General features: G+C 41.1%; 1 protein-coding gene across 2 annotated transcripts; it reads left to right on the plus strand.

Annotated features, from left to right (window-relative positions):
* Nucleotides 1-34,632: 34,632 nt before the first annotated feature.
* Nucleotides 34,633-116,193, plus strand: LOC126298375 (lipoma-preferred partner homolog). Of its 2 annotated transcripts, none has more exons than XM_049989682.1 (10): nt 34,633-38,253; nt 39,189-39,314; nt 40,411-40,546; nt 48,847-48,987; nt 73,798-73,976; nt 88,664-88,889; nt 90,422-90,591; nt 97,806-97,984; nt 100,935-101,055; nt 112,510-116,193. In XM_049989682.1, exons 2-10 carry the CDS (start codon nt 39,198-39,200, stop codon nt 112,639-112,641), a joined length of 1,401 nt encoding a protein of 466 aa, XP_049845639.1. In that variant the 5' UTR covers nt 34,633-38,253; nt 39,189-39,197; the 3' UTR covers nt 112,642-116,193. The 2 variants fall into 2 exon arrangements, with proteins under 2 accessions (XP_049845639.1, XP_049845638.1); XM_049989681.1 differs by having other exon boundaries at nt 34,634-38,244.
* Nucleotides 116,194-144,179: the final 27,986 nt, after the last annotated feature.

Here is a 144,179-nt window from a genome sequence, read left to right on the forward strand (position 1 = left end):
CAGTGTCCCTAATTTGCTGGGAAGTGTCGGTGCGGTCCCCTACGGCACTGCGTAGGATCCTACGGTGTTGGCGTGCATCCGTGCGTCGCTGCGGTCCGGTCCCAGGTCGACGGGCACGTGCACCTTCCGCCGACCACTGGCGACCACATCGATGTACTGTGGAGATCTCACGCCCCACGTGTTGAGCAATTCAGCGGTACGTCCACCCGGCCTCCCGTATGCCCACTATACGCCCTCGCTCAAAGTCCGTCAACTGCACATGCGGTTCACGTCCACGCTGTCGCGGCATGCTACCAGTGTTAAAGACTGCGATGGAGCTCCGTATGCCACGGCAAACTGGCTGACACTGACGGCAGCCGTGCACAAAAGCTGCGCAGCTAGCGCCATTCGACGGCTAACACCGCGGTTCCTGGTGTGTCCGCTGTGCCGTGCGTGTGATCATTGCTTGTATAGCCCTCTCGCAGTGTCCGGAGCAAGTATGGTGGGTCTGACACACCGGTGTCAATGTGTTCTTTTTTCCATTTCCAGGAGTGTATTTATACTCTTCATTGAATTTAACCCAGTTTTCAGTATGAAAATCTCTCATTTTTACCCTTCGAGTCTACCGATTTTATTTATAAATTTCACTAGTTTTGAGAAACATAAGAGTAACGATATTACAACCGAAGTGCTTCGGACGCCTTTGGGTCTCATCGGCGCACCGGGGAGAGGAAGTACTTCGACTGCGCTTTTCAATCTGTTTTGGGTGTCCTGCAGAGCTGAAGGTGTATCTCTGTTTCGGACGGACGTGTCGTACTCTATATCGGAAGTTGTCAGAAACGTTACCGTACTATTAAGAAAGCTATGTCGAGTGTTGTAGAAGACAGTGTAAAAAGTGATATTTTAAAACATAAACAGGATACGTTAATGAGAGGTGTCGCCTACCATCATTGCCAGTGCTACAGATCTTGCCCTCTGTAGATACAGAAACTAACCTTGGAAGGTGGCATCCCACAAATAGAAGGCCAAACTCAGGTTCAAGGTCGAAATGACAGCATAGCAGCCTCCGCCGAAGAAGATTCCACGACCGACCAGCTGTCTTCTCCGCCGGGTACTTGCGTTTAGACGATGACAGGTTGGTGGAAAGAACGGTTGGGGACTCGTATTCAATCTCTACAGATCTCTCCACCTTCCAGATCTGACTTCCAACACGACAACGTATAATTTTCTACAAGGCATCCCTGGCAGGGAACATGTATTTAAAGAAGAGGCACATATTCATTAACGAGAACTGTGAACCGGATGAGATGTGAAACTCATCGTGAGTACAGTGAACTGTAATGATTATCATAAATCGACCGAATCAATAGTGTATGAACAGTGAAAAAGATAAAAAGTGACACTGTGTGAACTGTAAAATTATATCCCGTTTGAACTTTAAGTTTCTTTGAAATGCTAGGCAACAAAATCGATAAATGCCGCTAATTAATCCGCGTCGCGTAGTTGAAAGTGAAAACCCAAAAACGCAATGGAAGTGTAAAGTTATAAGTGGTTTCGCGGTCAAAACGAATCACGTTATATTTCACCGGTACAAGAAACAACGCTTCAGGGAGCACTTAGCAGACCAGCGTACAGTAGGCGAGGCGAATGACTTCGGAAGCAGCACCTACATCAGCTACAGTCCAGTATCAGAGAGCGGCGAAAGGCAGAGATAGGCGTCTGTGGTCGACAACGACAGCCGAAGACAATGCGGCGAGCAGTAGCACTGCACCGGAGAAGAAGGTAGCGTGTACGCTAATCACTTTACAGCTAGCTAGAGGAAGCTAGTATTAACAACCATAGGGATTTAAAAGAAAATTATTAAATTGTTTCGTGATAGTTTCTTTAATAACAAAATGTTGGGGGAAAGCGAAACGTGGTAAATCTCAAAAGTAGAGAGGCAGTGCAGCCTCAGGGTAATGAAACTGAAGAGGCAACCCAATCTACATCTACATCCATACTCGGCAAGCCACCGGACGGTATGTGGCGGAGGGTACCTTGAGTACTATTCCAGTCTCGCATTGTTCGTGGAAAGAAAGATTGTCGGTATGCCTTTGTGTGGGCTATAATTTCTCTGATTTTATCCTCGTGGCCTCTTCGCGAGATTTACGTAGGAGCGAGCAATATACTGCTTGACTCTTCGGTGAATTTATGTTCTCGAAACTTCAACAAAAGCCCGTACCGAGCTACTGAGCGTCTCTCTTGCAGAGTCTTCCACTGGAGTTTATCTATCATCTCCGAAACGCTTTTGCGATTACTAAATGATCCTGTAATGAAGCGCGCTGCTCTCCACTGGATCCTCTCTCTCTCTTCTATCAACCCTATCTGATACGGATCCCACACCAGTGAGCGAACAAGTGTACTGTAACCTGCTTCCTTTGTTTTCGGACTGCATTTCCTTAGGATTCTTCCATTGGATCTCAGTCTGGTATCTTCTTTACCGACGATTAGACTTATATCGTCATTCCATTTTAAATTACTCCTAATGTCTACTCCCACATAATTTATGAAATTAACTGCTTCTAGTTGCTGAGCTGCTATACTGTTGCTAAATGATTAAGGATCTTTCTTTCTATGTATTCACAGCCCATTATACTTGTCTACATTGAGATTCAATTGCCATTCCCTGCACCATGCTTCAATTCGTTGCAGATCCCCCTGCATTTCAGTACAATTTTCTATTGTTACAACGTCTCGATATACTACGGCATCATCCCCAAAAAGTCTCAATGAACTCCCGATGTTATCCACAAAGTCATTTATATATATTGTGAATAGCAACGGTCCTACGACACTCCCCTGCGGCGCACCTGAAATCACTCTTACTTTGGAAGACTTTTCTCCATTGAGAATGACATGCTGCGTTCTGTTATCTAGGAACTCTTCAATTCAATCACACAGTTGGTCTGATAGTCCATATGATCTTACTTTGTTCATTAAACGACTGTGGGGAACTGTATCGAACGCCTTGCGGACGTCAAGAAACACGGCATCTACCTGGGAACCCGTGTCTATGGCCCTCTGAGTCTCGAGGACGAATAGCGCGAACTGGGTTTCACACGATCGTCTTTTTCGAAACCCATGCTGATTCCTACAGAGTAGATTTCTAGTCTCCAGAAAAGTTGTTATTGTCGAACATAATACGTGTTCCAAAATTCTACAACTGATCGACGTTAGAGCTATAGGTCTATAGTTCTGCACATCTGTTCGATGTCCATTCTTGAAAACGGGGATGACCTGTGCCCTTTTCCAATCTTTTGGAACGCTACGCTCTTCTAGAGACCTACGGTAAACCGCTGCAAGAAGGGGCCCAAGTTCCTTCGTGTACTCTAATTGAACTGGTATCCCATCAGGTCCAGCGGCCTTTCCTCTTTTGAGCGACTTTACTTGTTTTTCTATCCCTCTGTCATCTATTTCGATATCTAACATGTTGTCATCTGTGCGACAATCTAGAGAAGGAACTACAGTGCAGTCTTCCTCTGTGAAATAGCTTTGGAAAAAGACATTTAGTATTTCGGCTTTAGTCTGTCATCCTCTGTTTTAGTATCATTTTGGTCACAGAGTGTCTGGACATTTTATTTTAATAAACCTACCGCTTTGACATAAAGACCAAAATGTCTTAGGATTTTCTGCCAAGTCAGTACACAGAACTTTACTTTCGAATTAGTTGAACGCCTCTCGCATTGCCCTCCTCACAGTACATTTCGCTTCGTGTAATTTTTATTATTATTTTTTTGTCTGCAAGGCTTTAGCTTTGTTTATGTTTGCTGTGAAGTTTTCTTTGCTTCCGTAGCAGTTTTCTAACTCGGTTGTTGTACCACAGTGGCTCTTTTCCATCTCTTACGATTTTGTTTGGCACATACTCATCTAATGCATATTGTACGATGGTTTTGAACTTTGTCCACTGATCCTCAACATTATCTGTACTTGAGATAAAACATGTAGGATGAAATTAGTAATATAATTAAATAGGAAAGTGTACAAAATCAAATGGATGACAGCTATTTTCTAGAATCATCTGAGGTAAAAACTGAAGTTTTCCAAGAAAACATAATTTTAAATAGTAGAAATACTGAATTTGGAGAGGTGGACTCTGATGTAGCTGGCATCAGTGTTAATGATAAGTTAAATAAGGTGAATCATGATGTCAGAGGTGATGACCTTGACACTGCCATTGCTAACGAATCAGCAAATAGAACAAGTGGATTAAGCTATGGAACAGCATCAGCTGATACATTCCCTACACAAGATAATAATAGAACTATGGTTGAAATATTAATGGAGTTAGTATCTGGGCAAAAATAAAAAATAAAAGTAAGGCTAGAAGAAAAGACAGAAAAGGGGCAAAATGGTTTAAAGAAAGGGCAAAATTGCTTCCTGACAAGACAGAACCAACAAACGAGGAGATGGCAAAAATTACTTGTTAGCTAAAACATTTAGAGACCAGGGTTAATTCTCATGAAACTTGAACAGGGGCTTGTGAGAAAAGAATTGAACATGACAGTAAAGAATGGGGTCAAAAATAAGATAAGTGTAAGCAAGAGGTTAATCATAAGATTGTTGATGAAGTAGCAAAAATAAATGATCTCATGCAAGCTCAAGACACTTTTATGTGGTCAGCTAGGGATGAAGTCATTAAATTAAGTAACGGTCAGTGTAAAATAAACAAAAGTTGCAAAGATACCCATGAGAGGCAAAACAAACAGGTCATAGACTTAAAGGACGAAAATGCAGTCCTTAACCATAAAGTATCACCAATAGAATCTGTTTGAAATGGTAATACAAATACGATTCATGGTCGTTTGAGAGACATAGAACAGAAGTTAGAAAACATATCACAACTCAGAGAGATGAGTAAAAACATAGGTAATGTGGAAGCTACCTTAAAACAAAACCTCGAAAAGTGGATTGAATGGGGAAAACGTTAGGTATATTGTTCACATCAGTGAAGTATTTAGCAACGCCAATGCTTATAAATTTCATAACTTTTCTAGCAAAAGTAGCATACATCCTGTTGCTTTCATTCGTCAGTTTGAGGGCATCATATATGACAGCATGACAAAACAGCAAAAAATCAAATTTGCGGCCAATAGGTTAGAAGGAGAAGCAATATCGTGGGGAACAGAGGTGAGTAACACAAGTAAAACACAAAGAATTTGTCCAAATATTCTTGAATCAAGACTGCTCGTGCAGCATACAAATCAAAGCGAGAGGTGAAGTATTCGTGGAATTTGAAGGCGAAAAAGTCATACTGCAAATGGATAGGAGTAAGGCGCTAGAAGGCCCTGTACAGATGTTCAGTGGCGTCAAGATGTTGATAAACACCGCCTTGACAGCCAGCTTACGTCAGAGGCCACTAGCAAAAATTGGTCAAATGCATAATGCATTCTTCTATGGGGGGTAAAGCTATCAGTTCAGTTCAAAAACTCATCTTATGGGGGTAGATTACGTGGTTAAATTTGAGAAAGTTGTGTTTGAAGTTCCACATTCTACCGCGAAAATACCGCCACAACAATTATTAGATGATTAGTCAATCAATGACACGAAAAAAAATGTACGAATAGTAACCTCAGGGGGCAATAGCACTCTCTGCATTCCTAGGTAGCTGACGCCTAACAGGTAGCAGGGTTAACTAATAGTTTACTTCCTTTCTTTTCACGTTGTTAGTTCTTCCCTCTTCTTAAGTCTGGAACCGCGCGACCGCTACGGCTGCAGGTTCGAATCCTGCCTCGGGCATGGGTGTGTGATGTCCTTAGGTTAGTTAGATTTAAGTAGTTCTAAGTTCTAGGGGACTGATGACCTCAGAAGTTAAGTCCTATAATGCTCAGAGCCATTTGAACCTTTTTTGACTTGCTACTGGGTATTAGAGGTACCGGTGTGTACAGCAATCTGGACCACCACCTCTAAAGGTCTCGCTATATGGTGGTACAACATGCAATGTGTGGTTCTCATGAGCAATAAAAAGGGCGGAAATGATGTTTTTTGTTGATCTCTATTCGAATTTTGTGTACAGGTTTCGAAACTCTCGGAACCGAGGTGATGCAAAACTTTTTTTGATTGTGGAAATGATAATGAAAGAGTTTTGGATTGACCACAGACGTCGAGCACTCGTATATGATGATAGGGAATAGGAAGCTAATAGGCGACGTGAGAGTCGCCCACACATTTAGGGATTAGTTGGCAAGGTATTTCCGCCGAAGCATCATTATTAATTGTATCATGACGCAGAAATGTTACCCACGCAGCTAATGAACACAAAACATTAATCTCACAGAGAACATACAGAATAATAAGTACTAAGGTACAAATGCATAAGGCACATGATAAATGTTTGTTATATTCTTAGTGTTTCCATGTTTGAGCAGCGAAGTCCAAAATAAGCTACAAGCGAATTAAAGTAACAGGATCTGTTACGCTATCTTTCTCTGTTATCACAATCTAGGGTATCTTCAGTTCTCTCAAAAGACCTGTGAACCTTGTTTCAATGCCTAGTTAAGTTATCGAACGACATGAAAATAAAACCTTAAATATAAAATGGGAGCTATTCTCATATATTTTTATTTTCAATACATAGACGTAAGACAGTGGTGCGTCGAGCGCCGTTGTTCACTTGTATGAAAGCGAGCGCTGACTGGGATGAGTCACGCTTGATGCGTAACGGCAAAATACTATCAGGTGGTGCAAGAGTGGACCGACCAATGAGTCAAGATTATGAACATTAGCCGAGTGAGGAGAGAATTCAAATGAAAGCCCTGTAGTCACCACAGTAGTATAAAGACGGCAATATTATTGTATTATGTTTAATGCAACATTGAGTATATAGTAAAACTATGTAACATCTATGTATGAATTTTATGTAAGGACGCTTATACGCTAATATAATTTAGAGTATTTATGAATTATGTGATAGAAAACAATATATACAGACGGCTTGGTGCTGGCGTAAGTAAAAAATAAAATGTGAGTTTTCTTAGGTAAAAGTGGACGGCACTGCGCTGATGTTAGACGAAAAGCTTAAGTTGTGTAAAGGTGGACTGCATAGCGCCGACAACACATAATGTTTAGTTCCTATCATATACAAACATCAAAAAGTGTAGCGAGTGTTTATGAGATTTAATGGACCAGGAGTCGATCTTTACTGCTGAAGAACAAGACGACGGAAAATTTAAAGGACAGCTGAAAGCAATAAATGATATTTTGTAGTAAGAAGAAGTACATGTTGTAATATGTGCTTAGTTAAGGTTTCTTGGTAGAATTAAGAGGAGAAAGTATATGTTTAGCAATAGTAAGTCAATGGTATTGCTTAACTGGGATGATGTTTTAGGAACAACAATTTTCTAGGTTTCTTTTTTTTAAGAGAATTTCCATGAGTGAGAGCGTAAGGGGGCTACTGAGAGATTGGAAACAATTTTTTTTTAATTTGGGGCTAAATTTTCTCATTTCCAAACTTGTTAGTTGTCTTCGAGAACAAGTCAATTTTGTAAATCAAAGAAGGAAGGGGATGTGTGATATTCCTGGCTGTGGCCGCCAGTATTTTATCTTGCTAGAAACTCGCCTTGATGCAGCTTGATACACGTGAAGTGGCATATGGTACAAAACTGGAGTGAGGTGCAAGCAGCAAATGGTACAGTAACTACCATGCCCATGGAAGAGTCCACCAATTGTACTGAATTTGCTTCTGATTGGTCGGCACATTCTGGTGTTAGGCACCAAAACGCCTAACTTCTCTTATTAATTATTTATATACTTTTCATTGTATTTAACACAGTTTTCCGTATGACAATCTCTCAAGATTACTCTACGAGTCTACCATTTTGTTTATTAAATTTCACAAGGTTTGAGAAAAATAAGAGTAATGATGTTACAACTGAAGTACTTCGGACACCTTCAGGTCGCGCACCGGAGAGATGAAGTACTTCGGTTGCGCTAGTCACCCTGTTTTGGGTGTTCTTCAGAGCCGGACGTGTATCTCTGTTTCGGACGGACATGTCTTACTCTATATCGGAAGTTGTGAGAAAAGTTTCCGTACTATTAAGAAAGCTATGCCGAGTGTTGTAGAAGACAGTGTAAAAAGTGATATTTTAAAATGTAGCCGGCCGCTGTGAGCGAGCTGTTCTAGGCGCTTCAGTCCGGAACAGCGCAGCTGCTGCGGTCCCAGGTTCGAATCCTGCCTCGGGCATGGATGTGTGTGATGTCCTTAGGTTAGTTAGGTTTAAGTAGTTCTAAGTTCTAGGGGACTGATAACCTCAGATGTTAAGTCCCATAGTGCTCAGAGCCATTTGAACCATTTTTAAAATGTAAACAAACAGGATATATTTATGAGAGGTGTCACCTACCATCATTGTCAGTACTACAGGTCTTGCCCTCTGTAGATACAGAGACTAACCTGTGGAAGTGGCATCCCACAAAAAAAGCACAAACTCAGGTTCAAGTTCGAGATGACAACATAGCAGCCTCCGCAGAACAACAACCCACGACCGCCGAGCTGTGTTCTGTGCTGGGGACCTCTCCTAGAGATCTCTCCAGCTTCCAGATCTGACTGCCAACACGACAACGTATAATTTTATACAAGTCAGTATTATGTCCAGCCCCGTACAAAATATACACTATTTGATCGGACATTTAAAGATTTATCGATGACCACGCAGAAAATTAAACTAACCCGAAAATTGCTATAAAAATAATTGTCAGAGGAAGGTCAACTTACTTCTAACCAAAAGATAATTTTTTACTGTGTTCTCGTCAGAAAGTACTATGCTATCTTGTAGATATTTTATTTTCAAAGAAAATAAGCTCAAGTTCGTTAATTTTCGTACAGGACTGAAAAGTTGGTGGTATTTTGTCTTGCATACATCGTTTCACAGTTCTGTTTATTTCACCCAATCAAACTTAATTCGAATCTGTTCTGGCAACATTCCGCTCCAAAATTATTCACGTGAGTTTCTTCAGCGGCAGTTTCTTAATTTTCAGTTTTGGATGGTTGGTTGAGTCAGGGAAGGTGACCAAACAGCGAGATCATCGGTGCCAACGGATTGGGGAAGGATGGGCAAGGAAGTCGGCCGTGCCCTTCAAAGGAAACACCCGAGCATTTGCCTGAAGCAATTTAGGGAAATCATGGACAGGGCCGCTGAGAGCCAGAACTGGGGCCGGGGAAGGATGTATGATTGGGCCCCATCTCTAAATGTAGTAGTTCAATTTTATCGTTATTTTAAAGAAGGTTTGACATAAACATTACATAATTTGGAGAACACTCGAAATAGACAATAAATACTTTCCGGGATGAAATATGTAATAGACATAACTTCTTATTAAACACTAAACATATGTTCAAGAACGTGAGGTATATAATGGCACTTTACGTTCCACGAGATACTGCCACTGAAATTCGAGCAAACTTTTATAAATTAAATCAGAACGCGTAGTAGTATACACACACATATCATCGGGCCACTATTAACAGTACTAAGTTTGGTTGCATGGTGAATGCAGTGTTATTCTGTATTACAGAGCCTGTAAAATTCGAAGAAATTATACAGACTGGGACATATCATTGTTTCATCTACATGTCTACATCTACATGACTACTCTGCAATTCACATTTAAGTGCTTGGCAGAGGGTTCATCAAACCACAATCATACTATCTCTCTACTATTCCACTCCCGAACAGCGAGCGGGAAAAACGAACACCTAAACTTTTCTGTTCGAGCTCTGATTTCTCTTATTTTATTTTGATGATCATTCCTACCTATGTAGGTTGGGCTCAACAAAATATTTTCGCATTCGGAAGAGAAAGTTGGTGACTGAAATTTCGTAAAAAGGTCTCGCCGCGACGAAAAACGTCTATGCTGTAATGACTTCCATCCCAACTCGTGTATCATATCTGCCACACTCTCTCCCCTATAACGCGATAATACAAAACGAGCTGCCCTTTTTTGCACCCTTTCGATGTCCTCAGTCAATCCCACCTGGTAAGGATCCCACACCGCGCAGCAATATTCTAACAGAGGACGAACGAGTGTAGTGTAAGCTGTCTCTTTAGTGGACTTGTTGCATCTTCTAAGTGTCCTGCCAATGAAACGCAACCTTTGGCTCGCCTTCCCGACAATATTATCTATGTGGTCCTTCCAACTGAAGTTGTTCGTAATTTTAACACCCAGGTACTTAGTTGAATTGACAGCGTTGACAATTGTACTATTTATCGAGTAATCGAATTCCAACGGATTTCTTTTGGAACTCATGTGGATCATCTCACACTTTTCGTTATTTAGCGTCAACTGCCACCTGCCACACCATAGAGCAATCTTTTCTAAATCGCTTTGCAACTGATACTGGTCTTCGGATGATCTTACTAGACGGTAAATTACAGCATCATCTGCGAACAACCTAAGAGAACTGCTCAGATTGTCACCCAGGTCATTTATATAGATCAGGAACAGTAGAGGTCCCAGGACTCTTCCCTGGGGAACACCTGATATCACTTCAGTTTTACTCGATGATTTGCCGTCTATTACTACGAACTGCGACCTTCCTGACAGGAAATCACGAATCCAGTCGCACAACTGAGACGATACCCCATAGCTCCGCAGCTTGATTAGAAGTCGCTTGTGAGGAACGGTGTCAAAAGCTTTCCGGAAATCTAGAAATACGGAATCAACTTGAGATCCCCTGTCGATAGCGGCCATTACTTCGTGCGAATAAAGAGCTAGCTGCGTTGCACAAGAGCGATGTTTTCTGAAGCCATGCTGGTTACGTGTCAATAGATCGTTCCCTTCGAGGTGATTCATAATGTTTGAATACAGTATATGCTCCAAAACCCTACTGCAAACCGACGTCAATGATATAGGTCTGTAGTTAAATGGATTACTCCTACTACCCTTCTTGAACACTGGTGCGACCTGCGCAATTTTCCAATCTGTAGGTACAGATCTATCGGTGAGCGAGCGGTTGTATATGAGTGCTAAGTAGGGAGCTATAGTATCAGCGTAATCTGAAAGGAACCTAATCGGTATACAATCTGGACCTGAAGACTTGCCCGTATCAAGCGATTTGAGTTGCTTCGCAACCCCCAACGTATCTACTTCTAAGAAACTCATGCTAGCAGATGTTCGTGTTTCCAATTCTGGAATATTCCATTCGTCTTCCCTGGTGAAGGAATTTCGGAAAACTGCGTTCAATAACTCCGCTTTAGCGGCACAGTCGTCGATAACAGTACCATCGGCACTGCTCAGCGAAGGTATTGACTGCGTCTTGCCGCTTGTGTACTTTACATATGACCAGAATTTCTTCGGATTTTCTACCAAATTTCGAGACAATGTTTCGTTGTGGAACCTATTAAAGGCATCTCGCATCGAAGTACGTGCCAAATTTCGCGCGTCTGTAAATTTTAGCCCATCTTCAGGATTTCGCGTTCTTCTGAACTTCGCATGCTTTTTCCGTTGCCTCTGCAACAGCTTATTGAGATAGCAGATGCCGGGGAATTGTTCCAACGCAGATCTGAAAATTATGTCCACGTGTATCAAAAAAATTGTTCCTAATTTTCTGATGCAGTAGACAGTATGAACATAAGCATCATTTAACAATAATACAGTGTCTCCAAATGCTTTATTTTCTGTACACGCTACGGTCGCAGGTTCGAATCCTGCCTCGGGCATGGATGTGTGTGTTGTCCTTAGGTTAGTTAGGTTTAAGTAGTTCTAAGTTCTGGGAGACTGATGACCTCGGATGTTAAGTCCCATAGTGCTCAGAGCCATTTTTTTCTGTGCAAAAATCAGTGTTCATCACTCACATTTTTGATGATTTTGTTTCAGCTGTTATATTTACCGTGGAAACACTAAATTAATGAAATTAGATTGGTGTTATAAGCCACAGGACAACAGACGCAACCCAGACAGAACTGACAAATTTTGGGAAGATTTAAAAGATATTCTCTGTACAGTTCCAGAGACACACACCGTCATACTGTTTGGTGACTTCAGTGCCCAACTGGGAAGAGAGAAAAAGTACAGAAATATAGTGGGTAACTATCATGCACATACAAGAACCAACCGTAATGGGGAGCGATTGGTGAATCTGTGTAGGACGTTGGTTTGGTCATGAAGTCTACAGCCTTCAAACACCTGCCAACGAAGCAGAACACTTGGATTTCATCTAACATCAACTTGGGCGAATTCCAGATAGATGATGTGGCCATTTGAAGAAACTCTTAAAAGGAAGTACAAAACGTGAAAGTATTAACAAGTGCCAATCTGAATGCAGACCACTACCTCTCAAAGATCAAAATGAGATTCCAACCTAGAAGCACTAGTGTACACAGAACCTCCAAGATGGTAAGATTTGACGTAGAGCGACTTACGAAAAGACAAGAAGGAAGCTAGAGACGGAAGAGTACAGATTTCAGCAGCTGGGACCAACTGAAGGAGACTCTTGTGAAGGTGGCCAATGAAATCGACCCCCTCGCGAGAAGAAGACTGTGCCAATGCAATAGCTCAAAGACAGACACTCTGGGGGAAGTGGAACCGTAAGAAAACCAAGAAAAATTGGTATAACTTTTTGGAACAAAGAAACCTTACAGCTAAAAGAATTCGAGGAACCAATCGGACCTTCATACAAAACCAACTAACACAAACAGAAGAGAGCTTTGCTAAGAATAACTCCAGAGATTTCTACAGAACCTTCAAGCAGACACTCAAAAAATACAATCCTCCAAGCCTCCACTTCAGAGACTCGCAGGGCAAACTAATTTTTAACGACAACCTCTTAGCTCAGTACTTCGAAAACCTACTCAACTGTGATCCACCCAGTGAAGACTTCGATTACGAACAAACCACACCAAACCCGAACTCAGTCCCTCCTCCATTGGAAGAAGTTGGACAAATCACTCAACTTCTAAAGAATACTAAGGCAGCTGGAGAGGGCTCTATCGTTGCTGAAGTCTGGAAATGTGCTGGAAGCAATACTGTGGCAAGCTCACCGAGATCATCCAGGACATATGGGAAACAGAGAAATTACCACCCAACTGGAACACAGTTCTCATCCATATGCTTCACAAAAAGGGAGATTTTACTGATCTGAACAACTACCATCGAATTTCTCTTCTGCGGTAACATACAAATTTCTCTCCAAGGGGTTACTAACAATGACAGAAGATCAACTAGACACTCAAATGGGAGAATATCATGGAGGCTTCCGGAAGACCCGATCCTGTACTGAACAGATCCTCAACCTTAAAACTACTGGCAATCTCCAAGATACGAAACCGCAAGGTGGTCGTAACCTTTGTTGATTTCAGGAAGGCCTATGACTCTGTTGATAGAGAAACGCTTAACAAAATACTCCAAGAACTAGGAATAGACAACAAAACCTGCAGACTCATTCTAGAAACCTTGTCCAACACCTATTCCCAGATCAAATTTAGAGATGAGATCTCAGAAAGTTTCGAGATAAAAACTGGAGTGAGACAAGGGGACGAACTCTACCTACTTCTCTTCAATTGTGTCCTTTATAAGGTTGTGAGAGGATGGCGCAAGGAATTGACTAATTTGGGTGTTCATATTGGCATCTACCTGGGCTGTAAGAACGAAGGACTGATAGTAGATTGCCTGGCATTTGTAGATGACATGGCACTGATTGCTGGTTCTCTTGAAAATGCAACAATGCAGGTAAACTGCCTCAGAAAACAGGCAGTCAAAGTGGGTCTTCAAGCGTCGCTGGAGAAACCAGAGTTCTTCACCAACGTCAAAGAAGCTAACAGAGATGTTACTAGACTAGGGAAACATCAAAACGACTGAGAAATTTAAGTATCTCGGCAAATGGATTTAACCCAACTTATCAGAAAAAACGTCATTATGCATGAGGGTCAACAAGTTGTAACTAGCCTATCGACTGACTATGAACACCTACAACGAAAAGTAGGCACGTAACCTGAAACTTAAGCACTACACATCAGTCATACAACCAGAAGCCCAGTATGCCATGGAAAGTCTTTCCATGAACCGGAGAGGTCTGATGGAGAAATTGGAAGCCAGAGAGAGGAAAATCCTCAGGAAGATCCTACGCCCAGTAGAAGAAGATGGGGAATTCAGAAGGTGACATAACTCGGAGCCCTACGAACATATCGAGAGGCTCTCTGACTGTGCAAGAAAAAGAAGGGTTTCTTTCTATAGCCATGTTGCAAGATTGCCTCCAAACAGATTGACGAACTGTCTGTTCACCTTCTGGCAAAACAAGAAGGATCGCACCACTTGACTGACATAATATCTTCTGTGAAACGTCTTTAGTTACTTTCGAGTATTAAAACTAAAACATTGTTTCTCTACGAAAGTGCGGAAAGAGAGGCTTCCTAGTTACATGAACGATACTGAAAGTTAAATTTCCTGTCTCCCGTATATAACTTTTGTTCCGAGCACATTTTCTGTGTTCAAAAAAAGGTTCAAATGGCTCTAAGCACTATGGAACTTAACATCTGAGGTCATCAGTCCCCTAGACTTAGAACTACTTAAACCTAACCAACCTAAGGACATCACACACGTCCATGCCCGAGGCTGGATTCGAACCTGCGACCATAGCAGCAGCGCGGTTCCGGACTGAAGCGCATAGAACCGCTCGGTCACAGCGGCCGGCTTCTGCGTTCACATTTCCGATTTCCACACAGATTATCAACCAGAATTAGAGTAGATTGCCCTAGCTACCATTTTAAATAATATTTATAAATGTGTCTGCATCTTTCATTATATTTAACTAATAATTTCGCAGAAAGAAAAAATTTGATAGCACACTTGCATGATGTGCCATTGTTACGATCATGTTCTAAATTTCGCACTCATTTTGCAATGAAGTCCTTCCAGCACTTTTACTGCAATATACAGTTTCCTGTATTCCAGTACAAGATCAGACCAGTGCGTTACTGGACATCGCTTTATTAAAAAAAATGTTTAATTTCATGTCCTCTGCTTTTTCAGAAAACTAGAAATAGTTATCATAATACACCTTGTATAATGTTCTATCACAGTCAAAATTATTTGGAATACAGTAAAACAAAAAAACAGTCGTAAACCATGTCTCCTAGTTTCCACTGTGGCTTTGACAGAACATACTAATCAGGTAACTCATGAATGAATGTGCAAAGGTTAAACTGGAGTATATCCAGAAAGAATACCAGTCCCATGACACTTTCATGGAGTAGGGGACTGAAAGAATACTAACAAATATTGGTTTATAAATTAGTGACGAAGACAATTGCCAGGAGCCCAAGACCACCACAGTTAGGGAACTGGGTGATAGCTTGACCGAGACCAACGAAAGCTCATACGATTGAAGAAATTACGAATTTGGTTTCATATGCTACTCAATAATGAATTATTGTATGAAGTATGTAGCTCCATTTAATTTTACTTTTTGGATTGGTTCCATTTACTTTGAAAAAATTATTATACTGTTTTGTACATCGACGAATTTCTGGTGCCAGGTACGCTCTGTCCCCTTGTTCCTTAGTATGCCTACACATTTCAGTAAACGGGTATCAGTGCACTCGCAAGTGTACCGCAACAAGGGGTGAAAAGGGTAGCATATTGTACCCTACTTGCCTATAAAACTGTAAATGGGGTCTCGCGAGCTTTTCGTACTGCAAAAGTTTGAATCATAACAGCAAAGTTGGTCATGTCAAATTATATTCAGTTGACAATCTATGAGACGTTGTAAACACATAATTGATACAAGATAGTTTTTAACATGAGCCAGTGTGACGAATGACGTTTAGTCACAGAAGATAGTAAAAGATGCGCATAGCTACAACTTTATCCAAACTGACGTCATGATTAAACACTTTTAATGATCTCCCATAATCCAAAAAAACCTGTACTACAGAACTGTTCCAGCTGACAAATTTAACATACAGAGAGTTTCAAATGCAATGACAATCTTATCCAAGTGAGCTGCAACTGTTCTTGCAGCGTCAACATGAAGAATGCAAGGGGTATTAAACATGGAATATGAAGAACTTCCAACACCTTCTTTCAGACTTTCCCATCGTTGAGAACTGCAACCTAACAGGTTGTAAGGAAATTTGCTGATTTAATCAAAAGAAAGAGTTTCACACATTAAGGAAGTCGATAAATCACTGGTCCACCTCTGGGCCTTATGCACGCAGTTATTCGTCTTAACATTGATTTATAGAGTTGTTGGACCTCCTCCTCAGGGACATCGTGCCGAATTCCGTCCAATTGACGTGGTGGATCGTGTAAATCCCGAGCTGCTTGGAGGATCCTGTCCATTATGCTCTCCATGTTCTCAATTATGGAGAGTTCCGGCGACCTTGCTGGCCAAGGTAGGATTTCCTAAGCATGAAGACAAGCTGTAGAAACTCTCGTCGTTTGTGGGAGGCCTTTATCTTGCTGAAATTGTCATCAAGAGCAACAAAACGCGGCGTAGAATATCATCGACGTAACCGCAGTGCTGTACAGATGCCGCAGATGACAACCGATGGGGTCCTGCTATGAAAAGAAATGGCAGCCCAGACCACCACTCCTGGCTGTCGAGCGACAGTCAGTTTGGTATCCCACCGCTGTTTGGGGCGTCTCCAGTCACGTCTTCACTGGTCATCAGGGCTGAGTTTGAAGCGGCTCTCATCACTGAAGAAAATTCTACTACAGTCAATGAGATTCCAGGCCGAAGATGTTTCTGGAGACACCTTGGACGGCGGTGAGATACCAACCTGACTATCGCCCATCATACAGCCCGAAAACCACGAGTTATGGTCTGGAATGTGATTCCTTTTCATAGCACGGTCCCTTCTGTTGTCATCCATGGCACCCTTACAGCACAGCAGTACGTCGACGATATTCTACGCCCCGTTTTGTTGCTCTTGATGGTAAGCCATCCTGGGTTTACATTTCAGTAAAATGCCTATCCATACACGACGAGAGTTTCAACTGCTTGTATTCATGCTGGCCAAACCCTACTTCGGCTAGGAAGGTCGCCAGATTTGTCCCCAGTTGAGAACTTTGGAACAATAGGGGCAGGACACTCCAACCAGCTCGGTATTTAGACAATCCAACCCGTCAATTTTACAGAATTTGGCACAATAACCCTCAGGACGACATCCAAATGCTATCGGTCAGTGCCAAGCCGAGTAACTGCGTGAATAAGAGCCAGAGGTGGACCAATGCTTCATTCATTTGCTCAATGTGTGAAGCTCTTTCTCCTAAATAAATGATTATAATTTCAGAAAAAATTGGTAATTTGTTTGTCTGTACATGTACATCACATCAACCGATTCCATCCCATTCGGGTAATTACTTCATGGTGCGTGGTTTTTTTCCCCTTCTTAGAGTGTATATTATTTTGTGTTTACTCTTGAACCCAAAATATTTACTGTATATTTAGTGTGACATCAACCTGTGATGGAATTAGAAGTGCCTCATCTCTGAGCGCTATTGGCACTCATACCAAATTACAACGATGTTCCACTGTTGTTGCTGTGTACATTTGTTGGGGAAATGTTTTGGTAGAATTTCCAACATCCAATAAGGACAGTGCAGTTTTGACTCCATGAGGAAGTGCTTTTAGTGTTTGCTGTCTAAACAAAATTTTCTGCACTCAAGATTAAACACACAATATAACTGTGTGATACTGGCCTGTAAGAGACAAAAAAGTGAATAACTGAGGTGAAAAGCGAGAGCAATATTGGGTATTTTGCTGTTCGGTAATGTTTTTTAATTTATTGTATGATACAAAATTTATTTTACAATAGCAATCTGATATTTGCAGCTGAGTGCCCACAGTTATCCGAAACCTTGAGATACTTGGGCCCCATGGATATTGCTCCTAACCCTCTCGTCAGGCCTGATTTCGGAATACATTAAGGAATATTCTGAGATCCAAAGTGCCAAGAATGTGCCGAGAACACAAAATTTCAGGTATTACGACTCACCATGGACAATACAGTGGCCAACAGCCTCCACTCAATGAGTGAGAGCGGAGGCATTTGTGTAGAGTTGTCAGTCCTAACAACAGGCAACAGTGAGGGGAAAAAAAAAAAAAAAAAAAAAAAAAAAAAAAAAAATGAATGTGGGACTTACGACAAATGTATCTGTTAGGACAGTGTAGCGAATTTGGAGCTAATGGGCTACAGCAGCAAACGAACAATGCAAGTGCCTTTTCTAACGGCACAATACGGCCTGCAGAGCCTCTCAGGGATTATGACGATATCAGGACCCTAGATGACTGTAAAACCATGGCCTGCGCAGACGAGTCGCCGTTTCAGTTGGTAAGAGCTGATGGTAGGGTTCCAGTGTGGCACAGACCACACGAAACCATGGAACTAAGTTGTCAACAAGGCACTGTGTAAGCAGGTGGTGGTTCCATAACGGTGTGGGCTGTGTTTAAATGAAATGGACTGGGTCCTTTGGTCCACCTGAATCGATTATTGACTGGAAATGGTTATGGTTGACTACTTGGGAGGCCATTTGCAGAAATTTATGAACTTTATGTTCGCAACCAGTGATGGAATTTTTATGGATGACAATGCACAATGTCACCAGGCCACATTTGTTCGCAACTGGTCTGAAGAACATTCTAGTCCATTCAAGCGAATGATTACGCCACCCATATAAACCGAAATGAATCACACTGAACATTTATGGGAGCTAATCGAGAAGTCAGTCCATGCACAAAATCGTAATACATTATGGAATTCAATATTCTGAGATCCACAGTGTCACGAGTGTGCCGAGAATACCAAATTTCAGGCTTTACTCCTCACCACTGATAATGGAGTGGCCGACAACCTCCACTTAACGACTGAATTACGCAATTACAGACAGCTATTGAAGCATCATGGCTCAATATTTCTGCAGACAACTTAAGATGACTAGCTGAGCCCATAGCACATCGAGCTGCTGCACTATGCTGTGCAAAAGGAGGTCCAACATGATATTGTGAGGTTACCCATGACTTTTTTCACTTCAGTCTACTGCATAGGTTGAAGCATACAAGGCAGGTAACTGAAGAGGAGCGAGACTAATTAATAACGAGCAACTCAAGTAACATGATACAAGATCTGTTGTTGCCCGAGTCAACAAAAGTCTACATTGGTTGCCAAGCTATGGCAGTCTTGTGTCAAAATTGGGAACCAGAATGAATAACACTCCTATCTTAGCACAAAAAAGGCAAATATGTCCTGGGCAGAATTGGGGATGTAAGAGAATGGAACTTGCTTTTCAACTTATGTGGCAGCTTTGAAGACATTTAAATCATAACACTGCGACACATTCACACTTTTTACGAGTTAATCCTACTCCCCTACCCCAGCGCGCCTTCTCGGTTGCAAGGTGTTGTACACCTGCACCTTGCAGTTTATAGCTAAAGTCCCTGATCCTGTGTTTAAAATCCAGAAGATTCACCAGCCATAGTGAATGATAGATAATATCATATGGCTGGGGGATACAGTTTTGGGGATGACCTTGTTCCTAGAGGGACGCTAAAACAATTTTTATATTTCTGGGTGGGGAGGCTTGATTTCATCCCCATAGTGCAAATATTCCATTGAATATCATATAAAGTACATGTGATTCATTATTCTACTCTCCCTTTGTTCTAACCAATATCAAATACCTAACTTAATTTATGAATGTTTTCAACTGACCCAACACACTTAACGTGTTACCTAAAGCACTACAGACAATTTTCTTTTATAGTTTATTATTACTAGCAAGGCATTACAGACAATAATACAACAGTGTAGGGAAAAGACAGATTGGTACTCACCTTGAATGTGACACATTAAGTTGAAAACAGCCGCAATTAAAAGATACTTACACATTAGGTTTCAGCCACTGTCTTCATCAGAAAAAGGAACACACACATACCAGCAAACTCACATCTCGCACATGACTGTCATCTCAGACAGTTCAGACCAGCTGGTGTGTGTGTGTGTGTGTGTGTGTGTGTGTGTGTGTGTGTGTGTGTGTGTGTGTGTGTGTGTGTGTTTTGTTTTTGGCTATGGCCAAAAGCTAATGTGTAAGTGTCTTAATTGTGCCTGCCTGCAACTTGTCATCTTTATGGTAAGTAGCAACCTATCTTTTCCTTACAGTGCTTATATCCCAACCTAGAATTTCCATTATTTGATTTTGGACCATATTACAATGTACTGATGAAGAGCTAACATTAAAAAGGTGAATACACAGAAACTTGGCACCACAGGTTAGTAATAAGCAGAACATTTTATGAGAACCTGTATCATGTTCAAATTCTGTGCGCTAATAAGTTATTTCATATAATGATATTGGACTAGTAGCAACAATTTGGAAAATCATTTATGTGTATATGAGGACAGATGTTACAGATATTAGGCCTGCCAAAATATGGGGAGCATATATCCTAAATTACAATGTCAGATTTATATTTACATTTTCAGTAAATATTCTGTGAAACACATTGGCATATACTTATGTACACCATTTTAACTTCATGTCTCTTCTTCCTCTGCAAGGACACTTCAACAAGTTTCTGAAATGTATCTGAACAAAGCAAGAAAAAATAAAGAGACAAATTCTCAACCAAAGACAGAAAGTAAAATCAGTACACCTGCTTTCTATATACACATGTTAGTATTAGTAGTAGCAGTATAGAAGTAGGAGTAGGAATAGGTATAGTAGTAGTAGTAGTAGTAGTAGTAGTAGCAATCAGTAACACTTCGTTTGTAAAGTAATTGAATTAAGTGTGTTTTATATATCAAGGAAAAGTTTCATTTATAATATGCATAAACAACCTTTATGCATGCAAACATTTAAATTCAAGCTGTTAGTGTTTTCTGCTAGCTTTGTATGAATGCAAGTACTCAGTGCTGTTGTATGAGTAACCCAGTATCAAACAGTTTTAATCAATTTTTGAAAACTGACTTTACTTTTATACTCTTCTGATGTCCGGGACCTGATTGGCGAAACTGCTGCCTGCTCCTACTGGGCCACTATCTATTAATTTTCTGTGTTTGCTTTGTGTACAGTAATTCCACTATCTAGCATTATAATTATGCATTTCTCTCTCCACCTTTAAGAACATGTGGAATTACTAAAACGTGATCATACACACTAAGACAACAGTGTCTCTATCGGCTGTACTGAGCTGAGGTAAGTACTGGCCAGCCCCTCTATCTCTTTGTTAGTAATTGTTTCACATCTTTATATGAGATTTTCCATTAATTATTTAGATCACCTATATGGTCCACATTCTTCATTGTTTTGTCCCTTTTGTTAGCTATCACTTACATCTGTCATCTAAACACTTTCTCTTCTTCAGTGTTTTATTTTCGTCACCAACTGTGCTAGTTTCATTTGCCTCCTATTGTCTTGTTCGGTTTATAGTCCACTTCTCTTTTTCTATTTATTGATTTATTTACTTAACATTCCATTATTTAACATTCCATAGTTTTAACGTTCGTTATTCGCTGTTTTCCAGCCAACAATCACTGCCAACAATCTCTTCCACACCTATCAGTATCATCCAATTCCGTCGATTTCGTGTTGCTGGTGATATTTTCGTGCCATTGCCTATCTTTCTCTGCCACAGGAAACATTTTTTGGAACATTTCTGCGCCACCCGCGAACCTTTTTGCGTCACGCGCGATCTTTTTTGCGTCACGCGCGATCTTTTTTGCGTCACGCGCGATCTTTTTTGCGTCACGCGCGATCTTTTTTTCGCTACTCGCTATCTCTGTTTTTGAGCAGCGTGTGTTCTTTTTCCCCTGATCTGGACATACCTGCTTGGTCTGGTCAACTTTTTCCGTATTTTTCTTATTCGGTGGTCTTTCTTTGGTATTTAACGTTACCAACACAATTTCTTTCTTTCTCGCCCTTCCTTCCGTGTTTTATTCCTTCTTATGATTACTATTCTAACTTTAGTTATTTAATTTCCCTACCCACCAGTTACCCACTATGTACCCTAATCCTATACCACATTATTTACATTCATTCCGGAAACATGCATTTACCGTAGCCAAACTGCAATCCCACATACTTTTCCTCCGTTCCTGCTTAACCTTTGGAATTACCCCTAAAGGACTTACCTTAAAAGTTCCCATCTCTGGGTGCAATTCCTCCTTCCACCAATCTCTCCTGGACTTCCAGAACCTTCAATCCTTAGCCCTTACCCAACTTGTCCTGAACCTCTACACTACTTCATGTAACCACCACTCCCAACAGCTCCTATCTCTCTTCAAAGTCCTCCACCTCTCAAACCCTTGCTTGGAGAACACACTCAGGAACATCATCCTAGAAGCCAGCCGCAAACTTGAGTCCCATGCCACACACCACCTGAAAAAACTATCCACAGTGCTAGTGCAACACCTAAGAAGTGGGGTCCCTCTCCCTATCCCTCACAAACACCAACCACAACAGAACCGTCAACAAACCCCCCTCATAGCCAACAAACCTAGCCTAGCCACCCTACTCAATCTCCCCATCCCAGCACATACCCCACACAGACCAAATCTCAACTATAACCACAGTCAAATGCCACATATCACCAACTCCAATTCAGTTCTAAACCTCTCATCCAGATCCCTCTCTCCTCAAGAGACATCTGTTCTATCAAAAGGCTTAACCTTTAGCCCCACACCTAAATTCAACCACACTGCCCTGGTTAAAGATCTCCTCTCTTTCACCCGGAACCTCAACTGGAAATATCACTTCACCACCCAAACACAGCCCCCAAATACTAGACCCAGTGTTGAACCTTGTTTAGAACAGTTCCGACCGCCTTCTCAAAGGGATCCTCCTCCCCTCCCCCAAAACCATCCCTTGCAGACGTTTCAGGAATTCCTCACATCCAGTGTTGCCTCCCAGTCCTCCTTGAAGAACATTCCGACAACCCCCAACATCACCCCAGCTGAATCCCGTGCCATTAAACAGCTGAAAACAGACCGCTCTATTGTAATCCTTCCGGCGGATAAAGGCTCCACAACTGTGGTACTTGACCGTGTGGAGTATGTGGCAGAAGGACTGCGTCAACTCTCCGACACCTCAACCTACAAAGCTGTTACCCTGGATCCCATTCCCTCCATTCAGACTGAGCTGCAGAAAATCCTAAAAATCCAAGGTCCCTCACAAGGCCTCACAATGGCTTCCATAGACTTACTCACTCCACCTGAGCCACGTACCCCTACCTTCTACCTATTACCCAAAATCCACAAAGAGAACCATCCTGGCCGTCCCATTGTAGCAGGCTTCAAAGCCCCAACAGAACGTATCTCAGCTCTGGTAGACCAACACCTCCAACCTATCACCTGCAGGCTCCCATCCTACATCAAGGACACAAACCACTTCCTAGAACGCCTCAAATCCATTCCCACTCCCCTCCCACCTGAAACCTTTCTTGTCACCATAGATGCTACATCCCTTTACACAAACATCCCACACACCCATGGTCTCTCTGCCCTTGAGCACTACCTCTCCCAACGCCCACCCGAAGATCTTCCAAAAACCTCGTTCCTTATCACACTTACCAACTTCATCCTCACCCATAATTACTTCACTTTTGAAGGCCAGACCTACAAACAAATCAGGGGAACTGCCATGGGAACCAGGATGGCTCCATCCTATGCCAACCTCTTCATGGGCCGCATGGAGGAGGCTTTCCTGAAGACCCAACAGCTGCTTCCCCTGGCCTGGTATAGGTTTATAGATGACATCTTTGTGGTCTGGACTCATGGTGAAGAAACACTCCTTAATTTTCTCCATAACCTCAACTCCTTTTCGAATCTGAATTTCACCTGGTCCTTCTCCAAAACCAAAGCCACCTTCCTGGATGTTGACCTTCATCTTGTTGAAGCTCACATCCACACCTCTGTCCATATCAAACCCACCAACAAACAACAGTACCTTCACTTTGATAGCTGCCATCCATTCCACATCAAACGCTCCCTTCCCTACAGCCTAGGTATTCGTGGCAAACGTATCTGCTCCAGTGACGAATCCCTCAACAATTACACCAATAACCTGACCAGTGCTTTCCTCTCCCGCAACTATCCTGCAGACCTTGTCCACAAACAGATCTCCCGAGCAATACATTCCTCCCCGTCCAACAACAATATTCCTAGCCTCAGACCACACAGAAGCATCCCCCTTGTCACCCAATATTATCCTGGCCTCGAATACATCAATAAATTACTCCGCCAGGGATATGACTTTCTCAAGTCAACCCCTGAAATGAGATCATCCCTTGACAAAATTCTCCCCACACCACCCAGAGTTGCCTTTCGTCGTCCCCCTAACCTCCGTAACATCCTTGTTAAACCCTGCAATATTCCCAGACTACCTTCTCTACCCAGCGGTTCCTACCCCTGTAACCGACCCCGCTGCAAAACCTGCCCCATGCATCCCCCCACAACCACCTACTCCAGCCCCGCTACTAGGAAAACATACACAATTCAAGGAAGGGCCACGTGTGAGACTACACATGTCATTTATCAGCTGACATGCCTGCACTGCACAGCCTTTTACATCGGTATGACAACAACTAAACTGGCTGAGCGCATGAACGGACACAGACGAACTGTCCGCCTAGGAGATGTCCAATACCCAGTAGCGGAGCATGCCCTCCAGCATAATTCTAGGGACCTAGGAACCTGCTACACTGTACGTGCCATTTGGCTTCTCCCACCCAACACCAGTCCCTCTGAACTGCGGAGATGGGAACTTGCACTCCAGCACATCCTTTCATCCCGCCATCCCCCTGGACTAAACCTACGTTAAACAACCTCACTCCCATTTACTTTTCAGTCTTCTCCTCTTTCCCTTTCCTCTTTAGCCATTCATGCATCTTTCCATCCTACATCTTTATACTATACACCTCTTTACTTCTGTATGCATCCTCTTTGGCTTGAAGCTGGCACAGTACCTGCAGTAGAATATCTTTGGCTTCCCTCTGACAACCATGCCTCCATCCTTGCTACCTTCCCTGTTTTCCTTTCCCTGTTGCTTCATAACCTGGGTTGTGAGTAACTAAATCCACTTTCCCTTCTTCCCTTTCTTTCCCCTCTCTCCTCCCTGATGAAGGAACATTTATTCCGAAAGCTAGGAGCTTAAATTTTCGGTTGTTTTTTGTGTCTCTATCGGCTGTACTGAGCTGAGGTAAGTACTGGCCAGCCCCTCTATCTCTTTGTTAGAAATGAATAAAAGATGCTATATAGGAGACTAAAACACAAGTAACATGACAAAGGGGCTAAAGGGAAGGCACAGGAAAATGTCACTGACTAGCCACTTACGTAAAATATGGATAAGCCTGTCACCCTATTGACATATTAAAACCATCTCCCTAAAATCTTGGAAAAATGTTGGACAGTTCACATTTGTTTGAACATTACCTAAAATAGATAGCAGACCTGTCAATAAATCAGCCATGGTCCTCTGGTTGGAAAATAAAATGCAGGCCAATAAATAATGGCGAACAGTGATTTGTACATCACAAGCACAACACACATTGGAGGGTCCTCTTGCCAGAGCAAGGAGCCATGTGTCATGGAGCTGTTGCCTATGCAAAGACAAGTGAGGGGAACCTTGTCCCATCTACATAGCTGAAAGGAAGTACACAATGGGTGCATTATGGGCTTAACTAGAAGAAGCTTACTGTCTGTCATTTCCAGCCACTCATCCTCCCACCAATGCAAGATTCTGGAGCTCAACAGTGAGGTTATAGCATGCAGAGTGATAGCATACTGAAATACCTGAGGATCATGACACACCTCCTTGGCTACTACATCCGCTCTTTCAGTCCCTGCAGTTCCCATGTGCCCTGGTGCCCTGCAGGAAATCCCTCCTTTCTCAGATCAGTTTGGATTCAAGAGAAATGTGGGAACCACAGGTCAATACAGACTCTACAACTTACCTCAGAAGATAGATTGAAAAAAGATAAACCTACATTTGTAGCATAAATAAAGAGCTTTCATAGTGTGGAATGGAACAGACTCTCTGAAATTCTGAATATGTTAGGGATAAAATGGGAGTCAAAAGAAATATATAAATTCTGAATGGGAAGGCTTCACTACAGTACGTAGGTTCAAGTGGACACATGTTGTTGTTGTTGTTGATGTTGTTGTTGTTGTTGTTGTTGTTGAGGGACTTGCACAGAGAGCTGTATCAGAACAGTCTTTGGACTGGAGGTCACAATAACAAAAACATGTTTATGAAGTGCTGGGTCAGTTAATATATTGAGGTCTTCAAATTTATCTCTGTGTGATCGTCTACAGAATATTTTCACACTACATCCAATATATTCCTTCTGAATTTTCACTATTTTCTGTATATGGAAACTGGCACCACTACTCAGATAAGTACAAATTATGTTAAGTTTATTTCAGTAAGTAGTCTTCATGAACAGCAAGAAACAGTTTAGAATTTTTTGTAAGAAGCAACACTACAGATAACATTCCAGGGAGGTAAATGTTTGACAATAGGTCTAATGTAAAGTTTTCTGAAGGGAAAATAAGTACTTCTATACAGAGCCGTTAAGGAATTCCAAAATATAGTAACGGTAAGTAATCTAACACTGGGCAGAGGAGAGGAAATGCACATTTTTCACTACTGAATAACTGAAACTTTGTTTTATTACAAATAATAATAATACTAATAATAATCTGCAATCAGTAATAGACCTTTATTGCATTTTCAGAATCCACAAACCTTAACTAAGTTTGGAAAGTAATGTGACTGAGATGATGTACTTCTTGCTGGACAAAAGTTTGGATCCTCTCCAGAAAGTTACGAACTGCTCTCTTCAACATTTCATTCATTTGGTACAGCTTCAATTTCCTGACAAATGAATATCTTGAGGTCATCAATTGTGTGGGTCTTGATTTCAGGTAGCCCCACAAAAAGAAGTCAAAGATTAACAGGTTGAGTGAGCATGGGGGACAAAGAACATCACTGTATCATAAAATGACATGCCCTGGAAACATTTGTCAAACCACTTCCACATATGCTCTTGCCATGTGAGCTGTGGCATGATCCTGTTAGAACCTGACAGAGCTCATGTTCACTCAACACATTTCAAGTTCTAGTTGAAAAAAGTTGTTCAACATTTTGATGCAGTATGCATGTTACAGTAACTACAGTTACACCCTCTTCAAGAAAGTTAAGTCCAACAATCACAATAGTTATCTCAGAGATACGGCAGCATGCTGTCACTTTTGAGCTGTGCAAAGGTTTTTGATGTGGATCATGTACATTAACAAAACCATCCACTTGAAAATGGGCTACATCACTCATGAATACTGGGACATCAGCATCTTATGCAAGAAGAGAGTCCATTATGCCACAAAATCCTCTGTGCTGCACAAAATCCATTCCACTTAGCTGCTCAACAATCATTGTGTTGCAACTCTCCAGGCTCTCCCGGCGAGATCTTGACATGTGGAATAATCGGGTATAATGCCAGATGTTTGTGTCGGCTCTGGCACAATATTTCAGCCACGTAACTTGTTGCCTTCTTCAGGTGCTGCCTAAGACTGCTGTTTGCCGTCTGCACCCACCTGGCGCTGCTTGTAAGGTGTTGTCTTTTCCCCGGTGCTCCCTAGGACGTCTGCGCCCAACTTGGTCGCCATCTCTGTCAGTCCTCTGCGGCCCGTCCTGTGTTGGGCGCTCCGTTCGTGGACCACGCCCGCTTGGCGCTGCCCTAACGCGGGTCCGGCCACAGACAGCTGCCACGAACACAGATGGTGCACGAGCCGGGTGCGGACGTCTGTGGGAGCACCAGGGAAGGGCCAAAACCTCAGAAGCAGCACCAGGTGGGTGCGGACCACGAACGGAGCACCCGACACAGGACGGACCTCAGAGAGCTGCCATAGATGGCGACCAAGTCGGGTGCGGATGTCTGAAGGAGCACCAGGGAAGAGACAACACCTTACAAGAAGCGCCAGGCGGGTGCTGACAGCAAACAGAGCGCCCAGTGCCCTCTGGGCATAAATACGGGACAAGATACTCCAATACGGCAGTCTCAGTTACCACTTGAAGAAGGCAACGAGTTACGTAGCCAAAATATTGTGCCAGAGCAACACAAGCATCCGGCAGTACACCCGATTATTCCACATGTCAATCATTATGTTATAAGGGTGAAACTAGAGATCATCATATAGTATGCAATAAAGTGAATGATTGGACATACCCAGCAATACAGCCTGTTGCCTGGCAGATCATCTCACACTAGCAAGAACTACATTTCTCACTCTGTCTATGTTTTCTAGTGTTCAAGCTGATAGGAGAGGACTAGGTGGTTTCTTTTTCATCACTGATCCAGTACTTATAAATGCTACAACCCATCAGAGTATAGTGTTTCGATCTGCGACTGCATCTTGACGTCCGACATTAAACTTTCGATGGAAAAGATACTGAACCGTGACCACAGAACCACTGTTTCTCAATAACTTCTCTATCACAAACACATGATATTCTACGTACCAACGCCCCTGTGCGACTGAAACTGCATTGTCAGAGCTGTCTGCCAATGGTTGCTCAAGGTCAATACCCTCATTTATCACCGAGTACTAGCAGTTTACAAAACATGTCTTTCCTCTGCTTCATCCCATCTACATACAACCAAATATATGTATCCTAGAAAAATTTTATATGCAGTGCACAACACACTAATGTGCAATGAAAGATCACAGAGACATTAACAGATCAATAATTTACTAATATATCTCAGGATAGACAAAATGGGCAAGTGATAAACATAGGATTCTCAGGTCATTATGGTCAGATAGCTGAAATAAGACATAAGAAAGTGAGCTCGGAAAAAAAAGTTTGTGGGGAGAAAAGTACACAGAGATAGTAAAAATTTGAAAATTTAAAAAAGTTACTTCAATCAGATGACTGGATGAAGAAAGGAGATAGAAAGCCTGCTACTGATTAACAGATTGCTATATAAACACTACAGTGCCCATTGCACACAGAAATACAGGCACAAGAAATATTATCATACCAAAGGAAGAATGTAAAATATCATACTAAAACTGCCATATAAATGAAATATTGGACAATTTTACATTTTCAGAGATAAGAAGAAAGTACATATTAATTCATCTTCTACAGAAATGGATTTGCAGTTTCAAATATTACTGAGAAGACCCCTTGGCCAAATACAAATTGGTATGGTTCTAACAAAAAGAGATTTTTGCAATCTAATACTGAAGAAGGCAAGGCAGGACCGGAGGACCACAACTGAGATCAGTAATACTGTAATCAACAATATACTGAGGTAGTGGATTAACTCAAAAGTCAGCAGTTTTAAAAACTAAAAAGTATGAAGTGACAGTGACTTTTCTGATTGCCAATAAATTAATCAGAAGTGACAAAAACAATACATTATCTAATGAAAAAAGGACACATTACATTAATACTTGTTACGTAGATAATGAACACGATGTTTTGTAATGATCTGGAACCTGTCACTTTAACGTGAGTTTTCTTCACACAATATAATTAATTAATTTTTGTGGTTTTTTTTAACTGTTTCTACTTTATATAGAAAAATTCACACAGAAATGAGTAGTTCTTGAATGCCTTTAAAAAAGCATGGCTGAACCCAGTTATAGGGACTATGACAGTAATAATCCAGTCTTACCCAAAATCATGGGAACAGTTATAAAAGACAGAATTCAGAAAATAACAAAGAAAAAGCACATGCTGAATTACAAGCAGTATTGATATGGAAAACATAGATCTGTTAGCACAGAAAAAATGAACTCTGTAGCTCATGTAACCGAGGCACCTAATGATAGGAGACAAATTTGTGGTTTGTTCCTGGACCTTTCAAAGGCATTTGACTGTTTCTGACACAATACTGACAACACAGAAACTAACATACTGCGACACAGAAAGTGCTAAAATTATCTCGCACATTTCTAGGAATACTAAAAACTAAATAGATAATATAAAAAAATTGTATTACTTTCTTAAAGCAAATTAATCCCATTTTGTCTTATTTAGGTAACAAAATTATGTAGAACTAATGAGTGCATCTAGCATCCACACATAGATGAAAACATTTGCAGAAGTGTCCATCACTTGGCAGGTAATTTAAGATGGAATGGCAATGAATTATGTAGAAATGCTATCTTCTGATTAACTTAATTGATACACCACGGGTGATGACTGTAGCTACACCATTAGCCTCCAGTATGGGTACAAAGAGAAAAGGGAAGAATCAATAAGGACATCTCAAAGCTCATAATTAACAGGCCTGTTAAGTTCTGGTCAAGTTGCCAACTTCCAACATGCCTTTACTAATAGAGACTGGGGATCAACGGAGGCGTCTGATCCTACCCGTCGGCTTTGACCAGTCATGTAAAGGTGTTGTGTTGTGTGACGTCATGACGGCACGGAGTTCAGTTTATGAGTGTGATGTGTTTGTAGATGTCGTCTTGTTGCGGTTTGTGGTGTATTGCATTCATTTGGGTGTAGATGATTGAAGTGGGCATTTATTGGTCGTGGCTATTATAGAAGAACGGAAATTAGTTTCCGTGAGTTAAGAATTAAGTTTTCATTGTGTTTATGTTATTGCAGTGTCGTTTGATGTTATTGGTTTGCTGTTTGTCACATGCTAAGTAATTTAATTCAATTTGTGGCTTCTTTTGTTACATATGGATATGACTTCCAAGTTTAATAGTGCGCGTCTGCACAATAAAATGGAGGACATGTTGTCAGACATTAAGTTTCTGCAACTTTTTTGGACTTGTGATGGAGATAGTGAAATGTGGTATACGCGAGTAGAATATACGAGCTGGGGGTTAGTGTGTAGCGCCGGAACTTTTTTATGGCAAGTAGCCGTTTTTTTGGGTCTATTGTTTGTGTGTTATGATGTTCGGTGGGGTTTTTATGCGTTGTTGGGTCGGTCTTATTTACTGCATGTGTTGGTGGTTGATGTTTTGGTATCAGCACTTGTGGTTAATTTATGTATCTTAGGGGGAACTACTCGATTTCAATTTATTTGGTATCGTCAGTTGTATCTGAGCTGCACAGGTCATGCAAAGTGACCGATTGCAATTTGTTGTCGTAGCTATGTGTGTTTTGGTATTGTGAGCTGTTGTTGACCTATATAGGTCAAGGGAAGTGTCCGGTTCCAATTTTTGTTGTTTTAGGTGTTGGTTTTGTGGTATCGATAGCTGCGGTGTGATTATAATTTTTCGAGTAGTTGGTTTTTGTTTTGTGGTATTGACAATTGCAGCTGAGCTAGGTAGGTGAAGGGAAGTGACTGGTTCCTGTTGATATTGTAAGTGTAGTGGAGCTGGGGAATTTGGTGGCGTTTTTATGTCGTCGTTATGTGTGGTTTGGGATTGTGGTGTGTTTTAGTTATGTTAGTTATAGATGGATTATTTCTAATGAATTTCATTAGTGAATATATGTACTATGATGGTGCAGTTAAAATACCTAACTCCTTGAAAAGGTGCCTACATGATGTCCTTGGGTAAACACCACTAATTATTCTCACTGCTCTCTTTTGTGTAATTAATACTTTATGTCTAAATGGTGAGTTACCCCATAAAACTCTTTCATAAGACACTCTTGAGTGGAAATATGCAAAGTATATTAGGAGGCTGATCTGTTTATTACCAAGACTAGTGATTATACAAAGAGTGAACGAAGCTGAACTTAGTTGTTTTAGAAGCTCAGTAATATGCTTCTTCCAGTTCAAGTTGTCATCAATGTGAACACCCAAAATTTGGAGAACTCTACCCTGTTAACTGAGCCCTGTTCATTTGCTGCATCAGTTGTCGGTATGACTCTATTTGGTGTACAGAACTGGATATAGTGAGTTTTTTTCAAAATTAAGGGAGAGTCCATTTTCTGAGAACCACTTAATAACTATTTGAAAGACATCCTTAACAATATCTTCAGTTACTTTTTCTGGAATGGGATTTATGATAACACTCCTGTCATCTGCAAAAAGTACTAGCACCGCTTCCTGAACGTTAAGTGGGAGGTCATTCACATGAATAGACCTAAAATTGAACCCTGTGGGATGGGGTGGGGGGCTCCCTTTGTTATAACTCCCCATTCCCTAGAATTTACCAACAACTTTTTGCTTTCTGTTCATTAAGTATGATTCAAACCAGCTTTGTGTATAGCCTTCGATTCCATAAAACCTGAGTTTTTCTAAAAGTGTGACATGATCTATACGTTCAAACACCTTGGAGAGAACACAAAAAAAATACCAACTGGCGATAATTTGTTATTTAGGGCTTATACTATTTGATGGGTAAATGTGTAGATAGCATTCTCAGTCGAGTAACCCTTCCGGAATCTGAACTGTGACATGTTGAGTAAATTATTTTCACATAAATGTGAGACTACTCTTGAATACATAACTTTTTCGAATATTTTAGAAAATGAAGTCAGCAATGAGATTGGTCTATAATTATTTGAGTCACTCTTGTCCCCTTTCTTATGAAGAGGTTTAACAATTGTGTATTTCAATCTGTCTGGAAAAATTCCCTGTGCCAGCGAAGCATTACATATATCACTATGGACTCCACTTATTAAATTAGAACAATACTTCAAAATTGTGTTAGAGACTCCATCAAACCACAAGAGCTCTTGTTTTTCAGTGTATTTATAATTCATTTAATTTCAGTGGAGGATGTTGGTGCTATTCCTAAAGGCCTAAAGTCCTGGGGAATGGCATTTTTAACATAATTTTTTGCTTCTTCAATTGAACCCTTTAACCCTATTTTGCTGCTACATTCAGAAAGTGATTGTTAAAAATACTTGCAACCTGTGAATTATTACCCACAACATCATCATTTAGCTTTACTGCTATGGTATGCTGTGCACAGTCAGGCTGCCCCGTCTCCCATTTGACAATATTCCATATAGTTTTAATCTTCTTATCGACACTATTAATTTCTGTTAGAGCACATAAGCTTCTCGACAGCTTAATGACTTTCCTTAAAATATTACAGTATCTTTTGTAGTAAGCAAGCAACGTCGGATACTGACTTATTCTGGCCTGTCCATGTATTTCCCTCTTCCTCTTACACGATATCTTAATTCCCTTAATAATCCATGGCTTACTTGACTTGGTAATGGCTTTTTTTGGATAATGTTTCAGGAAAGCAACTTTCAAATATTGAGACAAATTAATGGTGGAATAAATTGAATTTGGCATCAGCATCATTTTCTATGTATACTTCATCCCATTCTACCTCTTCTAGGCTGCACTTAAAGCTCTGTATCCTGTTCACTTTAATAAGTCTCCCTGCCTTGTATGAAGCTGCCTGAGTCCTGTAAGGTGCCATGTGTGTTATTTCCATTAACTGTGCATCATGATCAGATAGCCCATTAACTGAGTACACATTAATTGTTTCTGCCTGAGCACTGGACACTTTTGTCGCTGTCATAATGATATACATTGTACTTCAGTTGACATACTACTGGCCACAGTAATATTTGAAAGTATTTTCTAATAATTTGGACAATATTTAATAATAATGTTCAAATAAGAGAATGTAAAGTGATAGACAATCATTTTGAAAATCAAGTATCATATAATAATAATAATAATAATAATAATAATAATAATTCTAAATATCTGACTAATGTGGAAAATAAAGAACAAATTACAATGTGTAATGTATATAACAAAGCGATGATTGATTCTGCGTAAGACACTTACATCACATGCAGGAGTGATTATAAAGGACATACTGGAAGCAAAAAGCATAATTTCAGTAATAATGAGAACTGCACCAACAAATGCAAAGTTGCACGGAAGCTAATGAATGGTACTGGCAAGGACTCAAGTGATGGAAAAATACATACCTCTCCACAAAAATTCAATTATTATTATTATGTAAGTGGATAAAGTAGACAGAGCTATCATCAAGCTGTATATCAGCTGTTCACAACTACCGCGAGAAAACTATTATAGGTCATTACACAATATGAGTATATTCACCCTCTCTGAGATTTAACCAAGTTTCATCTTAAATGTAGTAAAGAATTAAGGACGTAATATACTGAATTAATTACAACTCACCACATTGTACAAATCAGTGTATATCTCAGGGGCATTTCCTGGTACTGGTATTGAAAATTCTGTGAAAGAATATAAATAATTTAAAGAGTAAATGTAACAACTCACCAAATAGCTGAGGCATTTATTTGTGGATAGGCACATAAATACGACTGAGAAAGTCACTAGCTATTGGAAACTCTGGAGAAGGATTATTCCACAAGCAAGCAACTTTCACAACCTTGTTTATGTGTTCATCAATAACTAGTGCCTCAACTATACAGTTGGTATTTACCCCTTAAATTGTAGATATTTTCCTGGGAAATTTAAAAGGACTGGGATGATTTCGATATGAAGAAAGGAGTTAGAGATTCGCCTTCAAGATTCAGACCAGTTTCTCTGGCTCAAGCTTTTTCTAAATTATTCAAAGTTATCATTTACTCCGTAATTAATTTACCAGGGATATAAATATAGACTGTAATGGACAAGAAGTAAAGCAAGTCGACTCAGCTAAATTCCCGGGTGTGTAGAGAGAGTGAAAACTATTTATTTATTATTCATTCATCCATAAACAAATTTCTTTGTACGGATGTTGTCGTTATGCATGCATATGTACATTATTTTGTCACATAAGATAATGAAATACAAGCTATATATAATAAATTCATAATATATGTGTATTACACACACAATTTATCATTGAATTACGTAATGCAGAAGAACCTGCTTCAATCAAAAGAAATAGATCACAAGACTCCTCTAATACTTGTATGGGTAAATTACAATCTAGAATGTCCACTTTATAATTGATTAACCTCACTATTTATTTATGACAATTTTATGCTGCATGAATTCTCTAATTGAGTAAAAACTATTTTTTAATAAATATTCTTTAAGGAATGCTTTAAATTTATAGAGTTCCTTTATGTTTTTGATTTCTTTTGGCAATTTATTGTATATCTTGACACCTTGGTAAAACATAGTGGTTTGGGTTTTAGTTTTATTCATTCTGTCTAGGTAAAAGCAATTACTTTTTCTGGTTTGGTGACCATCTATGCAGCTGTTAGCTAGATATTGCTCAATATTTTTGGAATAAAAACTGTAGTTTTCAAGATATATTCACTTGGGATTGTCAGAATACCCCATTTTTTAAATAGCTCACTGAAATGTGCTCTTTGTGACTATTGCTCATTATTCTGATAGCTTGTTTTTGCAATCTGAACCCATATTTCACATTTTGAGCACCCCATAATGTTATGCAATATCTTATTATTGAACGTATGTGTGCAAAGTATGTCATTCTCTGGCATTAACTATTGCATATAGTGACTAATATTTGTAAGGCATAGCATGTTGTGCTATTTTTTTCCCCCACCATATCCTAGATCTAGAAAAAAGGCTACATCCTGCAACATTTGCCTTACATATAATTGCATCAACCACACATAAGGATGGCATAAGACCTGCTTATTTAGGATATTTCCATGCACTTTTGTCTTACAGAGTCATCTTTTGGGGCAACTAGCCCTTGGCAAAAAAGTTTTTATTGCACAGAAGAGAGCTATATGATCATCAAAATAAAATAAGAGAAATCAGAGCTCGAACAGAAAGGTTTAGGTGTTCGTTTTTCCCGCTCGCTGTTCGGGAGTGGAATAGTAGAGAGATAGTATGATTGTGGTTCGATGAACCCTCTGCCAAGCACTTAAATGTGAATTGCAGAGTAGTCATGCATGTAGATGAGTCATGAATGATGTGGAACCAAGGCACTCATGCAGGAATCTGTTTAGGAAACTAAAGATATTTACAGTGATATCTCAGTACATATACTCTTGTATGTTTCATTAATAAAAACCACTCTCTCTTCAAAACCACTAGTTAATATCATGGTCACAGTAAAAGGTCAAAAGAGGACTCTGGTAGCAACCAGTAAAACTATACCCTTGTACAGAAAGGGGTAAATTATACAGGCATCAAAATTTACCATGCTCTACCCAGTGACATCAAAGGTCTTGCTCCTGAAACACCAAAGTTCTAGAGCAAACTGAAAGAATATATAATACAAAAGTCATTCTATTCAAGTAATGAATTTTTAGTGCATAGGAGCAAGTTTCTATTATACAACTGGTTTAGGTATTCAATGTAAGCATAAATGTAAAATATTTTTTGCTGTCATGTTATATTGTTGCTTAAATACTTTGATATTGTTAATTTAAATGTGTACACATAAGTATTAATTCTGATGTATGTAATAGGCCTATATTTTTATGTCTTCTAGTGTTCCATGTTGTTACTGTGAGTCTTGTCGTGAATTAACCATATATTGTGCTGCTGTATTGTTAACATTGAAAAAATACTGACTTCTTCCATATCATTGCAAGTTAATTGCTATCAGGATCAATGGCATTCTCAATACAATAAATAAATGTCCCACACACACAAGAATCATCTCATTTTTTGGGTCTATAGAACGAAATCTGAATATAAATCTAAATAAATAAATGCCCTTCAAATGTTCACAGGCACGGGCTTTACTCAGATTACATTTTCTGATCTAAGCTAGACCTTTCATTGTGTAGAATATGTATCATAAAAGTTGGCATTATCAGAGACAACAGCCTACAACGTGTATAATATCTAACCTACAGAAATATGAAATACCTGTTTGTATATGTAATGAGAACTCTGTGTTTGGACCTTTTTTGTTTCTGATAATGATTAATGACCTACTTTAGTTTCATAAATTTGACTACTGTATTATATGCAGAAGAAACAACTTTCCTTCAGAGTAAAAACGATCCCAAAGGTCTTTGAAATTGTGTTGAAGATACAACTACCATCACATCTTGTTGCTCTAAAGCAAATGGATTTTTGGTTAGTGAAAACAAAACATAACAGATGATTTTTAGTTTAAAAAGCAAACTTCCTTGCTATGACACTAGTGATTTCAAATTCTTGGGTGTATGATTAATTATTGTACACAATATGTATGTATAATACATTAATGATAAGATGCCTAGAACCCAGTATTTATCTGTTAAGGTGTCAAATGACTCGTGCATCGGAAGTCTATCTCACAATGCCACATTTTGCAAAGCATTATGTCATGTATTAAAAGTATTGTCTTGCAGTGACGTTGACGGCATCCTGTTATTGGAGAAAAAGACCATTAGAATAATTACTAATTATAGGGCACACTATAAATCTCTGACCACCGAGTAAACAAATAATGGTATTAATGTCTTTAAGCACTATGGGACTTATCATCTCAGGTCATTAGTCCCCTAGACTTAGATCTATTTAAACCTAACTAACTTAAGAACATCACACATATCCATGCCCGAGGCAGGATTCGAACCTGCGAACGTAGCAGCCCGGCGCGGTTTCGGACTGAAGCGTCTAGGACCGCTCGGCCACAGCGGCCGACCCGAGCAAACAATCATGTCAGCAATTAACTTATATATGTTCTACGTTTTACTTTCTACGAAGAAGTTACCAGAATTAAAACGCGAGAAAATTCTATGGTCACTGCACAATAAACTTACCACAACAAACTAACAGCTATGAGCTTATAAGGCATAAAATATTCAATAAACTGCTGCCTAGTTGCGTAAGATGTTTCAGAACTTCAATTTAAAGACAGAATATGAGTCGCTAGTTGTCCACCCATTCGTTGAGATGAACAAATACAATACTAGCAATTCCATTTTGTAATTTGTAAACCAACGAACAGTATTTTTGTATGTATTAGTTCAACTAATGTACTATCCGTCTGACGTTAGCTACTGCTACTCTCGCCTAACCACAACTAAATTATTATTATTATCTTTATCGTGTTACCCCTATAAAACTATTGTAAATATTGCGATAGCAAAACTGTTTGGTCCAAATTGTCAGTCACATTGCTTATATTGATTTGCACGTCGATGCGAAAAACACAACCAACCCTCCATGCAATTTCGAAACAAATGAGACACCCGTTTGTTTTGTTGCGTTTACAGCTGACACACACCACTGCACTCCTTACTCTTCGTCACTCGTCTTGCTCATTCAAATACGTGATGTCATCAACATATTGACCAATCACAGTGAGACTTCTATTATCTCAACCGTGTCACAGGCTGCAACTCTGACTCACGACAGTGACAGCAGTGTTTGGTAGGAAGTGGAGTGGCAGTGCGCTGCAGTGAAAGAAAGGTTTTGGATGAAAAAGACCTGCTGGATATTCAGGGGTAATTTAGGTAGCATTGTAGTCGTTTTAAGTGTAATAATACTGTATTACGGATCGTTTTCTTATGTGTGAATTATAATACAATTTCTGTGGTAGTTGTTACTGTTGATTCCGTACAGCTTCTGAACCAGTGGCCTAATTGTAAACAGATTGCAGTCATCGATTGCGGATTGTTGAACTGAATTCAGATTTATGCTGCGGCACAAATTGTTCAAATTTTGTTTCGATGAAATGCTTGCAGAATCATGGGAAATTATTTATAGTGATTTAATTTAACGCGTTTACGAAGGAACTTGAATGGCAGTATTGTAATATCTCTATCTTGCAAGTGTGAGATAAAAACTGTTCAACAATTGTTGCCCCAGTATTCATCATTGATTTGTTGAGATTTAAATGCATTGAATTCCGTAAGATACCAGATCTTGGTCCTCAAGAATACTATATTTTTAGAATTGGCGAAATCCAAATTTCCCTTATTTTTGATAGTATATTAAGGTGTCAGCAATATTGAAACTTAACGTCGTTTGTAATCATCGTCTTCACGGTTGGAAATAAGTTCCGGCCAACAATCCTCATCCCTGTTGCTTTGTGGGTATATACAACTTTACACAGTAAAAAGGTTTTGGAAGTAGAACCAAGATTTTCCCGTTTGATGTGCCATCTAGCTACTTTTCAGTTCTGTTTCCTCTACTGCCACTCAGGCTCTGTTCTTTCTTCACTGTGTGCCTGTTGTTATTTGTAAATTATCGTGTGTGCCAGGTTTATGTGTGATTTAATAGTTAGGTTTTGAATGTTGCTTCCATTTGTTCAAAGGACTGTAGTGAAGTTTTCCGAGTTCAGTACTTTGTGTAGCTTTTCTCTTGCAGAAATCAAGAATAATTATTTTTACAGTCAAACGAATTGTAATTGTCTTTATTATAATTTTATGTATATGTGTTTCCACAGGTGTACAAAATGACTAGTAACTTGGACCAACAGATTGCTAACTTAAAAATCACTGAAAGTGATCTGAATACAAATAGAAAAGTTGGGCCGGCAGTGCCACCGAAACCAAAGAAGCCACAGCCACAGGTAAATGTTACATTTTTCAATCTGAAATGAGCCAGGCTTATGAATAATCAGACTAAATCAATAAAGCCTTTCAGGCTGTACTATCACGAGTAAAATAATAATCTTTATGTCCATTGTAGGTACAACAGCTGCATGTAATATTTCATTTGGTCTATTGTCTAAGATTTAATAATATTAGTAATTTCTTTAATAGATCTTAAACTAAAGTGAGGCTAGTGTGTGATATTGCTGTCTTTCATCTCCCCCCCTGATATGTTACTTATTGTACAGACTGATCCATAGCATAGTCCATGGTCTAAGTCGGGTTGAAAGGTGATAATCTCGTTGCAAGTTTGCAAATCCAATGAGTGTGATTCTGAGATAGACTGTGGCTACTCATTGATCTATAGCTTGTTCTGATGTCTATGTTAGTGCAACGTTTAACATATCTTGTTGTAAAAACTGAACCAGCAGGGTACATTTATTAGTTGCTCCACTGAAAAATCACTGACATGTATTTTGCTACATATATTGATCATCAGCTATGAAAAATGCAAGGAGTAGCTGCCATTAACTCTTACGTAAATTGGATAACAATGATTTCTGTTTCTATTGCAGTAGTCAGTGTTAAAGTTTATTCTCAGACGTAATAATCTGTGTATCACTAACACACATTGCATACTGTGCAATATGTGTTATGCTAAATCTCTCTCTCTCTCTCTCTCTCTCTCTCTCTCTCTCTCTCTCTCTCTCTCTCTCTCATGTGAAGTAGGGAGGGTTTATGGAGTCAGAACAAATTAGCAAGGGAGTGGCCAAGACATACCTATCAACCCTTAGCACAGAAGCTGCAGTTATGCTATTGTAAGATAATATAAGCTTAGTGTGCCTTATCAAAGCAAGCTGCAAGTCTGTAAAACAGAGAAACACTTTCCAGTTGAACAATGCAGAAAATATGGTTGGTTTTGTCCATATCCCTGACATTAGAATACATTCCAAGGACCCAGGAAATTAATTTTCTCGTAAAACAAAACTCCTTATTATCAGAAGCTTGGGCTTTTGTTAGAACTTTGTAGTGTTACTTGTTATTTGCTAATCAAGTTCCTGTTTATTGTTTTAGGTTCCAAAAAGTTACTCTTTAAAGAAACCAAGTGAACCGTCCTACAGTACTCTCCTGCAAAATGCAGGTGGTGGTCCAACAAGTTCATCAGATGACAAAAATAGACTGTATTCAAATCTGGGACCAAATAAGAGTGGTAAGTGTATTTCAAAATTACCTGTTCATTTATAAATGGTTCATGCATCACCACATAAGGAGGGGTGGAGAACACCAGTTTATTTTCTTAAGCGACATGCCACTATATCTATCTCCATTATTTTGTTTTAATTCCAATGTTCCATTATTTTTCTCGCCATTCTCATGGTGTTTTATATTTCGAATTTTCTTTTTTTACCAAACTGTAGAAAATGGAACTAGAATGTTGGCCGTAGTGGTTCTATGTGGAATGTAGGGGTCAATTCAAGTTTTAGGCTACCCATTTTGATATACTGGGTTCAACAAAATTAATAGAGTGGAACGCTTGAATGGTTTGTTTAAAAGGGTTAGTTATCAGTTTTAAGCATTGTCAGAAAATGTAACATTGCCCCATGTTCTCTATTTCTAATTGTTTTGTTGTTGATAGATAGTTATAACCATGCGGGGGGAGGGGGGGGGGGGAGATTTAGAAAGCTGATTCCTGCCATAAGTAATGAATAAGCATTAAATGCATCATTTTCAAGGTTTAGGGGCGAAGGGTGAATTTTTCAGAGCCAAGATTCTGACGGGATATTTAAAACAAAGAGAGGAAAGTAAAAATATCAAAAAATGTTTTCTCCCCCCTGTGGTCCAATGTTGTCAGATTTTTAATACATGCGAATGCATTAATAACAAAATATATTAACCCGTAAACCCCATTTTGCTGTCAAGATCTTGTACGCTACTTCTGTAGTTGAAATATGATTCTATTGTATCATTGTCATCATAGTCGCTAAGTAGTGCTGTCCTGTGGATTGTGCCACTGGCAAAAGCTGACGGGTTGTATTGTATTTTTCGCTGTTTCTGATTATTTTTACTACAGTGTGTAAATTTTGTTACTTCCTTTTGCCTGTATATCCTTACATAATGACAAAGATTGTTAAAGTTACATGGACCAAATAGTGACAGAGATTATTGTAAGTGTTGCTGCAGATCACCCTAAGGTATGAATTGATCTCGTGTTTCTGAGGACATAAATTAAACAAATGGCAACAAAAGATATGAAATTCATTTATAGAAATCAATAAATAATCTGAATATTGATATGAATTACACTTCAGAACAAACTAAATGTAGTAAATCAGTGTAAAGTTATTTGCTAAAAGCTTATAAAAGGCAATATGTAGGAAGTGGGAGCTTTTAAAATATTGAAAGGGGTTGCTATGTGCTGTGCACAGTATTCTGCTCGTATTTATTTGCTGCTTTTCTAAGGCTCATGCAAGAGTGATGGCACAGTCTACAAACATTATTAATAATAATAATAATAATAATAATAATTTTTCAACATTTTATTATTTTGCTTTTTTTTTTTGTTTAAAACTTCAAGACAACATTTTATCTAAGAGACAAAGTTAAGTACATTTTGCATAGAATATTTTTACTCATTTTTACTTCACTCAATGAACAACAAAAAAGTAGAAAGATTTATATGTTCAGCAAACCAGATACAGAAAGACTAGTATCATATCTCATTATGGAATTTAAAACTTTCAGCTCAGGCCAGGAGCTTAAATAGGAACTATAACTCAAATTTAAAAGAATAGCTGACTATGTGTTTTATAGATACGTATGCAGTAGGACAGTTCATAATGCGAGAGAGTGATAATTCATGGGATACCTCCTACTATCTTGTTGGACCTTCTTTGCACAGCGTAGTGCAGCAACTCGATGTGACATAGACCTAACAAGTCACAGGATGTCCTCTGCAGAAATATTGAGACCCGCTGCTTCTGTAGCTACCTATAACTGCCAAAGTGTTGCCGGTGTAGGATTTTGTGCATGAACTAACCTTTCAGTTATGCCCTATAAATGTTTGATGGGATTCATATTGGGCATTTTGGTGGCCAAATCATTCACTCGAACTCTTCAGAATGTTCTTCAGACCAGTTGTGAACAATTGTGGCCCGGTGATCTGGTACTTTGTCATAGAACACACATCATTGTATGGGAACATGAAGTCCATGAATGGCTGCAAATGATCCCCAAGTAGCTGAACATACCCATTTCCAGTCAGTGATCAGTTCAGTTGGACCAGAGGACCCATTCAGTTTCATGTAAACGTAGCCCACACACAATTTTTGGAACCACCACGAGCTTACACAGTGCCTTGTTGACATGTTGGATCCATGGCTTCATGGGATCTGCACCACACTCGCACCATGCCATCACCTCTTACCAACTGAAATCAGCACTCGACTGGCCCGGCCACAGTTTACCAATCGTCTAGGGTCCAACAGATATGATAGAGAGTCCAAGACAGGTGCTGCAGGTGATGATTTGCTGTTAGCAAAGACACTCATGTTGGTTGTCTGCTGCCATAGCCCATTAATGCCAGATTTTGCCACACAGTCATAACAGATACATTTTTCATACATCCCTCATTGATTTCTGCAGTTACTTTATGCAGTGTTGCTTGTCTGTTAGCACTAACAACTCCATGCAAACGCCACTCTCTTGGTCATTAAGTGAAGGTCATTGGCCACTGTGTTGTCCATGGTGTGATGTAATTCTTGAAATTTGGTATTCTTGGCGCACTTTTGACACTGTAGATGTAGGAATATTGAATTCCCTAACCATTTCCAAAACGGAATGTTCCATGCATCTAGCTCCAACTACCCTTCTGTGTTCAACTACTTTATGGTTAAATGACGATGGCATCCTTTAGGGTAAAATATTCTGGAAGTAAAATAGCCCCCATTTGGATCTCTGGGCAGGGAGTACTCAAAAGGACTTCATTATCAGGAGAAACAAAACTGGCGTGCTACGTATCAGAACATGGAATGTCAGATCCCTTAATCGGGCAGGTAGGTTAGAAAATTGAAAAAGGGAAATAGATAGGTTAAAGTTAGGTATAGTGGGAATTAGTGAACTTCTGTGGCAGAAGGAACTGGACTTCTGGCCAGATGAATACAGGAGGGTTATAAATACAAAATTAAGTAGGGGCAATGCAGGAATAGGTTTAATAATGAATCAAAACATAGGAATGTGGATACGCTACTATGAATAGCATAGTCAATGCATTATTGTATCCAAAATCAACACCAAGCCCACACCCACCACAGTAGTACAAGTTTATATGCCAACTAGCTCCACAGGTGAGGAAGAGATTGAGGAAATGTGTGATGAGATAAAACAAATTATTCAGGTAGGCAAAGGAGACAAAAATTTAATAGTCGTGGTGGACTGTAATGTGATAGTAGGAAAAGAAAGCAAAGGAAAAGTAGTAGGTGAACATGGACTGAGGGAAAGGAATGAAGAAGGAAGCCACCTTGAAGAATTTTGCACAGAGCATAATTTAATCATAGCAAACACTTAGTTTAAGATTTACGAAAGAAGGCTGTATATGTGGAAGATATCTGGGGACATGGAAGGATTCACATTGATTATATAATGTTAAGACAGAGATTTTGGAACCAGGTTTTAAATTGTGAGACATTTCCAGGGGCAGATGTGGACTCTGACCACAATCTATTGGTTAGGACCTGTAGATTAAAACTGAAGAAACTGCAAAAAGGTGGGAATAAGGAGATGGGACCTGGATAAACTGAAAGAACCAGAGGTTGTACAGAGTTTCAGGGAGAGCATAAGGGAACAATTGACAAGAACAGGTTAAAGGAATACAGTAGAAGGAGAATGGGTATATCAGAGAGATGAAATAGTGAAGACAACAGAGGATCAAGTAGGTAAAGAGACGAGGACTAGTAGAAATACTTGGGTAATGCAGGAGATGTTGAATTTAATGGATGAAAGGAGAAAATATAAAAATACAATAAATGAAGTAGGCAAAAAGGAATACAAATGTCTAACAAATGAGATCAACAGGAAGTGCAAAATAACTAAGCAGGCTGGCTAGAGGGCAAATGTAAGGATGTAGAAGCATGTGCCACTAGGGATAAGATAGGTGCTGCCTACAGGAAAGTAAAGAGACTTTTAGAGAAAAGAGAAAAACTTGTATGAATATCAAGAGCTCAGATGAGAAACCAGTCTTAAAAGCAAAGGAGGATAACCAGAAGGCAGAAGGTGGAAGGAGTATATAGAGGGTCTGTACAAGGGAGATATGCTCGAGGGCAATATTATGGAAATGGAAGAGGAAGTAGATGAAGATGAGAAGGGAGGTATGATAATGTGTGAAGAATTTGATGAAACACTGGACGACTTAGGTCGAAACAAGGATGCAGTAGTAGACAACTGATTAGAACTACTCATAGCTTTATGAGAGCCATCCATGACGAAACTTGTCCATCTGATGAGCAAGATATGAGACAAACGAAATATTTCTGGAATTCAAGAAGACTATAATAATTCCAATTCAAAAGAAAGCAGGTGCTGACAGATGTGGAAATTACCAAACTATCAGTCCAATAAGTTACTGTTGTAAAATACTAGTGCAGCTCCTTTGTGGAAGAACGACAAAGCTGGTAGAAGCCGACTACAGGGAAGATCAGTTTTGATTTTGGAGAAATGTTGGAACACACTAGGCAATACTGGCCCCATCTCCTTAAATCCCTGCTTTTTACAGTTCCTTCAGTTTTAATCTGAAGTTCATAACCAATAAGTTCTGGTCATCTTATAGAGGATAAATTAAGGAAAGGCAAACCTATATTTGTAGTATTTTTAGACTTAGAGAAAGTGTTTGACAATCTTGATTAGAATACTCTCTTTCAAATTCTAAAGGTGACAGGGGTAAAATACAGAGAGCGAAAGGCTATTTACAATGTGTACAGAAACCAGATGACAGTCATAAGAGTCGAGGGACATGAAAGGGAAGCAGTGGTTGAGAAGGGAGTGAGACAAGGTTGTAGTCCATCCCTGGTGTTATTCAATTTGTATAGTGAGCAAGCAGTAAAGGAAACAAAAGAAAAATTCGGAGTAGGAATTAAAATCAATGGAGAAGAAATAAAAAGGTTTGCTGATGACATTGCAGTTCTGTCAGAGACAGCAAAGGACTTGGAATAGCAATAGAACGGAATGGACATTGTCTTGAAAGGAGGGTACAAGATGAACACCAACAAAAGCAAAACAAAGATAATGCAATGTAGTCAAATTAAATCAGGTGATGCTTAGGCAATTAGATTAGGAAGCGAGACAGTTAAAGTAGTGGATGGGTTTTGCTATTTGAGAAGAAAAATAACTTATGATGGTCGCAGTAGGGCGGATATAAAATGTGGACTGGTAATGGCATGAAGAGCATTCTTGAAGAGGGGAAATTTGTTAACACTGAGTACAGATTTAAATGTGAGGAAGTTCTATCTGAAAGTATTTGTATGGAGTGTAGCCACATATGGAAGTGAAACATGGGTGAAACAGTTTAGAAAAGAAAAGAATAGAAGCTGTTGAAATGTGGTGCTACAGAAGAATGCTGAAATGGTGAAAATTGCATATTTAGATCATGCAAGTAATGAGGAGGTACTGAATAAAATTGGGTGAAGAGAGATTTGTTGTACAACCTGACTAGAAGAAGGGACCAGTTGGTGGAACACGTTCTGAGGCATCAAGGGATCACCAATTTAGTTCTGGAGGGAAGTGTGGTGGGTAAAAATTGTAGAGGAAGACCAAGAGATAAATACAGTAAGCAGATTGAGAAAGGTGTAGGTTTCAGTAGTTACCCGGAGGTGAAGAAGCTTGCACAGGATAGAGTATCCTGGAGATCCGCATCAAACCAGTCTTTGGATTGAAGACCACAACACCACCACCACTGAAAAGATGAGTCGGATAGATACTAGCGTCAGTGGCACTGAGAAGCAGCTGAAATCGTTAAACTAGAGGAAGACCCAAGGTCTGGTGGAATCCCCTGCAGATTCTATAGCCAGTTTTCAGTTGAGTAGCCCATATGTTAACTGTAATCTATTGTAGGTCCCTCACACAAAAAACTGTGCCCAGTTGTTGGAAGAAAGCCCAAGTCACACTACCGTCCAGTGTCCTTGACACCTATTTGTTGTAGCATCTTTGAACATATCACTGAACAACAAATTTGAAGTGAAAGTGTGTAAATCATATGATTTTGAGTCAGTTATGTTTATTTAGGTATAAAATGATACAAAATCATCTTCATAAATACTTAGTTCTAGTTTTTTAAAAAGCTAATCTACATTTTTGTGTAAATAACTCACCAACTAAATATGCATTCATGTTCCAAGAATAGTAGAGAGACAGCTTGAAGGTGGTTCATTGAACCCTCTGCCATGCACTTTATTGTGAATAGCAGAGAAATCACGTAGTTTTCCTGTTCATGTTGCACATTTATGACCTTGCGGACAGTATTGTTAGTAGCCTCAGACTGTCTATCACTAACTGGGAACAATATAACACCATGATAGGATACCACTTGGAGGACATTCTGTAAATGCGAAAGAAGAGATTGACTCGACAATCGAGTATCTGACAGAGGTCTCCCAGACCTGTGCCTGAGGGATAGGCACCAGGCTGATCATTGAACGTGGTGCTAGGGAGATGCCCCGATATCTGGGACTTGATAGTCACTAAGCGGTTTACCGAGCGAGGTGGCGTAGTGGTTAGCACACTGGACTCATATTTGGGAGGACGACTGTTCAATCCCATGTCTTGCCTTTGTGATTTAGGTTTTTTGTGATTTTCCTAAATCACTTCAGGCAAATGCCGGGATAGTTCCTTTGACAGGGCATAGCTGACTTCCTTCCCCATCCTTCCCTAATCCAATGAGACCGATGACCTTGCTATTTGGTCGCTTTCCGCCAGATTAATCCAATCCAATCCAGTCACTAAGCAGTTTGTAAGGAGGGATTGGCAGCAATATGGCAATCCTATTAATCATCATCTGCTTAGGCATGACATAGTGAAAGCAGTTGAATCAAGGCAGTCAGGTAGATGCAGTATTTAATTTCCGAAAATCATTTGACTCAGTGCCACACATATCAAAAGTATGATCATATGGCATATCAAGCAAAATTTGTGACTGGATTGAGGATTTCTTGGGAGGGAGGATACAGCAAATTATCTCGGATGGAGAGTATTAGACAGATGCAGAAGTAGCTTTGGGTGGACTCCATGGTAGTGTGTTGTTTGTGTGAAGTGCCTTGCTATCCATGTTACACATTAATGACCTCGCAAACAATATTAATAGTAACCTTAGACATTTCACAGATGATGTAGGTATCTGTAATGGAGTACAGTCTGAAAGAAGGTGCTAAAGTATTGTCAGATCTTGATAAGATTTCAAACTGATGCAGAGATTGACAACTTTCTTTAAATGTTTAGAAATGTGAAATTATGCACTTCACAAAATGAAGGGAAAAAAGCCTATTATCCTATGACCGTAATAACAGTGAGTCACAATTGGAATCATCTTGCTCATACAAATATTTCTGTGTAACTCGTTGTTGGGGCATGAAATGGACTGTTCACATAGGTCCAGTTGTGGATAAAGAAGGTAGCAGAGTATGGTTTGTTGGTGGAGTGCTAAAGAAATGCAGTTAGTCTATGAAGGAGGTTGCTTACAAATCATTCGTGCAAGCTCTCCTAGAGAATTGCTCAAGTATGTTGGGACCCCTACTATATAGTACTGCGTGTATTGCATGTATACGGAGGAGGACAGCACAAATGGTCACAGGTTTGTTCAATCCACAGGGGAGTGTCGCAGTTATGTTGAAAGAACTGAAATGGCAGACTCTTGAAGATAGATGTAAACTATCCCAAGAAATCCTGTTTGCAAGGTTTCAAGGACCAGCTGTAAATGATGAATGTAGGAATCTACTACCACCCTCTATGTATTGCTCCAATAGAGATTATGAGGACAAGATTAGATTAATTATAGCTCACACACACAGAGGAATTTAAACAGTCATTAGCCCCATGCTCCACACATGAATGGAACAGAAAAAAACCTAATAACTGGTAATGTGGGATGTATGGTGTGCCATGCACCTTACAGTAGTTCAGACTATGAGTGTATATGTAGGTGGGGACTATGGATGTATATGTAAGTGAATGTAATAAGACTTCCACAGTTTAGGCAAATAACTATCTACTATTGCAATACAGCTCAGCCATAAGGCCTGTGGAATTAGTACACAGAAAGTTATTAGGCTTGATCTACCTTTCAACTTCCATTGTTGCATACACCTACAGAAATAATGAGCTTAGAGTATATGCACAATTACGTGCACACTTCTTTAATTGAATTTGTGATATTAATTTATTCATTTTCTAGTCAATGTTATTATTTTCAGGAATGTTCTATACTAATCATTGTTTGAAATATAATTTTCATATTGATATCTTTTTCAGCACAATCTCCAACATACTCCAATATACTACCGCAACATGCAGAAAAAGAAGCACAAGTTATATACAGTAATATAGACCACAGTCGGAAAGATCAGAATACATATTCAAACATTCCTGCATTTACTCAACCCATCAGCAATGGTAAGAGTCAGTCTCTCTCTCTCTCTCTCTCTCTCTCTCTGTCTGTCTGTTTGGTAGTGGGGAGGGGGCATGAGTTACCTTGGATTTAGGCCAGGAAGGTTACAGGAGCGAAGTATGTGCTGTAAGGATAGCTCCCATCTGCGCAGCTCAGGAAAGCTGGTGGTGGTGGTCAGGAGACAGATAGCACGGGTTGTGAAGCAGTCCTTGAAATCTCGCACATTGTGCTCTGCTATTGTGCTACTGGGTGATCCACTTGGATTTGCAACAGTATGACAGTGGCCATTCATTCTTATTGATGGTTGGTTGTACTAATGTAAAATGCTGTGCAGTGATTGCAGTAGTGCTGGTGTATAACATGACTGCTTTGACAGGCAGCCTGGCCTCTGACGAGGTATGATAAGCCTGTGACAGGACTGGAGTAGGTGGTGCCTATTCCAGTCCCATCACAGGCTTACCTCTACCTCATCAGAAGCAGGGCTACTTGTCAAAGCAGCCATGTTATAAAGCATGTCTGCTGCAGCCACTGCACAGTGCTTCACATTTTTATGGTAACCAAGCATCTGTTAACTAGAACAAATGGACACTACCAAACTGTTGCCAAAAACAAAGTGGACCACCCAGTGGCACAACATGCAGCAGAGCACAGCATGTGAAATTTCAATGGGAGCTGTCTTTACAGCACATTCTTCACTCTCGTAACCTTCCTGGCCTAAATCGAAGGTAACTCATACCCCTCCCATTCCACCCCCAACTAATTGTGTGTGTGTGTGTGTGTGTGTGTGTGTGTGTGTGTGTGTGTGTGTGTGTGTGTCACTTTCCATGCAAATTTACAAGTATGTCACTTTTTGTGTGTGGCAGTCGAAAACTAAATGACTAATGGCCATATGTTCCCACAAAGCTATATATCTATACATGTTGACCTTTACATATTACAGATTGTCTCCTATTATGATTTATCAAGAGTTGAATTTTATGAATTTGGCCTGACTCTTTATCTTTGTAATTAAATGCCCTACATAGAAGAATTACATTTTACATTCATTTCCCCTGACTAGAACATTGAATACACAAATTGGGAAATAATGAATATCCTTCATTACTGAGAAGAATGATACTGAGCAGGTGTCTGTGCATATATTCCTGTTTTGGTCTCTGTTTTGTAGCCTGCACATTGACTGCTTACACTGCATAGGGTAACAAGAATATTTCTCAATCCTGTCCCACTTAGTCCACTTCATTCGGTCTCTCTCTCTCTCTCTCTCTCTCTCTCTCTCTCTCTCTCTCTCTCTCTCTCTCTCTCTCTCTCTCTCCATCCTTCAAAAGCTCTTACAGAAACATTCCTTGTTTAATTTGGAGTCTTGATGCATTCATCGCCCCATTTTTACATAAACTCAGTGTCTATACAAAATGTTCATCCGTTGAATCAGTTCTATAGAAAGGATGTTCAGAAACTTCAAAGACCACAACAACTAAATATTGAATAAAATATTTTAACTGATGTACTGTTTTAAGCATCTTTCTGTCTTGCAACTCTTTTTCCATGTAATTGTTTTTCTTGCGTCAACTAATTAATTTTTCATCATTGTTTATTATACGGTGGAAAAGCAAACTGTAGTAGACGAACTCTGTTCTTAATTCATTAAATGGCCTTCACACAAAGTTTCTTATGTTCCTAAGTAGTACCTTCAGAGTATTTCTACCAAATATATAAATCTACACTCCTGGAAATTGAAAAAAGAACACATTGACACCGGTGTGTCAGACCCACCATACTTGCTCCGGACACTGCGAGAGGGCTGTACAAGCAATGATCACACGCACGGCGCAGCGGACACACCAGGAACCGCGGTGTTGGCCGTCGAATGGCGCTAGCTGCGCAGCATTTGTGCACCGCCGCCGTCAGTATCAGCCAGTTTGCCGTGGCATACGGAGCTCCATCGCAGTCTTTAACACTGGTAGCATGCCGCGACAGTGTGGACGTGAACCGTATGTGCAGTTGACGGTCTTTGAGCGAGGGCGTATAGTGGGCATGCGGGAGGCCGGGTGGACGTACCGCTGAATTGCTCAACACGTGGGGCGTGAGGTCTCCACAGTACATCAATGTTGTCGCCAGTGGTCGGCGGAAGGTGCATGTGCCCGTCGACCTGGGGCCGGACCGCAGTGACGCATGGATGCACGCCAAGACCGTAGGATCCTATGCAGTGCCGTAGGGGATCCCACCGCCACTTCCCAGCAAATTAGGGACACTGTTGCTCATGGGGTATCGGCGAGGACCATTCGCAACCGTCTCCATGAAGCTGGGCTACGGTCCCGCACACCATTAGGCCGTCTTCCGCTCACGCCCCAACATTGTGCAGCCCGCCTCCAGTGGTGTCGCGACAGGTGTGAATGGAGGGACGAATGGAGACGTGTCGTCTTCAGCGATGGGAGTCGCTTCTGCCTTGGTGCCAATGATGGTCGTATGCGTGTTTGGCGCCGTGCAGGTGAGCGCCACAATCAGGACTGCATACGACCGAGGCACACAGGGCTAACACCCGGCATCATGGTGTGGGGAGCGATCTCCTACACTGGCCGTACACCTCTGGTGATCGTCGAGGGGACACTGAATAGTGCACGGTACATCCAAACTGTCATCGAACCCATTGTTCTACCATTCCTAGACCGGCAAGGGAACTTGCTGTTCCAACAGGACAATGCACGTCCACATGTATCCCGTGCCACCCAACATGCTCTAGAAGGTGTAAGTCAAGTACCCTGGCCAGCAAGATCTCCGGATCTGTCCCCCAGTGAGCATGTTTGGGACTGGATAAAGCGTCGTCTCACGCGGTCTGCACGTCCAGCACGAACGCTGGTCCAACTGAGGCGCCAGGTGGAAATGGCATGGCAAGCCGTTCCACAGGACTACATCCAGCATCTCTGCGATCGTCTCCAAGGGAGAATAGCATTCTGCATTGCTGCGAAAGGTGGATATACACTGTACTAGTGCCGACATTGTGCATGCTCTGTTGCCTGTGTCTATGTGCCTGTGGTTCTGTCAGTGTGATCATGTGATGTATCTGACCCCAGGAATGTGTCAATAAAGTTTCCCCTTCCTGGGACAATGAATTCACGGTGTTCTTATTTCAGTTTCCAGGAGTATAGTTCTTAGGTGTTCCATCTCCTGTTGCAGACTTTTTGTATGCAAAATTATATGCACTCTGTGTTCTAGTGTTTTTAGTACCCCACTTCTTAGCAAAGGACGATGGCAGGTATCTGCATGCAAATACAGGTCATTGTCTGCTTTCTTCCAATACACACCGTGGCCCAGAGTGCCATCAGCTCTCTTGTTGACCATGATGTCGGGAATGGTAATCTTCCTTCTCTTTTGGTATACATAGTGAATTTAATGTTGGGATGTAAGAGTTCAGATGTGCAATGAGGTCAAGAAGTGTGCCCCTTTCATGGAGCCAGGTGATGAATGTGCCCATCCATATAATGGAGGGGGAGAAAAAAAAGTTTCCACTTGGATGATGTCAGGGCTCCTTCCTCAAAGTTCTCCATAGACAAATTTGTGACCACAGGTGAGAGCGGGCTGCCATTGTGACTCCTTTCATTTGTTCATAGTATTCTCCATTAAACAGAAAATACATGGAGTTCAGGACATGCCTGAAAAGCTCGGTGGCCTTCTCATTAAATTTCTGATCAAAAAGCTCTAGTGACTCACAGAGGCACTCAGGTGAATAACGAAACACTGATGTTTTCGAGGCATTTTGCAAAATCTATAGAATTGCAGATATGATGAGTCCTTTCACCCACATAGGGCCAGCCTTGCTTTAGTATGTGAAAGAGTGCACTTTATCCATTGGAGCCTTGAGTAAAATTCCCACAAACTAAATAAATAGACTACATTTATATCTACATCTACATTTATCTTCCGCGAGCCACCCAACGGTGTGTGTCAGAGGACACTTTACATGCCACTGTCATTACCTCCCTTTCCGTTCCAGTCGCGTATGGTTCGCAGAAAAAATGACTGCCGGAAAGGCTCCGTGCTCGCTTGAATCTCTCTAATTTTACATTTGTGATCTCCTCAGGAGGTATAAGTAGGGGGAAGCAATATATTAGATACCTCATCCAGAAACGCACCCTCTCGAAACCTGGACAGCAAGCTGCAGCGTGATGCAGAGCGCCTCTCTTGCAGAGTCTGCCACTAGAGTTTACTAAACATCTCCATACCGCTATCACTCTTACCAAATAACCCTGTGACGAAACACGCCACTCTTCTTTGGATCTTCTCTATCTCTTCTTCCCTCAGGGGGCTCAGCGTCTATTTGCTGGGTACGGGCTTGGCGAACCCGGGGTCCTCGAGCTGTGGACTGGTGTGCGCCGCTAGTCGGCTGATACCGTAGGCTCTGGGCATGCTTCAGCGACCACCATTTGGCGCAACGGTGGAACGTTGTGTGTCTTAGGGACCGGGGATCTTGACTTGGTTCCGTGGATCGCGAGGACGGTACATACCTCTATAAAAAACCCTTCAATCTTAAGGTGTGCTGCGTGCCGATAAGATGCATGGCTGTTGAGGTGGAACAGTCGCTAGCGGGCAACCTCTGGGGAACCTGCCACACCTCAGTTGTACAAGGCTTATCCAGGCATGCGGGGCTCTGTCTGGATGGACGTAAGTTTCCCTAGCTGCTCGTGGGACGACCATGACTACCACGAATTCTTCCTCTTTTCCTCCTCCTAATTTTTCGCTGGCCAGTGGGATGGGTGGACCGCTGGTAGGCACTACCGCCCAATCCTGCAAGAGGGCTAGGTCAGCAAACGTACAGCAGTTCAGAGTAACAGAGCACATACTGAAAACCAGAATGTGTTTTTAATTATAAAACGGAAAGAGGGTTCCTTTGAAAAGGTTTCGCCATTCTATATCCAAAAGGGTCTAGAAGGAATAGCTGGAACTTTAAAATCAGTGAAGCGTTTACGGAATGGGACACTGCTTGTTGAAACATCAACTGCTCAGCAAGCAGTTAACCTTCAAATAGCTAAAAGCTTGGGGGAATACACTATTGATACAGAGCTTCACTGCACCCTGAACTCCAGTAAGGGTGTTGTTACCTGTAGGGATCTCGTGGACATTCCTGTAGACGAATTAAAGAGTGAGTGGGCTCAGGAGGGAATTGTTGACATTCAGAACATCATGAAAAGTGTGGATGGGAACCTGGTGAAATCAGACTCCTTCATTCATACTTTCAATACCCCCACACTCCCAGAACACGTCAAGGCAGGATTTCTTCGACTGAACGTCCGGTCTTATGTCCCAAACCCAATGCGCTGTTTCAAGTGCCAGCGTTTTGGGCATACAACGCTAGGGTGTAAGGGGGAAGCAATGTGTGGCAACTGTGGTAAGGCTGCGCATGACGGAATTGACTGTTCGTCGGCTGTCAGATATGTGAACTGTTCTGATAGCCACCCTGTTTGGAGTAGGGACTGTAGAATCTTCCTAGAGGAATGTAAGATACAAGAAATAAAAACAACTAAGCGTATCCCCTACGGTGAAGCCAAAAAGATCTTTAAGGCCATGCAGCCCCCCACATTCGTTACCCCCTTTGCTTCCATTGTTCAGAAGCCGCCTCTGAAGGTCGATGCATCTACACAGACGGAGGTTGTTAGTGCTGGCACGAACACGTGCACATGTCAGTGCACTTGCAAGGCAGCAACTGTATCTGCACCTGTAGCCCCTCCTAGAACAGCAGAGAAAGGTACAGTAGCTGACATTGAAGTACCCCAGGCATCTCCGACTGCTGAGGCTGTTCCAAAGCCTAGCATGGTCATAAACGCCCCAGCTGCGGTTCCAGCAAAGCCCTCTAAACAAAGGAAAGCCCATGTGAAGCAGCACCAGCAGATTAAATCGGCTGGTGAACCCTCGGATCATGTTAATATGGTCCCGCTAGACGCTTCATCAGACTCTTCCCCAGAGCTGATGGAGTCTGAGAATATGGGGCTATCATCTCGCCCCCAAGACTGAGCCTCCACCCGCTGCAGTCTCCCCACCTCGGCGGAAAGAGAGGCAGAAAATACATCCACCATGATGGCTCCCATACTACAATGGAACCTGCAAGGGTTCAGGACACATGTGGAGGAACTACGTCTATTGATTCAGGATAGACCTATGTGTGTATGTCTGCAAGAGACACATTTCAGTGAAACATACACCCCAGAGCTACATGGTTATGTCCTCCACAAAAAGAACGACCTGAGTGGACAGAGAGCTCGAGGAGGAGTAGGTATCTTCGTCAACACCGACTACCACTCCTCGCCTCTCTCCCTCACGACGGATTTACAGGCAGTTTCAATATTAGTACATGTGCGCCATATGCTAACAGTATGTTTGCTTTACCTGCCCCCACATGATGTGCTTGACGAAGAAGCTCTCAGTGATCTTCTTACACAGCTCCCCCACCCCTTCATCCTCTGTGGTGATTTTAATGCACACAATATGCTTTGGGGCTCTGTGAGTACTTGCCCCAGGGGTAGAGCAATTGAGAGGCTTCTTCTGTCTACCAGTGCCCTTTTGCTAAATACAGGTCAAAGCACGCATTTTTGCATTGCAACTGGGTCGTTCTCTGCCATTGATCTATCGCTTTGCTCTCCAGCCATCGCCCACACTGCTGCATGGGAAGTGGTTGATGACTTACATGGCAGCGATCACTTCCCCATCCGGATTCACCTGCCACATGCAGTGGAACCAGAAAGGAAACCGCCTAGATGGGTGCTCAGTAGAGCCAACTGAGCACTGTATAGTCAACTTGCCCAGTTTGAACTTCGGGTCAGTGTCCAGGAATGGGTGAATCATATTACTGAAGTGATCCACCGCGACAGTGAAGCGTCCATCCCACAGTCCACGGGACAACCGAAGCGGCAGCCTGTCTCTTGGTGGAGCGAGGAATGCCGCTGTGCAATCAGGACTAGGCGGGCAGCTCTGCGTAGGTTCAAATGCCGGCCAACTGTAGAGAACCTTGCAGCTTTTCGGGTGGCGAGGGCAAAGTGTCGTTGGATTATACGAGAGAGCAAGAAGAGGTCGTGGCAGGCGTTCCTGGACTCCATCAACCGTTCCACTTGTTCCACAAAAGTATGGGAAGCCATCTGGAGGATTTCCGGTAAACATAGCCGTTTACCGATAGCTGCTGTCCTGAACCAGGGATGCCTCCAAACGACACCCAGAGCCATTGCTGAGACGCTGGCAGAGCATTTTGCACAAAGTACTGCCACTGCAAATCAGGATCCAGCGTTTCGTTGCTACCGTGCGGCTGTCGAAAGAGCGAACTTGGACTTTCGGTCGAACAGTTCTGAGGCGTACAACTCCCCTTTCTCCATGTGGGAACTTGAATCGGCTCTTAGTGAGACATCTGACACTGCACCGGGCTACGACCGCGTCCGGTACTCCATGCTTCAACATCTGCCAGCGGCTTCAAAGGAAATCCTCCTCGAATGTTTTAATCTCATATGGCAGACAGGAGTGTTCCCCACCTCGTGGCAGGAGGCAATACTCATCCCTCTCCTCAAACCAGGAAAGGACCACACATGTCCCAGTAGTTATTGTAGTATCTCCTTGACAAGCTGTGTCGGAAAGACCCTGGAACGGATGGTTAACCGGCGTCTGGTCTGGCTGTTAGAGACCAGACAGCTCCTTAGTTGCTTTCAGTGTGGATTCCGAAAATTTCGGTCCACGGTCGACAACCTGACCCTTCTAGAGATGGCTATTCAGCAGGCTTTTCTCCGTCAGCATCACTGTATTGGTATCTTATTTGATATCAGTAAGGCATATGATACTACTTGGAGATACTGTATTCTTGCACAACTGCATCAATGGGGCTTTCGTGGCCGCCTCCCGATGTTTATTCGGTCTTTCCAGTCTCAGCGGTTTTTTCGGACCCGCCTTGGTAACACACTGTCTGATCGCTTTGAGCAAGAGAACGGTGTTCCCCAGGGCAGCGTTTTAAGCGTTACCCTCTTTGCCATAGCCATCAACAGTATAACGTCTACAGTGAGGAGTCCAGTACAGTGCTTCTTATTTGTGGACGACTTTGCTGTTTTCTGTTCCTCCTCCAGTGTTGCAACCGTGAGCCGTCAGTTGCAGCTAACAGTGTGGCGGTTAGAGGAGTGGGCTGCAAAGACGGGTTTTCGGTTCTCTGCCGATAAGTGTGTTTGTGTTCATTTTAATCGTTCTCGTCGTCTTTTTACTTTGCCTGCCTTGCATATGGGGGATACTGTCCTACATTTTAGAGACACAGTGCGGTTTCTGGGCCTAATTTTGGACTCCACGTTGTCATGGCTGCCACACCTACGTGACTTGAAAGCCAGAACCCTGAAGGCACTCAACATCCTCAAGTGCCTCAGCCACAGGTCTTGGGGAGCGGACAGGGCGCGTCTCCTTCAGTTTTATCGAGCTTTCGTGCGTTCACGGTTGGACTATTGGCGCACAGTATATGGGTCAGTAGGCCTTCTTACTTGCAGATCCTTGACGCTGTTCACCATGCTGGGATTCGACTGGCCACGGGTGCTTATCAGACCAGTCCCATACCCAGCCTCTGTGCTGAGGCTGGGGAACCGCCACTTACCATCCGGCAGCAGCTCCTGCTGGTGCGCCAGGCTTGTCAGTTTCTTGCAGCTCGCCTGCTCACCATCTTGTTGCCCATCCACCTCTGGACCGCCTTTTTTCCCGCCGTCCCCGGGCTACGTTGCCGTTTGGGATCCGTGTGCAACGTGTACTAGAGTTCCTCGGTGTGGAGTCTGTACAACCCCAAATCCAGGGTTTTAACTGCCTGCCACCCTGGTTACTGAAGAGGCCCGGAGTGATTTTAGATTTATTGCAGTACAAGAGAGATTGCACTCCTGCCACCGTTTTTAATGCAGCATTTTCTGCCATTTTATCTGAGCACCACGACTATGTAGCTGTTTTTACGGATGGGTCGAAACAAGGGGATTCTGTTGGTTGCTCAGTTGTTTTTCCAGATTGTGTCTTCAAGGTCCGCCTGCCTCAGACTTTCGCTGTCATTGATGCAGAATTGTCTGCGATCTTGCGGGCACTGGAGCACATGAGACATTCTTCCTCTCCTAAATTTCTTGTCTGTTCCGATTCACTCAGTGCCCTTCACTTATTGCTACGTTTGTATCCGGCAGACAAAACTGTCCAGACCATCCAGGATGCCCTACTCCGACTACAGCGACTGGGGAAGGTCGTAGCTTTCTGCTGGGTTCCGGGGCATGTCGGCATTTCTGGGAATGAAAGGGCTGATCTCGCAGCCAAGGAGGCGTGTCTCGCCCCACAAGTATCTCAGTGTGCTATCCCCTTGCACGCACTCACCTCGCTGTTGAGCTCACGGGTTATGCGTCGGTGGGAGGATGAGTGGCTGGAAGTGACTGACAATAAGCTCCGTATAGTCAAGCCCACAACGAGTGTGTGGTGTACTTCCTTTCAGCCCCATCGACGGGACAAGGTTCTCCTCACTCGGCTTCGAATAGGTTACAACCGTATGACGCATGGCTACCTGCTCCTGCGAGAGGACCCTCCAATGTGTGGTGCTTGCGGCATCCAGGTCACTGTGCGCCACGTTTTATTGGATTGTGTTTTATTTTCTGACCAGCGGGCCGCAGCTGACTTGCCAGCGGACCTGCCATCTCTTTTAGGCAACACTCGGACGAATGTGGCTAAAGTTTTAAAGTTCTGTGACATGTCAAATGTTTTTACAAAGATTTTAGGGAGAGGATTTTAATTTGCTCACTGTGTGACAGGCTAGCCCATATTTTATGTAAGTGAGCAGCCAATAACAATTTCCTGTGACATTCTTGTTGCTGTGTTTCCCCTTTCCTTAGGTTTCACTTTCTTATGTAATATTTTCCTTCTTTTCCTGCTTTCTTTGAGTGTGTGCTTTAGTTTTCTTAGGTCTGTCCACATTCGTTCCTTTTAATGTGTGTCAGGGCGCTGATGACCTCGATGTTGAGTGCCCATAAGCCCCAACACACCACCACCACCATCTGTCTCCTCTGTCAACCCGGCCTGGTACGGATCCCACACTGATGAGCAATACTCAAGTATAGGTTTAACGAGTGTTCTGTAAGCCACTTCCTTTGTTGATGTCCTACATTTCTAAGGACTCGCCCAATGAATCTCAACTTGGCACCCTCCTTACCAACAATTAATTTTATATGATCATTCAACTTCAGTTTGTTCTGTACACATACTCCCAGATATTTTACAGAAGTAACTGCTACCAGGGGGGCGCAGAAAGCGATGCGCACAAATCAACGTGTTTCCTCTGTTGTGTGCACGACGTCACGGTGGAAGCAGCTGCATCAAGGAGTACACAGTTCGAATGGTGTGATTGTTTTGTTGTGTTCTGTTGTGTTTCAAGGAGTATTTTGATTGAGTTCTTTCTTCTGAGGTACTCAGTCAACAGCGGAAACATTCGGAATTCGGGAGTGTTACGGTTTTTGCTGTAATTGATATTTGATTTGGAACTGAAATAGTTTGCGATAGTGCACAGCGGAATCAACATTGTGTTCGCCAGCTCTATAGTTTATGGTTCGTCCTGTGAAATTCTTATTGGAGAATCTACAGGTGAGTGAGAAAATTAATTTTTACAATGCCAGGCTGTGCTGTTACAGGCTGTTTTTCCTACAACCGGAACACAAAGGGAACTGACTTAATGTATCACAGTTTCCCGCGTAATGAAACATTACAAAAACTATGGTTGTCGAAATGTTGTAGGAAAGGCAATGTCCCTTTACAGTCTGAATTGCGTAATTTGCCCCGAGAAAGAATGCTCAAGCCAGATGCAGTTCCTTCGTGCAATTTGCATGCAGTAGTGCGAATGTCAATGTGTCACTCGCAACAGAAGACAGAACTAAACGGTATAAGAAACGAGAACTACATAAGAGATCTCTGGAAACTCTAGAAAAGCTGTCACCAATAAGAAACATCATAATAAGAGCACATGTACAGGTGAGAGTTTTTTGTTTTTTTTTTTGTTTTTTGTTTTTCAGACACAGATAAAGTTACTTTGATGAATACTATAGTGGCATTAGAAAGAAGGAATGCTGTTCTTACAAACAAGTGTGTGCAACTTTGAGCGAGGAATAAAGATCTTCGGAATCAGCTGTCTAGAGCGCGACGACTTATGCGCGAGGAAGAAATTAATAAGGAGGTTCTTGTGTCTAAGAAAATTACTCGTGTGCTGGGAAAAATATTTTCACCCAATCAAATAAAAAGTTTATTAAGTGTCTCAAAAAGGGTTAGATGGAGTAATGAAGACATTTGTAAATCAATTACTCTCCATGCTATATCTCGGAAATGTTATAATTTTCTGAGGAAAAAAAATTGGGTATCCTCTACGAGCTGTGTCGACGTTGAGGGCCTGGATAAACTGCTCTTTTAGTTGCAGCTCTGGCATTTTGAAAGATGTTTTGATTATGATGAAAATGCAGGCTAAAACATTCACTGACAGGCAACGTGTTTGTATTTTGTCTTTCGATGAAATGAACATCGACAGTAGGATTTGCTATGATTAACAAGAGGACAGGGTGTTAGGACCCCACAGTAATGTTTCAGTTGTTATGGTGCGTGGACTGTTTGCAAGTTGGAAACAACCTATTTATGGGTCATTCCATGCCAAGTGGTCTAGAGGCTCCCACATAACCCTCATGGATTTTTATGAAATTTTGTATGAACATTCACACATGGTCTCAATGAACACTGGTAAAGTTTCAGTTTGGAAAATTCAATACTTTCGGAGATACAGTCACTTGTTTAAGACCATAACACAGCTTTCTATCGTGCGTCCTTGAATTTTCAGCAACTTTGAGATGAGATATCTCTGTAAGTATTTACATGGAAGAAACAAAACTTGGCAGTCTTATACAACTTTTAGAGCTCTTTAAAGTAAAATATTAAGAAAAGGATTTCTGAGCAATTTTCATATAGATAATTCGAAGCAAAGTTGGGTGAAAAAGAGCTGTTTTAAAAAAATGCGAACTTTAGTTTTTTATATCTCCAAAAGTAATTGTGGGATGTACATGAAACTTTGCACACCATAACTCACCAACTCAAGGTCTTAGAAAATAAAATTTCATTCTGCTATTGCTTCCCATTATTTCACAAATCTAGGGTAAAGTTGGGGATTTTTCAAAAAGTGCTAAAGATGGGTATTTTTAGTCACATTTTTCAAAAAAATATTTTCTCCAAACTCTTCTAAACTATGGTCATTAGAAAAAGCATATTCTAAACTATCTAGAAAAGTGGATTTGGTTTTGCAATGCAAGCATATAAGGCCCTAAAAAGTAGCACCATAAAACAGGTGCACTGGAAGTTTGAACACATTTTTCTGGCACTCAAATTATACCCGAAATCTTTTATTTTGCCTTATATATGTTTATTAATGTCTGGGATAAGTGAAATACGAAGTCCTGATGAATAGGACCTAGCTTAAGTCTGAATAGCAAAGGAATAAAAATTGAAACAATGTTAATTCTTAATTGTCACCTACCCCCCTCCCCCCCCTCTCTCTCTCTCTCTCTCTCTCTCTCTCTCTCTCTCTCTCTCTCTCACTCACACACACACACAATTATTATTAAGAATGAGTGTAAATCCATAAAATTTATTTGCATAATTATTTAACTATTAGTTGCCTGTTTAATGAACAACACCAGCTTACTGATGGAAAAGAAGTGTATAAATGAGTTGCTATGGTCCATGGTGGCTTAACCACTGCTAGTTTCAATTCACCTGAGAAAACCAGCATTCCCATTGCCATAGGGGCCACACCCGATAGCTTAGCAACAACAGCCACGCGTGGGTTTCTTTACCACAGGATCCCAAGCCTGATAAGGGTTTCTTTGCACAGGTTCTCGAGCCAGATAGTAAAATTAGTTAAGTGCCCTGTGTAAAATTAGAATGAACTCTTGGGTTCCTTAGATTGTTTCCTCTAACCTATTTCAATTTTTGATATGCTACATTAATTTTCTGATGAATATCAAGAGGAATGATGTATTGCCGGCCAGACAAATTTACTGGTGGAGCTGGAATAACTGCAATAATGTGGTGTTCCGGAACCCAGCACTTGTCTTTTCTTGGTGGCCAATAAATTGAATTTGCTGAACCATGTGGGTGCAAAAACTTTATTAATGCATCCCTTTGCTCTTTGGAGGTCTCACAGATATTCCCAATCCACCACACATGATCAAGGATGCATGCAACATATTGTCCTGGTTGGAGAACAGACATTAATATGGCTCCTTCATTACTGTGACCCATTTTAGCTAGAAAAGGTGAACAATCATTTGAAACTCTACTGACCTGAATTGTTGTTTCATCAATAGGTAAAAAGTGATGATTTTCTCTAGTGCCTGCTACAGTTTGTTCAAGTTTAAACCTCTCTTCTTGTGACACAATATTCTTTTCAATTTCATCTTTACTGATGAAAACAAATTTAATTCCATTAATGTTTTCAGAGCAGAAGTGAAGCAGATCTAGGGGAGTAAGAATTTGTCCAGTAAGTGGCCGTTGCAATCTTGCTCTTGCTGCTAACCACTTTGTTGTACCTCCAATCCCATCACAAGGTGATTTCTTGCGACTAGTAGCAAAAAAATTCCATTTGGCTGTCATTCCAAAATCACTCTTATGATAGCACAAATTTAGGAAATTCTTGAAATTTTTATATTGAGCACTGGAGCCATCACTGAAATAATGAATGTGGGATATCTATGCAAACCGTGCTTTTATATATTTGATGAGCTCCTTGATAAAAACGTGAAATGTAATAGTGTCTTGCCGCAAACAGTCACAGATATTGCAAAAACTTGAAGATTCTACTTTCTCATTTTGACGAAAGTAGATAACAAATGGATGAATTGTTGCTTGACTATTGTCCCAGTGGAAGCCTTGCACAGCACCCTGAATGATAAAAGAATAATTTTCTGCAAAATCCATTAGGACAACAAGCTCTTCGTCTTTCAGATGACATTTAAGGCCTTTAAGATGCAAGCTTTGATGCTTGGCAATGTAATGATGGCATGACAGACTCCATATTTTATTTTTAACATTTTCAATAAATTCATCCACTATGTGTCCAGTGTGGTCCGATCGGTATGCATCCATTGCTTAACCACAATGACTTCCTGTGGCTCATGATCTAGGAAATAGCTGGCAAGTTCAGATGCTATAGCTTCGGGCCCAGGACACCTTTCACAGCGATGTAGCATGCACTGTTAAGAGCTCAAACTGCAAACTGCCTTGCTGAGAATCTCCTTATAATTTTCACGTATACCAGCTCCGCTAAGCATAAGCTTAACATCTTGGTGAATTGCACAGACGCAAACTGCATGCATTCCAGCTGATCCTACTGTTACGCACCATTTGTGTCTAAGTTTACAAAACTTTGAGAACCCTATTTCTGGACCATTTATATTCTTATAGATAACACACATTTCCCGTAAGTTGCAAAGTAACAATCTTTTCTGGATGTATGTCTCTCTATCTAAAAGTGTAACTGAAATACTTTCTTTTTTTTTTTTTTTTTTTTTTTTTTTTTTTTTTTTTTTTTTTTCAGGTCACACCCTACTATACTCATCATCTTCACAAAAATTTTGCGTTTGTCTGACTGTCCACCTTACAGGTGCCGAGGTTAAAATTGGCATCTGTTGTTTATGAATTGCATTCTGCATCTTGGCTTTCAGTTCAGTCAGCAAATGTGCATAGTCGGCACAGTTTCCACATTCCTTAATTTTACTATCATCTTCAATTTGTCAGTTTACTCCCATTGCATTTAAAGTTCTGTTTTTAATCACATTTTGAGCCTTTTGAATTTTCTTCTTCACATATTGGGGCTTATCTCTGTAGCTTACTGTTCTCTTCAGGGCTGAAATACTGATAGACAATAAGCTACTGTTTAATTCTTCTGTTGGTGTAAAGTCCTCATCAGAATGTGATGATGAGGCTGATAAAGCTTTGTCCAAGTGTTTATTTAAGGTAGTCCTGCAAGCCGGACAAATTTTCTGATCTGGCTTTGTTATTAACCAGCTGCTTCTTCAACATATCGGAAGCCTTATTAGCTGTTTCAGTATCAAGAGTGCGAATTCCTGCCTTAACATTACGATTCACCTTCCCAAAGGGATTGAAGCATTTTTTTTGTAACCTCTCATATTGTGTCAATAACAGGGCTTCATGGTGTAGGCAAACTTGAGAGCTATTGTCCAGCTTTGCTTCAGAATGACGGATCAACAACTCTTTCATCACTAAAATCCGCAAACCATTTTAAAGCAGCTTTTTTGGCAAAGAAAGTGACATGACACTTTGTTCCACTATCTCCTTGCCCAGTTAAGCAGGAAGGTATGCTGTTCCCTTCTGCATCCATCTCTAATCAGTAACTAAATAATGTATTTGGCCTCTAAGTGCAAATTATAATGTGCTTAAATTTCAGACAGATTGCTACTGAATGAAATGTATAATACCAATGAAAAAATCTAATGAGAGATATATGCTATAAAAGACACAATAAAAACAATTTTTTGTAAATTAGATTACAAACTTTGATGGTATTACAAATCACTTAACAAGCCACACTGTCAAGAGAACCCTCTCACTATGCTGCAAATACACCACTGGAATACTGATTGTTCAAACAGGGCTCACACTAATGAAACAATCTGATTGTTAAAGTAATTGTTGCCATTATATTTTCTATAAACAGTGAATCTTGTGAATTTTCTCTGTTAAACTAGTGGTTACGTATTTACCAAGGTAGTAGGCTACATTTAAGTGTGATTAAATACAAAATTAAAACTCTTCGATGTTTAACCAACAAATTTCATATGTTTCCCTAATAACTTTAAGACAAAAATTCACAGGTTACAACACCTAGTTATTAAAATCTCTGCAATATTGATTGGAAAATTTACATCACTTGATGCATGATTCAAGCAAACTGATTCTTTTTTGGAAAAATGTCTTATACAGTTGAATCCAAAAAATTAGGTCTTCATTTTCCACTCGTAAATATTTACAATTTTGAGAAGTACAAAAAATATGAAGCTATTATTCATTGAATTCTTTATGCTCTCTCTCTCTCTCTCTCTCTCTTTCTCTTTCTCTTTCTCTTTCTCTTTTAAGTTACAAATGAGAAGTTTTATGCAGATGAACACTTACGATAAAAAATAAAAGCAGAATGGCTACTTCTCATAGTTTTCAAGTTTTTCTTACAGTCTCATTGCCTATTTAACAGATCTTTTTATTTCAATTATTCAAGGCACTAATAAACATTTATTAGGCATAATAAAAGGTTTCAGGTATAATTTGAGTGCCAGAAAAGTGTGTTCAAACTTCCAGTGCGCCTCTTTGATGATGCTACTTTTTAGGGCCTTATATGCTTGCATTGCAAAACCAAATCCACTTTTCTAGATAGTTTAAAATATGCTATTTCTAATGACCATAGTTTAGAGGAGTTTGGAGAAAATACTTTTTTGAAAAATGTGACTAAAAATACCAGTCTTTAGCACTTTTTGAAAAATCGTCAACTTTACCCTAGATTTGTGAAATAATCGAAAGCAATAGGAGAATGAAATCTTATTTTCTAAGACCTTGAGTTGGTGAGTTATGGTGTGCAAAGTTTCATGTACATCCCACAATTACTTTTGGAGATATAAAAAACTAAAGTTTGCATTTTGTTTTTGGAACAGCTATTTTTTCGCCCAACTTTGCTTCAAATTATCTATATGAAAACTGTTCAGAAATCCTTTTCTTAACATTTTACTTTAAAGAGCTCTAAAAGTTGTATAGGATGGCCAAGCTTTGTTTCTTTCATGCAAATACTTTGAGACATCTCATCTCAAAGTTGCTGAAAAGTCAAGGACGCACGATAGAAAGCTGAGCTATGGCCTTACAAGTGACTGTATTTCCGAAAGTATTGGATTTCTGAAACTGAAACTTTACCAGTGTTCATTGAGAACATGTGTGAATGTTCATACCAAATTTCATCAAAATTCATGATGGTCATGTGGGAACATTTCTCGATATTAGACCACTTGGCACGGAATGGCCCTTATTTTGATTTTGATGTTTGCATGACAGCTGCCCTCTTAAATGAAATTATTGTTTCCGACAGTAATTCGTATAAGGTTGTAGCTTATGTAGCAGACATAGGAACAAAAAACGCTTTTGTTTGGAATGAGCTTGGTGTGACGCACACAAACGGTTGTTTCCCTCATCCTAGCGACACACGGAAACGTGTGTGAGTGTTCGCTGATGTCCCACATTGGCTTAAGCTGTTACGGAATCATTTGCTGGATGAAAGTGGTATTGTAGAAAATAAGGCAGTGACGAAATCCGTGTTTGAGAGTAATTATGCTCTTAAGTAAATTCATTTCAATGCAATTAAATGAATATTTTCTGATTTATTTGAGCCGAGGTTTCGAATTTTAAGTGTGTGTGTCAGTCAGGTTGTGATCTGATATTTTACCGATGTGTAAGGCATAAGCTGCGAAAAAATATAACTCATCAGTTTTAACTGTAATATTTTAGCAGCAGAACAGCAGTTTAGACATCTTAATTCTGGTATAAACAAAATCTTCCGCCAAAAACTTGAAATAAACACACATGCCGTGTCATCTGCTTGTGAGCACTTGCTTCCACACTGACGTCACTAGGCCAGCCAATGGTAGAGCAGAGCGCTTACTGCCCAACCTTATTATTTAGTAACTTCGACTGCTACCAGTGTTTGTTCCACTATAATATAGTCATACAATAAAGGATACTTCTTTCTATGTATTCACAATACATTACATTTGTCTATGTTGAGGGTTAGCTGCTACTCTCTGCACCAAGTACCTATCCGCAACAGATTCTCCTGCATTTCGCTGCAATTTTCTAATGCTGCAACTTCTCTGTGTACTACAGCATCATCTGTGAAAAGCTGCATGGAACTTCAGACACTATCTACTAGGTCATTTATATGTATTGTGAATAGCAATGGTCCCGTAACACTCCTTTGTGGCACGCCAGAGGTTACTTTAACATCTGTAGACGTCTCTCCATTGAGAACAACATGCTGTGTTCTGTTTGCTAAAAACTCTTCAGTCCAGCCACACAGCTGGTTTTATATTCTGTAGGCTCTTACTTTATCAGGCGGCAGTGTGGTACTGTATCGAACGCCTTCCGGAAGTCAAGGAAAAATGGCATCTACCTGGGAGCCTGTATGTAATATTTTCTGGGTCTCATGAACAAATAAAGCGAGTTGGGTCACACACAATCGCTGTTTCCGGAATCGATGATGATTCCTGCAGAGTAGATTCTGGGTTTCCAGAAATGACATGATACGTGAGCAAAAAACGTGTTCTAAAATTCTACAACAGATCGATGTCTGAGATATAGGTCTATAGTTTTGCGCATCTGGTCGATGGCCCTTCTTGAAAACTGGAACTACCTGTGCTCTTTTCCAATCATTTGGAACCTTCCGTTCCTCTAGAGACTTGCGGTACATGGCTGTTAGAAGGGGGGCAAGTTCTTTCGTGTACTCTGTGTAGAATTGAATTAGTATCCCGTCAGGTCCAGTGGACTTTCCTCTCTTGCGTGATTTCAGTTGCTTTTCTATTCCTTGGACACTTATTTCGATGTTGGCCATTTTTCGTTCATGCTTTCTCTGTGAAACAGCTTTGGAAAATGGTGTTTAGTATTTCAGCTTTACGCATGTCATCCTCTGTTTCAAGGCCATTATTATCCCAGAGTGTCTGGATATGCTGTTTCAATCCACTTACTGATTTAACATAAGACCAGAACTTCCTAGGATTTTCTGTCAAGTCGGTACATAGAATTTTACTTTCGAATTCACTGAATGCTTCACACATAGTCCTCCTTACGCTAACTTTGACATTGTTTAGCTTCTGTTTGTCTGAGAGGTTTGGTTTGCATTTAAACTTGCAGTGAAGCTCTCTTTGCTTTCACAGTAGTTTCCTAACTTTGTTGTTGAACCACAGTGGGTTTTTTCCATCCCTCACAGTTCTACTCAGCACTTATCTGTCTAAAACGCATTTTACGATTGCCTAGAACTTTTTCCATAAACATTGTCAGTGTCGGAACAGAAATTTTCGTTTTGATCTTTTAGGTAGTCTGAAATCTGCCTCTTATTACTCTTGCTAAACAGATAAACGTTTCTCCCTTTTTATACACTCCTGGAAATGGAAATAAGAACACCGTGAATTCATTGTCCCAGGAAGGGGAAACTTTATTGACACATACCTGGGGTCAGATACATCACATGATCACACTGACAGAACCACAGGCACATAGACACAGGCAACAGAGCATGCACAATGTCGACACTAGTACAGTGTATATCCACCTTTCGCAGCAATGCAGGCTGCTATTCTCCCATGGAGACGATCGTAGAGACGCTGGATGTAGTCCTGTGGAACGGCTTGCCATGCCATTTCCACCTGGCGCCTCAGTTGGACCAGCGTTCGTGCTGGACGTGCAGACCGCGTGAGACGACGCTTCGTCCAGTCCCAAACATGCTCAATGGAGGACAGATCCGGAGATCTTGCTGGCCAGGGTCGTTGACTTACACCTCCTAGAGCACGTTGGGTGGCACCGGATACATGCGGACGTGCATTGTCCTGTTGGAACAGCAAGTTCCCTTGCCGGTCTAGGAATGGTAGAACGATGGGTTCGATGACGGTTTGGATGTACCGTGCACTATTCAGTGTCCCCTCGACGATCACCACAGGTGTACGGCCAGTGTAGGAGATCGCTCCCCACACCATGATGCCGGGTGTTGGCCCTGTGTGCCTCGGTCGTATGCAGTCCTGATTGTGGCGCTCACCTGCACGGCGCCAAACACGCATACGACCATCATTGGCACCAAGACAGAAGCGACTCTCATCGCTGGAGACGACACGTCTCCATTCGTCCATCCATTCACACCTGTCGCGACACCACTGGAGGCGGGCTGCACGATGTTGGGGCGTGAGCGGAAGACGGCCTAATGGTGTGCGGGACCGTAGCCCAGCTTCATGGAGACGGTTGCGAATGGTCCTCGCCGATACCCCAGGAGCAACAGTGTCCCTAATTTGCTGGGAAGTGGCAGTGCGGTCCCCTACGGCACTGCGTAGTATCCTATGGTCTTGGCGTGCATCCGTGCGTCGCTGCGGTCCGGTCCCAGGTCGACGGGCACGTGCACCTTCCGCCGACCACTGGCGACAACATCGATGTACTGTGGAGAACTCACGTCCCACGTGTTGAGCAATTCGGCGGTACGTCCACCCGGCCTCCCGCATGCCCACTATACGCCCTCGCTCAAAGTCCGTCAACTGCACATACGGTTCACGTCCACGCTGTTGCGGCATGCTACAAGTGTTAAAGACTGCGATGGAGCTTCGTATGCCACGGCAAACTGGCTGACACTGACGGCGGCGGTGCACAAATGCTGCGCAATTAGCGCCATTCGACGGCCAACACCGCGGTTCCTGGTGTGTCCGCTGTGCCGTGCGTGTGATCATTGCTTGTACAGCCCTCTCGCAGTGTCCGTAGCAAGTATGGTGGGTCTGACACACCGGTGTCAATGTGTTCTTTTTTCCATTTCCAGGAGTGTATTTCTATTTACTTCCATATTCAGGGATGCTGCAACGGCCTTATGATCACTGATTCCCTGTTATGCACTTACAGAGTCAAAAAGTTCAGGTCTGTTTGTTATCAGTAGGTCCAAGATGTTATCTCCATGAGTCAGTTTTCAGTTTAATTGCTAGAGGTAATTTTTGGATTGTGCACTCAGTATAATGTCCCTCGATGCTCTATCCCTACCACCTGTCCTAAACATCTGAGTGTCCCATTCTATATCTGGTAAATTGAAATCTCCACCTAAGACTGTAACATGTGGAAATTTATGTGAAATGTATTCCAGATTTTCTCTCAGTTGTTCTGCCACTAATGCTGCGGAGTCGGGAGGTTGGTAAAAAGAGCCAATTATTATCCTAGCTCAGTTGTTGAGTATAACCTCCACCCATAATAATTAACAGGAACTACCCACTTCTAATTCTCCACAGGATAAACTACTACTAATAGTGATAAACATGCCACCACCTGTTGCATGTAATCTATCTTTTCTAAACACCGTCTGTGCCTTTGTAAAAATTTCAGCAGAATTTATCTCTGGTTTCAGCCAGCTTTCCTTACCTATAAAAATTTCAGCTTCGGTGCTTTCCATCAGCGCTTGAAGTTCCGGTGCTGTAACAATGCAGCTTCGACAGTTTACAATTACAATACCGATTACTGCTTGATCCCCACATGTTTGTCCTGCACCCTTTGAGGCTGTTGCCCTTTCCGTACTTGCCCGAGGCCATCTAACTTAAAAAACCACCCAGTCCACGCCACACAACCCGTGCTACCTGTGTAACTGCGTGCTGTGTGTAGTGGACTCCTGACCTATCCAGTGGAACATGAAGCCCCACCACCCTATGGCGCAAGTCGAGGAATCTGTAGCCAATCATTTTAATTTTTTGACCTGGGATTGGTTTGATGATGATACCTAGATGGCAGTTGATTCTGCCCATAAGAAGCCCATGGGACTTCAAATATCAAAATCCTCACATGTCTCCGACAAACCATCACTGGAGGCCCAATGCAAGATGGTCATTAATCTGACTGACGTGGAGCAGAGTGATGATGCAGTTTCAGTTCTGAAGAAGGGACTTAACTTTGTTCCCACGCCAAAATTCATACCAGTCACAGACATCATCAGCGCACTTCAACAAGTTGTGCCACGACTACTGCCTAAAGCAGCTGAAGAAGTATGTTGTGAAACCTGCCTTGCACTGATGAGAACCAAGCCCACTAAGTTCAATGTTGCCAGCAGAGGGAGGGCAGCTATTAAAGACCTCAGTGAGTGCCCTGAGATTGTTGTCTTACCTGCTGACAAAGACAATGCTAATGTTGTTCTTTCCCACAGGGATAACATTGAGAAGATGCAGAGCCTGCTAGATGACAACCACAAAGATGGTGCAATTCTCAAGCACATGGATTTACGAGAGGGGTCACCAAGAAACTGTTACCTCAAGGACCTGTACTGCCAAGACTTTATTGACTCAGTACAAGTTCACAAAGTTGGAATGGCTTTACACGCCATTGTCAGCAACATTAGGGCACCTACATATTTGCGGGCAAAATACCTGACAGAAATACTGAGCCATTATGTGGGTAAATCCTGTTGTCATATCTGCAATGCTGTAGATTTTGTAAAATGCCTTGACAACTTCAGAGTGAAGGACTCTGATATCCTGGGGAGTTCTGATGTTTTCTTATTATTCACCAGGGTACCTCTTCGAGAGTCGCTAGAGCTCATGGGTCAGAAATTTGGCCTTCATTTGCTTCCTAAGGACACTACTCCATCCTTGGTCTATCGCCTACAGTTTCATGATCTTCGCATGGAACTTAGCCCTAGAACCTTTGTATACACTGATGGCTGTCGGACTGACCGTGGGGTTGGGTGTGCCTTCGTCAATGGCACCCATGTGTTTGGATATTGGCTTCCGGCCCACTCCTCAGTATTCACAGCTGAGCTTTTCGCCTTATATCAGGCTAAGGAGTACATCCAGCAACACAAAATTCCCAAGTGTGTCCTCTGCTCAGACTCACTGAGCGCCCTCCAAAGTATGTGCACTGTACACTGCTCATCCCTTAGTGCAGTGGGTCCAGGAAAAATGTCAATTGCTAACTCTTGGTGGAGTGAATGTGATGTTTCTGTGGGTCCCTGGTCATGTCGGTCTGCCACGAAACGAAGCTGCTGACGCTGCAGTCCTAGTACCACAGCTCGCTAGTTCCTATATTCCGTCTGATGATCTGTGTTGCCATCTGTCAGGAGGTGGTGTCCGATTGCCATCGTTAATGGTCGTCCCTTTACAGGAATAAACTCTGGCTTATTAAGCATCTCCCAGCAGCTTGGATGACCTCCTCTCAGCCCTCCTGTCATTTTAACTAGGCTGCGTATTGGACACTGCCTTTTTAGCCATCGTCGTTTGCTCAGTGACACTGCCCCACCATTTTGTACTCATTGTGGCCAAATTTTAACTGTCTGCCACTACCTGCTGGAATTCCCTTTTTTTTTTACCAATTTACGTTCCATTTTGGGTTTGCCATCTGAATTGTCAGCTGTTTTAGCGAATGACACACGGGCTGTCACCCGTGTTTTACTTTTTATCCACCAAAGCAATATGGCAAAGGCCATTTAATTTTTAGTTTTGGATCTCAATTTTTGTGTGTTGTTTTTTTAGCCCTTTTTCCACGTGCCTTGTTTAGCTGTCTCCTATTCTGTCCATTGGGACTGACATATAGTCATTTCCCTCGTTTCTGTGTTTGCGTTCTATAGTTTTGACTGGGTGCATATGACCTCAGTTGTTTTTTGCACCCTAAAACAAAACAAAAGAAATGTACTATGATCTTGCATACAGATCCAAATACTGGGACTATGTTGTCAGAGAGACTGTACAAATTCACACCAGGGATGATCTTATCAATTGAGATTAGAGGTATAATCTTAGCAAGGCTTAGGAACAAGCACTGATTTTAATTAAGACGATTCTCAGCAAACAAAATGATCTTGCAACCAGAGCAGACAGAGAACTTACGTCAACACTATCACAGATGCCAACACCAGCGTCTCTGCGACCACTGACGTATGGCTGCTTATGCGGACCATGGAGGGAGCAGCCCATGGAGGCAGGGGATATTAGACGACCACATGTGCTTAGGAGCTCAGTTTTTCAGTGCATCTGGTTATGATGAAATGTATGATCACCAAAATATTGTGCCTGTTGGACACTATAAACTGGCAACACGCCCGTGGCCTATTTGATCAATGTTTGAGAAGAAAGTAGACCCTGGCCAAAACATTCATCACACGCTAATGGCATGTAACTCTGCTTCTGACCTTTGCCTCAATTTGGCAAGGAAGAGACTCCACAAGTTTCTTCCTTAACTGCCATTATTTCACGTGTCCACATCAACCGGTCCTACTGTGTTAATCACATACAACTGATAGCACACACACTCTACTTTCATACTGTAATTTAGTTCACATGGGGGTGGGGGCTCCGCCATATAACCATCTGGTACCAGTTCTACACCACCTAAAGCACTGCCAAGTGACCCGGCTACTGTTTTAACGGTGTGGCTAATCCACCCCCTCGTGAGCTCACTTGAAGAAGGAAAGTTGCTCAAATGGATCATTAGCCCAGTCAACAAAGACCAAAAGATGGCTGGGAAGAAAATTTGTGTAGTCGCAAATTTTTGTGCAGTGGTAGAGGGGACTGTAATTAACATACTGAAAATTCTTCCCCCTTTTTTAGTTTTGCAAAATGAAGAATGAGCAGGCAGTTTCCCAACCTGTCTACTGTACTAAATCACTGAAAGCAACTACAGGATACATAACAACAAAGTTAGACCATTCCGCAGTCCTCCACCTATCTCGACCCCTCCGCTTGCGCGCACGTCCCCCACCTCTCTCTCTCTCTCTCTCTCTCTCTCTCTCTCTCTCTCTCTCTCTCTCTCTCTCTCTCTCGTCCATCAGGAATTTATTATGCAGTAATGATGATGATGATGTTTGTGTCGTGTTTTTGATTACCAAGTAATAACAATCACTATTAATGTTGTTTCAAAAATAAAAACAGCAGCAAAATAAAATTAATGTTTAGTTTAAAACAGCATTTATGATGTCCTTTTAATAGTTGTACTTCATTTGTTTTTAGTGATTAGGATGCAAATTATACATCTGTTATTAATTGATACAAACTTACTTTCAGCTGCTGATGATCTGCCACCTCCACCGGAGCCATCAGATTACAGTCAGTGCCACACATCAAACTTCCCACCACCGCCTGATGACTTACCTCCTCCTCCATCACCTGTTAGTTCAAGCTATTCAGAGCTGCGCAGGGCAAATTACCAACCTGACTTTGGGACCTATGGACCTTCATCTCAGGTACTGATAGTCTTTAAAAATTATGTTAATATTGCCATCAGAGCAACTACTGGAAGGAAGCTATTACAGTCAATGACATTTTAAGAGTAGCGTATGGAATAATTAACTCACTTGGCTCTCCATCAGCACTTTGACTGTCGTTATAGGGATCCCAATAGTGATGCTTTGAATTGGATAGAGGCTATCAATTTGAGTATTTTGGCTTCATCGTATCTTTGTCATATCACCACAAAACTGGCTGAAACAAAGTGCTGTGACATTCCTTGAGCCTCGTGGAATCCAAGGAGGAGCGAATTATATTGGTAAGAGGTAAGCCACTTGCAAGTTAACATGCAACTGTCAGCAGGGAATACTTTGAGATGATACGTGTCAGCACAGAAAAAAACTTCAGAGATTAACATCTGCAAGGAACAGAATGGTTCTAAAACTTTAAAATAACAAATTATGCAATTTCCTGTATTTGCATTTAGACTGTGTTACTTATCACAAAGTATTTTCCAGCAGTCTTAAGTGCAGATGCTTTAAAAAGCATTTTGCCTGTGTGTCATCAGTTTTTGCCTCTGAAATTAAGATATCGCAAGTGACATAACTGATAGCTGAAATTCATTAGCATGTGAAGGGCAATAATAGGCTTTGTAAGTTTTTCATGTTGAATCACAATTTTCACCGCAGTGACTGACAGACGGTATTGTTCTGCTTGCTCAGTATCCATTGTTAGGGTTTATTGTGGAACTGAGTATATTGTATTTCTGCTTGTTCAAGTATCAATTTGGCTTTGCTCGTGCTGAAGGAACTATCTTGGTGCCTTTGGAGTGATTTACAAAATGGGCGGGATACATGTTGGTAAGCTGAGATGTAATTTGTACCTAAATATTTCCATATTGAAGGTCACGTAAATGATGGGTCAATGCTACGAAGATCTCCATGATGAATGTAGAGATTTCTTTCCCTCATCTAAATTAAAGATAAATTTATGGAGCATCGGTAGTGGGTCCACCGATTAAGGTAGAATTCCCTCGTTCCTCCTCCTCTTCTTCCTCCTCCTCCTCCTCCTCCTTCTCCTCCTCCTCCTCCTCCTCCTCCTCCTCCTCCTCCTCCTCCTCCTCTTCTGCTGATGCTACTTATAAACGATAGCAATCCTGGATTGTGCTGGTGGAAAGACCACCTGAATCTAATCAGAGGGTTCCAGTGACAATATAATTCACCCACAAACTGCATTGCTTGAAAAATATTCATTTGACCAGTTGCTGGAGGGTGTTTGTCAGTCTGGGATTCCTGTCAAGTTGAATTAGTGAAACAGAAAAATCCCTTAAAAGAAACAGCTCAATTTGGTATGGGATTCTTTAGTCACTGCAATGCTTATCATATGCCAGTTAGTGTCTTCAAATCATCTTAAAAATTCAATGGAGGCAACATTTCAGTGTGACACAAGGAATACATTACTTCCTTTGACAGTTACCTTGCATACTGTCCATGGTAGTAAAATTGAAGGGATTCGGGTGTGTACAGAGGTAATCCAATAATCATTAGTTCCGCATTACAGTCATGAATGAAGCAGGAAGGAAAGAAAATACTCTGAAACACTATATACCCTTTATTCATTCACCATAAGGTGTAATGTAAGATACAGATGTAGATCAGGGTGTATACGCCCCAGGAAATCTGGGAAAAATGAGGAAATTTTTTCATTCTGGGAAAATCTGGAATAATTGCTCCAATTTTTTAAAATTTTGGATATTTTACAATGTTTTAATTTTTAGTTAAATTCGTGTAATTTTGGCTGGTAAGAACTGGTACTCTAACAAAGATTTCACTTTGGACCACCACTGCAGAGTAGCACCGCAGTATAAAACATAAGAAGAGAATAACGCCAAAATTAAACTTCAGTTGTAAAGAAAATGCACTATACATTACTGTGTAAGAAGAAACTGCTTTTGATGAGCTTCAGATCACAGGTGTTTACATTTCTTACAGGTCAGTGGAAAATATTGCAAGTGGTGATTTGAGATGCATTACTTTCGAAGTAAATTTCATTCTACACAAGACAAAATATGTTGTGTGTGAGAATGTAGGATGAACATCTTGTACCACAAAATATTTGACTCTTATTCAAAATGTAACACTTTGAGGAACAACCAGATAGAAAAATATCTGGTCCAGAAGACCAGCCATTTATGCCATTATCCAAAACTTTACTGGCACGTTTGTGTTTGATATACCTTAAAGGGTAACACATGCTAAAAAAAGACTAGAATTATGTATGAGAACTTAACTTTTCTTGTAGTTATACTTTATGGTTAGGTTCAGTTGAGTCAGGGGAAGAGACCAAACAGCGAGGTCATTGGTCTCATCAGATTTTGGAAGAATGGGGATGGAAGTTGGCCGTGCCCTTTGATAGGAACCATCCCAGCATTTGCCTGAATCGATTTAGGGAAATCACTGAAAACTTAAATCAGGATGGCTAGACGTGGGATTGAACTGTCATCCTTCAGAATGCGAGTCCATTGTGTTAACCACTGCACCACCTTGCTCGGTTATACTTTATGTATTTTAAGTTTAAACCATTAACTTTTTCTGTTCATGTTTTCACACTACTTAGCAGTGATGTTGCTATTGACTGACTAGAACATGTATCCTATTCTCTGAACATTTGCTGTCATTGGCTGGAGAGATCACGCGATGTGGACTATGATTGGCTGACAAAAGCACATCGCTATCTTGATTTCAGTGCTTTAGAAGCTACCATTCTGCATTTGGTGGAATTCACATTCATATGTTGGTAATACGAAAATATGCAGTGTCCATGTTGCCATGCATCAGAGATCTTTCCAAAACAGTTTTTCTTTTATTTTTTTGCTGGGATTCCATTTCCTAAAGTGCAGGAAAGTTCTATGCTAGTGTATAAAACAGATCAGAGGCAAAGTATACCAGGTCCGTTCAAAAATTTCCAGAACTTTGTCCATAAAACTTTTCTATGCTTACCTTTTAATTATTGTGCATTGTCTCCTTCAAAATATTCTCCTCCACAATTTATACACCACTCCCAATGCGTTTTCCAGTTCCAGAAGCAGTCTTGGTACACCTCTTGCTAGATTACGCGAAGTGCTATTTGTGAATTTTCCTTTATAACCTTTCATTGCAAATTTTTGCCCTGTCAACAGGCTTTTCAACTTTGGAAATAAGCAAAAAGTCTACATGGTAGAGGTCTGAAGAAACTTCCTGTCAGATTTAAACTATATGCCGGACCGAGACTCGAACTTACTCCAGAGTTCGAGTCTCAGTCCGGCACACAGTTTTAATCTTCCAAGAAGTTTCATATCGGCACACATGATGGTCACAGAGCACAGTTTAAACCTTGTCTTTATTTGAACCTTTGTATTATACAGCTTATATGATGAAGAATTGTCATCCACAACCTATTTACTGCCTTACTAATAGCTGCCAGACTATTGTCTTTCATCGTGCTTATTCTCTGATACTGTAAAACCATTGTCTTTACTTACTTTCTCATTTATATAAATTTCTCTTTGTAGAAACTGCAACTTCAGGAAGAATGTAAATTTGAAATTAATAGGACATGAATGGTTAAATTTACATTTGGGCTGTGCAGTGTATGTGTAAATAATTTAGAGAAGTTTAGAGGTCGAACATCATTGTAGGCAGTGATAAATAATAAAAGAGATACGATAATGGAAAATCCTAGATGGAATCCATACAATGTATGAGTCAAGACTACCACTCAGCAAGCAGTAGGTTCATTCTCATGACATTTTTTTTTTTCCATTTCATGTAAAAATGAATGAAATTTAGGCTAAATAGAATAATGTGAAAGGGTACCCCTGTGTCTTCAAAATAGGAAAATCAAGAAGGAAAAAGAACACACTCAACCTCGCAACATATGAATGATGTGTGATAAATTAATTCATTGCCTAATGTAGACAGGTTGCTGTTTTCAGTGTCCTTAATTGTGTATTAATTTCACATGTCATGGGTCAGGTGACATAATGGGTCAATAACCCAAAGTCAGGTAGTGAAGGCAGGAATGAATCAAGCCACCCCCCCCCCCCCCCCAAACCAGACCACCCTACTTTCGAAAAAGGTAGCAGTCATAATGAGTGTAAAGATTTCATCTTCAATTCTTTTATAGGAGAAAATTTATATTCTCAGATCTCCCAAGCAAAAAGTGTAATTGTTTTCATTAACGTGAATTTCTGTACAGCAGCTGAGAAACCACATACCACAGTTATAAGCTTGCATCAGGAATAGAAGCAACTACAAAGACATGCTGAAATGTTTTCAATTAATTTTGACCTTTCTTGGCAAAGAATCATCTCGTGGAGTATCCTTTTGTGTTTGGAACGTTATTCATCATGCAGAGTGGGTGAAGAAAGCAATTTTTATTGCTTGAATTTATTTTCTGTGATGGATTGTCACAACACAAGAGGAATTCAATTTGTGTTAGTATTTTCCCTATCAGCATGAACATAAGAGTGAGGTTCTGTGCTCATTTTGCAGTTAAAGTACTGTTTGAGAATGAAGTCTTTCGCGACTGCACCGAACAGTCTGACTTCTTGCCACATAAGTTCAGGGTAAAACTTTGAGCTCTGGACAATTACCTCCATTGTCTTCGTCAAGAACAACTGACTGTCGAAACTGATGCTGTTGTGGCCTTACATACCCCAAAGACGGCTTATGATGGGTCAGTAATTAAGTCGTGCTGTCGCAGATATCACCTCCTGCACTTGTGGCGCCAGCACTCCACAGGTAGTGTAAAAATTGTGACGAATATCTCTTGCTCTTCTCTGCATCGACTGCTCGCTTCCAGGCAATGATAAGATTATATCCACTGTCACAGTTGAATATTTTGTCGCACATTCTTATTATTACAGCCTCTTTCATTATGGAGTCGCAGTATGTAGGAGATTTGGACAAAAAATTTTGTTTCATCAAACAATATTTTTTACTTGTTTTTGATGCTGTTTTTGAGACAACTGCAAATTTCTCCTGTTCTTGACTTTTAATATGCCATTGATGTTTTGCACAGTGGTCAGAAATGGTGTGGTTGAACAGTCTTGTGTAACAGCTTCTGCACTCACAATGGATGTTGTAAGTCCCAGGAATCTTGAGGGTGAGACTGTCCTTAACACTTTGGGTCTTGAGTCATTGCGCGCGTGTGTGTACCATAAAAGACTGGCTGATTTTAACGTATTTTAAACTAAAACTACTCCTGAAAGGTTTCAGTAATAGCAATAAAATTACTCTTATTGATACATACTTTTGACAAGTGTTGTTATTATAGTATTGATTTTGAAAAAAAGGAAAAATTGGTCAAAGGTATATTCACTGTATTTTCTAGAAGGATTTTTTTTTTTTACCCAAAAATTGTAATTATGATGGATACAGTATGTCTTATCTATAGTAACCTCCTGTAACTATTTTAGGATGCAACTTCGCTCTTTGTGTGGTAAATTTTGAAGCATGGCATTTTGCACAATGCTACTTTACATTCACTACACTGGTAGCTTGTGTCTCTTCGCCACACTTTTCCAGTAAGTTTTTTTCCTCTCAGAGAACACACTACACTGTTTTTGTTTCTGTTTCTTACCTACTTCTGTCTCAATCTTTTCCAAGAAATGATTTCCAGTTGATAGTCTTGAGTCCAGATGGACCAGGTCGGGGTTCAAGATTTTTGCTTTGTGCAACATCCTGTCATGAAGTGAGATGTTGAGGCGTTTTCCAGTAACCTTATTGTATAATATGCAGGAATTTACAGTTGCCATTAGTATAACATGGAATGCCAACTTTCTCCACCCCTTCACAGTTCGATGTTGAAATGCGCCGTATGACAATCGCTGATCTGATAAATCAACACCAAACTTGTTTTTATTGTAGTCCACTACACAGGCTGGCTTTGACTTCTCTCTTCCTCTCTGATCAGTGAAAGTGACCATCTCAGCAGTATGCCTTGTACTTATCATATGCACATTTCTTTTGTCCTTCCAACACAGTGCTAACATATTTCCTTTATGCCTGAAAATTAGTTCACCTCGCTGAATGTTCGGACCTTTTGTAGCACGAGGCAATCCCTGCCGAGATTTTCTTGTTGTTCCCACAAGAGCAGTTTTTGCAGCTTCCAGTTCTGAAACAAGTATTGGACTTGTGTAGAATCTGTCTGCAAACAAAGTGTAGCCATTCCTGACAGATTTGCAAGCAATGTCTTTACTAGAGTCACTGTGTCAGACCTTTCACCCGCATAAACAGAGAAATTCCAGATGTAACCTGTGTCAGAATGGGATAACATGTACAGTTTCGTACCATATTTATTTGGTTTTTGTGGCATGTACTGTTTGAAATACATGCGACCTAGAAATTTACACATGCCTTCATCTGTTGTAATTTTTTGAGATAGTGTATACTCACGCTGGAAATTAGCGCACACATTATCTAGGAGGGGACTCGCCTTGTGCAGTGGGTCATAGCCAGTTTCTCCTTTCCTCTTAACTAAGGAATTATCATTGTGGAAGTTTCTCAAAATAGAAAGAAATCTGTCACAGCTCAAGATGTTTGGACAGAAACTACATGACACAACAGCGTTCTTGGACCAGTGCTCTCGTTACGTGGCCTCACACTTACACACACATGGACTACAGTTGCCAGAAACTTCTTTATTACAATAAGTGTAACTCCTTTCCACTTTGATAATGAGCAGGTGGGTGAAAGGGAATTTGTACTTTGTAATTTCCTGATGCATTGTTGAGAATACAGATTAGTTTGTTCCTTTATATGTTTCATCATACCGTCTGTAAGCAAATATGAAGGAAAAAAAATCTAGAGGTGCACTGTTCTGGTCTAAACTGACAACATTGCATATTCCGAATTGTCCTGAAAATAGATAGATATCTGGTGCATGATCAGCAGTCATCCAACCTTCCTCAGAATCGGTGCGGCGCACAGGTCTCGGCTTCCCGTTAGCTGTCAGTCCCACTCGTTCTTCTGGCACAATATCGACGGGATTACTTGCTGCTGAAGTGCTTGGACACCTGCTCTCCTCTCCTGAATCTATCAGAAGAGTGGTATTTGCAAATAAAATCATAATTACGTACTGAGAGTTTTTTCAGTGAAAATCTGAACAAAAATTATACATGTTTTCTTGTCAGAATTCTTTACCTGAACTGCCAGAAACTTCTTCTTGAACATAGTCCACATCATCATCAGAGTTATCTACAATATCTTCCTCTGACAAATCAACATCACTTTCTTCTAAATCACGATATAACTCGTGAGCAATTTCTTTGTCCGTCAAGTCACGCTTCGCTATGTTGACGCTGCTGAGACCGCGTCTGGAAAAATCGCTGCTCACAAATCCCAACAAATAAAAAGGGAAACACACCCTTCCACAGCATGCCCGCACCATCTAGTGACTAATACTCGAACTACAGTCCATGCAGCACCTCCCATACAAGTGGGAGCCGTAAGAACACACAAAGAAAGAAAGGGGAACAACGAGAACACACGCTCCTAAAATTACGGGCACCGGACTTTTGGGCAGGTCGCGCATGCCTGTATTTTTACGGGTGTCGGTGCCTAAGTGAGGGTGTAGCATCTCCTTTATCTCCTTAGGAGGTCAGAAAATAGATATGGTACCTTGTCTTCCCAGGACTCTGCATATTTTGTTGGATGTACCGGCATGGATCGCAAGTTGACGAACAGTGATTCATATCTTAGAGCCCAGAGTTTTCACCATCCAGTACAGAAGAGAGCAGCTTTAAGTACACCAGTACACAGAGCAAAAACTACTTGTGACGAGGACAACTGTGATTCTGAAATTAATGATCTTAAGTATGTGTTCCAAAAGGACAGCTGTGAGTCACATTATATGAAGACAGTGTCCTCCAAGAAAGGGAAACATGAAAATGTTTTATACAACATAGAGTACTGTATTTAGATTTCAGGTTTTCAAAATTTCATAAATATCATATTGCCACCCATGATATTTCTTAGGTGGTTTCTCAAAAACGGAATGATTATTTGTGTTATCTGTCTCTGGAGTGTGTTTTCTGTCTCTGGAGTATGCTATCTTGGCAGTCATTGATCTTAATTTGTCATCTAAATCAAAAATGAAAATCTTTAATGCAGTGAGTCATGAGGCAGAATCATTAGACTAATATAGTAAAATGGCTCTAATAGAAATAATCATTCCCCAGAAACTATAAGTAATGGGACCGTACTTATAAAAGACGACCAGTTTTTGCCAGATTTAGCTTGAGTGATCTGTTCTTTATACCAGATCCTTTGGAGTGCCATGGAAATGAAGATTTTGGCAATGATCAGACACTGTGATAACCTAGAAATGTACATCAGCATCACTCTGACCCTGGAGTTTTTTTGTTTGTAACTCTGTGTGTGCTGCTGCACATACTCAGTTAACTGCCACCAATGTAAATTCAGCATTGAGTGATACTTGGTAGTGTGTGGACATTTGAAGTTGAGACATTGTTGCTTAATTAATTTGACAGAAATATTTTTTGAAGGGGCATTGTGACTGTAGTGTACACATTGTGTAACTGTTCTGTTGATGAGTGTGGTTCATTAATATGAAAATGGCACTTAGGAGTGACATTTTACTGAGAGAAGATGGTACGTGGGAACCATTGTTAGCAGAACTCAATTGTGAAAGTGACATGAGTGACTTTTGTGATGAAAGAGATTCTGAAACTGATGGTCCTACAGCAATTACAGTCAATGGCGAAACTAATAAGTCTGCAGAATTTTCAGACGATGATGCAGTCCACAGTAAGAATGGTCATAGTTAATATTTGTGTAATATGTGCACTTCATTAAATGAATACCACCTTCATCTAATTAAACTGCAAATAAAGTCTTTAGAGCTAGATCACTTTAAAGTATCTTCATTGAAAAGTTTCCATGAGCGTTTTTACGTAGTCTCGAATTTTGGATGCATTAATACTAATATTGTTTGGGAAAGTATGTGAGACACATGAGATAAAATGAGTTTAATACATGATAGTCCAGTTTCAATTAAAATATTCTATTGTCAAGAAATTTCTCCAGCAAATAATTGAGGGTCACTGTGACACAGGTGTACACTTAGTGTGGTAATTTCAAAGGTGTACACTATTTTAGTTAATAAAATGAAAGTGTTAAATAATCTGACTGAAAAAGGCATCAAGCCTATAGAGGAGTAGAATAAATCATTTGGAGAATATTGACTTAGGTTTCCAAGATATATAAACAGACTTTATTGAAGAACAAGGATTTTTAACAGAAAAAGTTTTTCTCATTTTTACCTCACAAATGTTATACATAGCTGTTATTGACTGTATCATGAAACATACTACAGCAATATTAATTATCGAGTTGAAAGTATTGAAGTTATTGGTTAATCAGCTACGTATTTATGTACAATATGGTTTGAGACAATAAATGAGATTTTCCCCCAAATGTTGAGGCCAGGCCCCTGCCCCTATCCTGTTGAGCACAAATTACACACAACTTATTCCTAAAGAACCAGAGTGGAAAGTAACACACACAAAAACATTAGACATGTAAAATAAGAACCAAACTAATATATAGGAAGTGTTTAGCAGTAGTTAGGGCACAGACAAATGCTTGAACACTGTAACTCAGCTTTTGAACTTGAGAATGGCAAAGCTTCTCAGTTTTCCAGCATTCATTCTTAAAATGCATCCTCACATTTTTGTAAATTCATCCAAAGGAATTTATTTGGGAGTGAGAAGTTTCTGTGGCATATATCCTCACATACAGATGCATGGTCTAAAAGTGATATGAGTTAATGAAATCTTTGCACGCTTTGAGTTATGTCAAATGCTTAAATTCCTGCATCATTTCTGATGAGTACTGCATGACCAGTGTCAAGTAGTAACTGACTGTCATTTTGCTGATGTTCCCATCCTTAAAGAACCATACTACTGGCTGTGATGTACTGGTGCCCATTTCACTGCCAAATCATGCGACATTTACATCCATAGTCACTACACACACTTTCACTTTGACCTCATGTTGGATGTATCTCACAGTGTAGGACATTTATGGAAGAACTGATCACCCAAGAGCTATCACCCACTCCCCCTCTCCCTCCCACCCCCACCAAAAAAATCCCCAAGTAAAGCAAAACATTATTGGGCTGGTAGAGAGAAACAGAATATGAAATGCTAGCAAAAGAAAAGCATTATAAAAATCACAGTTTGTATTAATATTATTTTCTTCAGAGTTAAATTTACTAGTCTTATTTAAAATATTACATTTTGACAGCTAACCCAAATGTTGCACATAACAATAGCCATAGTAAATCTCATGTTAATAACATGTTTGTATGAATGGTAGCTGTGATACACTTTTGAACGGGTTTTGAATAGAGGAACTGGATTACCAAATGAAATATGTAGCATGCTGTATGCTGTTCATATTCTTATAATGAACACAGTTGCAAGAAAGATAGTCATGTTTGTTAATGTTTCTGGTAGCTAAACAACACTTGCTTGATGAAACTTCCTGACAGATTAAAACTGTGTGCCGGACCGAGACTCGAACTCGGGACCTTTACCTTTTGTGGGCAAGTGCTCTACCAACTGAGGCACCCAATCACGACTCATGCCCTGTCCTCACAGACTTAATTCCACCATTATCTTGTCTCCTACCTTCCAAACTTCCTGATTTTGAGTCTCGGTCCAGTACACAGTTTTAATCTGCCAGGAAGTTCCATATCAGCGCACACTCCACTGTAGAGTGAAAATTTCATTCTAGAAACACTTGTTTGATATTTATTTTTTACTTATTATTTTTCTTTTGGACAAAAAGTTATTTTGGGTGGTAAAGATAACTAGGACACCATGTGAGAAGTACAAATGGCGTTAAAAAAGTTTTTCACAGTTGTCTTTTATTTTTTGTGGGAGGAGAATGAAATTTTTTGTGAACGTACTTGGAATATTTAGCTATACATTGAGCCTATTCAATGTAGCCTCCATCAGGTGTGCTGCATCTGGCCCAACGTTCTTTCATTGATGTAAATGCACTTTGTTAAAATTCTGGGAGTTGACTTTTACACCATCGCTTGACACAGGAAAGACGGTCATTCTCACTATCAAATGTTTTACTGTGCAGGTGGGCCTTCAGATGACCAAAGAGGTAAAAATCAGACGGAGCCAAGCTCGGACTGTAGGGAGGATGAGGAACAGTTTTCCAACCCATTTTCCTGATTTTCTCCTGTCTCACAAAGGCTGTATTGGGTTTGGAATTGTCATGGTGTAGTCTGATGAGCTGACCCTGAAGCTGTAGTCTGTGGGTCTTGACGGCATATCGTAGCTTGTCCAGTGACTAACAGTAATGGTCCCAGTTAATTGTGGAGCCATGTTCCAAAAAGTCAATGAAAGTGACACAACCCTGACCCCAGAAGAAGGAGCCCATCACCTTTCAGCCTGCTATTCATGAAAGTCTTGGTTTCTTCTTCTGAAGGAACCCGGATAATGCCACTCCATGGATTGGGTTTTGCTGTGAGGTTCGGACAAAAACCACAATGTTTCATCCTGGGTAATTATGCTGTCAAAACACTGTTTCCACCCTTTAGTAAAGGTCTTCATGAGACCGTCGCACACATTCTTTCTCATCGTTTGCATTTCTCTTGTCAATAATCTAGGCCCCCAATGTGCATAGATTTTTCTGTACTCTAGTGACTGTACCAGTGATACCACACTACCAAATGACAAACGAGTCATTTCAGCAAACTGAATTGTTTGGATGATTTGTTCAATGGTCTCCTTATTCACATCACTCACTGCCGTTGATAGTCTACCGCATCGTTGACTGTCCAGTAGAGAGAAATCACCTTCTTTAAACCTCTGCAACAACTGTTGTATACTGCTGTGATCCACTGTGCCGTCATAAACGGGGAGCAACTTCCTGTGAATCAATGTGGCAGAGTCATCACCGGTCTTGAAGAGGAACTCCATCACTGACCATTGTCACAACCTGACATCTACTTCACGGTCCATTACGGCTCGCCTGTAAATAAAAGAAAGTACTTTCATATACTAACTTACAGCTAAATGTTCCAAGTATGTTCACAAAAAATTTCATTCTTCTCCTGCAAAAAATAAAAAAAATAGAGACGACTGTGCAAAACTTTTTGAATGCCCTTTGTACTATAAAAAGTTCGAAGCTGTGTGAGTGAACTGTGTAACAGTTATTTTTTTCCTGTCTCGGATGTTTTTTTACACACATCTTCAGTGCCCGGCTTCTATTCCACACCCTTACAGTAATGTTAAATGGCTTTCATTTGTAGCAGCTCCTAAGGAAAGAAGGAAAGTGGGTGTTACTCCATTGCACTGTAATAGTCTTCACATGCACTAATTTTAACTGGCTGCAGCAGACAAATGTGTGTTAATTTAGCACTGTTAATACTGCATGGAGTTAAACAGCATGTGTCTTCATGCGCATCAGTGCAATAACTCTTGCTGTTCCAGAAAACATCAAAGTTGTGTAGTCTTATTTCTGCAGTGCAATTGGCATTTCACCTTAGTGAACAGAGACTGATTGTGACAATGATAATGATGCACAAGCATAATGAATGATTGTAGATAACTACTAATTGTTGGTCGCTCATTTTCAATGTTGCCCACAAAAAAAAGTTTTTGTTAAACATGAGACCTTCAGTTTGTTGATTTAGTGCTTATTCAATGGAAAAATACATTGGACTTTGAATCATATTTAATTACCAGAGATGTCTAAAGATAAAGCAGTAAAATAAAACCATCATTCATTACTCAGAGAAATGCATTGAAAGTTTAATAAATGGGTCACAGAATTTGTCAGCAGAGAATATCTGTATGCTGATAAATGTGCAATAAGCACATTTGCTTCTTAGAGACAAAAGATGTATGTATGTATGTATGTATGTATGTTGCATGCTATTGTGTAAAATCATTTGACTTCTGTCTGAAACTTTCTACCTCTAGATTTGTTCTTCTAAGATCATAATTTATTGTAAACTATAGTTGTAAATATTATGTTTCTTTTTGTTTATTTCAGTATTGAAACAAAGAACTGTTTCCTTAAAATTAATCAAATGATTTGATAATATGATAAACCTATGAAATAAGTCATTGACTGTTGCAACATTTTTAAGAGACTTCATTAAAGGTTTTTCAGAAATGCAACATTAATAGCAGAATTATTAATATCTGTGATTCATGGAACCCTTACAGTTTATTATTTTTATTACAAGCATTATGTTCTCTAAGTATTTACAATCTCAAAATTTGTTAGCACTTGTAAAATTTTGTTTTGCTTCTTTAACTTCTCCCCCCCCCCCCCCCCCCCCTCAATGAATTAGCGTTACAGATTCTCTCTATCTAGAATTTGTATAACGTGATCTACAAGCTAGTTCAACTGTGCAATTTCTCATTTCATTTTTGTAGTACTTCCCATACACAGGAAGTCATAATCATCTTGATGACCTCAAGTAACAATGTGTTCAGAAGAGAGAAAAAAAATTATTGAGCAAATATTTTTTAGCTGCCAGGTGGACATTAACTGATATCATTGCCATTCTTATAACATTGTTCATTACAGACATGAATAACACTGTCTCTTCTAAATAACATTCTATTTTTTTTTTTATTCTGTAATCTGCTTCTACTCCTCAAGCCATGTTCAAAAACACAGCATATCATTCACAGAAATGTAACATTATTGAAAATTTAATGCAAAACTCACTTACTTTCCTGCACAAGAATATAGTGAAGTTACCTGGGACTAATGTAACTCACCCACATGCTGGAGTTAACAGTAAACAAATGGAACTGAAAGACAGTTGACTGGCCAGTATGCATTTGCGTTATATTCCCATTAGTTCACTGTCAACTCCAGTAAATGGATGAGCTGCTTTACCCCAGATACCTTCATTGTTTGCCAGTGGATGAGAGTTGGTCACTTCTGTGTTCCATTTTCAATAACTTCATGTTTACATGGCTGGTGTACTGCAGTACAGTTTTGAACAGGTCTTGAGAATAGGAAGTGGATTACAAAATAAAAAAGAATAGCATGTTATTGGAAAAAGACATATTGCTATTCAATCTGTGTAGTGAACAAAGTGGCCTTTCCTGTCATCATGCAGGTAAATGTCCTGATAGCTAAACACCATTTGCTTGATACTTTTTTTCATTTATTTCTCTTCCACAGAAAAAAGTTATTGTGCTTAAGCTAAATGTGACACCCTGTATATCTTAGAATGTTCTCTCAGAAGGGTGAGTGAAATTGTTCGAATCATATTCTTATTAATCAGCATAAAGAAACTATGTTTACAGTCCATAGAATTAATTTTTGTTGTGCAGTGCAATGTGTGCTGATTTGAAGCTCCCTGACAGATCAAAACTGTGAGTTTGTAAAGTACTTGCCCACAAAAGTCTTAAGTCCCAGTTTCAAGTACTCATCCAGCAAAAAGTTTTAATGTGTTAACAGTGCTCATTGCAGTGGTATTTGTAATATTTTGATAGATTTTGTTCATGTTTTCCTATCCACGATGTTCCATATGATTCGCTGCCCCCATTAAAATTATTTTGAAAGATTAGTTTTGCTTTATTAATTACTGTAACATTTGTACCATAAATAATTTGTTTTGTTTTATAACAGAGGATTTTTATTATTTTCAGAGCTCTGCGTACGAATCTATATATGAACCTATTAATCCGCGGCCACCAAGCCAGATGTCATCTCGTTCCAACTATTCTTTGTATGCTCCTTACATGAGTGGCTCACAAAACAAATCAGATGAAGCAAATACAGCACCTTCGTTAGGAAAGGAAGCAGAAGTTGATGCTTTGACTAATTTACTAGTTCAATCCATGCACGATTCCTCAGATCCCGATGACATATATGGTAATTTACATACTTTTTTTTATTTAAACACTTTTTGTCTTTGCCACAAAGTATTTTAAGATGCTGATCTGAGAAAAGTTATATTAGTGTAAGTTACTATACTGTAATTGGACTATGTAAACAGAAAGGGGTAATCACGAGAGGGGGTTATCATGCTGATTGTAACTTAATGAATTACGTAATGCCGAACATTCAGATATAAAGATTTCCTCTTTTATGGAAGATTATTGGAGTTGCAGAAAAAAGATGCAAATAAAATATGGAGCAGTCAGAAATGACAAATAACTCTGTATGTAAGGTATTTTTACTAGTTTCACCCAGACCCTGAACCTCAACTCTCCAATCATTAGTAACACCAGAACACAGTGTGTCTGTACTTTTGCTCCTGGAGATTTGAGTGAGGATAATAGCTGCTACAAATACTCAAAAATGGTGTAGGTATTCAGAATAGCGGGATCTGTAAAAAATTGTGTGTGAAAGAGCTGTAGGTTTCAGATCGAGAGTTCTAAAGCGGTGGTGCAATATTTGGATTAGATTATCATACAGAAACCTTATTAATGGTATTGTCATTGTACTGTAATTGTGGTTATGAAATCACTATTTTAAATTTTATTATTATTAAAATCAGTGATCAACTAAAAATTCTTGTTGATGACAGTGGGTTTAATAAGTATCCTGGAGAAGCAGGCTGCTTCAATGTTCCCTCACATTCCACTGCAAATTTCTACTGTTCTTACAGCAAACACATGCGCATGCAGACACAGTGAAATGTGTGGTTAGTGCAACGGCCAAATAGTTTGAGATACTTGTAAACTTTTCTTATTCCACAGTTATATAAATTTTATGTTAATTTGTAAACATTTAGGAGTAAGTAGATGACTCACTGAATAGCAGAAGTGTTGAGTTATTGACGGGCCCACAAAAAATAGAATGAAAAATTTGCTAGGTTTCCTATGCATCCACATTGTGCCCAGGTGTGTGTGTGTGTGTGTGTTGGGGGAGGGGGGGGGGGCAGGCATGCACTTACAGGCAAAAAAAAAAAAAGTACTTTCCAGCAAATGAAAGATACTTTATTTTATCAATAACAGCTTTCTAGTATGTTGTAACATGTAAGAAACTGGTGGTAGGTGGTATTTTCTGGAAATTTTCTGTAGGGACTAGGACAGCTGTTGCAAGAGAGAGCTGCTAAACAGTCCACAACAAGTTTTAAATAGATAGGGGGGAGCAATAACAATTTTCTCGTAATAATTTAATCAGGAAAAGCTCATTAGCCAGTTAGGAAATACACACAATTACCGTCAGTTAAGTGAAAGGATGTGTAATAGGTAAGTAAAAACTCCTTTGGGTTTCCTACCCTGAGTTTCGCAAATGTCTTTGTAATTTTGAGATGAATAACACAGCATTTACAATTTTCTGTCTTTTGTTGAAATTTAATTAAAAACTTACTGCTCACTTTATTTCTGCCGAAGGTTGACTATAGCTTCTGCATGTTGCTTACAATTTTCTTTATAGTGTTATAAATGTTTTTGTAGGTGTGTGTACAGCCTGTGGACAAAAGGTGGTGGGAGAAGGATCTGGATGTACAGCCATGGACCAAGTGTACCACATTTCATGCTTCACATGTCAGCACTGTGCAATCCAGTTACAAGGAAAACCTTTTTATGCTCTTGATGGGAAACCATATTGCGAAGAAGATTATTTGGTGAGTTCGGCTAGGTTTAGTTCAATGTTGAAGCCACAGGATTTATGAAATGACCTTACTCATCACTAACATCTCTCAGCCCATCTCACATGGCATGTGCTGTTCATATGAAAGTCAAACATCCTTCAGTTCAGCTTATAAATTCTGTCAATTAAGTCAGGAGTCATTGCAAGTGACTCAGTGTTCTCTATTTCACCATGCTCAGCAACCATGCCTTAATTCATTATGCGATCTGAATGGGTGAACATTATGGGCAAAATCTGATCACAATTTGTGGGTGTTGTATATACCAATTGGGCAACATCGCATCCTCAAAAATAAGATACTGACGTGCATTGGAGGTGCTGTCAATACAAGGAATCATGTCAACCAGATTGGTGGTTTCTACCTCCAGAAAAAGGCAAAAAAGTGACCACTTAATGTGAAGTTTAACTAAGTGCCCTAAAGTATATAGGGTGCCAAAAACATTTGGAAAAATCTGTAAAGGCGTTGCAGATTAGGCTGTACTGAGAGAGAATTGTTAACCAAAAATTCAATATGTTGCATTGTTTCTGAGTTAATTAGCATCAAAATTAGCCAATCAAGCCATTGTATGTGCAAATTCAAGCAGCCGATCAGATTTAGTGTCAGTTGTTGTCATAGCATAGATGATAGCGCACGAGACGGCTGAGCTTTTGGTTTTGATTCATTCCATACTACTGTCCCATGTATAGGTTTTGTATAGCTCTCTTATTTGGTTTTAGGAAATCAAATGAAGAACACGCTTAACAACACCATCACTGGTGAGCCGCTTGACTTTGTGCATACAGTGGCATGATTGGCTAATTTCAATGCTCATTACCTCAGAAATGGCGCAACATATTGAATTTTTTTATTAATAGTTACCTTTCAGTGCAGCCTTAAAAGCATTTCGGGCTGTTTCTGACCACCCTGTATATTCACAATTTATGCACAGTTTTCTTGTTCAAAATATCAGGTAGTCATTGAAAGCTGTGTGTTTCCAGGGCACTCATGTTCAGGTGTTAGAGGTGTCAATCATGACAAAATATTTTAAGGCCAGTCTAGCTTCCATAAGGTGCCACTGGGCATTAGTGAGGGAAGCAAATGTGGTATAAAGAGCTGCACAGCAGATAAATACTGGCTTTGAGATGGTAACCATAAAATAATTGTCTGTCAGTGCTGAAGCAGGTCATAAATAATTCTACTTACATTAGTCTTATTCACGATGGTATAATATATGCTTCAGTAGTATCATATGCTGAATATCCAAGCCTTAAAAAGCTAACAGTCCAGTCCTTATGGTGCTGAGTTCCTATACAAAATGTTCGGAATTAAGTGTGGCTATGATATTCCCATACAAGACACCATTTTCACACAAGGTAGTATTTGTTACAACCTGCATCACACACTGTTAACATCACTGGAACATGCTGAAAAACAAGAATTTTGTCACATTGTGTAATGTTGTTAATGATGAGAATAGCTTTCTGTTACTTATTTTAAGAGTCTGTAATATCGCTCACACTATGGCGTGTGTCAGCAGTTATCACAACACAAAGTGAAATGAAGTCCTCTCCATGAAAGTTGGACATCAAAACAGTTACGTGTTTTAAGAGCTAGGTCAAATTTTCAAGAGTAGTTCATCAAGATTTTCGTATTGATGTGTGTTGCATATATTATACCAAATATACGTTTAGAGTTTCTCTTTACAAGATGTATCTTCCAGTAAAACTTGACTATCTGTGACCATTTCTGGAAAACCGTACCATAAGTTGAATTTTTTTTTTCTATTCTGGTAGTCCTTGAAAAGACCACTGGTTGCATGAAAACTAGTCTACATTGAAAACTAAATTTTCTGTACATTTTACTCTTAACATTGATTTTATTGAATTATGAGTAAATAATGTGCAAAGTATGGTACACAATTATGGTAATATTGTTATTATTAAAGGGAATTCAACTACTTCACTATGTATAGGGATACATTCAGTAGTTTAACAATTGAAACGGTGATTTGAAGCACGTTGTTAATTATCACTGTGCTTACAGAAAAACCATATTTTCATTGTATTAATCCACATCATCCCTGAAACACAGCACTGAGTAAATTAAAATTCAACATACTTAGGTTAGTGCTAGTCCTTACATTATTAATTGATGACTAATCTCTCTATTTTTTGCTCACATGTGGTTCACTGCAGCTTTTCTATCTGTGACACAGTCAGTAATGTTTGACATTGAACACACACACACACACACACACACACACACACACACACACACACACACACACACAGTTTCTGTTTGGACACTGCATCAGTTCAGTCTTATCTCATGCTTCTAGAAACTCTGTTCTAAATGTTTGCATATTTCTTGAGCATTTACTTGTGTGAGATGACTTTGTGGCATATTGATAGCCAGAAACAATTTTGTAGCAGTTCTCAGATTGCATCAAGCAACTTCTGGTGTATGTTATATTCGTTCTTGGCTATATGAAAGTATTTTCATGACAGGTAAGGACTGCTCTGTTGAGTACAGATACAGAAGTATTTGGAAGACATGTTGGCCACAATTGACACATTCAAGCTGCTACCCTGGGGCACCTGAGAGACAAACTGTGGCGCTTCTGGTGCCTACAGACTTGGCTGGGGTCTCTGACATTGCAGCACCATTAGATTCACTTGTCCTGTGTGGTCCGCATTTACTTAATATGAATGACAAACAGTGACAAGGTCACAAATCTCTGGAGTGAAAGCGAAAGTGAGTGCTGATCGCATGGCCGTCCCTTACACCTTGAAAGCAGGTTTGAGGTCTTGCGCGTTACTGAAAGTACGTCTGAGCCAGCACAGGATGCTGCATCTTTTGGAACAGAAGTCAGTCTTCCTGAAAGTTCAGAAGAAGTGGAGAGGGAGGGCTTGTTGGTTGTTCAGAGTTCAATGGGTAATGGAAACCTTTTGGGAAGTAGCAGACAGGTCAGAAAGGCAGCATCCACTTGAGTGCTTGTTGGGCGGGATGGGGAGGGGGGAGGGGGGGTCCTTGTGGATGTAGAGAAGACTCTGCCAGTGGCTGTGGAGAATACTGAGTGCATATGGCTGCCTTCCATAACTCATGTCAGCACCAATGCCGCCTGCTGGCTGGGTCTGAGGCCAACTTTGGTTCACACAGGCAGCTAGATGCAGTGGTGAAGACAACTACACTGTGTGCAGGATGGGAACCAAAGTATCAGTTTGCAGCATCATTGCCAGAATCCATCACGTTCCTCTGGTTAGCAGCTAAGTGGAAGACTTGAACCAGGGTGTCAGACAATTTTGTGACGATTTTGGTTGTGGATTTGATGATTTCTGCTATCAGGTGGAGAACTGTAGGATCTCTTTCAATGGGTCAGGGTTGCACCACACACAGGAAGTAGCAGCTAAGTACTAGAGTATATGTGGCATGTATTTGTTCTGATTTCAGAGGGAAGAACAGAAGCCACAATGTATGGGTAGGCTTCTTTCTCGATCCCCTTTGAACAAGGTGGCTTTAGGATACATTGGAGCTGTTCCAATTGGGTCTAGATATTGACAACTGAAGTAGAAGCTGTATTTCAATTATGCCTCAAATTAGCTGTCGTTTTTGTAGATCTTACGGCAGTTTGACCATGTGTGGATGGAGGGATTGATGTCAAAGTGTATTGAAATCGTCCCCTGTCAAAAGCTGGCATTTCTATTGGAACAACATGCTGCCTCATAGGCACTTAGGGTGTTCCTGAATTGACAAGCTAGCAGATGGAGTGCCTAAATAATGACTTAACTCACGGATCAGTTCTAGCCCTCATTCTCTTTAACCTGTATATTCATCACATGTCAGACATGGATTCCATTAAAATCCAGTATGTAGAGAGTCTAAGAGTCTAGAATTAATCTACCAGAGTAAAGATCTTACTCTGAGAATTTGCTGGCAAGTGATGTGATGAAATTGAATGATTACATTCATGAATGGAGACTTCAGCCAAACCCAAATATAACTGAGGTTACTACAGTCCATCTAAGTAACAAAGAAGCCAGCTCTAAGGAAGCTACATGTAATATTAGATGGAATAGTGATACTGCAATCTGTGGATCACTCCTTGACATTTAGACAGTGTATCAAGTTATCTAAGAAAGTTGGCTCAACAGTATATCTGTTTCCACAATTGCCAGAAGCTGTTGAGTTGTGATACTCTACACTCTGCTGCTCTCATTTTTGTGTATTCTGCTTGTGAATATTTTGCTCCTGTGTGAGAAAACAGCACCACATGACAAAGATTGATGTGCAGCTTCAATAAGCCGTGTGTGTTAGCATTGGTAGTGTTAGATCTACTCTGTCAGTGGCTACCTGTCCTAGCTAATATTGCTCCACAAGGTCTGAGGAGGAAAATAGCTAAGATAAACTTCTTCAAGAAGATCACTTCCCATAAAAACTCTCCCTCATACGGTGCTCAACAGGATCCACTGACAGCTTATGTGAAACAACGCAAATCAGTCTGGGCTGATTCTGAAAGTATCAGTTATTTCAGTGTGATCTTGAAGTGTCAACAATGTTTGATCGAACATCCAATAACAGTGCTCCTGGCTCAAGATCCAACAAAGAAGGTTAAGGGATTCCAACTACACCACACCAAACCGGGTCGAGGCTGGACCACATTAGGACTGCTAAAGATATGTGTGGTTACACCTTGAAGTGGTGTTTCTGTGATCATAGGTACATTCGTGTGCTTGTAAAACCACATGATAAAGAAAAGGGTGATATTTCAACTTACCATCTGTAAAATGGAAGGCTGAACTGTTTGTGGTGGGTAATAGGACAGGGATCTGTGTGAAATTGTTATAAAGACCTTATTCAGAAATTGCATTCAAAAGTGAGTTGTAGAGCTGACTTGTGGGTACAGAACCTTAGATATCATGGTTACACAGAGGCTTGATCTTTTCAACTCAGTTAACATAGAGAAGTGAATCAATAACCATAAGGCCATTATACCATCACTGAAATAGGTCTCAACAAGAATTTAGGATGCTATTTCTGCTTATTAAATGTGCCAAGGAATTGTTATAGGTAAATGGCCATAGTTAATGCATTATACTTGACACCTTAGACAGGTATGTCCTGAGCAATGTTGTTAGGGATAGAAAGGACCTGCCATGGTTTTGACAACTGAGTTTAAAAGCAGAGAGAACTTTACTGCATATTTAAATGTAGGCACAGACATGTCAAAAACAAAAAGTGAGCAAAACTGAAATTAGTCTTAGGAGAGCTGTGTGTGCAGTGGATTCAAAGAAAAATTCTGTATACTGATCTGACACAATAATTTTTACATTCAGTCAATAGACTGATCAAACCCATCTCTCCAAATGGTCAGTGACCACAATGCATTTAAATGGAGAATTACAGAGATGACAGAAATACTAAATTTCTTTGTCCAGGGCTGTTTCACTGAGGAAGATCATTCTGTGGTTCCTCCTTTCAGTCATTGTATGAATGTCAAAATTACAAACGTCAAAAGAAGTGACTGCAGGATAGAAAATCATTTAAAATAACTCAAGAAAGGAAAGGTGACTGGGCCTGATGAGATACCTATATGACTCTACATAGGGTGTGCGAAAGAAATTGCACCCCTTCTGGCAGTTGGCTACTGTAGGTCACTTGAAGAACAAAGCATTCAAAATGCATGATCCTTATTACAGTAAATACATGCAGGCTGTTTATGCAACATAAAAGCAGTGGATACTGGCACCCAATACGATGCTGGGTACCTTGATTTCTGAAAGGCATTCATTACAGTTCCACCACACTGTCACCTAATGAACGAAAATGTGCATATGGAAAATAATATCAGCTTTCTTATGGGATTGAAGAGTTCCTTGCAAATGAATGTCATTTTTAACAGAGAGAAATCAGTAACTTTGGACGTACCCAAAGGAAGTGTTACAGGATCGTTGCTATTGACAATATTTAACTATTAGGTCATTTATAACGTCAGAAGCTCGATGGGGCTGTTCTTAAATCATGCTGTAGTAGAGGAGCTGCATTGCTAGAGAATTGTAGAGAACTGCAGGAAGATCTGCAGAGTTGACCACTTTGTGCAGCGATTGGCAGTTGACCCACAACATAAACTGTTGTAATGTATTGCACATAAATGCACGGAAAAGGCATGTTATTGCATGATTACACAATTTACAAATGGTTTCTAGAAGTAGTCACCAGAATATGCATATGGATTGATTCAAAGTGCAATGATCACATAAAACTAGTTGTATGATAGGCTGATACTGGACTGGGTTTAATAGGAAGGACCTCACGAAGTGTAGTCCACCCAGAAAGGAAGTAGCTTAAAAAAATCATCATTCAACCAGTACTTCAGTACTGAGACTGTTACCAGATGGTATTGATGGGGAAAATAAAGAAAATCCAAGGAAGAGAGCAGCCATTTCATCAAACACTTGTTCAGTAAGCACGAAGGCATCAAAGAGATATTCACCAACCTCCAATTTCAGATGCCACAAGAGAGCATATGCATTATAATGTGGTTTACTGTCAAAATTGTGGGAGCATACGTTCCTAGAACCATTGTATTATTTGTTACTTCATGTATTTTATGGAAAGACTGTGTTGGTAACAAAAGAAAGATAAGAGCTCACACAGAGGCTTACCAGCAATCATTCTTCCCGCTCACCATTTGGGAATTAAACAGGACAGTAGTGAAAGCAACAGTGGTACCAAAAGTAACATCCACTATACACCACACAGTGGCTTGTGTGATGTAGATCCCTGCCGTGTTTTTCACTGAAAAGTGACTGGTAGTCGTTATATGAAGTATTCTATGAAGTGAACATGTATTGCTAGTTGTTCATACCTACTAATAGAGGAATACTTCCATTTCCTATTAGGACAGCTTTGTTACCAACTTCAGTGGCTGCATATTAAGATGTCCGCAGCACACAAGTGTCCATAACATTTAGGGCTGAGTAGTCAGCAGAAGTAATCATACATAGAACACTGTTGGAAAGACAGGGTGATAAGTGTCAAGATGTGTTGGTGTTGTTGTTGTTGTTGGTGGTGGTGGTGGTGGTGGTGGTGGTGGTGGTGGTGGTGGTCCGTATTTTGCATTTGTTGTGCTGATGGCTAATTTCCCCTCATTATCTTATACTTCTTTGCATTTTGAATGTCTTTAAAAACTAGACCTTTTTATATTTCAGAACACACTCGAAAAATGTTCTGTTTGCATGAAACCTATTTTGGACCGTATATTAAGAGCAACAGGAAAGCCATACCATCCACAATGCTTCACTTGCATAGTATGTGGAAAAAGTCTAGATGGTATCCCTTTCACAGTTGATGCAACAAACCAGATACACTGCATTGAAGATTTTCATAGGTAAGTAATATTATTTGTTGTCACTCATAATCATAAAGTGACATTAGAAGAATTCTACCATTCACTTGAGTGATTGGTCTTTGATACATTTTGTCCAAGCCATTTGTATTGCTGCGTAAAGGCATAAGGAAGTTAATTGTTGAAACTGCCTTAGTGAGGCATCAAAAATACTTGTTTTTCTGCTGAACATCCTATTTTTATGTGCCAGAATATTTCAGCATGTTAGCCATTCATGCTGTGGAGAGCACACTTTTGGATCTGTCCACCTTCAGCCTTGCATGTGTATATGAATTTACATACCATACAAGACTTTCATTCACTTACATTGTCGCTTGAGTGTATTCAGACATGAAACGTATGTGCTATATTCCTTAATAACAAATATATTTAAAGTTCAGAGTGCTCTGTTGCTACATGTTTACTTACTATAAATAGGGAAACAAATGTATAATATAGTGCCTAATGTAGTTTTTGACAGTGCAGCTTGCTCTGAATGATGGTGGCTTAAAATGTATTACAGTTTAAAATATATTATCTGATGGTAAAATGGAGTCTGGTTTCAAAAAGGCAGCAAAAATTGGCACTGAGGAAACTTCAACCTGACATGTTGCCGTACAACACAACCTAGCAGAAACTACTCCTTTTCGTGCATTACACAGGGGTTAACATCCTGAAACTGCTTAGAAATTAGTAACCATAGACTTCAAGAAAGTTCTCATGACATGGTAGGAAGCAGGCTGCAGAAAGGAATATACAGGTAGTTTTTGTATTAAGTGCCTGTGTTCACAATAGGTTGTCTGAGACTTAGGCTGCCCATACTGCTTCCAACACACATCTGACCTGCGACCTTAACTAACATCCCTATATAATGGTGAACTAATGCACAATGCATGAGCTGCACATTGTTGAAATGTTAGTTTCCAACTTGATTTCTATTTTTGCATTTACTGTAGTTCATAGATATTTGCATAAAACAGGTATACTGCATACAAGTCATAATGGAGTTAGCCACCCTATGTTAGCCATGGAGCAGTGTTTCGGACTATGTTGATACAAAGACTTCTCTCACAGTCTCAAATGCACCACTTAAGTCACTTGCTGTGTGGCTCCTTTGAAGGCACTCTCAATATTTGGTCAGGTGTTATTTATAGGATGCTGCTTGGGCCACACATTCCTTTTATGCAATTACCCACCCAGATAACTGCATGCTTTAGGAATGCTGCTTGTGGGATTTAGGGAGGCACTTCAGTCCCAAATCAAATCTGGCCAGTGGATTAACAATGAGCCAGTCTTGATGTGGATTATACGTGGTTTCCAACATCTGACTACATGAATATCCAGCTGGTATTCTTGTCCCACAGTTATGATACACAAACACACAAAAAATGTTCTCACATCTTCACATGGAACAACACTAGACGCAAACAGATTGGGTACACCAATTCAGTCCCTGGAGGGGGAAAAGGGGTGACAAATGGAAGGCTACCATCTGCTACTAACATTGTCAAGTCCAGATTAACAGACACTCACTGTGAAGATACAGGATAAGGCTAGGATGAAGAAGTTCCATTTCATAAAGTTACCTGAAAGTTTCTGTCAACAGTTCCTTAATGACTATGTGCTACACTTATCTGAAGCTGTGCCACTGATGCCATGTAGTGACATGTGATATATATGCAGTGATACACACAGCAAAGTGGCAGTACATCCAAGAATTGCGACTGGTTCCTCACCCAGAGTACTAGACACAATGCCAGTTTATTTGTGGGGTTACATGAAGGCACATACATATTCACTGAAAGTAGACAGTCTAAATGCAAATGATCTCTGGAATTGTTTTCAGGATGCAAGATACAGCAGCTAATCTCACTGTGCTGCAGTGTGGGTGATTTAACACTTTCAGCATATACTGTAACCTTGTAAATTTAAAATAAATAAATAACCAAACCACTCCAGAAGACTAACACAGCTATGTTTTGATGAGTAAACTGGTTTATTTATAATTTTATGTACAAAACAGCTTGTGTGCACACACTACCATTTGAATGGGTTGAAAGTTTGCTCCAAATCAGTACTGTTCTGTGGGTAGTTGTTCACGGCTATGATGGTAATTCCCTGCAATGGTGTTGCTGGTTTCAGTGCACAGAATTGTAGGGTGCTGAGGCTGTCACAGTATTAATACTGAGAATGTGTGTAATTTTTCTCCCATGCCCACAGTACCACCACTTATTAAGCAATTAATTACCTCATTTGGACCAAAACATGACCAGATTCTCAGTCAGTTATGTTTCTAGCTCATTAAGTTGCACAGACTGTCAAGATATAAGTTCACACAACATGCACACCAGTAGTGGAAGCTGCCTAACTCTTGAGCAACCAACCAACCAAAAAGTGTTACTTGTAAATGTCATTACTTTTTGCATGCTATATTCTTATGTGGTGTGCAAAGATTCCCAGACAAGTCATTAGCTTTTCGCGCATTAAAAGTCAAATTTATATGGTTAAAAGCCAGATTTGCATATGTAAACATGAGAAAGTGTGTGGTCTAATACGAACATTGGTACTATGTACAAGAAAGGCTATGAGCTATACTTACTATTGCAAAGAGAGCTAGGTAGCACATTAAAGTTGGTGGGACAGATTTGGAAACTGACTGAAAATGTCTGTTAACTTTTAATCAGCAAATGCGTGTAAACATCATGTGGTGTGTTGTTACGATTTTTGTTAGGTTCCTTTCATGTGTAGCACTTCGCTGTAATTGCACATGTAAGGAAATAAATTTCTGTAGAATGATGTACCACAGTACTGTGTTTGAAAGGTGTGAAAACTTGTGATAGTCATAAAGTATGACCAGTTACGTAAGTGGTTATAGACTGATTTACACATCCTGTTCACATAAATATTTAATATTGGTGTTTTTTCATGTAAGAAGTTTTTGTGATTTATACAGGAAATTTGCACCACGATGCTGTGTCTGTGGTCTGCCTATCATGCCTGAACCTGGCCAAGATGAAACTGTTCGTGTGGTGGCTTTGGATCGAAGTTTCCATATAGCTTGTTACAAGTGTGAGGTATGTATGAAAACTCAACTGATTTGCAGTGACTGTGAAAATAAAATATCAGAAGTAGTAAACAAGTTTTGCTGTTTGCGCAGCAAAATAACTGGTAGTGACCGAAGTATAGAGGGTGAAAAATGCAAATTGGCAATAGCAAGAAAAGTTTTTCCAAGACAGAGTAATTTAACAGTGAATGTAAATTTGTTAAAAAACCTTTTCTGTATATATCTATCGGGTACATTGTCTTGTGTGGTAGTGAAACATGAATGATAAACAATTCACACAAGAAGAGAACATTGTGAGGACATTGCACTGTGGCAGTTTTAGGTGAGGGATATTTTCAATGACGGTGCCGTAAAATGCTGATAGGCACTGTAGCCATTACCAAATTCTTGTGTACTCTGCTTTCCTGTGTGTTTTACGTTGCACGTTTTCATTTATAATTCTGCAGTGAGTGAAAAGACTAATCGTGGTACATCATGGGATTCAAGTAAGACTCCCATGACACCAAAAAGGATTGTCACTCCATATGACTCATGAATCACTTATGCTTTCATAGAAGCACAGTACACTGATGTAGACTGCCAGCCCTGCAAAAATGAGATGGGGGCTTTCTCCACTGCACTTCTCATCTCCTGACAGCAGTCCAAGTTCTCAGTTGTGCTCGCAGCCAACTGCCGTGTTAAAGTTTCCATGCTACAGCAGTTTTTCAAATATGGTGCTAACAGACAAAAGGTGAAAATTAGATTAGTAGATCAGATAATGAAGGGTAATGAACAGAGCTTAAGAGAAATGTGTCATGACCTGATTAAAAGAAGGGTTCTGTTGATAGGATGCATCCTGTGGCATCCAGGAATCTTCAGTTGGGTAATGGAGGGAAGTGTGGGTTAAAATTTTTGGGAGACCATAGCTGAACAATTGTAAGTGAACTCAAATCGATGTAGATTACATTAGTTATACAAAGATGAAGAGGCTTACATAGGACGAACTAGTGTGGTGAATTACTACAAACCTGTCTTCACAACAATGACAATAACAGTAGAAATACTGTGTTACTGCTTACAGTAAAATCCAGAAAATTACTGTACACTGGATAAAAAATTAGTCACCCCCAGGAGACATGACACACCAATACAATGTAACACTGCTTTTTCTGTTGATAGCAGTCCTAATTTGGCAAAGAAGAGTGTCCAGAATTTTCTTCAGGTGTGCCATATCCAGCTGAAGGCACTCATTAGTGATTAGATCCAGTGTGTCTACCACATGGCAGGGGTGTTGATTTCAGTTTTATTTGCTGTTCCATACAGCCCCCGAAAAGTATGGGATGAAGAATGATGGTTTAGTGGACTTGTCAAGGAGTGATATGGTGCCAACGATCCTCAAACCAAGGATGTATGTGTGCAGCCCTATAACATGGCTGTTGTTATCTTGGAAGACAGGTATCCTCATCACACTCGTAATGAAGATGCAGATGAAAGGACAACACATGGTTGCAAAGAATGTTGAAACAAACATCAAATCTCATGTTCATGGTAACTTAAATGAGTGGGCCCAAGTCAGGGTCCAAAAAAAAAAAAAAATTCCCCAAAACATCAGTGATCAACACATCATGACACCATTTGTGTATTTGACACCTTGAATCATTCAAAACAAGGCATATTTGCAACTCGGCACTTACACTACATGCCTCCAATCACTTACTGTCCAGTTTCTAAGTAGTTTGGCCCATAGAAATTGTGCTGTTGTGAGCAATGATCTTCTATGAGGTACCCGCACTCATATGTCCATTGCATGTTAGTTAGTTATATGTGTAAAGTTTATTGTAAGTATCTAATTGCTCTCAATTCTGTTGGCGATGTTTGCCCATAAACTGGTTGAAATTGATTTGCATTCACTGAAAACGGCAATTCTTGTCAGATTTGAAAACTATTGCCATTGAAAATGCACGACACTTCGATCCAGTTTCTGTTGGATACGATCTTTTTTACAGCTACTGTTCTTAAACTGTGTTACATGGCTATTAATGATACACCATTCCTTCTGGAAACATGGGCAAGTCGAAACATGATTGTTTCTGTCTGCCATTCTGGTACGACTGCTCATTGCCCCATCTTACTGCTCTGATTCCTTACAATTTACTGGTGCATGTGTGTGCGCGCGTGCGCTCACGCACCTGCCCCCTCCCTCCCCCCCTTGCCCCCCCCCCCCCTCACACACACACACTTCTCTCTCTCTCTCTCTCTCTCTCTCTCTCTCTCTCTCTCTCTCTCTCTCTCTCTCTCTCTGCCATGATTCATGTTAGGTGTGGAGTGTCACACCCATGTGCACTTTTAAGGAGATGACTAATATATTGTCCAGTGAGCTCATATTAAGATTTTCTATAATACCCACATCAATATTTAAATTTGGATCACATTACATTGAGAATACAGCATATTATTTACAGGATAGCATTCAAGGTACTAGTTTGTGATTTGTATGGCAATTGCAGTGTAAGCACATTGGGGCATTGAAAGGCATTTACACTACTGGAAATTGAAATAAGAACACCATGAATTCATTGTTCCAGGAAGGGGAAACTTTATTGACACATTCCTGGGGTCAGATACATCACATGATCACACTGACAGAACCACAGGCACATAGACACAAGCAACAGAGCATGCACAATGTCGGCACTAGTACAGTGTATATCCACCTTTTGCAGCAATGCAGGCTGCTATTCTCCCATGGAGACGATCGTAGAGATGCTGGATGTAGTCCTGTGGAACGGCTTGCCATTCCATTTCCACCTGGCGCCTCAGTTGGACCAGCGTTCGTGCTGGACACGCAGACCGCGTGAGACGACGCTTCATCCAGTCCCAAACATGCTCAATGGGGGACAGATCCGAAGATCTTGCTGGCCAGGGTAGTTGACTTACACCTTCTAGAGCACGTTGGGTGGCACGGGATACATGCGGACGTGCACTGTCCTGTTGGAACAGCAAGTTCCCTTGCCGGTCTAGGAATGGTAGAACGATGGGTTCGATGACGGTTTCGATGTACCGTGCACTATTCAGTGTCCCCTCGACGATCACCAGAGGTGTACGGCCATTGTAGGAGATCGCTCCCCACACCATGATGCCGGGTGTTGGCCCTGTGTGCCTCGGTCGTATGCAGTCCTGATTGTGGCGCTCACCTGCACGGCGCCAAACACGCATACGACCATCATTGGCACCAAGACAGAAGCGACTCTCATCGCTGAAGACGACACGTCTCCATACGTCCCTCCATTCACGCCTGTCGCGACACCACTGGAGGCGGGCTGCACGATGTTGGGGTGTGAGCGGAAGATGGCCTAACGGTGTGCGGGACCATAGCCCAGCTTCATGGAGACGGTTGCGAATGGTCCCCAGGAGCAACAGTGTCCCTAATTTGCTGGGAAGTGGCGGTGCGGTCCCCTACGGCACTGCGTAGGATCCTACGGTCTTGGCGTGCATCCGTGCCTTGCTGCGGTCCGGTCCCAGGTAGACGGGCACGTGCACCTTCCGCCGACCACTGGCCACAACATCGATGGACTGTGGAGACCTCACGCCCCACGTGTTGAGCAATTCGGCAGTACGTCCACCCGGTCTCCCGCATGACCACTATACGCCCTCGCTCAAAGTCCGTCAACTGCACATACGGTTCACGTCCACGCTGTCGCGGCATGCTACCAGTGTTAAAGACTGCGATGGAGCTCTGTATGCCACGGCAAACTGGCTGACACTGACGGCGGCGGTGCACAAATGCTGTGCAGCTAGCGCCATTCGACGGCCAACACCGCGGTTCCTGGTGTGTCCGCTGTGCCGTGCGTGTGATCATTGCTTGTACAGCCCTCTCGCAGTGTCCGTAGCAAGTATGGTGGGTCTGACACACCGGTGTCAATGTGTTCTTTTTTCCATTTCCAGGAGTGTATTTTCAAATGTTTGGTGCTAATATAGTGAGGTATTTTTGAGAAAAACAGAAGTGGCCAGTTTCCATTGCATTGCTTGTGAAATGCAGCAAAGATCCCTTATCTGTGTTTGTTACCAGCAAAACCTTTGTGTTTTAGAATGCTGCAGGACTACTTCACTTATGCCAGTGAAATTAACGTTCTTCTGTGTAGAAATACTATTTGGAGGATGTGTAACAAGTAATTTGTTTTTTGATGTTGCTGATTAATAGTGTTGCTAGGCAGGTAAGCTTCCACTGTCATGGATTCATCCCCATTGTTAGCATTTGCAGATGACCGCCTTATTCATCCGACAGAGAATACACATTTACCAGATTCAGCAGCATTGTCACATCTGCACCCTGCCCCTGCCCCCTCCCCCTCCCCCATATCTCACTCCTGCCGCCTCCCTCCAGCCTTTACATCTCCCCCATTTTTAGACTGCGAGTAGGTAACATTTCACCCCTGAATCCCAGTGTCCTTCCTCTTGGACATTCTGAAACAAGCAATAGCTCTTCTGCTCAAACTCTGTAATGCAGCTGATAGAATAATGATGTATAATAAGACAGACAAGTAACAGATTTAATATCTCAATGATGATGCCATACTAAAACCATATTGTTGTCATATCTGCAAACATGCTGCAGCGAGGTTGGTATGCACCTGCAAACATACTTCAGTTAATATGGTATAATTTCAGTGACAACTTAAAATTCTCTTGGATACATATTTTTGGCTACAGGTGACAATAGAAAGCACATTGGAAAACCAATAGTCTGCCCCAACTAGTTTCCAACATTTAAAATTCATGTAGTGGTTAAATAGTGACGGAACAAGCTCATCTTCAAAGTTAGTAATTTCTCCAGTATTGTCAGTTTTTCATGGAGAATGATTCAAATGAATAATTAAATGACATGTAAACTTGACAGAAGGGTGAGGGATCTATTGTTATTACCTTTAGTATGCTCACTTATTATCCTGAGTTTTTAAATGATGATTGCATTGGCTCATAAGGACGCTCAGCATATAGGCTATATATTTTACCTATGTATATTCTGATGACAGCTGCTCAATATTCCCTGCCTGTACATTTTTGAGAGACTATACAGCTTTTGTGTTTGGTGTGTCAGGTATTTCACAATGTAGAGTGGTAAAGTAAAATAAATCATAAATATTCTAGTCGTCAAGTTTGATGGCAGATTGATACTTTTCAACTTCTGTGGAGCTTTTGTTGCTCAAAGTACCATCCATCTTCTCTATATTGTCAGTTTGCACAGGCAGGTACTTTTAACATTATGAAGTATACCTTTTACGTGCCAGGTACCCTGATTCTCTGTAGGAGCCTGCTAAATTTCCTAAGGTTAGCATAGGACAGATAAATGGCCCTTGGCCTCTCCCTTTTTTTTTATTATTACCTAACCTTTCCACTAAGACAATGCTTTTGGCCTCAACTTCCATTCAAAGTACTTATTTTTAGCACATTCATAGAGTCATAGTTTTTTCACAGGGTTCTCCTTCTGACACTGTGCAAGTTCTGTGAATCAGAGTACTCAAAACAACATTCCTGTGTAGTGGCTGGCATGATGGTATGATCATTGATCCAGAATTTGTTGTGTGGGGGATATTCTACACATGCCATGGCCATGAGGTCTGTCTGCTCTGTTCTTAACTGACCCAAGGAAAGGTAGCTCCCTCTGTTTTTCTTCACATTACACTGTATGTTTTGTAATAGGATGGATAGAGTTTACATGTTCCTAGAACATTTTTTTTTCCATTTCTTGTGGCCGTACAAGGGTTTTAGTTGAAGTATTATTAGAAAAACTTTGGCATGAACGTGTAGATTCTCGTCCTATGTTACAAAATCTGGTGAACCTACACATGCAACAGGTGACGACAGCCTCCTCGTCACCACCTGATTAGCCCACCAGGGGGGTTTGCCACTCTTTGGCGGGTTCGTGCTTGGCTACCATGGGCTCCCAGCCTTTGCTGCATTTTTTTCTCTTCCGTGCTGCCTGTCTATCTTCGTGCTATTCTTTTTCCCCTCACTTAGGGACCATGTCTGGGGTATTACTGGAAATGTTTTGCATTGTATGTTGCTGACGTAAGAACAGTCTCACCATTGTTCTTCACTCCCTTTTCCTTAGTTTGTTTCCCTTCTCCTCTTGTTCCTCCACTTCGGCGTTTGTGTTTCCTCTTTTTCTTCTTTCTCCCTGTGCACTCCTGAAGGTTGGCCACATGTCTGACGTGTAACAAGTGACTGGGTAACTTGTAATTCCCAGCTCTGAGTTGACAGGTAGGGTTCGCATGTACCCCCTGGTACAAACAAGGCCCAGGGAGGGGTGATTGTCTGAGCTGCAACCTTCCCAAGTTGCCGAATGGTCCCTCCATCAAGTGTTCGGGAGGTGTGACCTGAGGTGTGAAGTCACCTAAGGCAGGTGCACCCCTTTGTGAAAGGGGCCCGCAGTTGGAAGGAGTGTGCTGTTGGAGACACCGACAATCCTGGGGATTTTCTAGCAATGAGTCAATCATCTTCACAATCAACATCTACTAAACGTAAAAGTATTGAGGCTAATGATTCACCACGGTGAATCCGTTTATTATTCAGAAAGGTGATAATGCAATTGATGGCCCTGTGAAATCCTGCTCTCATTTACGGAAAGGCACTTTGTTTTTGGAGACTACTTCTGATTCTCAAGCACAAGTGCTTGCTGCCTCAGTTCTCCATGATTACCCTGTTCATGTCAAGGCCCATAGAACTTTGAATCCTTCCCATGGTGTTAGTTACACTAGGCTGTTAGATGGTCTGACAGACCAAAATCCAATTGTATCTCTCTGATCAGGGTGTCACTGCTGTCCATTGTGCAATGGAATAGGTAGATTCCTCATTAGTGCCCACCCACACTCTTTTCCTCACCTTTGATAGAGTGATGCTTCTGTCAAAGATCAAAGCAGGCTATGAAATCATCACATTCTGGCCGTACATTCTGAATCTGATACATGGCTATCAGTGCCATTTCAGACACATTAGAATGTCTTGTCGACACCCAGCCAATTGTGCAATCTGTGGAAGGGATGTGCACAAGGGCGATTGCCCGCCACCTCCTCCTCCTTGCTGCATCAACTGCAATGGCAGCCATGCCGCCTACTCTTGGGATTGTCCCATGTATCACGATGAGCGAGCTGTCCAAGAGATCCAGGTAAAGGAAAAAGGTTCCTTACCCAGTCTCTCGCAAGTTATTGGCTAGTCACAGACCTTGTGTTCTCTCATCTGGCACCTATAATGTGTTCTTGTTACCCCTCACTCCATGGAGGACATGGCCACACAGACATGCGACCTCCAATTCAGTTCTGAGGTTGTGAAATTGCCCAGTGTCAAGGTAGCATCACCATACAACCATCCAGCTGTGCAACAAGCCATCAAACTCTCACCTCAAAGGGCGGAAAGGACAGGAGTAGTACTCCCATGAAGACTTCCTACGTCCCTCCAGCCAAAGAACACCAGAGTCTACCTCTAACCGGAAAGGCTCGAAGAAGTCCACCAAAGGAAAGCGGTCTTCTCCTTTGATGACTCCCAGATCCTCTTCAACAGTGTCGCCACATGATATCTTAGCCTGGCCTCCATGTCGCCAGTGCATACAACCTACAGTTCTGCAGTGTTGGACTCCTCAGACCAACTGCACAAGCAAGCCAAAATTTCTGTGGACGCCATGGAGCAGGATCCTCCTGCCTCTGTGCCCTGTAGTAGCGACTCTTCACAGGCTGTCACTCGCAGCTGCCTAGGTGACACCCTTACGTCTCTTTCTCATCATGACTCCTCCAATGGAACGTTCCTGGTGTTTGGTCCCACAAAGAGGATTTACAGCTGCTTTTAGCATCACAGAGCCCCCTTGCACTCTGCCTTCAGGAAACGAAATTACAGCCTGTCATTCGACATCCGCAGCTCGTGGGTGTTGCGGTAGTGTTCTCCTTCCCGAGCATGGAGTCCCGTGTTCAATTCTCAACGGGGTCAGGGATTTTGACCTTGCCTCAAGATGACTGGGTGTTCGTGTTGTCCTCATCATTTCATCGGTGCTGATGACCGCGCAGTTGAGTGCCCCACAATCCAAACATCATCCCCATCACCATAGGTCATTCGATGTCACTGGGGCAGACTTCCTTCAGTGTATTGGACAGCTATCTCCCCTATTTTTGCTACTCGATGACTTTAATGTGCATAATCCCCTTTGGAGTACTCCCAGGACCTGTCAAAGGGGTTCCTCTCTTCGCTGATCCTCTTAACCAACTTAACCTCTTCTGCCTTAACACTGGAGCGCCCACTTCCCTTTCTGACTCCTCACACACTTTTCCCATTTGGACCTATCCTTTTTCACTGCCCAACTTGCCAATTGTCTTGAGTGGTCCGTTCTTTCGGACGCCTACTCGGGCAACCATTTCCCGTGTGCTATCCATTTGCTGACTCCTATCCCATCTGCGTGCACACCCAAATGGCAGCTTACTAAGGCTGATTGGCAGCTTTACTCCTTCCTAACAGTCTTCTGAGAACAAGATTTCGCCTGTTGTGATGGCCTGGTGGAATATCTCACAAACATTATCCTTACTGCTGCAGAACTTTCCATTCCTCGCACATCCTCTTTTATCATGACATGTCCCAGTCTCTTGGTGGACTGAGGCATGCTGCGATGGAGTCCACGCACAGAGACATGCTTTCCACATTTCTAACTGTCATCCTATGATGGCAAACTGCATTCCTTATAAACACATGTGTGCAAAGTGTCATCACTTTCTTTGGGATAGCAAAAGAGCTAGTTGGCTTTCATTCACTAGTTCTTCTAACAGTTGAACCCCTTCCTCTGTTGTGTGGGCCAACCTGTGACGGCTCTCTGGGACCAAGATCCATTCCCCAATTTCCGGCCTGACAGTAGCAATGTCATCGTGGACCCTATTGATATCTGCAACACCTTGGTCTGCCATTTTGTGGACATTTAGAGTTCTTCCCACTATCGCCATCGGAACCAATTGGAGGCGGCTCTGGCGATACCCTTCTCTTCTCTGAATTGAGAGTGTTACAATGCCGCCTGTACTATGAGGGAGTTAGAGCATGCTCTCAGTACATCCCGATCCTCCACCCCAGGGCCAGACGCTGTCAACAGATGTTGCAGCACTTTTCTCTAGGGGGGCAAGCACTTTCTGCTTAACACGTAAAACTGCATCTGGGTAGAGGACACATTTCCCGGACGTTGGTGTGAAGCCACTGTCATACCCATACCTAAGCCCAGTAAGGATAAAAACTTTCCTTCTAGCTACCGCCCCATCTCTCTCACTAGCTGTGTTTGCAAGGTGATGCAACATATGATTCATGCCCAGCTGGTATGGTGGCTCGAGTCTCGCAATTTACTGATGAATGCAGTGTGGATTTCGAGTGCGGTGTTCTGCAGTTGACCATCTCGTTACTTTGTCCACCCACGTCATGAATGGTCTGCTGTGGAAAACCCAGACTGTGGCCGTGTTTCTCAATTTGGATAAGGCCTAAGACACCTGCTGGAGAACTGGTGTCCTCCGTACTCTTTACACGTGGGGCTCCTGTGGCCGCCTGCCCTGTTTCCTTCAGGAATTTTTAAAAGACAAAGTTTTCAAGGGGTGTTTGTGTGTGTGGGGGGGGGGGGGGGGGGGGGGGAGGGGTTTGCCTTGTCGAACACATTTATCCAGGAAAACGGTGTGCCTCAGGGTTCCATTCTGAGTGTCGTCCTCTTTGCTATTGCCATTAACCGTATAATGGCCAGTTTCTCGCCGGTCATATCTGGCTCCCTTTTTGTTGATGATTTTGCCATCTATTGCAGTCGTCCAAGGACCTGTCTCGCTGAGCGCCGTCTTCGACGATGTCTTGATCATTACTCCCTGAGAATCGACAGTGTCTTTCACTTTTACACTGACTTAACCATCTTTATAAATTCCTTACAATGCAATTGGTTGCTCCCACCACCTTTACAGCAGAGCTCTTCGCCCTATATCAGGCAATGGAATACGTCTGGGGACTCAGCCTTTTCAATTGTGTTCTCTTCTCAGACTCACTCAACATCCTTGCAAGTCTATGCAGACTGTACACCCTCCGATGCAGCAGGTCCACGAAAACTGTCACTTGCTCACTCTTGGTGGAACCATCATGATTTTTCTGTGGGTTCCTGTTCATGCAGTCTGCCAGGAAATGAAGCTGCTGACGCTGCTGCCAAGGCTGCAGTCCTCGTACCTCAGCTCGCTAGTTCATATATTCCCTCCGATGATCTCTATGTTGCAATCTGTCAGGAAGTGGTGTCCCTTTGGCATTGTCAATGGTTCTTCCTTCACAGGAATAAACACCAGCTTATTAAGCATCTCCCAGCAGCTTCGACGTTCTCCTCTCAGCCCTTTTGCCAGGAGGAGGTCATTTTAACTAGGCTGTGTATTGGGTACTGGCTTTTTAGGCATTGTCGCTTGAGAAGTGATGCTACCCCACCAATTTCTACAGATTGCGCCCAAGTTTTAACTGTCCATCACTTCCTGATAGAATGCCCATTTTTTTTTAACCATTTATGTTCCCACTTGGGTTTGCCATCTTAATTATCAGCCGTTTTAGCAAATGACGCACAAGCTGTTGACTGCATTTCACTTTTTATCTGCCAAAGCAATATGGCGAAGACCGTTTAATTTTTAGTTTTGGACCTCCGTTTCTGTAAAGTGTCTTTTTTTTATCCCTTTCTCCACGTGCCTGTTTTTAGCTGTCTTCTCTTATGTCAATTTGGACTGACACATAGCCATTTTTTATAACTCCTCTCTGTCTTTGTGTTGTATAGTTTTGACTTAGGTATGTATGACCCCAGTTGTTTTTTGTGCCCTAAAGCAAAACGAATTTAGTCCAACCAACTGATTAGTTTTTTTGTTTAGTTTCCTTCAAGCAAGGAATAGTTTGCTGTGACATTGTGACAGAAGAAAAGTCATCAAAATGAATCAAATTACTGTAGAATTTCCTGTTGTGAGTTGATATGTTTTATCTCTCTTCAGTTTTAGTGACATTAAAAATAGCTGCCACTGTAATGTAAAAGAGACAGTGAAGACGCTGCCATTGTGCACCCAGGAGCATATTGTAAAGATTTACCCCATATATTACATAGCTCAAAGGGAAATGATTCTCTTTAGATTCCTAAACACACATTTTGCATGCTTGTCGGTGTTGTAATTTAAGCTTTGTATAGTTGTAATGAATCTTGGATTATACCCTCTGCTTAGATTTTACTTCTAGAATTTGGATAAGATTTATCTTTAGAAGTGCCCCATTGGTACACTACAGGGTTAATCATGATATACCTAACTGCAATAATTTGTTTGTTTCAGTACAGCTTGTTACATTGCACTCTCACTTTTTCGTTTTTCTACTCTACTTAGGTCATGTTGACTTTATGCAGTGTAATAGTAAACATTAAATATTTTGTGTACTCCATTTAGTTTGTAGAATTTGTGTGTAATAATTACTGGTATGATTGTAGGACTGCGGTCTCATACTGTCTTCAGAAGCTGAGGGCCGTGGATGTTACCCTCTGGATGACCATGTATTATGCAAAAGCTGCAATGCTAAAAGAGTGCAGGCTCTTACATCTCACATGACTACTGAATTGTAGAATTAAATGCTAGACTGCTCAGAGAAACTGAATTTGAGTGTCAGGTTTTGGTTAAGCCATATGTTTTATTTGTGAAAGTTTTGTGTGTCGGGGAGCAAATATCTAGTTCATTGTATTAAGTCTGTGATAAAAATAACCAATGTAAATTGCTTACATACTGGGTGATCCACATGTGGCACAATTTTTGAGAGCGCCTTCACTTATTTTGTAGATACGAGCAATCACATTTTAAACTGTTAACTCCGAAATGAATGAAACGCTGGATACGTAACAATTTTTATTTATAGCACTTCTGATAAGTCTTCAATGTTAAGCAATGTGTGTGGTGATATTTGTTGATCTACATATAGTACGTACTGATCTTGATTCGTGATTTCCCTCCACTTTTCGCAAATTGAACATCTAATTTTCATTACTGTCATTTTAATGATTAATTATGTGTGTTAAATATTGTTTAACACATTTATTAAATTACGAAAGTGGCACTTTCATATGGCCACAATGTGCAACAGACTGTTTTAATGGTGCATTGTATTTCACAGTTCATTCTGTTGAGGTCACTGTTTGTAGAAAGTATTAACTGACTTGTGATATGTTATGATTGACTGATAGTGTTGTAAAGCTCCCAGTTTCATTTTAAGTTGTTATTGTAAACCTGTGTGTCATTTTTATAGCAAAGTATAGATGTTGGTCAATTGAGAGGCTAACGAGTTGAAAAAACTGAAAATTTTCTCTCCAAGCTTTCATTTGATTTTGTTTATGGCTAATGTACATTACTGATTTTGCAATCAATCTTAGTGTTTTGTAATTAAAGTTGCTCTGTATTTTGAGACTTTATGTGCACTTGTAATTTCGTAATGTGGACCCATAGGGATATAAGTGTATTTAGATGAAATGAAGTAGAATTGTACTCAAATTGTTCTACAGGTCATTAGGTTCAATAGCTAAGTTTATAATCATTATTTGACACATCTTTGCATAAAGCATTTGCATTCTGTTCGTGATTTCAGCAAAAGTTAATGTCCCCTAATTTCAACAAAAGCTTGATAAGTGAATGGTTTTTCCACTGTATTTGTCTCCTTTGTGTTGTATAGATGATAAATTTATAATTATTGGCACATAATGATTTGATATTAGAATGAATGGTGATCTCTTGCAGTCATATAAAGAAAGACTGTTAGTTTGAGTAGTTTAAACATGTTTATGAAATTTGGTGTCATATGTGAATCACCCTCTAGATAGTACTAATATATTGATGAGGGACTAGAACTGCAATATTTATGGACGTGTTTTGAGAAACATTGAAATCTTGAGGCAACTGCTGCTTGCCGTTGTAGCATAGTTATCATGTAAACATCTTTTATATGAATTAGTTTAAAAAATCTGTTATCAGTTTATTGTGTTATGATCGTACATGACTTACTTGCAAGATATTATGTATTTACTGTCGCCAAGGCAAGGCCCAAGTTGTGTTTTACAGGAGCTTATTTTCCAAGTGCTGTTTTCCAATACCTTCTTCAAAGTAAGCTTACCTACTGCTCACAGTAATTATGTATATAAGTTCTAGACCACTTACTTTTCTTTATAGTAACTACTCTGTGTTCATATTGATATACTGAGCAGTTTCTGAACAGAGAGAAGGCTGGATATACTGGCATACAGATTTTCAGCTTCATAATACCGATACAGTTTTTAAAAATTCACTAGAGCTTGTAACATTTTGAGTTGAAACTGTTACAAGGGACATTAAGCTGAATTTTACCTTTAAAAGATCTTTTTGTATCATGTATCAGTTTTATAATATACCAGAATATTGTTATGAATGTAAAACTCTCACATGTATACACCAGAATTTATTTTATTTGTCTCTTGTCGTGTAGAAGATGTAAACTGTTCATGCCCTAGAATCACTGTGCAAATTAAATTTGGTGCAAAGTTTTTAAATTTCAGTTGTTTGAAATCTACTTTTATTGTGGAGACACATGACCAGAACATGTGTGCAGTAATAATTGTGTGTTTTGTATGCTGGTTGTGTCCCATATTGTGTTAGAGATCAAAATATATAGTATAGTGAGTAATATTATTGTCTCTGTGCCAGTGGTATTCGTTCTACTTTGGGGTTAGTCTGTAAAGGAATACCAAAGATGCAAACACACAGTAAATATGACTAACAATTGTGAAAAGTGAGCGATTGCTGCACATTGTTTAAATACAGTATATTGTACTATGTGTGAATGGAAATTTTAGAATCATTCTCTATGCCCTTCAGTGAATGTGAATTATTAGCTCCCATTAAACAAATATTGCAATGCTCATGAGAACATAATTTCAAGTTTTAAGATTGAATGTCTGGATTCTAATGACAAGATTCACGAATCGGAATTAAATTATAAATACAGTCCCCCCCCAAAGGACCATAAAATTTAACTGACACAAACCTTTCCTGAAACAACAGCAATATAGTTTAGACTACATTTTGTAGGAATGTGAGATTGTGCTCTAGATGTGAATTTGTGAATTTGTGTGTGTGTGTGTGTGTGTGTGTGTGTGTGTGTGTGTGTGTGTGTGTGTGTGTGTGTGTGTGTGAGAGAGAGAGAGAGAGAGAGAGAGAGAGAGAGAGAGAGAGAGAGAGAGATTCCTCAAAGACAGAAAAATGTTTTATACTACTCAGTGGTATAGAAATATGCTAATTTTTGTAGTTTCATTTACAATCATATTTTTTTCCATAAAGACGTAACTGTCATTTATAAATGACATTAGTATAAGTTGCTATCATTCCAAATATGCACACATTGTAAGGGAAGTTACTCTAATTCAGTTCATTCTTCACATATTTACGTGGTACTATTTTTGCATGTCACACAAAACAACTTCCTTTCTAATTTGTTATTGGTTTGTAACTGCTAGACTGGATTTGCGACTTGCTTTCAGTGTGCTTTCCATTGCAAGCATGCGAGTTACCCTCTGTGGGCAGCATTCCTTGTAATAATCCCTCCATAGGTAGAGGCTTTTTTATATGTAATCTTGTTGACTGTATATTAATAATTGTGTAGAAATTATAGTTTCATGTAATTTTTTATGATTCTGTGTCATACAGAGATAATTTACTACGTGAAAAATTTTCTAAGGGTTGTTCACTTCATGAGTTTTCTAATGAAAAAAATAAATATTGTAAAAATAGCAAACAGATGTAAGAGAAAGATGCACATACAGTAGATCTTTCACCACAATGGTTTCATTTTTAAGGAAGTGGACATTTTACATTTGACATAATGGTCTTAGCATGAAACAGTTGCTCAGTCTTTCTTTTTATTATGTGTAAATCTTTTGTAAACTTTGTGAAGTTTGCCATATTCAGATAGTTCCCAAGTATGTTTTGTGTAAGTTTTTTCTTTTTTTCTCAACTGTTGTTCACTTAGAATAAAATTGTCTAGTCTAGAGCTCAGTGAAATTAAGAAGGGAAACTGAAATTACTCATTGTTTATATCACTGAATCGTTAATTGTGATATACTCTTTGTTCTGAATAAAAGATATATTATATACACACATAAGGAGCTTGATTTTTATTTGAAAATAAGTGTAATGATTCTGTGTTTTGTAAGTGCTTAATTTGTTTTGAAAAAATTATTACAAAAACTCTGTAGTTTAGTAGTGGGTAAATGTAATTTTTATTGGAACAAACAGCAACTAGTTGCACAAAAGAGATTTTGTTCCTTCACCGATTTCAAGCACTTAGTGCTTTCAGGGCTGTGACTGAGGCCACAACAATATGCTGCATACATCTACTTCCTTCTGACACTTGCAAATAATTCATTAATTATACTCTTCTGACAAAGGGCACTGTGTGCCTGAAACTGGTAATGGAATAAAATTTCTTTTCTGCATTTGGTTACTGCTTATTTCAGAAAATAGAAATACAGCTGCTGAAGATGATAAAATACAAGATGTAATTGTTTTGACAAAATATTTGTCTTCAGCTGAAGTGAGCTTTACTCCATTAGTGACGGGACCAAGATATTAGGTACACACCATCATACACTGAACAGTAACATGTTGAGTGTGTATGTGTGTGTGTGTGTGTGGGGGGGGGGTTAGATGTATTAAATAAAGTATAAGCTGAATGGTAATAGTTAAGTATTTATATTTAATTTAGTAATTGTGGGTATTACATGCAGTATCTGAGGAAAGATTGCCCATGCTGGTTAACTGTACAGTATCATAGTTAAGACATTCACATCGACAATGGATGTAGAAAATCCATATTACACTGATCGAATCAGTTGGGAGATCATTTGAAGTACTGTTTCACATCCTGGGGAGAATGTTGTGTATGAGCTAAAAGGTATTACTATAGTAAATCAAATAGGGTGTTATGCTCATCAAGACACTTTGTGGTAAGTAGGACATCAACAAAATATTGAATTTCAAGGAACCATCCATGTAGGATGCTAGAATTCACTTTAGTGTGTGTGAAGAGTACATATTGTTGTAGCAATGTGACATACAAAAAAATCTCATGACAAACCTTGGATGGACGCTGCTAACATAACACAATGTAGAAAATGCCACTATCTATAATTTTGCACTCTTGCTGTATAAAGACAAGTCATTTAATGTTCTTACCAAAATGGGGGGGGGGGGGCAGTGAGTTGTTTGTAGCAGTTCTGGCACAATTACATGTTTTTTGTGCTTATGTGAAAGCAGAGTTGACACGTACGGATATATTGGCAATGCTTGGAAATAACCGCAACAACTGCAGTTACAGGGGACCTTGAGCTTGAGGAGCCTTGTGATCCCTGTCAAAATTTGTCCTTAAAGAACTCTGGTTTCCTGTCAAAAGAAGGAAAAATCTTCAAACTCAGAATGTTAATAAGCTGCACTCACCTTAGTCTTACTGTGAAGAGCACCTTTATTGTTGATACTACTTTTCCTGAAAGTGGACAACTTTGATGAATCCTGTGGCAGCAATCCCCAGCGCAGAGAATGGCCATGTCGCTTCCGGCAGTCGTCGTAACTGTATCTGTCTCCGGCTCAAATGTGCTTTCTGCGCACATGGTACACAATTCTTGACATACTGATCCAAATCTACTTTCCTACTTCTCCACCAATACCTCTCCTCCACTCTCCTATTCGTCGATCTACACACTCCATGACCAGATAACAAGTGATCATGTGCTTCCTTTAAAACCTCATTTCTCAACTTCGCTGGCACTATTACCCTTGGCCCCAACTCATTTCCCTGCACAGAAGACCGTCGTACATATTAAATTGTGATTGTGTCCGATACAATTTACAATCGTTGTCCACGTCCTGTAATTCTTGCCATACTGCCAGGTCATCACCTATGACTTCTACTTTTGCCACCTTCCTGTTTAGTGCATCTGCATTACCGTGCTTCTTCCCAGGCTTGTGCATCACCTCATAGTCGAATTCACTGAGCCTCACAGCCCATCTAGCGGGTCTAGTGGATGGATCCTTCAACCCCAACAAACACTTCAATGCAGCATGATCTGTCAGTATGCGAAATCTTCTCCCGTATAAATAACATTAAAAGTATGTGATTCCATAGATTATGCTAAACATCTCCCTCTCAGTTGATGAGTAATTCCTATCTGCTGCATTCAACTGCCTAGACACATAGGCTACAGGATATTCTTTCCCATCAGTTTCCCGACTAAGAACACACCCTAATGCTTGATTCGATGCATTGCATGCTACTATAAACTGCTTTTCAAAATCTGGAAACATAAGAAACAGACTTGATGTTAACACTTCTTTCAGTTTGTCAAATGCTTTCTGACGCTCTTCTGTCCACTCAAATTTCATATCCTTCCGTAACAATCGCGTCAACAGCTGTGCTAAATGCACTTTCTTAACTGTTTTCGGTTCCCGAAAATTCCTTACAGCTTGTACCAACCTGAGATCTGTTTGCACTCTGTCCTTACTGGTAATATGACCCAAATATTTTACTTCTTCTAATGCAAAATGACACTTCTCCAGGCTCAACGTCAAACGAGTTGCTCTTAACCTCATAAAGACTTCCCTTAACCACTATCTATGTTGCTCCATACTACTAGAAAACACTATAATGTCATCCAAATAGTCCAGACGCTGTCGTGGTTTCAAACCCCTCAAGACACTGTCTAGCAACCTCTGAAACTTTGCCGGACAGTTTTTCAAACCGAAAGGCATTCTAATGTACTGGTAATGGCTTCCAGGAGTAGAGAAAGTAGTTTTTGGACGATCCTCTTTAGCCACCTCTAACTGATGATAACCACTTGTCAAATCCATCGTAGAAAAGTACTGGCACTGTCCTAAGTGATCCAAAGTCTCCGATATGTTTGGAATGGGGTCTGCATCTGTTATTGTCTTATTATTGAGATATCGGTAGTCACAACAGAATCTGTATTTCTTAGTTCCATCCATAGATTTTTTAGGCACAACGAAAATGCCCACTCCCCAGCAACTACTGCTATGCTCTATAATACCGTCCGCAAGCTGTTGATCAATGAAATCCTCCACAATCGGCTGCAAATACCTCAGAATTCTGTATGGTTTACGGTAAACAGGTGCTTCATTCCCTGTTGGTATCCTATGTTGAACAAATAGAGTTGCTGGCAACGCCCCTTGCGAAAAAAACTAATCCTTAAATTCCCACAATAATTCTTCCATGTGCTCTCTTTCTCCTCCTTTCAAATGCTTAATTTTGTCATGCAATGCAGTTCTATCAGCAGTTAGTGGTTGATCGCTTCGCCTACCTCCCGAACACCAGTCTTCGTCATTTGGCACATCCAAATTTGCTACTAAAACACCTTTCCCGAAATTCGCGCCCACAGTACTAAAATTATCCACGTTCACAGGAACTACTCACCCGTCGTTCCCCTCCTGTACGCGTACAACACCACGTTTCACAAAACAACCCAATGGACCCAAAACTTCATTAGCCTCCAATGGTTCAATGGTTCAAATGGCTCTGAGCACTATGGGACTTAACATCTTAGGTCATCAATCCCCTAGAACTTAGAACTACTTAAACCTAACTAACCTAAAGACACCACGCACATCCATGCCGGAGGCAGGATTGGAACCTGCGACAGTAGCAGTCACGCGGTTCCGGACTGAAAGCCTAGAGCCGCAAGGCCACCGCGGCCAGCTTAAAACATTTCACACCCGCTGTAAACACTGTTTGCCTCTCGCATACCCCTGTTGCCACGTCTATTTCCTCACATTGAATTGCCAGCTGAATGACCGAATACAAATCTTTTGAAGTCCCTTCACGCCCTTTCCGTGACATATATGCCGGTAACCCTCTTAAAAATACATCAAGTGCCCTTTGCTCGGCCTCCTGCAACAGAACACTATTTGCTTAATCGCTCTGACCCAACTCATTAATTTCCCTTATCTACATCTACATCCATACTCCGCAAGCCATCTGACGGTGTGTGACGAAGGGTTCCCTGAGTACCTCTATCGGTTCTCCCTTCTATTCCAGTCTCGTATTGTTCGTGGAAAGAAGGATTGTCGGTATGCTTCGGTGTGGGCTCTAATCTCTCTGATTTTATCCTCATGGTCTCTTCACGAGATGTACGTAGGAGGGAGCAATATACTGCTTGACTCTTCGGTGAAGGTATGTTCTCGAAACTTTAACAAAAGCCCGAACCGAGCTACTGAGCGTCTCTCCTGCAGAGTCTTCCACTGGAGTTTATCTATCATCTCCGTAAAGCTTTCGCGATTACTAAATGATCCTGTAAAGAAGCGCGCTGCTATCCGTTGGATCTTCTCTATCTCTTCTATCAACTCTATCCGGTACGGATCCCACACTGCTGAGCAGTATTCAAGCAGTGGGCGAACAAGCGTACTTTAACCTACTTCCTTTGTTTTCGGATTGCATTTCCTTAGGATTCTTCCAATGAATCTGTCTGGCATCTGCTTTACCGACGATCAACTTTATATGATCATTCCATTTTAAATCACTCCTAATGCCTAATCCCAGATAATTTATGGAATTAACTGCTTCCAGTTGCTGACCTGCTATTTTGTAGCTAAATGATGGGATCTATCTTTCTATATATTCGCAGCACATTACTCTTGTCTACATTGAGATTCAATTGCCATTCCCTGCACCATGCGTCAATTCGCTGCAGATCCTCCTGCATTTCAGTACAATTCTCCATTGTTACAACCTTTCGATACACCACAGCATCATCTGCAAAAAGCCTCAGTGAACTTCCGATCTCATCCACAAGGTCATTTATGCATATTGTGAATAGCAACGGTCCTATGACACTCCCTGCGCCACACCTGAAATCACTCTTACTTCGGAAGACTTCTCTCCATTGAGAATGACGTGCTGCGTTCTGTTATCTAGGAACTCTTCAATCCAATCACACAATTGGTTTGATAGTCCATATGCTCGTACTTTGTTCATTAAACGATTGTGGGGAACTGTATCGAACGCCTTGCGGAAGTCAAGAAACACGGCATCTACCTGTGAACCCGTGTCTATGGCCCTCTGAGTCTCGTGGACGAATAGCGCGAGCTGGGTTTCACACGACCGTCTTTTTCGAAACACATGCTGATTCCTACAGAGTAGATTTCTAGTCTCCAGAAAATTACTCCATTGTCTCCCCATGTCTCTCTGACATTGTATTTAATCTCTCTCTGAAGTACCGAACGCTATTCTGCTTTTTGTACCTTTTTAAAGGCCCTTCCTTTAATTGCTTAAACTGTCTTGCCTTCCTTAAGGCCTCAGAACACCTTACATATGTTTTCACTTCACCCGTTAATCCAGTCTTGGCTATATGTAACAACTGCCCATCAGACCAACCATTCATCACTGCTGCAGTCTCTAAGTCCTCCAAAAACGAACGCACATCCTCAGATGCCTTGCCAGAAAACGGAATAATCAAACTCGCGGCAGCTGGATCAATGTCCTGCAGCCTTGGCGAAAACGACTGATCAGATGCGATTTCCCACTCACTTCTAGATGTTGATTCATTTCTCAACTGCGTATTGCCTGCTGTCACTTGTGCTACATTTTCCAACAAAATCCGTACCGCTTCTGGTTCCGACACCCTTTGCGTCCCTGACTCTGCCATTGTGTTGCTTTTGTTCCCAGTAAGTCCCAAAACAAGACATATAAGTACAAGAATAACCTGACTCCCCACATCTCAGTATCATCATACTCGGTAACATCATACAGCCGGCCGGAGTGGCCGAGCGGTTCTAGGCGCTACAGTCTGGAACCTCGCGACCGCAATGGTCGCAGGTTCGAATCCTGCCTCGGGCATGGATGTGTGTGATGTCCTTAGGTTAGTTAGGTTTAAGTAGTTCTAAGTTCTAGGGGACTGATGACCTCATACGTTAAGTCCCATAGTGCTCAGACCCATTTGAACATCATACTCTAACCAATACAAAAGTAACTATATGGCATGAAAAAAAAATCTTACTGCCCAAATACACTAACACTTATTCTGACAAAAAAATTATATGCCTGCACAAAACATCTAAAATTGCCTGCCAAGAGAAATACTCAAAAACACAAAAAGGCAAGAAAACGTCCAATACTCAAAAGAAAACTGGTCAAAACTCACCACATCTTGCGAATGTAATGTGGGCAGTGGGCTCGAACGTTGTACCGTACAGATGATGTCCATTATTCTGACACCAAATGTAGTGGGAACTTCTGCCCCCAATGTAACAGCAATACCAAATGTAGCGGGAAGAGGTAGAAGGCACCGTATTAAGACTCATCTGAACTTACCAAGTGATTTATTGTTTCCAACTACAGTGCCGTGTTCCCCTCGGTCCCACAATGCTGAGGGCACCACTTCGCTGTCTGCGAAATGGCTTGGCGCGGAATGGCTGCCTCAGTGACCCGTGCACGCACTGTGTGTGTCAGCCTTGTACGCCAGTGGATTTGCGGCATCATCAGGATGCCGGCAGTCGACTCAGCGGGCTGCGTCCCTGTCGACTCAGCGCCGCTCGGTGTGACCTCCAGGTGGCCAGCTGTGTGCTTCTTGCCGTCGTGGCTGAGATCATGGCGACAACAAGCGCCTGTGATCCGGCATCCGAGTCTGCATCCCTCGCCTCGGGACGCCTCTGGCGTGTGTTGGATGACTGCGAGCCGTAGATTGGCCCGCTGATGGCTGGCTACGGACCCCGCGTCGGCCTCAGAGGGTCGAACCAGCCACCTGCCGTGGACTGGAACTCTGGCGCCCCATCTGCTGCTGCATGTACCTGGTGGTGTGACACGCCCAACCATCCAGCAGAGCTGCCACACTCGTATGAATCTCGTTAGAAACCCACACCTATTTATATGTGACTGTACGCCTCTGTTTTGCCATCCATAAGCGCTGATTCGCATCATGTGCTCATAACATGCTAGGTTGGCCAGTGGGTCCCTTCTGCCTGTGATTTGCGACATGCAGAACCGCTATGTATACTCTTTCAGCAATTTGACGGCCCTGTGGCCTCTATTCTACTTGGCAACTGTTGGTATGCGTAACTCACTGCAATCTGGCCCGCACCTGGTTGTAACTTGTGCTCAGAATATTGCACTAAACTACCTTTCCCTATCCTAAACGGTGGTGCCGCTACATATCTGATGCGGTTCCCACACCGCACAGCAGTACTCCAGAAGAGGAAGCAGAAGTGTAGTTTAAGCAGTCTCTTTGGTAAACCTCTTACATTTTCTAAGCCTTCTGCCAATAAATCGCAGTCTTTGGTTTGCTTTCCCCATAACGTTATCTAAGTTATCGACACAATTTAAGTTATTTGTAACTGTAATCCCGAAGAATTTAGTTGAGTTTACTGCCTTTAGATTTGTGTGATTTACCGTGTAACCGAAATTTAGCGGCTTGCTTTTAGTACTCCTGTGACTTCACACTTTTCGCACCATACAGATATCTGGTCTAAATCATTTTACAATTTGTTTTGATCATTTGATGGCTTTACGAGACGGTCATATGCAAACAATCGAAGAGAGCTGCTCCGATTGCCTCCTAAATTGTTTGCGTAGATCAGGAACAGCAGAGGGCCTGTAACACCTCCTTGGGGAACGGCAGATATTACTACCGTTTTCTCAATGACTTTCCGTTACTTGTTGCGAAATGTGACCTCTCTGACAGGAAATTACGAATCCAGTCACACAATTGAGACGATACTCCAATACTTCATAGGCACGCAATTTGATCAGAAGTCGCTCGTGAGGAACGGTGTCAAAAGCCATTTGGAAATCTAAAATTATGGAATCAGTGTGACATCCCCTATCGTTAGCACACGCTACTTGGTAAGAATAAAGAGCTAGATGTGTTGGCTGTTTGTCAATAAAACCTTTTCTTTGACGTAACTCATAATGTTCGGATACAGTATATGTTCCCAAAGCCTATTGTAAATTGACGTTAGTGATTGGGTCAGTTACTCAGTGGATTCCTACTATTTCTTTTCTAAGGAAGGAAGGAAGGAAGGAAGATTGGGTTTAACGTCCCGTCGAAATCGAGGTCATTAGAGCCGGAGCACAAGTTCGGGATGTGTCAAGTATGGAGAAGGAAATCGGTCGTGCCCTTTCAAAGGAACCATCCCAGCATTTGCCTGGAACGATTTAGGGAAATTACGGAAAACCTAAATCTGGATGGACGGACGCTTGTCTGAACCCTCCTCCTCCAGAATGCGAGTCCAGTGTGCTAACTCGGTTATTTTATGTCTTGGGTATTGTGACTTGTGTAACTTTCCAGTCTTTGGTTACGGATCCTCCTACGAGCGAGCTGTTGTATCAGACTGTTTACATATGGAGCTATTGTATCAGCATTCTGTTAAAGAAACCTAACTGTTATACCGTCTGTACTGGAGGCCTTGTCTTTATTAAGTGTATGTTCGGTCTGGGATACTTACCAGATAGGATTAATGGAGTACATGGAGAAAGTTCAAAGAAGAGCAGCACGTTTTACATTATCGCAAAATACGGGAGAGAGTGTCACGGACATGATACTGGATTTGGGATGGACACCATTAAAACAACGGCGTTTTCTCACTAAATTTCAATCATCAACTTTCTCCTCCGAATGCGAAAATATTTTGTTGGCGCCGACCTACGTAATGAGAAACAATCATTATAATAAAAAAAGGGAAATCAGAGCTAGCGCGGAAAGATATAGGTGCTCGTTTTTTCCGCGCTCTGTTCGAGAGTGGAACAATAGAGAATTATTGTCAAGGTGGTTCGATGGGCCCTCTGCCAGGCACGTAAGTATGATTTACAGATTATCGATGTAGATGTAGAAGTTGCTTCACTACACCGAGGATATCTATTTCTAAGTTACTCATATTGGTAGTTGTTCTTGATTCGAATTCTGGAATATTTACTTTTGTGAAGGAATTTCGGGAAACCGTGTTTAATAACACTGCTAAGTGGTGCTGTCATCAATAACATCACTATTGTTATTGCACCGTGAAGGTATTGATTTCGCCCTGCCATTGGTGTTCTGTACATACGACCAGAAGCTCCTTGGATTTTCTGTCAGATTTCGTGGAAAAGTTTGTTTGTGGAAATTATTGAAAGTACCTCGCACTGAAATTCGTGCTAAATTTCGAGTGTCTGTAAAACTTCGTCAAAGGATTTTACATTCTTTTAAATCTGGCGTGCTTATTTCGTTGTTCCTGCAACAGTGTTCTGACCTGTTTTGTGTACCATGTGGGTCAGTACCATCTCTTATTAATTTATTTGGTATAACATCTCTCAATTGCCGTTGATACTGTTTCTTTTAATTTATACCACATGTGGTCTGCACTTACATAGTGCAGAAGGAGTGGAGACTGTCTCTGAGGAAAGTGTCAAGCGAATTCTTATCTACTTTTTAAAATAGATATATGCATTTATTTTTGGTGCCTTTTGATGGTTCGGTATGCAGTCTAGCTACAACAACGCTGTGGCCATTAACCCCTGTCTCCATCGCGATACTCCCTATTTGCTGAGGATTATTGTTGCTAAGTAAGAGGTCAAGTAACCACTTACACTTTGAGTGGGCTCCTGAACTAATTGTTCAAAATAATCACCTGAAAAAGTATTTTGTATTATTTCGGATGGCGTCTTATGCCTATCCAATTGTAAACATGAATTTTCGCCAACTTATCGAGGGTACATTGAAGTCACTACCAACTGTGCAAATTGTATGAGTGGGGTACCTCTTTGAAAAGAGACTCAAGTTTTCTTTGAACTGTTCAGCTAACTGTATCATCTGTGTTGGAGGCTGCGACAAAAGGAACGAATTATTAATTTATTGCGGTTGTCCTCTACCCATACTACCACACAGGGACTATCTACTTCAGTTTCAATACGAGGTAAAGTACCTCTGACAGCAATAAACACTCTACCACCAACTGTATTTAATCTATCCTTTCTGAACATAGTTAGGGCGTTTGCAAAAATTTCGGTTGAACTTATTTCAGGCTTTAGCCAGCTTTCCCGTCTTGTAACGATTTGAGATTCAGTGGTTTCTATTAGTGCTTGGAGCTCTGGTTCTTTCCTAACACAGTTACGACTGTCTAAAACTACAGTATTGATTATTGCTACGTCTATCCTCTTCCTGTGTTCGTCCTGCACCCTTTGAAACTGACGCCCTTTCTGCACTTTCCCAAGACCCTCTAACCTAAAAAAAAGCCCAGTTCCCTCCACACAACCACCTATTCAGTGGAACCTGGAAATCCACTACCCTATGGCGCAAGTCGACGAATCTGCAGGCTACACAGCTGCAGAACCACCTGAGCCTCTGATTCAGATCTTCCACTTGACAGTGTACCAAGGGCCACAGTCACTTTTGTCGACAATGCTGCAGACGGTGAGTTTCACCATCTCACAAGCAAGGGTGGCAATGCTTACCACTTCATCTAACCGCCCAAAACTTGAGAGAATCTCTCCCAATCTAAAGCGACACACATCTTTAGTTCCGACATGAGCCACCATCTGAAGCTGGCTGCATCTTGCACTCTTTATGGCATTAAGAAGCAGCCTTTCCACTGTTGGAATGAAGCCTCCCATTATTACCTGCTATTGGAGCTCCCAACTGCCAGTAATTCCAACCTCTGTGAATGCCCAGCCCTTGCAGGCTGAGAGGCTTCCTCTCGAACAGGGCAAGCAACTGTGTGTGTTTCAGGGACTTTGTCAGCCACACAGTGCCTGAAACTGTTTGGCAGCTAAACTGAGGAGACCCTCCAACAGTCCTTGTCTTTTGCTGCCTGCCACACCTTGGAGCGACATTTCACTCAACCACAGGTGAGGGATCAACTTCAGTGCGGGCAATATGCAGGGTGGCCACAATAGTGAACTAATTGGGGGGCATGTGGGATGTGCTGGACGTCTCACAGATCCCCATGTCTGGCCCCACTGGCAAAAGCCTCAAGCTGTGTAACCAAAGCCAACACAGCCTGGAGCTTTGAGTGAAGGGTCACCAGTACAGTTTGCATCTGAAGATAGCAATCACAGTTACTATCCATACTAAAGGTAGCCTGATAATTAAGCAACCATGCATGAAGTATAAGAGAAGCTAAAGAGCACTGGCGAAATTTAAAATAAGTCGCTTCTTATGAGAAGCTGTGCCAACTCACAGTACTCTGACATGCTGCTGCTGTTATGAAAGCTACCACTCAACATATTATTGTTAATTATAACCTAGAAGCTGCTGTGTGATGTCGTTGTGACATTATGCCCTCATTCTGTTCGATGTGGGTGCAAATCATGGATGTTTGATTGACAGTCCTAGAACACTTCATCTACACATATCGCTTTTGCTGATTCACTGTATGTTATCGAAGTTATAGAAAGCGAGTCGTTCTGATTAACTCATGTGGGTTTGCTAAAGTGAAAGAAAAGTATTGCTAGTCTGGGCGCTTGAGTGCTATCTGCTCAAAGTGTAATTGTTGTTCTAACTGGGTTGATTGTAAAGAGAAAGTGTGGATTTTTAGTTTAAGGTACTATCGACATCGAGGTAGTATTAGTTCACATCGGTGTTGGTATAAATGTGCTGTGAACTTGTTGAAGGAGCTACATCAACGTTCGATTGAAATGATTCAGTAATCAATCCTATGGACTTGACACCTTAACTGCTACCATCACCACGTCCATATTGTGAGTACTGATCCATGTTTAGTATTTGAGTTCATTGAAATGATGTGTCTGGGAGCTGCAACTAACTAATAGCCCTATATCGGCACTATCTGTATGTAAGTGACGTAGAACTTGCAATTGTATATAAACTAAAAAACAGCATATCAGATGTTTAGGAATGATGAAGTGAGTGGTGCACAGGGTGCAATTAAACATAAAAAATGAGTTATTTAATTGTTTAAACTTTAAATATGTCAATTGTAAACATAGTGCAAGTTGCCTAGTTCTGTTGCATGCAGTCAGCTGAGATCTTCTCTGGTGCAATAACAGCGATTGGTAGAGGCTTCGCTGAGCAATGAGGAGAAACCTGTTTAGCATGAGCTATGCTTGATGTGGCTGCTGGAAAGATTCCGCTGGAGTTTTGAGGACCTAGCACAACCCTATAGCTACTGTCTTGGCTGACCCATGGCGCGACAGCCTTGCTACAGTTCATGAGTGTTTACACAAATAAAACCTCAACATATCCTACTACACACCTAGCGGTACTAGCCAATTGCAAATGTGGGACTCATACCGTGCAATTGAAATTGCTTGGAGTGTTGGTGCGGCTGTCAGACAGTGGTGACATGCACTCCATGTCCCCTGGGTTTGGCTTCACGATTGTTTAAATAAATAAAAGTCTGATGCAACTGTTTAACATTCCTGCCCTATCCTAGTACACCCACAGTGATCGGTGCGATTGTTTGCCAACCCTGCATGCTGTACCAGTGTACTGTGATATCACATCTTTAAACTTTGTACAAGTGGTCTAAGTAGGTCTGGCAGCCATGCAGGCTTTGCCAGCTTTATCACACGGGAAAACTTTGAATTTTCCGCCATTTTAAACTTAGGACGATCGCACTATTTGTGCCATTTTGAGGTTTTTTTTTGAATTTTCGACATTTTAGCTTTGGCCTAGATTCGTCATCCTGGACTGTATATGTTTCACAAGTGACTTACTACCGACGTGAGATCAGAAGCATCAGGAGGGAATTAATGGCAACACCACACGACATCATTAGGAAAAGTAGGTCGTCAGAAATTTGGCAACAGCTCAGGCTGTCGTCAGAGTAGCAATATTGCCACCTACTTGTACCCACTGCTGAAGCACCAGAAATCAACAGATTTCTTGTAGAAGACCTAATTTTGAAAAAAAAAACACACCTTGCATGAATTTTGAAGCATGGAGCACCTGCGTAATGATATTTGATCCTAGAAAAGTGTTGCACTTGATGTTAATTGTAACTCAGAGACCCTATTCTGACATAGAAGTGATGTGGAGACGCCATTACAGCAGCCCTGTCCATTCTCCTTAAAAAGAGAGAGCTCCTAATTAAATCTGATCTACATTTCCGATGTCAGACTCGAACTGTTTGTCAAATTACGAATTTAATGATATATGCTATAGGCGAATCAAGTTATTAACTTGACAGTCGATAAAATTAATTTATGAGTAAATGGTATCAAATCCGTTTTTCACAGCAATCAGAGACCATCGATGGTTTGCGTGAACAGAGAACTATCTACTGGTGGATTCAAGAAGTTATCAGGACTGCAGGCTACTTATGGCTAGTAATTTGCAAGATGGCGAAATTCTGTAGTGGTTCTGGGCTGCTACTTTGAATTTTAAGTTACAGCTGCCTTGGTGTGCAAGGATGTCACGCCTTCCCACATTCCGAAAACTGACATCCCTTCAGTCTCCGTAACTCCAGAGCTGGTAGGCTGTGCTGTCACTAGACTTCCAAGAACATATTATAATCACCACGCCATTACATTCGCTGTGTACTTGCTTCCATTGCTTCGTAGCTGCCGTGAGCCAAGCAGTAAATTTTAGCACCACAATTTCACAATAGAATGCTCTCAGTATTTCGATTGCGATTTCCAAGAGATGCAACTGTTGACGTTACCACTGATATGAGAAGCCAGTTCATGCTGCCTCTGTTTGGGCTTTTGTTCAAATGCAAATCTCTTTGCTATCGAGTATTTCCATTTTTATTACCAGTTCTAAAGTTATTTCGCGATAGTAGTAGGATAAGACAGCATCATCCTACATCAGGGGCAAGCACACATTCAGTGCCAAATCTGTTGTGCTCTTTTGACTGACAGGTCCTGAACCTATTGTTGTGCTAAGAGGATTGTGTCCCTCTGGGGTACTCTGTCCATATCCTATTGTTCATTTAACTCGTCTCCCATGTCACTGATGCCCCTTCCTTGTCCCCCTCCACCTTCCTCCTCCCCCTCTTCCTCCCACAACCCTCTGGGAACTTCCTCACCCATACAGGTACACTTGAGACATCAATTTCATTGACTAATTAATTAAAGCTATCCTCTGGGAAAACCCCCACCCTTTTCCTCCCCACAGCCAACCAGAAATTGGCGGAAAAAAGAGTCAATTGACTGGCCATTTGGCGGGAAATCAATTGCTGTGTATGGAATATTATTTAAACAAATTCTGGTAGATAGGGCAATATGTGGAACATTGTTTATTTAAACAATTTATAGGATACAAGGCAGTGTTTGGAATATAGTTTATTTATCTAATTAAAGAATTTGTTCGGAAATTGACTTCTGTGTATGGAATACTGTTTATTTAAACAATTTGTGTGCGACAAGGCAGTATGGAATATTTAAACAATTGTGGCGCTTTTTTATTCTCATCGTGCACGGAAACGCTGAGTGCGCTTAGTTTATATTTGCTGCTGCAGTCAGTTCTATACAGGCACTTTTTTTATTTTCCTCGCTTTTCAAACCACACTGGTGTCTAAGCGTAGACAGGAAAATCAGAACAATTACATATCTAAAAATTCACGATGTATTTCCAAACTCGTGACAGACTGTGAAAGAAAAACACAAAAACAGAATTTGGAAACCCTGTCCTGCAGATGAGAAAAATGGCTGGGATTTTGAGGGTATTTTGGATGTTCTACAAATGCAGGTCTGGAGGTGCTCTAAAGCCACAATGGCCATTCGTGGAGGGGTGGGGGGTTGGCAACATCCCTTCTGTCAGAACCAGAGGAGGCTTGTCTGCTTGGACTTTTCTCTCAACAGTCGAATAAAGAAGACGGCACATGACTCTCTGACGTCATTGACCTTTCTGTAGATACATTGCTCTGTTCTCGTCATGTTCAACCCAGTTAGTAGAAACTAGTATGCCCCCCTTCCCCACAAAGGATGTCATGTGACTCTCTGACGTCGTGAAACTTCATGTGAATGTAGCATTCTATTGGTTCTTGCTGAATTTACCCGCCAGATTGCTGTTGCTGGTGTGGGAGCACTGTCCACCACTTTCTTCAGATGCACAAATTACGATAATTTGAGCGGCAAACTACTTTGCACTGATCGATAAACATACAGCAGTCATATTGCACTGACCGATAACTCTGCGAAAGTGGTCTACAGATCATGAATGGAATGAAGTGAGATATAGTAACCATCAAATGGTGTCTCCCCGTGTGTGTCTATCGTCAGGGTGCCGCTACGAAGGTTAAACCACCCAGTGTTCTAATTAGAAATTACATTACTAAATAACCAAACCACAGACCGGATGTCAGCCTCCTTTGATCTCACGGCCTCCCAAACAATGCATCAAGTGGTGGCGTTCTGTTGAACAGGAAATCCCAGACTTGCTTCCTGTCTCTGTCTCTCTCAAGAGGTCACTCCCTGTTTGTCTTTGTGAACCAACATTTTTAAACATGTAGATGGAGGTTTTCATCTCTTCTCAGAATACTGTGTTCCTACTTGCTAATGCTGCTGAGAAAGGGAGATCTGATGCAATTTCGACATCAAAAATAGAGTGAAATAATCCATTCGCACTACCCTATCAAATTAATTGTTTGACAATTTACAGGAGTCAAACAGATCACTTTAGACACTCACCTCCATCTTACGATGATCCTTCTTCATAATAAAACATATTTTCGATGTCTGATTATCATATGCAAAGATTATATAAATCAGGTGATGAAATAACTGCATAGTCATTTATCTACATTCGAAATCTACTATATGTTACATGCAAAGGGGGTGAGGGGTGGTTTAGCGATGATATAGAATTTTGGAAGCATGTTTTCATGTCATTGGTCGGCATTGAAACTATGGAAAAACTGGTAAAACTGCTAAAATTGATCGCATCATCAGCTGTGGTGCTTATTACAGCACATCAACCCATATCGATGGTGTTTTCCATCCTATCCGTCCACCAGTATGCTGTTGATTACCACATAATGATTGACTGGTGCCATTTGTTTGATATGGAGAGAGTCTTGTTTGGAGCAGCACCGTTCTGGAATGACCTACACGAAACAGTGATCATATACTCGACTACAATATGAGGAATCAATCAAAATGGAACACCTAGACATCCATTAGCACGTCACTGTGGAAAAACGAGTTTAAATATGAAGGTCATCAGTCACCTTTGGGCAGCTCTTTGAAAACGCCCCACAATGCCCCAAACTCTAGCAGTTTCCATATGTTGCAGTGTCTTCCACATTTTTGTCAGTAAGAAACACCACCTCTGTCTTTCATTTCAACCCTCCTGTGTGTTGTGGGAGGAGCATAGTTTACACCATAGGATGTCTAGATTTCAGTGAGAGCAAATGACTCAATACCTGTTAATGACAGTTTAGCACCTGACACAGACCTCAAAGTTGTGACGGGGGAAAATGGTGGTCTTGTAAAAAGCTGGATTCATACAATGCTTGGACGTGTTACAGCAGAAAAAGAACAATGCATCAAATGATAGTCTGTGTCATATGATCCTCCTACAGTACAGGTGACGAAACTTTACACTGGTCTGTGCAAGCAACTTCAAGCATTGGCCACCTGCTCCGGTGGACCAATACCTGTTTATTTAATAGGATCGCCACACATGCTCAACACCAGCATGAAGACGGTATTTGTTTTCGATATATCGGAAGATAGGGACACGGTAATATCTTATTGAGTTCTCTACTAGGTGACATTAGCAGAGTTTTTATACTTCATAGTTTATCTCCGCTGGATGGTACAAATAAGGAGGGATAGAATGTTTGGATGACAGACATTAATGCACTGCAATACCTGTGTGTAGTTCAGAGACACACTGCAGTGCAGTAGCAAAATCCTCGTCCTTATTCCAGTTCTAGTATGATGTGAAGTCTTCCTAATTTTCCTGACAAGAAACACTACCTTAACTGCTCGTACCGTCTTTACTACTACCTCATGCTGCAGGAGAAAGCTTCGTTTGGTGCTGGCCTTACACATTGTACATCGGCGATGGAGCTACAGCAATGTGTTCCCATTTTCACTAAGTGGTCAAAACACGGTCCTGTCGCATTAACTCGGCTCACACTGTTTCTCCACGGGATGCAGAAGGTCTTAAATGCAGGGCTCTCCTACTTCCGTTCAGTTTGAAATTAAACTGGACTGACCACATGGACAAAGATGCAGGGAGGGCGCTGCAGAGACTGAGGAACAGTTACAAGATGCACATGGACTGTCTAAAAAACTACACTGGAGTTTTGCTGTGTGGGATCTTTAGTAGATAGGTTCGAAAAAGGTGACTTATTTTGAGATATGGCAGTGTCACAAATATGATTCGTGAGTGATTGTAATCATTAAAAGACTTCTCCATAGGATTAAACTCAAGTATGTAGTTGTATTGATAGCCTTGATTCCACATCGCAGACAGCATTTCTACCAGAAAGAGTAACACTATCAGCGATTCTTGTGTGTGCCTGTAGAACAAAGACAGCATTTTATGCAGCATGACGGTAACGTAGTGGTTGTGATCGTGTTTCTAATAGCGCGTTCCCTACACGTAATGTATGTTCCCGGCAGTAGAATCCTTCTGCGGTCAGCTTCAAATGTCGGTTCTCAATAGCGTTCCTTGAAAAGAACATATTCCTTCCCGAGATTCCCATTTGGACTGTCTGGTGGGCGTAAACCGAATGCAATTTAATTAATTAGCCTATCAACTTGATATTAATTATGTGCCATCTGGCAGGTGGAAGCGATGGCTAGGGCACCACAAATATGTTTCTTGAGTTGGAGCGGTAATTAGGCTTTTTCTCGTTCCAGCGATGTCTTCTAACAGGGAGAGACGACCATAGTAGTGAAATCAGATGTATTACCGAATTTATGAAGTGATACATAGCAAAACTTGATATTTACAACTTCTCTGTACTGGTAACTCAAGAGACTTCGTAGGTGGCGAGGTATTTGGTTACTTTAAGGGAGTTTAAAAGTTCAAATAGCTCTGAGCACTATGGGACTTAACTGCTGTGGTCATGAGTCCCCTAGAACTTAGAACTACTTAAACCTAACTAACCTAAGGACATCACACACATCCATACCCGAGGCAGGATTCGAACCTCCGACCGTAGCGGTCGCGCAGTTCCAGACTGTAGCGCCTAGAACCGCTCGGCCACTCCGGCCGGCGGAGTTTAAAAGTTATGAGGCATCCTGTGACAGAGGTAGATCTTAGCACTCCATCATGAACCAAAAATGAATTTAATATTCTTGTCCTGTGAGCGTCATGTAACAGATATTGGCCTGATTAAAACAGAAGATTTGATTCTATCAGATGAGAAAATACGTAGAGGAAATGTAGCCTATGTTATACTGTTACAGAATTTTCACAAGAAATAGCGACACTTTTGCGATGTGAAAAGGCATGTATTCCCCGATGTCTTCTGTCTTCGGGAATAAAAGGAAGAAATCTACATTTAGCGTCAGAAATTCGAGGTGTGTGGTCAATAACATCGCTCTCGGATTGGGTAAAGTGCATTTTTTAAGCTAGGGTCTATGTCGGGGTGGAACTGGTTAGATCTACTTATAAGTCCAAATCACAGCTGTTTGTTTTGCAGTGCACTGCGCCTGGTGGCAGGTGTGGTTACGAGGAGTCGGCGATTGGAAGTAATGGATTAACTCAGCGTGTGACGGGTGGTTAGGTACAAAGCTTGGGCCGACCAGTCTGCTCTTGCCTGCGGCTGAGGGAGTTAGCGAAATGACCAGTGTGCTAGGTGAGTGGTGATAGAAGAGGACGTGCGTGTTGCTTGAGAAGGTTCAAAATGATGAGTGTTTGTGCTGGATGATTATTTCACGCAAGTGAATTGATTAGTTGACTGCTTGGTGACAGTTTCTCTCTGATCTCTGAGCGTTCGGTACAGCAGGTATGCGGATGCCGGCATAGGCGATACGGATGCAGGCTAGTTTATGTGAATGGTTGAATATTTCACCTGCACGGCACCAAACACGCATACGACCATCGTTGGCACCAAGGCCGAAGCGACTCTCATCGCTGAAGACGACACGTCTCCATTCGTCCCTCCATTCACGCCTGTCGCGACACCACTGGAGGCGGGCTGCACGATGTTGCGGCGTGAGCGGAAGACGGCCTAACGGTGTGCGGGACCGTTGCCCAGCTTCATGGAGACGGTTGCGAATGGTCCTCGCCGATACCCCATGAGCAACAGTGTCCCTAATTTGCTGGGAAGTGGCGGTGCGGTCCCCTACGGCACTGCGTAGGATCCTACGGTCTTGGCGTGCATCCGTGCGTCGCTGCGGTCCGGTCCCAGGTCGACGGGCACGTGCACCTTCCGCTGACCACTGGCGAGAACATCGATGTACTGTGGAGACCTCACGCCCCACGTGTTGAGCAATTCGGCGGTACGTCCACCCGGCCTCCCGCATGCCCACTATACGCCCTCGCTCAAAGTCCGTCAACTGCACATACGGTTCACGTCCACGCTGTCGCGGCATGCTACCAGTGTTAAAGACTGCGATGGAGCTCCGTATGCCACGGCAAACTGGCTGACACTGACGGCGGCGGTGCAAAAATGCTGCGCAGCTAGCGCCATTGGACGGCCAACACCGCGGTTTCTGGTGTGTCCGCTGTGCCGTGCGTGTGATCATTGCTTGTACTGCCCTCTCGCAGTGTCCGGAGCAAGTATGGTGGGTCTGACACACCGGTGTCAATGTGTTCTTTTTTCCATTTCCAGGAGTGTATTTTTAGTGGAAATTTCATTACCTAATTTACATGGTGTTTGCATGTGATACTCAGACATTGAAAATATGTTTTATTATGAAGAAGGATCATCGTAAGGTGGAGGTGAGTGTCTTAAGTGATCTGTTTGACTCCTGTAAATTGTTAAACAATTAATTTGACAGGGTAGTGCAAATGGATTTTTTGACTCTATTTTTGATGTCGAAATTGCAGTAGCTCTCCCTTTCTCAGCAGCATTAGCAAGTAGGAACACAGTATTCTGAGAAGAGATGAAAACGTCCATCTACATGAAACTTCCTGGCAGATTAAAACTGTGTGCCCGACTGAGACTCGAACTCGGGACCTTTGCCTTTCGCGGGCAAGTGCTCTACCATCTGAGCTACCGAAGCACGACTCACGTTAGGTACACACAGCTGTACTTCTGCCAGTATCTCGTCTCCTACCTTCCAAACTTTACAGAAGCTCTTCTGCGAAACATCCCCCAGGCTGTGGCTAAGCCATGTCTCCACTATATCCTTTTCTTTCAGGAGTGCTAGTTCTGCAAGGTTCGCAGAAGAGCTTCTGACGTTAGAGAGTCACATGGCATCCTTCGTGGGGAGGAGGGGCATACTAGTTTCTTCTGACTAGGTCGAACAAGACGAGAGCAGAGCAATGTATCTACAGAAAGGTCGATGACGTCAGTCACGTGACATCATCTTTGTTCGAATGTTCAGAGAAAAGTCCAAGTAGACCAGCCTCCTATGGTTCTTACAGGTGGGATGTTGCCCCCCCCCCCACTCCCCCAACCGCCATTATGGCTTTAGAGCACCTCCAGACCTGCATTTGTAGAACATCCAAAATTCCCCGAAAATCCCAGCCATTTTTCTCGTTTGTAGGACAGGACTTCGAATTCTGTTTGTGTGTTTTTGTTTTACAGCCTGTCGCGGGTTTCGAAATACATCATGAAGTTTTAGATATGTAATTGTTCTGATTTTCCTTTCTATGCTTACACACCAGTGTGATTTGAAAAGCGAGGAAAACAAAAAAAGTGCCTATATAGCCCTGACTGCTGCAGTAAATATGAACTAAGCGCACTCAGCGTTTCTATGCACGACGAGAATAAAAAAGCGCCACAATTATTTAAATATTCCATATACCGCCTTGTCACACACAAATTGTTTAAATAACCAGTATTCCATACACAGCAATCAATTTCCCAACAAATTCTTTAACTAAATAAATAAACTATATTCCAAACACTGCCTTGTATCCTATAAAATGTTTAAATAAACAATATAACGCATGTTGCCTTACCTACCAGAATTTGTTTAAACAATATTCCATACACTGCAATCAATTTCCCACAAAATTCTTTGAATAGTTAAATAAATAAACGGTATTCTATCACTGCCTTGTGTCCCATTAATTGTTTAAATAAACAATATTCGAAACAATTAATTGTCTACCAGAAATTGTTTAAACAATTTTTCATACACTGCAATCGATTTCCCGCCAAATGGCCAATCATCTGAGTCTTTCTCGCTCCAATTTCCTGGTGCAGAAGAGGAGGGGGAGGCCTGGGGGTTTCCCCAGAGGGGGAGGGTTAATTAATCGATCGATTTTATTAGTTAGTCAATCAAATTGATATCAAAAATGGCGAAGGTCGTTCCCAGAGGGGTGGGCTTGGAGGAGGGGAAGAGGGTAGATAGGTAGATAATAAGGAATCATCTACAGATGCATTTTGCATCACATTTTGTCCACATTCACGAAGCAGCAGCTACAGACACGCTGATCGTGAGAGGATGATCGTAATTAGGTTTCTGTAACTGCAGAATTTGCAAATCAGCACTGTTTGTGAGTTTTACTAGCAAGTGTTCTTTCCACCATAGCTTTCTGTCAAGCCCTCCTAGTGGATTCGTGGTAATGACAGGGATCCTGCCAGAAAATATTGCAAGTGGCGACCATAATTTTTTCAGTTTGCTTGATGCATAGCGTAGGAATTTCAGTGGTTGCTAGACACAACGAAAGACAGCCATGTGTGAACATTTGTGAAGCTGGACAGGTGACTTGGCGAACAGCGACTTAGAAATGTTAGCACCCAGTGCAAAGAACCTCCCCCCCCCCCCCTCCTCCCCCATTTAGAGAAATCTACACATATGTTGCGGCATGTTCCGCTACCTGTGCAGGATTAATGGTTCATCAGGAGGCATGCCCAGCCTCCCCTGATGTCTCAACAACCATGCAGCCACCATCAGGATGCCGCGTGACTACCAGGTGCTGGCCCACGACACTGCCACCACTGACATCGCCTTCTCTAACGTTGTCACCGCCAGTGGCCATGGGTTGCAGCACGTTGTCGATGAGGGTTGCAATGTACAGGCCTTAACACAACTGTTGCAGATGAAGCCCACAAAAAGGCGAGTACTGCTCTACAAACAGATGTTGGCGAGGGCGATATGATGGCTATGTTGGTTCAGCATGATCTAAAACGTTAGAGACTTACAGTGGAAAGGTAAGGTTAGAAGTGAAGTCAATGCAGAACAGCACATGGGAGAAGCAGTTAGCAGTTCGCTCATGGAGACCCTTCAGGGTCACCACGGTGAACTGTCTACTCAGTTAAAAGCTCAGGCTCTAGAATTCAAAGCACAGAACCAGTGACTTTGTTCGGTGCTAGCATAGAACAGGCGGCCTGGACAAAAATCGTCTCACGATTTAGTGCTACCGATCACAAGTTTACTGAGATAGCCGAACATGTGGTCTCTCTTGCATAGCAGACAGATGACCAAAAACATTAAGGATTTGCTGATTCAGTGGGTGATTGAGACAAGCACAGTAATGTTGGGACGAACTGAGTTGTTACATGAGATCAAAACCAGAGTAAACACAACAGCGGAGAATTTAGAGAAATTGAGAATGGAAGTCACAGAGAAAATTGCATGCTATATGAAAAATGATAAAAGTAATTATAAGATTAGATAGGTTGTAAGATTCTGAGTGCCATGATGGACCAGTGAGCTTCGGAGATTCGTGCCGTCACGTCAGCGAAGCTAGTTTTCAAGGCAGTTCCCTCTGTCAGGGAAGCCATTGGCAGTGACATCAGTGAGGGACAGGGCAATGTGTAAGAAGTAATGGGCCTCCTTCTAATCCACTGTCGGCTTCTGTGATGTGCACTGAGCCAGCATGACCAGTACTTGCCTCTATAGCTGTTGGCTTTGCTTCTCTCTCCATTATTGTTCCCTGAGTATAATATAACTCCTAGAGAAGGCTCGTTTATTACAACAGATCCCAATGGGGTCTAACCCGCAACCTTACACACACAAAAGATTTGCCACATTTCCAATGTAGTTCATGAACCATAACTATCGTATCCACCGAGACCAACCACCCTGCCAAATGGGAGAGATTTAGTGGGATGACTTCCAAAATTCACGGGGTAAATTTTTTGCAAAACTTCGACAACTGGTACAGTTCCATGTGGATTAGTCCTAGATAATTTATAAACGCATTCAGTCAGCATTTAACGCATGAAGCAAGCCTCTTGGTGCAGATCTGAAGTAGGAACTGCTTCAACTTTGTGCAACTGAGCCGAGAATTCCTCACTGAGTATTGAATCTGGGCACAACAGCAGAGTGCTACACGTTTTTTGATGATGGCCCAATGTACAGTTCAATTGTAGGACCTCTGTACGAGTTCTTTTTGTGTGAGATGTCGACACTCTAAGCCAGAAAAACGATTACCATCAGAGCTACGAATGCGAAAGGACCCTAATGTCTGTGCAGTATGGAGGCACAAGGGGAAGTAAACACAAGTCAAATTACGGTATGCTCCACCACAATCCATGAGAGATAATACACCAAAAGTGGTGACAGCTTCGATATTCAAAGCAAGTGTGGAAAACTAATGCCAACAACCAGTTTTTCTGTTGCCTGTGTGCGGGGATCTGAGAAGGTGAACTATCCATAAAATCCGCTGAAACGTCTGTTCGACAAGCTGAAATAGTTTCGTTGTTATACAGGGGTTTTTGGTAACCAAAAAAGGTGTCCTGTCAGATAGCGATCCGCTGTTCATTTCTTGGGCTTGGATCTGCGAAATGCAACAGTAAAGAACCCTTCACTGAACAAGTGTCTACCACACTACCACCTACTGGGAGACGAAGATACTCCATTCCGAGAAGCATATGAGATGGGTGGAATATGTACCCCAGTTTGGAGATATTGTTAATTGATGGACAAGTGACACTATGGCTACTCTCTGACATAACTGATATTAGACAAGTCAGTAGTAATGCCGATAAGAGCAACAACAAAATTACCCCTTTCACCTGTTGTAGATTTAGAAGTAAAGTTGGCTGTTGCTCTAAGGAGGATTCAAAGAAAGTAGTCGTTAAGGAAAGAATAACATACCCTCTTTGCAAAGACACCCACAGTTACAGAATGGACTTGGCACTGGTCCGGAATCATCTGCTATCAGATCTGGTCGAGAAAATATTTTCAAGTCGTACTTGCAGTATGATGGCCCTATCAGAGTGAAAAAGGTTCCAGTTCTTATGTGGTAGTGGACCCCAATACTGACACTGAGAAGGGTATACACAATACAGCAAAAAATAATCCCTTTATTAGTGAAGTCAGACTTTTTTCTTTTGTGTTCATGTTAAATTTGTTGAGAGTTTTCACTGTGCTGAGTTCAGCAGGGCTCGATGACTGTCTATCATGACGTAGTTTTAAGAGTGCGTAATTTGTTTGATTTCCATGTATGGTTTGAATGTAACGAGTATTTTGTGGTCTTGTGTTATTATTATTATTATTATTATTATTATTATTATTATTATTATTATTATTATGAATTGAACAGGGGCTGTCCAAAGTCTGGCATTCCCAATCTGTGGACTGGAGTAAGACAGAGAGAGAGAGAGAGAGAGAGAGAGTATAAGAAAGAGAGAGAGTATGAGAAAGAGAGAGAGAGAGAGAGAGAGAGGGAGAACTACTATCAATGAAGAGCTGCCGAATTTAGTAGATGGTGGTGGTGGTTAGTGTTCAACGTCCCGTCGACAACGAGGTCATTAGAGACGGAGCGCAAGCTCGGGTTAGGGAAGGATTGGGAAGGAAATCGGCCGTGCCCTTTCAAAGGAACCATCCCGGCATTTGCCTGAAACGATTTAGGGAAATCACGGAAAACCTAAATCAGGATGGCTGGAGACGGGATTGAACCGTCGTCCTCCCGAATACGAGTCCAGTGTGCTAACCACTGCGCCACCTCGCTCGGTCGAATTTAGTAGAGACTGAAGTGTTTTCAGTAGGGAGAGAGGTAATTGGAAGAATGAGAATGTGTTCCCATATTGGTAAAGGAACTGGTGAAAATGATTGCCGAGGTACTGGACGAAATCTATACACCAGGATTCTCCATTCCTCACAAGGACTTGCCGAAGATAGTTCTGATCAGGGGATCCGGCTGAGACGCTGAAACCCACCTTACCGAATACTCACTCACAAACACCGTACTGGCACTCACCGACGCCAGCCACTCAGGAAAGAAAACAACATTTAACTACACGTCTCTGAACACGAACATGGAAAGTGTAGAGAAGGTTCATGAAAATCGCATTGGGAAAGGTGTGGATTTGAGTATAGGAAAGGGGATACACACACAAACAGAAAGGCGGAAAGGGAAAGGTGTCACTTGTAAATGAAGAGCAGCCAGTGGCGAGAATATTAAGCTGTATGTTCTTATCAGATCTTAATGCGACGAAAGAGAGAGAGAAAAAAAGCAAGGAACAGCTGACATTTCTGTCTGTTTCCCGTTTTCAATTCAAGCAGTGATTCTCAAGGTTCGGTTCAGAATAACTAGTGAATGCGAATAAAGGACCACAGTACTAATCTGGCCAGAGGCATCTTGTCTCGCAGCTATCGTTCACTGATAGAATTCAAAGAGGTGAGACTCCCCAGTACGTGTAAGTAAAAGAATGAAAAGGGAAAACCTCTAGAATACTTGATTAATCAGAGTTTACTGAGCAAAGAGATAAGCTCAGATGTATTTGTGGGATTCTCATTGTCAAAGGAAGACATAAGTGCAAGCCACTCAAAAGTGTCTGAATGGCATCAGTCAGGGGCAAGGCCACAATGCCCCAAGAATTGTTTTTAATTTTCCCCATTGTGTAGTAATTTTTGTGCATCAATTTAAGATGTACGCGGTTCAGTCCTGGAGCCCGAGAGAAATCCACTCACAGCTGAGTCCTCATAGCTGTTTGTCTCTATTATTTCATACCGGAAGTACGAAAGGTTGAATGTTTATACGGTAGTCACTGCTATAGCGTTTTACGCGACAATAGCTGGATGTGGGAGGATGGACCTCGAGGTCCCAGGGAAGCGCCAAACTAAACTGAGTCACCGGAAACCTCTTTCAGTAAACACGCCCTGGTATGCGATCTGCTGTTTGGGAACTTGTCATAGTTTCGCCTAGACGACACGTGACAGCTGCTGGGAAACTGCCTACACAAATGTATGTGACATCATTTGAGTGATTACAAACATTAGCCAAATTTACAAGGAATTGGTCAGTATGAGCCCACTTATCAATACGATGTTGCATACCTTCTGGGTTGGCTGCACGCAGTGATTCAGTTGGGAAGAGTATCATAAAGCTGTTGTATACTCTCCTGTGGCAAGCTGGTCCACAACTGTTGCAAATGGTCCTTAATATCCTGGGTACTGCCACTGGGACGGAGTTGATGTCTGAACTGGTCCCACACATGTTCTATCAGCGACAGATCTGTGAATCTTACTGGCCATCGTAGTACCTCAACGTCATGCAGACATTTCATAGAGACATGTGCCATGTATGGATGAGCATTTCCCTGTTGAAAAATGGCGCCATGATACAGCCACATGAGAGGTGACACATGAGGACACAGAACGTCCGTCATGTACTCTTGTGACGTCAGACTTCTACATCTACACCAATACTCTGCAAGCCACCTGATAGTGTGTGGCAGAGGGTATTTCTTGTATCACTAACTGCCCCTCCCCTTCGCTGTATTCGTGAACGGCACGTGGGAGGAATGATTGTCGGTAAGCCTCTGTATCTGTTATAATTTCTCGAATTTTCTCGTTGTTCTCATTTCGCGAGACACGTGAGATGTAAAGTACTTTCTTCAGATTTCAATAGCTGACCTCTCTGTGATGCGCTATGCCTCTCTTATAGCGTGTGCCACTGGAGTCTGTTAAGTATCTCTGTAACGCCTTCGTGCTGACCAAACGATCTTATGACAAAAAGCGACGCTCTTCTTTGGATCTTCTCATCTCTTCTAACAGTTCGACAAGGTAAGGGTCCTAGACTGATGAACAGTATTCAAGGATCGGTCGCACAAGTGCCTTACAAGTCACTTCCTTTGTAGACGAGTTACATTTCTTTAAGATTCTTGCCATGAATCTGAGTCTGGCATCTGCTTTTCCTATTATTTCTTTTATGTGGTCATTCCAATTAAGGTCGCTCTAGATACTTACTCCTAGATATTTTACGGTAGGTACTGTTTCCAGCAGTTTATTATCAATAGTGTAGTTGTACAGTATTGCATTTCTTTACTTATGTATGTGCAATATGTAACATTTATTTACGTCCAGGAGCGACTGCTTGAGTCTCCACCCTTCATTGATCATCTGTAGGTCATTCTGCAAATCGGTACTGCCTTCTGGTGTTGCTAATTTCTTATAGACAATCACTTCATCTGCAAACAGTCTTCAGGTATGTCCACACGAAGCCTCTCTCGTCATGCGCAAACGCAGACGCACGGGAATAAAAAGGCATGAACAAAAATCTGCGGAAATAACGCATGTACGCACGGACGTTCTCGTGTCTACATGTTGCCTCATTGTACAAGCAGTCTGATATGAATCCCATTCTTTACCTCGGAGCTCATGTGGCGTTTATTGTGATAAAAGCACGACAGAAAAAGAAAATGCAATAGCGATTGTAGGTAAAGAAGTAGATATATAAATAACAGAGGTATGAGAAATACAAAGTGATGACAACGTTTTGTCTGTAAATTTCAGAAGAAGGTCGGCCAGATTCTAGATGTTCTGCTTGCGAAACAGCAGCGATAAAGCTGGCAATAACGTTTCTTTAGCTAGTAACTGACGACTTATATGCACGTTTGGAGTTATTATTCCTCATTTCAAAACAAAGCATTTCAATAATTATTTCTGAAACAGAGAAATACTTAAGGGAGGTTCTTAGTCGTTACGTGAAGATGCGTCATTTGCATTTGATTTATTTACACAACATAAGTCACGAAATATATGTAGATTAACATTCTCGGACTGTAAAAATTTGGGAATTTCACATACGTGCTTCTTTTGAAGTCAACATACGTTATGCACATAAATCGGTTCACAGCATAACGTCAACAAACTACACAATCAAACACATATGGGCCCCAGTTA

Source organism: Schistocerca gregaria, chromosome X, assembly GCF_023897955.1.
Source record: "Schistocerca gregaria isolate iqSchGreg1 chromosome X, iqSchGreg1.2, whole genome shotgun sequence".
Lineage (NCBI taxonomy): Eukaryota > Metazoa > Arthropoda > Insecta > Orthoptera > Acrididae > Schistocerca > Schistocerca gregaria.

What these genes read in the sequence shown, in the direction of transcription:
- LOC126298375 (XM_049989682.1), top strand. Translation starts at nt 39,198, where the DNA reads ATGACTAGTAACTTGGACCAACAGATTGCTAACTTAAAAATCACTGAA. An exon ending in CAAAGAAGCCACAGCCACAG is followed by an intron (nt 39,315 to 40,410) that starts GTAAATGTTACA and finishes TTATTGTTTTAG; the next exon opens with GTTCCAAAAAGTTACTCTTT. An exon ending in TGCATTGAAGATTTTCATAG is followed by an intron (nt 97,985 to 100,934) that starts GTAAGTAATATT and finishes TGATTTATACAG; the next exon opens with GAAATTTGCACCACGATGCT.